General features: G+C 38.8%; 1 protein-coding gene across 1 annotated transcript; it reads left to right on the plus strand.

The window, feature by feature from the left end:
- Nucleotides 1-32,029: 32,029 nt before the first annotated feature.
- LOC306853003 (glutamate receptor 1-like) lies at nucleotides 32,030-102,498 on the plus strand. Its single transcript, XM_079390145.1, has 16 exons — nucleotides 32,030-32,302; nucleotides 32,450-32,584; nucleotides 47,251-47,490; nucleotides 53,304-53,488; nucleotides 62,985-63,038; nucleotides 68,632-68,790; nucleotides 70,496-70,663; nucleotides 71,642-71,746; nucleotides 72,004-72,114; nucleotides 76,309-76,515; nucleotides 77,015-77,448; nucleotides 91,304-91,502; nucleotides 91,582-91,829; nucleotides 96,336-96,450; nucleotides 98,937-99,071; nucleotides 102,169-102,498. The coding sequence occupies exons 1-16, from the start codon at nucleotides 32,221-32,223 to the stop codon at nucleotides 102,334-102,336; spliced, it is 2,745 nt and encodes a 914-aa protein (XP_079246271.1). The 5' UTR covers nucleotides 32,030-32,220; the 3' UTR covers nucleotides 102,337-102,498.
- Nucleotides 102,499-121,896: the final 19,398 nt, after the last annotated feature.

Below are 121,896 nucleotides of genomic sequence, written 5' to 3' on the forward strand. Positions count from 1 at the left end.
GCTCACTCTCATTGGCTATCGTGGGTATCACATCAGAGGTAGCCCGATCAAGAGTTGTAAATATCAAACATGTTTGAGTTCGGGGATGCTCCAACTCGATCGGGAGCACTTAAATAATCTTAATGACACCACAGAATAGATAATTTTTTACGAGGAGGACATTTGCGACAAGCTTCGAATCGGGCCACACACCCTGATCGCTCAAGGTGCAAATCGGGCTTAAAATCCTCTGTGGCCATGCACCAGCCTTAGTAAGAGAAACATGCAGCTCTTCTGAGATGTCAAATGTGATTTGAATTGTGTTTGATTGCTGATTCTCACTCATTAGTTAGTCCCAGAGCTCTGCCTCTCATCTGATGCCACTACTTCAAATCATTTTAGGTGATAAAATATTGATTTTGGAAATTCAGGGGAAAGCAAGGGGTGGAGGTGTTGTTTGCACTTCATAACTCAACATGATGGACAAATGATTGCATTTTTTATCTCCTCTCCCATGAGTAGGGTGAAAAATGGCTGTCTCTTCAAGGGGTGCATTACTTTCATTTCATACTGTAGTGTTATTTATTTCCACTGCGCCTGCAGAACTGTCAAAATGCCACCTAACTATTCAAAGAGTGCCATGTGCTGTAAATGAATGAAGGCCTCCATCAGGACAAAACTTCAGTGATATTTACAGCAGCCCACAAGGAAAGGTATCCTACAGGATGACCCTTAGCCGTAAGTGAACTTATGACTCAACTTGCTAAGGACTGTTAAAAAAAAGAAAAGAAAAATCTTGTCCTGAATGTGAATGAAGAGCTGTCAGCTATTAGTTTACCAAAAACATAAAATGCCAATAAAATACTGGGTATAATCTCATAATTTTGGATTTTTTTTAAATATCTCAACCACACACTGGCTTGAATGATATGGACAAAATGTAGCTGAGTTCAAATGATATGTACAATCACACTCTCATTGACCCTAATATAAAAATCCTGAACCTGGCAACACACACTGTGCAAAATATCAACACACTCGGGCATGTAATGTTTGCATAGTGCACTAGCAGTATGCTGTCAAATCCATCTCATGATTTTTTCATAGCTGTAAAGTAGCAAATCAGATTGTGAAGTAAAGACGGCAGAGAGAGGGTGTCAGGCATGGTGAGGGCAACTCTCAGAGTGATTCGGAAAAGTGACGTCCATAAATCATGCCAGACATATGCAGCAAAGTCTTACGTCTGCGTCTACAGTGAGCCTCAATTTAGATGGTGAACTATAGTGAACAAACAGATGTGTACTTCAGTTCAAACAGTGCAGAGCTGAAAGGGTTGATGGGAATGAATGCCATCACAGTGGTTGTAAGAGCTTGGCTATCAGAGAATTTTTAGATGCTACACTTCCCTACGGTAAAGTAAATAAGACAAATATAAAGACCCCGTCTGGCACAAGATGTGTAATTATGGTCTGTATAAAAAGAGAGAAAAATTTTTTTTGTCTGTTTGGTGGAACATTTTGTTAATGGAATCACCCTGCTTCTATTTTTGAACCAATGTTACTGTTCTGAACAATAGTTCTGAATTCTGATCTGCAGTGCCATGTTGTCATTTTATATCATTTTTAAATTGCAGCTGTAATTGTTTCATGAATTGCTTTGGGTTTCATAATTCCTTAGTTCTTTTTTTTCTTCTTTTTTTTAGTTTTGCTAAAATGCCTAAAATAGACTGATGAAAAATTTTGAGGGATAAAATAAAAATAATTTTAAAAACTTTTTTTATTAGGTGAGTACAAAAAGTCAGCCACAGATGGCGATAGAGAGGTCAACATTGTATATTGCAGTGTGCAGAACCTAAAGTACTGGGACACCTGACCATTATACTGGGGACTTTAATGACCTCTCAATGCATAGATGTTAATAGATATGGAGTTGGTTCCATTCTTCTGGGAAGGCTTTCAACAAGATTCTGGAGTGTTTCTGTGGAAACACTCATTGCATTGTCTTGGTATGCTGAAGCATTAAGTTTTCCCTTCACTGGAAGTAGTTTTTGTAGCCAAGACTTACCCTGCGTTCCATTCGGAAGGGCTCATCCCTATGCCCTAATCCCTTCAAAGGGTTTACCCTCCAGAGTGAGAGCTTCGAAGTGTTGAAGGGTGTAGGGGACCAAACAACTGTTCAACTGCGTCATCATCATGCCCACACGGAGGCGCCGTCATCATGCAAAGATTCTGCGCAAAGGATCATGGGAGCCCGAAGTGTCCATCACTTGTACCCTTTGAAATCCTTCATTCCGAAGGGCCCTTTGAAGTGGCTAGTTTTGAGCACTTCAGTTTGGAACAACCATTCAATATGGCGGCCATGATTGTTTTCGCTCCGAAGTGCCCTTCGGAGGGCGATATATCCCGTTTGGAATGCACCGTTATAAGGTGACTGTAGACACATCAACATATTCATTTGAGTGAAGAGTTTTGATAGTTAGCTCAATTGCTTTGAAAAATAGCGCTGTATGCTCTGCTATAAAGACTTGAGTCCCACAAAAGCCTGTATTATTATGCATGCTCTTCTATCTTTGAAACACAATAGTTCTATACATGCCAAAAGATTGAATTGCACATTGAATTATGTAACAGTCTGCATCCCATCACACCCCACTCCTCCACGCAGATATAAAAAGTCAACCATCTTTGAGAAAAATGTTTGCTGCATGCACGCCAGGTTGTCATGGAATAATGAGGAGTGACTGGCAGATGGCTAAAGGATAAAATGTGTCATGATATTGGCCGGTGTCCAAAAATGTGTCTTGATTTCACCCACTATACATGTCTTCAATCAATCTCTATAGCTTTCCTGCAATATATCAATAACATGTTTGCAGTTCCTCCAATGGTATATTCAATAGACTGACTCCCATTTATTTCTCCTCAGTGTGTGTTTGGCTTCACTCCTATCCATATGTGCACATATCGAGATCAGTCGATCTCTCTGATGCACAGTGTCACACATTCATTATGCTTTTTATTGGACATCTGGGAGTCCATTAAGAGCAAATTTTCCTCGTCAGTCCTGGTAAGAGTGTTTTTCTTTGTTAATGTTTTGCTGAAATCATAGCATCTTTCATAGCTGCTTCAATTACTTTCACAGTGTGTTCTTTATCAGCCTGTGTCACTGTGCTCTTGTAGGTTGAGTCCACATGGCTTTTACACATGTAGGCACATAAAGAAACATTTTGTTTTTGCAAACACATTTTTAGGTAATTTCCTTCTCTATCTTTTAAAATTTGAAGTGCTGTTCACTCTCAGAACATCGTGTCTAGAGTGGAGTGTGTTAATCTGAGTCTTAATGTATTATTGTTGTGGTATTTCGATAAAAACCCGTTCCTGCAGACTCCAGAGCCCACTGAACCTACTCTTCGGAAAGCTCATTAAAATAAACCATCCAATTTTACAGCCACATTGCAAGTAGAAAAAGTGAATGTGCCTTCATAATTTTTTAAGGCAGACTGTGTAAGACTAAGGATAGAGAGAATATATTCTCACCACAGTAGAGTCGATAGTTGCTGGAGGTAGTCAACTAAGAATGAATTACAGCAGCCGTTAGCACAGGGCATTTTTAATTAATTTATTTATTTTTCCACTTGCTCGATTAGCATCCGTTTCACTAAAGAAATTATGCAAATCTCATAACAGCATAAAAATGCTAACAAAATCTGTGTTGATTTCAGTTTGTGTGGTGCATTTAGTCTTTTTAGCTGGTTGTGAGTAGGTTGCACATCTAACCTGATTGCTGCTGCTGCTGCTGCTGTGATCAATAGAAAATACAAATATCACTTTTAAATGTAATGCTTGAGTGCAGTGCTTTTAATAGAAACAAAGCATAAATGGCATGCAATAGGATCAAATGTATTATATTATATTTTAAATAACATTCATAATATATTATTTGTGATCAATGATTACTACTTAATATTAGTATATATAATATACTATTGCTTTTAATAAATACCAAGTAAAAATGGTAAAACATAAAGGCCATAGGATTGAGGTGTGCTAAAGTTCTATTATGCTGTTCTAAAAGCATGCTGTAATATGATGTGGAAATGCTTTACAGTCTGTCTGCTCGGTGTCTGTCTCTCAAAGGTGGATTCATGTATGAATTTGATGGAGCTTGCCGCAGAGCATGAAATTACATTAGGCATTGCACTGGCTCTGGCTTCCCACACCTGTCAGCCCAGTCAAATAATGGAAGGCTTTTAGTAATAGTAATGGTAATGTTAGGGTAGACTTCTCCAGACCTAAAAACTCTTTTCGGTATTAAATGTAGAGCTGAACATTTCATGTTCAAAGGTTTGAGTAGTTTTGCCTGTACCCAGGAAACCCTTCTACACTCTGCCCCTTTGAATTGGAGTCAATTGAACTTCAGATTAGTTCATCTATTTTCAGTTCATCTGTCTGAAACAAGGTAAATCACTTTTTTGTGGGGTTTAATTAAGATTCTTTTGGAATAATTTGCAAATTCTTTGAAAAGTTTCAATCACCCATTTTCAATCCAAATGTAGGTGTTTGATTAATAACTAATCACTGTTTTCAGAACATCACAGAAATGCAAATAAATGACTCAATCATTATTGAAATTGTCTCCTAGCATCATATAACAGTGGTAGAAAGGTTTTGTTGATTCATTCATAACCTGTTATATCATCTAAAGTTTATGCCGATTGTATAAGCAAACTTTAATCATTTTTAATCACTTGTTCAAATAGAAACTGTGAATACAAAAAGAGCAGACGGGAGATGGCTTATGATTAATGGAGGTACTGTCTCAGGGTCTCTATAGACAAATACTTAGAGGAGAAAGTCATTGATGGTCTCATTGATCTTTCCCCCAAATTATTCACTACATTAGAAGCGTTCTGATTTTTAGATTGCACTGAGATTAGATCCTGTCTGATGAGTACTAAGATTAATTTCAAGTAGCCTATATTTCATATGCCTGCTCAGGCACAGTTTGTAAACAAACCGCAGCTTTGACCTGCTCCATATAAAATGAACGCAGCTGTGAAATGCTTTTCAAACTGTGTGGGCTACAAAAGAGATTTTGCACTTAACCCCTAACCCTTTGCACTGAAGCCAACAGTTTAAAAAAACCCAGGCTGAGATCACTTTTAACTGTGGTAAAAGCAACGTTTTACAGTGTGAAACGATACAGTGATAGAATGTTAATCGTATTCATTCAGTTTTGAATATGCTGTTTAGTTTTTGTCATCTTAGAAAAAAATAAACTTTGATATTGCTTGCTATCTCCTAACATGCTGTTGTGAAAACATGTAGTTAGGACACGGTGTTACACTAAAGGGATTCATTTTGCAATAATAACCGTCTGGATGTACATTATCCCTCTTATTGCATGGCTTTTAAAGTAAATATTTAGACGCAAAATATTGATTTGAGTTTAAATATTTTATTAGATCATTAACCACAAAGCTTGCGCAAAGAAAAACAGTTCCTAGAAAGCAGCTTTGAGCCTAGGCAAACAAACAAGTTCAAACAAGGGATAATGTACAGGCATATCACTTATAACATGGCATTTCGCCACATAAATAATGACAGGGACATAAAATATTGATTTGATAATAAACTGTTTTAAAATCTTACCTTTATTATCTCATCTTGTAATCCATAACAGTGCTCGGTTGTTCTAGCAACTTCAACAGTGTTCCCATAGGCCTGCTATTTATACCGAAGTCCTCCAGTTTCATTTTTATAGTTAATACAGTCGATTACCGAGGCGTAAGATGGCACCAGCTGCATTTGAATGAAATAAGACTGTGTTTTTGGTATGCTGTGAGAGACATGAAAATCATCAGATCATCAGTCTAAAATACCCAGATGAACGATCATTATACATTGGTGCTATTGATGATGGTCATTATCAGGGAACAACTGACTTCAGAATGTCATGACATGAATCGAGCATTTCAGCTGTCTAAAGAAACCTTATTGTATGGTTGAACAAGGTACGAAAAAAGAGAGAGAAGCTGTTTTTCTTCCTCTAACACCATGAGCACATTAGCTTATTTGTTCCACAGTAGGAGAACAACAAAACCGAAGTGTGCCAAATACATTCCCCGCTTCTTTCTCTTCCACAGCAAAGACAATGTTCTCTTCAGCTGCCAGTAGATGAATGGAAATAGGTGTGATGGGAGGAGACTGATGCCTGCTAGGAATATAAAGGACTCAGACTCTCTCAAAAGACAAAGACTGCAAGGGGTTAATGAGTGGGGGACGGTGACAGGAGAGAGCCTATTATCACGCAACTGAGATGGATATTAAATTGAGTCATTTCTTTCTGGTCCAGCTGGCAGGCTGCGATAAGGCCCATTCCACTGAACCTGTGAACCCTCCAGAATCCATCAAACTACAGAGCACGGGCCTTTAAACTCCGCACATCTTTGTGTCTGAGCCTCGTTTACACTCCACAGAGTGCTGGAGGATTGTAACACTAGGCTAATTGATAATTATTTGGCCTCCGTGAATTTAAGATATCTCTGAAAACGAAAGCTCGTGCTGACTTGCGTGGTTTTCAATGCCATTTTGTCTCTAACCAACCATAAAGAAGCCAGAGCTCCATAATCTGCTTCCCGAACACATACAGAGTTGTGCACCATTAAGAATTGAATTAAAAAACGATTTTCTCTTTCAAATTCATTTCCTGCATTTGAATTTTATTTGAACCAGTTTAGCACCCAGGATGCAGAATTGCATTCTGGATTCTGAGTGAATGGATGGGGAGATGTTAGAAATTTGCATTTAGTTATATAAATAATTATATGAAATTCAGAGAAATTCATATATCCTTTTCATTATTTAGTAAAGCAAAGCTTGTTTGAAGGTTTTGAAAATTGAAAGCCTGAAGTGGATGGGTGGATGGATGGATAGAATTTAACTTCCTTTGTGGCAAGTTCAGTGTCACACAACTCTGGCATATTAGCATCACATATGTGACCCTGGACCACAAAACCAGTCATTAGTAGCACAGGTAAATTTGTAGCAATAGCCAACAATACATTGTATGGGTCAAAATTATAGATTTTTTCTTTTATGCCAAAAATATTAAGTAAATATATTAAGATCATTAGATTAAAGATCATGTTCCATCAAGATATTTAGTAAATTTCCTACCGTAAATATATCAAAACTTAATTTTTGATTAGTAATATGCATGACTAAGAACTTCATTTAGACAACTTTAAAGGCGATTTTCTCAATATTTAGATGCTAGAAGAGATCTCATCTTTATCACCTCAGCAGCATTGAGAACTAAGCGTTTAGCTGCTCGGGGACAGCACCATAATCAGTACAGCATCGTAAAAAGCAATTTAGAGTCTAATTAAAAGAAACATCCCAAATCATCACTGGCCTCTGCTCATTATTGCATTACTGTGCTGGGTCAACAGTCTAAACATTTGGTTAATCATAACACAGTGAAAGCTGCCACGCAAGCCCTGCCAACATGGTAATTACTATAACTGGCACCCAAGACAGAGAAGCAGTGGGCTACAGAGCCAGGGAGGAAAACTATTAGTCATCTTCATCAGAGAAATTCAAGGACAGCACACTTTAGTTGCTTTTTGTTCTGTATTTTGTATTGATTTTCTTTTCACAACCTGAGAGAACGGTGAAGACAAATTTATAATGGTATGGAGTGTCCTCAAGTCCTTCTTTTTTATTATTATCTAGCTTGTGTGCATCCGTGATTATTCATCAACTGTGGAAACGCTTCTGGCTGTGGAGACGTTGAGGTTTAGGCCTTCCAGGGAGACACATGCATTACCTATCCCCCTCGTGGCAGCACAGGGCCAGACGCGCCGTCACACACCGGCCTGATTTATTGGAGCTTTTAAAGCCTCGTCATCAGCGGCCCGTTTGATTTACACAGTGCTGTCCTGACAGCTGTCGACGCTTGGCAATACAGCAGTTTACTGTAAACTAGCCACTCAGGACAACAGTTTTTATCATCGCATGACTTACAGTCTGCATTCTCTGTAGCCCTATAGGCACTCTGAAATTCATACATGGGGATCGGGCAATATATATATGCAGCACAGTGCATGTGTGTGACATGACAAACTGTGTTGTTTAATAATACTAGTTTTTCCATTTCACATTATAATTTATTATAGTGCAGTCAGGACCACTTTTGTCACATAAATGTCTTGATAAGAATTTGAAGCAGTTTTGTTGGTGTTGGCGGTGCGGTGCAGTTCTGTTCTGTGCAAACTCTATCCATGCTTGGACAGAGCACAGATTAAACCCCTTATGGGTAACAGACCAGATCCAGCAGAATAAAATGTTACAAAATGACTGATATTTTTGCTTAAAATATATTAGTGGCTACTTAATATGCTTAAAAAAAATTTAACAAGTTTGTAAATCTATAAATCTGGAATTCAGGTTTTTTACATTCGTAAACATGAAGATTAATCAGCATATTTTTTTTATTTCTGAAGGATCACGTGACACTGAAGACTGGACTAATGGCTGCTGAAAATTCACCTTTGTCATGGCAGGAATAAATTACATTTCGAAATATATTAAAATAGAAAATATATATTTTTCAGGATTTCTTCTACATGAAAATAATCTGAATCTGTTCCCATCTGAAAAACTTTGAGGCACATTGTAAGAATGCGTCACAGGTACAAAGAAATGCAAATTACTTTGAATCTACAGCGCTCCCAGCATGCATTACAGCACAAATGCATGCAGTTGCTGTTTGGAGTATTGTTGTGCTGATTGCTGACTTTGTTGTTTTTATCATCGCCATCAGCTGTTTGTTTTGTGTGTGTGCTGGGTGTGTTCAGAGCTTTACTTAATGAGATTTGTGTGTTAAGCGTTGAGATCTGTGTGCATACATATAAACCTATTGGATTGCAAGACATCCTGTTCTTCAGAGGCAAAGATGGCTGCTAATTGATAAGTGCTGCTAACTAATAATTTGTTGAACAAGAAATCTATAGTTGCTCTGCCTAGTGTTAATTGGCTCAATGTTGCATTTTTAATTTAGTGAATGATTCAAATCAAATTGACAAAGTATTATTAGTGGTATTTGAGAGGCCTCAAAAGTCTCAGTCTATCATGTTGATTTTATTTTTACTCTATTTTATTCCCAACAGTTTTCTCAATTTATGTAAATATTTATTCACATTTATTTTAGATTTTTTTTTACATTGTTTTTTTTTTTTAGGCACAGTACATTTTTTATTATTGTATAGATTTAAAAAAAATCTAAAAAAATCTTTTCATAAAAAAATGAAATTGAAGATTAAATATTCTGAAATAAACAACTATAATATATAATATTATTATATAATATAACATCTTAACATAATTCTCTAAATAGCAAATCTGGAGAACATTATCATCAGAAGTTTTGCACTGAATACTACATCATTGTGGAATTAACAGACATTTTCAACTCCCTTTGTTATTCAAATATATTAAATGTAAGAAATTATACAAATGAAAAATAAAAGCATTTTCACTGGTGTTCACTGTGACTTTTGCACCCCACTGTATGTTTTTATAAAAATTAAATGGCATCCAGGGTCATGTGAATCATTGCAGCAGTGATTCACTTGATCGCTTTTGAAACAAGCCAAGGAGCTTTGCAGCAGAGAGTGCATTTGTAAGTGAGTCAACATACCTGCTGTTTTCAGCCGCCGTGTATGTGAAAAACACTGATGAAAGCTTGTAAGTGTTGCCCCATGCACTCCTGACCTTGATAAGCCATTGAGCTGCCGAGCTGCAGCTGCACTATGGGAAATTTAAACAGGGTCTTATCAGAGTCTGCAATTCGCTGACTGACTGAGTGTTGATATAGACAGAACTTACAGAGGAGGAGAAAATGTCTCGCCGTCTGCATCTAAACATAAAAGGCTTGGTGGTGCAGGCATATTGAGCCATGGCACTCATATAAGTGACTTGGGTTCAAACCCAGCCTGTGATGTGGCACGATCCAATTTCCCCTCCCCTTCCTGTTGCTCTCTACTTTAACCAATAAACTTGGCAAAAGCCTTAAAATAAATCTTTTTTAAAGGCCTCGCCTCACTCGCAGATAATTGTTTCCTCTGGAAATCTTACACAGTCCACATCAGGAGTCGAATGATAAACCTGTCTACAGTCCTCTCTGAGAATATAAAAGTCACGCTGCATAATTTGCAGACCCAGAATTACAGTATTTATAACTTCAGTAAGCACTGGTAGCTATTTTAAATATATAACGCTTTTCAAAAGCAGAAGTGGCTGATATGGGACTCAGGGTAGCAGAGTGCATTTTGAAGCACGGTGATAAGTGATAAGTTATAGAAGCCTATACGTCGTGGTTTTTAAACGGGGTTTCTGCTCAGCTGTGCTTGAAATGGAAAAAATGGTTACAGTGGCAGTTACACCACATCCTTCTCTCTGCATCACTGCCGCAGAAGTGTCGGGTGAGGAGTGCTGACCTGCTTTACACTCCAGCATTTGGGGATATGTGATCGTGTTGATGGCTCTTGGTAACATAAAGCTCAGGTGCGGTGTGTCGTGAGCACTGGAAATCATCTTGAAACTGTGTACTGATCATCCCATGAGGTGAAATGCCTGTAATCTCCTGTACAACCTGCTTTGATTACAGTCAGTAGCACACAGTAAACATTTGAGCTGGTATAAATGGTGTTCACAGAATTAAGTTTAAAATGGAAATTGAGGTCGACTTCCCAATTGTGATATATATCCAAGCGAAACGACCTCTTGAATGAGAAACTTGATTTTGTCCAGTGTGAATTGATCGGATCCTTGGATCGCTCTTATTTGGTAATTGCTGTGATATCACAAAACAGTAGGTTATCAGACGAGACAGCAAAATCAACATCAGCAAAAGATTGAATAAAACTGGCAAATTGTCAAACAATGTAAACATTAATTATTCATGGGGGTGAATGCACCGGAAATTCCTTAATCAAACACAAAAACTGCATTAACTCAACACTCCAGAAAGTACAAGAAACTGCATGCATGGTGTTGTTTATCTGTGTTTCCTACAGACTTTGTGGTTAAAAATGAAAATGCCTCCATTGTCTGTTTTTTAGACAGAACTGTGGTTCCTGCATTCTTTCCTTTATGTCAGGAAATGAGATCATTTTGCATAATTTCTCTTCAGAATCCTTCTGTCTTCAATTTGATGTGTGTTCTGCACAGACGGTTATGGCAGTTTATCACATTTTACTGATATTTGTCTAAAGTCAGGCTTTAGACTGATCATCACAGCACAAGGCCATTAGAAAAATCACCTGGAAGAAATGATATTAAAAAGCATATCTTAAGCATGGCCTACGTTCGTGTTCCATCAGACAATCTCCAGCGCATTACTCACTGTCATATCGCAAATGATTCAGCGTGCCATGCATAATGCATCAGTGCGAATCTTTAGAGGCTGCCTGCAGATTGCCAATGTCTCTGACTGCAGGTTAATCTATCCTATATTCACTGGAGAAAATACAAAACTGTTGTTACCTTCTGCTGTGTAGATCTCACTTTTACACAGGTGGTGTGTCTCCCATCATCTTTTCATCACTTCCATCAAGCCACTGATTAATTAATAGAGCCTGGTTATGGTGGTTTTAACACACACGGTTCTGGATCTCATTACCACGGCATTGTTCTTTCAGATGCTATGTAATGCTTCTATTAAACCAACCAAGCTAAGAAAAAGATGGAGATGGAATTGCTCTGGGCTTTAGGGGGTAATTGAAGGAATGATCACCTCGCTTCTGTCATTATCATGGGAATCTGAGATTGACTGCACCATCATCCTCTGTGGGTGCTACCATTTCTTCTCATCCTTCTCTCAACATCTGCACCAATATGTCCTCCTGAATAGCTATCTTTCACTTTTATTCTTTTCCCCCAGCCTTTGAAATGACTGAGAGGTGAATCAGAGGATGCCAAAATTCTAGGCAATAACAATAAAACGCTTCTGGTAAGAAAGAGGGAAAGCAATAAGAGTGGAGTGTTCTCCTAGTGAGCCAGCAAGCAGCCCTGAGATGCCTGAGAATCAACCCATCTGCTTCAACTCCATTTTCGCTGTTGTGGATTACACAAAATATTGACGGAATTAGAGAATTAAAGAGGAAGTGTTGATTTGGCTATTTAACTCTAATGTTCTGTCAGGGGTCTGAGAGAGCTACTGATTCGATAACACGCTTCAAAGCTTCTGCAGGACATCTGTTGCATTACTAATGTTTAACATCTTAGAGACCCTGAATATAAAACATGTTCACATTCTTTGAATAGTGTGCACAGTATAGAAGCACTTCCTGGCAGTTTTTTTTTTTTTTTGGATTGACAGACAGACAATATGCTCCCAAATTAAGCCCAAACTGAACCAAGTAACTATCAGCTTGTTTGCAGCTAAAGTTACAAGTTATGAGCTTGACAGTATTGTAGGTAGTATAGAATTAAACATTTTATTTATAATTTTTTTTTCATTAGTATTTTGTTTGTTTAGCATTGTTATTTAATGTATAAGTCCAATTACTGAACTGTGTTTATGCTGCTTCTAAGTCTGTGTAAACAACTTTTTAAATAAAATTTTTATTGTTATTTTATTCTCTTTTAAATATACAGAATAGCATAGACAAGCAATCAGCCATACAACGGCAAGCGGAAGACAAAACCACATAAAAATCACATAAAGTGGTAAAAACTAGATTACCTTTCTGCAATCCTAGACATTTAAACCAAAACCACTAAAAGAAGTCTACGACAGAAAACAGCAAATTACGTGAACAACTTTTAAGCTATTCATCAAGGATGCTTTAAACTGATCAAAAGCAACAGTAAAGCCTTTTACTTTGTTTGAAAATAAATAAAGGAAATTCTGTTCTTTAAAGAATTCTGAAAAAAAAAAATGTATCATGGATTCCAAGCAGTGCAATCTTTTTTCAACGCTGATAATAATAAGAAATTTCCAAAAATGAATTCTTTAAAAAGACTAAAAGAACTGTTATTGAAATCAGAATCATTCACGGTTTCCATCCCTGTACTTCTTTATAAGTGGCCATATGCTCTGTAAACTCATTGTGGGATCATGTTCATATGAGCATAACGGGTTCCATGTACTTTTGTGATTGTGTAATCCACTTGTTATCAAGCTTATTAGTCATTTATGTCCTATCTGTATTGCTTAAGGCTTCCCTGAAGCTTCGAACCCGAAGGTCTGTATGTTTACACACATGCAGCATTTATAGTTTATTAACCTCAGTGGCATGACATCAGTTCCTCCCCCACTGAGGGCTGCAGGGAAATCTGTAATGGCTTCAAAGTGTTCTGCCGTTTCCATAGAAACAGCAATAAAAGCAATTAAATCTGATGTGCAAAAACCGTGTACATAGAGCCATCATTTCAGAATGGCCCTTGAAATTCCATCAGTTGTTGCTTCTCTCTCTGCGTGAAGCTCCGAAATATTCACGTGCTTCGTTCATTTGATTTTGCTGTGCAGTTTTCCCATCATGGTATCTGTGGCATCAGGGGGAGGGTGGCAGAGAGCGGTGCTCATCTCTGATGCGTGGCACATTAGCGGGTATTTGCATAATGTCTCCAGGCCTTATTAGGGCCATGCAGAAATGCTTTAGGGAGGATCTCATGGGTCTGATCCTGCACAGGCATGTTTCACACCTTCCACTGCTTTGCAGTGCAAATGAATCACACATGTGAACAAATTAGTTTGAAATCAGTTCCTAGTCTGGGCCTTCATCATAACCAATCAGTATACACGGATACCTGAACACAACCCAACCCTACACCATATGTGCACATAATTTTACAAATCTGTATTTTTTTCAGTTAATAGTCAGTAGTTTAATTAGTTTATTCTTAATTGTAATATGATTGTAATTTTATTATTTCTTATTATAGTTTAGTTTTGTCTTTTTAATTATGCGAGGATTTAATAAAAGACATTTTTTCTTTTCATGCACTGGTTAATTGGGCTGTTTTGCTTCCATAATTTGACTTCCAAACATAAAGTGTTTATTTTATTGCACTTCATCTATTTGATCTGTGGATTTGTATTACAATATATAACCGTAAAGTTTGTTTTCTCAAAATTATTTTTTTTTTCTCAAGCACCGCACCGAGCCAGAAATCGCCACTTCTGAAGCACTTACATGCATCAAACTTTAGAGTTTTATTTCTAGATTTTACAGATATATAACCAATATATTTTTTCTAGCTGTTGACAGTATCCTGAAATTCAAAATCCCTTCTGCAAAAACTATCAGTTAAATGTTTTACCCTATTTACCTATAGTGAATTGCCTTGTACAGCCTTTAGCCTATTTGTTTTATACAGCACTTTGGTTCAGCTGCTGTTGCTTTTCAGTATGCTTTTTACTGTAAGTACATTTTGTCTTGACATGACATACTTTTGGCTGTGTAGTTTATGTTCTACAGCTTTTAGACATTCAGGTACTCACTTAGAGGTCACTGGAGATCTCCATTATCTCCAGAAGCATACTGAATAAGCAATTGTGTAAGTATGAGGGGTTGGTCAAAACAAGCGTGCAGTGAGCCATAAATGAGAATGCATTATTTCTGTGTACACTTCTTCTCACAAATATTCACAAAATGCTGTCTATCTCTAAACAGATTCTTTTGTGAACAGCACAATGTGACTTCAGGCTCTGATTGTGGCAGCAATAGAGACCAAGAGGCAGCGAAACAAAAATGTTCAATAGGAATGTGCTGTATCTGTGCATATTGTGAAGCATGGATGCTCGGAGTTAAAAGAAGATGTAACAATCAATATCTTCCTCTTGTCTTTTGCCTTTGGCTGTGTCTTTCTCTCCTACTCAATCTCACACAGAGCGCAAACAAAAGCGCATAAGGCGGAGCTCTAACAGATCACTGTGTTTTTCTGTGTTTTTTTGCCCACACCCGTCAAAGAATGAATTTATGTTGCAGCAATTAGTAAGCTAGTAACGATCTAGAAATGCTGAGGCCCTTCACAATTTGTGAATTGTTAAAAATAACCATAGCTCAAATATGAGTGGTATTAATGAGAAAGGGGCCAATGGTGTTGACACCATGTTGACAAATGAGAGAAAATTACATTTAACATAATTGCATATAGGAAAGATGAACATGATTAAACTTTTTATTTATTTATTTATTTTGAATGTGGTGTAAAGTGTTAAGAAAAACTATAATGCATCTGTAATCCAGTCATTTGTGATTTGGGACTGTGGGAATCCTTGTTCTCAATAAAAATGACAGTTGTTGAGGGAATTAATTAAATAAGAATGCAAAGTCAGTTTACATCTTGAAACGACTAATTTTGATGCTCGTTTTATCTTATTTTAAATAATTCTTGTGAATTAGTTCTGCCTTACGGTAACAATTTCATTATTTTTATAGTGCACCTGTTGATACTGCAGCACAGAGAACGTGTTGTTTAGTTTTTCCCTGTCTGACTTAAATGTCTTATTACACTGGCCGGAAAAAAGATCCCTAATCCTTTTTCTTGGTTGTCCATGGATACTGAGCAGAGATGCATCTTCAAAGGCTTTCTCGCATTTATTTGCATTTTCCGTGCTAATAAAAGCACTATCAGCACTCTCCGCCCCTTGGTTACTCCCATAGCCCTGCTTTGTCTCACCTTTTCCTGAGGTCTGACCATCAGACACTGAGCTTGAGCTCAGCCATTACAAGGCCATCTGAGACGAGAGGGTTTTTTTTTCACCTCCGGTCACTTGGGAGCAAGAGCTACTGGGAGCCTCACTAATTGGGCTAGCAACAAGGGACTGAAGCAAACCCAAGGCCTTAGTGCTCGAGAAGTGAGCTGAAAAGTACAGGCATTGATGGAAGGAGTGAATGGTGAGACGGGCCTGCTACTATCTAATGGGAGACCATATTTGTGGTATGAACTGAGAGGGGTTTGTTTCCGCAGTCCAACAGCTGCCCTTATTCTCTGGTGAAAGTTGAGACGGAAAAGGCTTTTGAATGGTACTCTTCCCTCATCTCTGTTACAATAGTTGCATCTCCGCTCTCATCCAGGTCTGGGCTGCACAATCCCATGTGAACTAAGGAGAAGGGAGAGAAGAAAGCAGTGTGATGTTATGAGAGAAGGCGATAGGGCTAATCTGTGGGGAGACATGCTTTGCTTTTATTCTGTGCCCACTGAACAGCACTGAGGCTACATACAGAAAATATAGGTTGGTTTTGCATCACTATTTAAAAGTCATATATGCATACAGATATACAGGTGCATCTCAAAAAATTAGAATGTCGCGAAAAAGTTTAGTTTTTCTTGTAAGTTATTTCAAAAAGTGAAACTTTCATATATTTTAGATTCATTGCATGTAAAGTAAAACATTTCAAGTTTTTTTGTTTTCATTTTGATGATTAGAGCTTACAGTTCATGAAAGTCAAAAATCAGTATCTCAAAATATTAGAATATTTACATTTGAGCATAAATGTACAGCATAAATTCCGGGTATCTCTTGTTCTTTGAAACCACAATAATGGAGAAGACTGCTGACTTGGCAATGATCCAGAAGATGAACATTGACGCCCTCCACAAAGAGGGTAAGTCACAGAGGGTCATTACTGAAAGGTGTGGCTGTTTACAGAGTGCTGTATCAAAGCATATTAAATGCAAAGTTGACTGGAAGGAAGAATTTGGGTAGGAAAAGGTGCACAAGCAACAGGGTTGACTGCAAGCTTGAGAATACTGTCATGCAAAGCTGATTCAAACACTTGTGAGAGCTTCACAAGGAGTGGACTGAAGCTGGAGTCAGTGCATCAAGAGTCACCACGCTCATGTGACAGTGTGAAAAATATATGCCTGTATAATATTTCAATAATTAGATCGAAAAGTTCATAAATCGGTAAAATATGAACGTATTCTATAGTCAGGATATGTTGAATGTGTTTAAAAATGTTTAGAAAATGCAGATAAGTTATCTAAATAATAATTTTGGTTCCCATTCAGTCGGTCACGTTCGACGTACGTCGGACTGACCGACGAATAGGAATCTCGCTAGAGAGGCCAATCTGCTTCGAGTGTAACTAAAACATGCAATCATATGCAACAGCTGCTCACCTCGCAGCGAGGGTATATAATCAGCAGCAGGTGCGTTGCATCTAAAGCTTTTCGCTTCGGAGCCGAACAGTTGATCTCTGCACCGCCCCTTCCCCCGGAGGAGGGCCGGGTGGTAAATCCTTTGTTCCCTTTTCTTTCTGTTCTGCCCCAAATTTTCAATAAAAGCGCAGTTTCTGTCATCTCCGGATCCGAAGAGGGCTCGGAGAGTATTGGGAGGAGCAAAACCTCTCCACTCTCATCCACCTCTTCTATCGCCAGCGGACAGCAGCGTGCAGTTCGAGATGGGCACCCAACCCTCTCCTGCACCCCCTGTCCGATCGTGGAACCAGGTAAGTGTTGCACAGCACACACAGACCCCGCTACGGGCCGCCTCCCAAAGAGAGCCCCCCGAGCCGCGTCCCTGCGTTCCACTTCGCTGCCCCGCTGCAGGTACGCCTACGGTCCCCTTGGTCCCGCTTGTGCGGTCTCTGCGAGCCTGGTTAGCGCTCCCCAGTCCGTCTCGCTGGCTCATTTGGATCACCAGGCTCAGCTATGCGATTCAGTTCGCCCGGCGTCCCCCCAAGTTCAGAGGTGTCCACTTCACTTCAGTGAAAGCTGTCGATGCCCACGTCTTGCGGGGATCGTAGTCCTACTGGCGAAGGACGCGATAGAGCCGGTCCCTCCAGCCGATATGAGGTCAGGGTTTTACAGCCCTTACTTCATTTTGCCCAAGAAAAGTGGTGGGGTCAACTGGGAAAAGAGCAAACTCGCCCCAGTGCAGAGGATCTCTTTTCTCGGTATGGAGCTGCATTCGGTCGAACAGTCAGCAACGCCTCACAGAGGAACATGCTCAGTCGATACTGAACTGCCTAAATACATTCAGGGGAAGGACAGCGGTCCCACTGAAACTTTTTCAAAGAGGCTCCTGGGGCATATGGCAGCCGCAGCGGCAGTAACCCCGCTCGTTTTGCTTCATATGAGACCGCTTCACGGGCGACTCCCGAGATGGATGTGGCAACGCGGCATGTACCGAGTGGCAATCACTCCGGAATGCCGTCAAACCTTCAGCCCATGGTCAGACCCCTTGTTCCTTCGGGCAGGAGTGCCCCTAGAGCAGGTGTCCCGGCATGCGGTGGTCTTCACGGATGCCTCTGCCACTGGCTGGGGTACCACGTACAACGGGCATGCAGTATCAGGGGTGTGGACGGGCCCCCAACTGCATTGGCACGTCAACTGCCTCGAGTTGCTTGCAGTACGCCTTGCCCTGGGCCGCCTGAAAGGGCCGTTACGGGGCAAGCATGTGCTGGTCCGTACGGACAATACTGCGACCGTGGCGTACATCAACCGCCAAGGGGGTCTCCCGTCGCATGTCGCAACTCGCTCGCCATCTCCTCCTTTGGAGTCAGAAGCATCTGAGGTCGCTTCGCGCCATTCATGTCCCTGGTGTGCTCAACCGTGTGGCCGATGAGCTCTCACGAGCTGCGCTGCCGGGAGAGTGGCGACTCCACCCCCAGGTGGTCCAGCTGATTTGGGGAGAGTTCGGCGAAGCTCAGGTAGACCTGTTTGCCTCGCCAGAAATCTCTCACTGCCAGTTGTTCTACTCCCTGTCCGGGGGAACACTCGGTACAGATGCACTACCGCACAGCTGGCCCCGGGGCCTTCGCAAATATGCGTTTCCCCCAGTGAGCCTACTTTCACAGACCTTGTGCAAAGTCAGGGAGGACGAGGAGCAGGTCCTGCTAGTTGCGCCCTATTGGCCCAACCGGACCTGGTTCCCAGAACTCACTCTCCTCGCGAGAGCCCCTCCCTGGCGAATTCCTCTGAGGAAGGATCTTCTTTCTCAGAGACGGGGCACCCTTTGGCACCCGCGTCCAGACCTCTGGAAACTCCATGCCTGGTCCCTGGACGGGACACGGAGGTTCTAGGTGACTTACCCCCTGAGGTACTTAACACCATTGCTTCGGCACGTGTACCATCTACGAGACGTGCTTACGCCTTGAAGTGGAACCTGTTTGTCGAGTGGTGTTCTTCTCGCCGAGAAAACCCTCGAAGATGTTCCGATCGGTTTCGTGCTTTCTTTCTTGCAGCAAGGGTTGGAGCATAGGCTGTCTCCCTCCACCCTCAAAGTTCATGCTGCCGCTATTTCTGCATGCCACGACCACATCAATGGTAAGTATGCAGTAATTAAAGCAAAAGGAGCCCCTACCAAATATTGAGTACATATACAGTAAATGAACATACTTTCCAGAAGGCCAACCATTAACTAAAAATGTTTTTTTCATGGTCTTATGAAGTATTCTAATTTGTTGAGATAGTGAATTGGTGGGGTTTTGCCTAAATCATCACAATTAAAAGAACGAAAGACTTAAACTACTTCAGGCTGTGTGCATTGAATTTATTTAATACACGAGTTTCACAATTTGAGTTGAATTACTGAAATAAATGAACTTTTCCACAACATTCTAATTTATTGAGATGCACCTGTACAGTCCTCATATTTCGGGTTCAGTATGACCCAGGTTCCATTTCATGATCTGAGAGATTGATCAAACTAAACCAGATCAATAACCCACAGGCTCTGCAGCTATGCTGAAAAATTGAGCTTTCAGAGCAAACCTTAAGGGGATTTTATAATATGAGTCAAGCTTTGATTGCTTTCTTGCTTCCTCTAATGTATACAGGTGATTTCCATGCACAAGACGATATAGAAATTTGGTGATATAGAAAAATGGCTTGCGCATTAAAATACAGTATTTATCTTACAACATTTCTGTGCAATAATGGACTATTTTTAATGTCTTGATAATGCAAGACTAATTTAAAAATAAGTGGAATATGTATAATACTGAAGCACAGCTCACACAAATGTCACTTTCAAACTAAGCAGCTTTCTGTTGGTCAACTTCATGTAACCAGCTTAAACCCGCTGCAAAACCTGCAATCTTTCACCCCCACACAAAATTCCTGATCACATGGATTCCTATTGAAATTATTGGACTTTGATAGTAAAAAAAATCATAGAAATTCTACATTTTAATTTCTCACTTGTTCATTCACTCACTGTTCCTTACATACTCAATGCTACATAGAACAATTTAAAAAGTGTCTTCATACACAGCAATACTGAAGGGTACTGAATGCATAAAAGTTAAATGCCATTTGATTGGTTGTGACTGAAATCATCTCTGTTTGGCCAGTGACATGTGACAGCCTTGAAAAGTATGTTGAAACTTAAAAAAAAAAACAGTAAGCAAAACAGCTGTTCTTGTTCAATAAACAGCAGCAAACTAAAGTTTTGGCTCATGACTTGCAAAGTTTAATTTGGTGAGTAGCATCCTGGAAATAAAAATAAAAATATCTTTTGACAGTGTGATCGAATAATGAGTCAAGAAAGAATTAATAAAAAAAAATGTCCAGTTCATTTATCACACTGGGAATAAAAAGTGAAAGGGATAGTTCACCCAAAAATGAAAATTCTGTCATTGATTACTCACCCTTACGTTGTTCCAAACCCGTAAGACCTTCATTCATCTTCAGAACACAAATTAAGAAATTTTGGATGAAATCTGAGAGCTTTCTGACCGTGCGTAGACAGAAACGCAACTGAAACATTCAAGGCCCAGAAAGGTAGTAAAGACATCATTAAAATAGTTCATGTGATATCAGGGAGTCAACCGTGCACGTATTTTAATTTTTGGGTGAACTATCCCTTTAAGTCCAGCACATTGCATTGTGGGACGGAGCGTATTTCTGCGGTAAGCTTTTTGTATACCACACATTTAAGCAAACTGCACAAGCAAAAGTGCACATGCTTTGAAAGCAGTTCAGCCTCCCTTCTGGCATCTTCCACCTCTTTCCCATTGAAAATGAACTGGAAACGTACACCGTATATAACAGGCTTTTTCCCCTGTCACATGTGCACACTGTGATTGTTTGTCGGGGGTGGTGAAATACTCCTGGATCAATGATATGCGCACAATGAGGTAATTCTTTGTTTCTTTCTGTATTTATTCAGCAGGGATCTGAGCGTGTGCCAGGAACGCTTGTCTTGCTCTCTCTGTGGAGTGACACTGACAACTCTCTCCTCTGACACTCCTCTGGGGTGGCCTGCTTCCTTTCATCCATCCATGCACTTGTCTGCCGTGTTGACAAAGCTTCACATGTCTCTCTCCATCAACACCGCCACCTGACAGTGCCGTGTTTTACGCCACATGGAAGACTGTTGCAGAGTCGAGTAATAGGTTTGCTGACACAAACTATGCGGGTCAATAAAACTCAAAGATGTTTCGGGCTCTGTCTTTCCTGTAATGTCTGCACTGTGATGTAGCCCTTTGAGGAGTCGGGAATGGGGTCTTTAATATTGACCTTTGGCTATACTCAGAAACCCAACTCTTGTTTTGAAGCCATTGTAGAGTCTATGACACACTTAAGAAATTTTCAGAGGCTCACTTTGAAATATGCACAGCAGTAAATTCCTCACATAAAAGACATTTCATAAGGTTCCGTTTGGATGTCTTTAAAAACGTTCCACTAGAAAAAAATTTTTTTGACAAACATCAACTTGAAGGATCTTGTAAAGTTTTTCATGCGGTTGTCGATGAATGAAGACAGCAAACGAAGATGCATGCTTTACTGAGAATACTGAGGTGGTACAACACATAGCAAAAGATAAATCACCAAACAATGGAGAGAACAGAATAAAGAGTATACATACACACATGGTAAATGAGGGAACTAAACCAGAACAGCTGTACAAGGATGAACTAATCAGAAACCATAGTAACTAATGAGAGCTCATAACAGACATGACAGGAACTGAACTAAACTGAACATAATCATGACACTGGTGAGTAAGTGTTTTTTGTTTTGTTTTTTTATTGATAAGTGTGCTCTAAACTGTTTGTTCATACCTCAGTGTAACCTTTGCTGCTGACATGTCATAAAAATAAATAAGTGATTTTTCCTATAAATACATTTATAGTAAATAAATATACTGCATATTTACTTATTCAATTAATTTTTTAATATTTTTGTAATGAACAGTCCACTGGAGGCAAGTTGCTAAGAACCCAAGTGCAGTTTATTGAACATAAGTGATATCCAAAATACAAACGAAGACTTGACTTGACTTGACTTGACTTGACTTGACTTGGCATGGCATGGCATGAACAGACTTGGCGTAAACAAAAACAAGAACTCACCAACAGAGGTTGCAGGGACAATACTCGACAAGAGACAGAGGCAACATAAGGGCTATTTATATCAAACAATGAGGGTCACATGACACAAACCAACCAATGGGAAACAAGACACATGACTAAGACAACCACTGAGAACATGACACATGAACCAAAGAACCAATGGATGGAATACAAGAGGGCAAGGGAATCACATGACTAGACAGGAACCATGACAGGAACATGAAACAAGGCAAAATAAAAGACATAAAAACCTAAACCCAAACCCCACATTACAATTTTAAATATTTTACTTGTTTAAGTCTCCACCAGTTGGACCCCTCTAGGCGAATTGTGGTTAAAAAATGAATATGCAAGGCTGTCATTATCTCTCTGACACAGTAATGAGCCAGTGGAGCCACCCAAATTTTGTTTTTAGCCTCCTCACATGCACCCCATTTTTTAGGATCTCAATGAAAATGCACAACATAAATGAGCACATCCCCTCTGAATAAATATAAAAGATGTATTTTCTTAATGATCACTGATATTATTCATGGAAAGATGGTGAAATTGAAATGTATTAAACATATGCTTAATAAAAACAACAAAATATATACCAATATTTTCTGTAAGATAAGTAAATTAGCCAATTTTTTTCAAATGAAGGATTGCAGAAATGAGTACTCCTTAGATTTAATTCAGCAAATGTATAATATTCTAGTACTTAATCCTCCGGTTTCACAAACAAGGCTTAGTCCTAATCTCAGACTAAAATGTAAATTTGAGCTGTTTCAACTATAAGAAACTTGCACTGAGTGATCTTAAAACATGTTAGTGCCTTTATTTTGTCTCAAGATGCACACCAGTAATGTTTTTTTCTAAGGCACTTTTGTAAAAATGACTTAAATGTCCTAATTGAACAATGGTCTAATCCTGGCTTAATCTAAACCCTGTTTGTGAAACCAGGCCATTATGTCCTCCAAAACTTTAAGTATACTGCTCTGACCCTTCTTGGCACCGAGTATACAAGTTCATGACAAATTTTCACATCTGTCCTGTTTAACTCCTGCACTGTAAAAAGTGATAAGTTGACTTAACTTAAAAAAAATTGAGGAAACCTGTTGCCTTAAAATTATCAAGCAACTAATCATTTTAAAAAATAAGTTAAGTGAACCTGACAATTCACTTAACTTAATTTTTTTAATTATTATTTACTTGATAATTTTAAGGCAAGGGGTTTCCTCAATTTTTTTAAGTTAAGTCAATTTATCACTTTTTACAGTGTGGAGGAAGAACTCCTTGAATGCTCTGGTCTTTAATGAGGAGTTTCGCTCAGCTCGTCTCTACAGAATCCCCCACAGCTGCTCAAGAGCGTTAAGATTGAGTGAAATACCAGCCCGATCTCACAGCAATTCATACATATTTTACGAGGTGGCTAATTCGTACAAATTCGTACGACCTCACTAGTACAAATTCATACGATTTTAGCTAAGTCGTACGTATTTTACGAGTTGCCAATTCGTATGAATTTGTATGAATGACCTACACCTAACCCCGCCCCTAAACCTACCCGTCACTTATGTTTAGACAAATTGTACTAAATCGTACGAATTAGCCACCTCGTAAAATATGTACAAATTGCCGTGAGATAGTGTTGGAAATACATGTCCACTGAAGGATTTTCACCTTGGGATAATGAATATCTTCATTGTCATGCTGAAAAAATGCCCAATAATGCAGGGAATGAGGAGAGGGTAGCATCTTCTGTTTCAAGTTTTTGTATTCCATCACACAGTAGTGTGTGAATTCATGACAGCATTAAGAAAGCACAAATCTTCACCTTCAGCACTCATACATCCCTGTATAAAAGCTTTACTACCACTGAACATCACTGTGGGTACCAAGCACTTCTCATTGTACTCCTCCTCTAGCAACACCAGAACATTTTGGATGCTTTTCGTTCCGAAATGATTGACTTGGTCTCTTGAGACCAGAGAATGGATTCCCAGAAGTCCATGGGCCTTGGAAGAGGTTCAATTGGTTTATTTTGCTTTGGCTACAGCAGATAATTCTAGTGGTGACAACAACCAAGCATGTCACTTCTGCAGGCTGCGTCATACTCTATGAGATAAAGTGTCACTTTTTTTCATAGCTTTGGCCGGCTCTGGGACACTTGCATGTTATTTCTCCTGCTTTTTTCTAACAAAAATTCACTCATCACTAAATGAAAACTTAAAGTGAAGACCTGATCATTTCAGGAGCCTTGTCACAAGTCCATTGTTTTTGAATGTCGGTGCTACTTCTGCTATATTTTCACACTTAAAACAATAATTTGGTATTCCTCGTATAACATTGTCCTCTTTTATACTAAGAAATAAGACTGGCAGTTCTCGTTCTCTCTCTCTCTCTCTCTCTCTCTCTCTCTCTATATATATATATATATATATGTGATTTCTTAATGAATTCTTATTGATTTATTACATTATTTTGTCCTTTTAATCATTTTCGAATGATTTTGTCCTATCAATCATTTTCTATGCCCTTTGTAATTAGGTCTTTCCCAGGTCATTTGCAGGATGCTATGAATCACATCATGGTAATGGGCAATGACCCCCAGTAATTGGCATGAGACCTTTACCAAATCTGTGAGCTTCAACCTCATGTAGGTCAAGAAGAGTTGAACTCTTTTGTACATACCTTTAGGTGCAGGAACTGTATGCATCACACCTAAAGGTCATCTAGGCCATCTAGAAACATACAGCACACTCTAATTACAAACAAAACAGAGTGTCTCTTACGCATGAGCCCTTGTTCATGTTTAATTATTTTAATGAATTCCAAGTGAATACATGCTGTAATGTGCACTGCATACTATTTCAGGACCCTCTGGTGACTTTTCTTTTTAACATCACAACCTCATAATGAATGTAGGCCATACTGCTGTTTGAGAACAAGAAGAACATTTACTGAAACGATGCTGATGATGATACATCTAGACTTTGCTTTGGCACGGTGTCTTTATTATAAGATATGCATAAACACTGTTGTCTTAATAGGGGCTGACTCTGTTCAGGGAAAACCCTGTGTGGAGTAAATTCACACTATGTTTAAGTTTGGAAACAGTCTGCGATCTTGGCTGCGATATGGGCCGTGTTACACGTTGTGATTGTCTCAGAGGGAAAGAAAAAACAAATGATTCAGTGAATTCCATGTGTAATTCCAAAAACACCTACATAATGTAGGTTTCTAGAAAACACCTACACAGAAATCATATTAAAGACGCTGTAAGTGATTTCAGCCTTTCTACAGCTCCTAAACATAGACCGTTTCTGATTGGTTAAAAAACTTGCTGCTGCTTTATATTTCAGGTGTTTTGACAATATCTTTTTTTTTTTTTTTGTGGAATACTTGTAAATCCATTAAAAATTAACTATATTTTTCCCTGGCTGCCTTTCACATCAGTGTTGTTACCTCATCATGGCATTATTTTCCTGCAGTTCAGAATAACCAGTCTTCTTGATTTATGAATCAAGTGATTGGCTCAAAAAAACCTGTAGGTGAATGGATAAAATCTGTCCTGTTGGTCTTTTTCTCTTTCACTCGTTCTCGTCATTCATTCATCTTGTGCTTCACTTTTTGTATGGCATGTAGGCGATTGCATCAGACAGCCGAGCGATTGAGATCATTAGGCGAACTGATTTAATGAACAGGAAGCATCCTGCTTGGCCGTGGCAGGCGTGCGATACTCACACAGACAGGCACTAATTGATTTCTCACCCAGTGATTTCCCTGGATAAATATATGAGGGCCCAACACCTCCACAATGCGAGCCGTCAGCTCAGGTGGCTGCGAAGGTGCTAGCACAGCATAAACAGTGCATGAGGCATGATACGCAAATCCATCAACACTTTGTTTACCTCGTATGGCCTCCCAGCATTCTCGCCTGTTGCCACGGAGACTCTTATATCACAGTCAGGGTCTGAAAAGTGATGGTATGACGGCCGGAATCAGGAGTGGCTGCTGTATTGTATACACCATTACATGGGTTTGCCTCTTCAGTTTTCACCTTGTCCATCTCCTGTCTTGTTTTAACCTTCTGCAGTTTAGACGAATTGACGCTTTGGCAATTTTGTTCTGTTGGTGATCACAGTTTATGATTTTTAGCTTTAGACTATGATTCCATCCAGTCTGAGGATATCAAACGTTTGATATTTTGAGCTGATTCTAAAACACATTTGTTTTCATTTTTCATGTATCTCTTAATAACAAGGCACATATTTCTGCTTGAATTTGTTGTGTTTGAAACGACTTGAAAGGGTGGTAGTGTGTGATCCTCAGTCATTTTGTTTAATGCAAGGTTTTTCTCTGTAACCATTTACAAAGTGAGCGAGCACCTAGTCTTATGGTCTTATAGTGTTTTCAAGCTTTTAGTGAAACATTCAAAACATAAACATCTTGCCAATTAAGGTGTCTTCCTTTAGACTTTTTTTAATGGCAGGATAAATCATGTACTGCTATTGGTTAGTTCAGGTCATATTGGAATCATTGTATTCACAAGTTGAGTACAACCTTAAAGGAACAGTTTAATCCAAAATAAAAATTTTGCTGAAAATGTACTCACTCTTAGGCCATCCAAGATGTTGATAAGTTTGTTTCTTTATGGCAACAGATTTGGAGAAATTGTATCACTTTCATCACTTGCTCACCAAAGAATCCTCTGCAGTGAATGGGTGCCACCAGAATGAAACTGCAAACAGCTGATGAAAGCAATAATCCACAAGTAATCCACATGAGTCTAGTCCATCAATTAATGTCTTGTGAAGCAAAAAGCTGTGTGTTTGTCAGAAACAAATCATCATTAAGTTAAGTTAATTTTAACTTTAACTTTCCCTGCCATGTGTTTAATTTTTCTGCGCAAAAACACAATTTGTGTAGAGGACCAATTAGGATGTAAAAATTTTTTAATTTAACTTAATAAGTGATGGTACAGTTTAGTTTGTGAATAGTTTTGTAAAATTGTGTGTACAGTTACTGAAGAGGTGTCTAAAATAATTTCCCATAATTCTCCATGGTAGCATGACAGCAATAAAAATCATCGACCACATATCTAATAATTGTCCAGTCCTTTTTATTCTGACCAAAATCAATTTAACACATATCACATCATAATATAATTGAGAAACTTTTGAGGAAAAAGTAGAACATTTTACCCCAAACAAGATTTGTAGTTTTAAAATGTTAATTTTCTTTAAGTTTTTTCTGTATTATAATACTTGGTGACTCGGGAGGAACCTTTACACTAAAACACCCTCGGTGAAGTCATTGATTGGTGCTTTAGGTTTCCTAGAGCCACATTTTGTGATGCCACAGGTGTCCAGTATTTGCTTATTGATATCTTGGCCCCATGAATTGCATCCTCACCCCTCTGCTCTCTGAGGTCTCTGTGGGTGATGGAGAGAGCAAATGATTGGCAATCATGGTGATTGGCACTCATTATTAGCCTTGTGACTGCTTTGCAACCAAGTCCAATTCCATTTAAGAAAACGCAGCTATTGCTGTCAGCCATTAATTTGTTTTGATTGATTTTTAATGCTTGTCTACTAGTCACATTTGGACTGAAGCAACCCTGACGTGTCTTGCTGGCTTTCTTAAACCACACATCTCCGTAGCAGATCACATTAATTTCCTTGTTTCCTGCTCCTTTTATTAGAGAGGGCAAATATTTCTCTGTTACATAACTGTAGATGTATTTCAGTGGCTTTTAAAATGTAGATCAAAGACTAGACATAGTTCAGAAGTAATAGCCTCTCATCGGTATATATCCACCCATCGAATACCCGCCTTCTCTGTCTTTTATCCATCCCCATCAGTGAGAGTTTCCACCTCTTCACCTTGTCTTTATTCTCTACCCCGTTCCTACATGAGCGTACCAAATGAATGGCCATGTGGCAGGCAAAGTTCATAAGTATTCACAATATTTCTATTTTTCCAGAGGGAATTCATCATGAGTCGAGCGATTATAATTTGTTCCCCGAAATTTGTCATGTCTGTGTGCGGGGGTGTTCGATGTTCTGGAACCTGGCTAGGTATCGACTCCATCAATCAGTATTACTGTGGTAACGTTCTGAAAGCCCTACATCCAGCGGCAGGCAGCGGGATGGAAAGACAATTATACAGGGAACATGGAATGAGCGAGAGAGACAGATGAGGGACTTAGGCACACATTTCTTTGACTCACTTATTTTCTACCTTTCCATCAATTGGTGTCAATTGTAGTTCTTTACGGCGTAATTTGTCCCTATAGACCTGCTGTGGTTTAGAATATTCAAAAAGGGGAAAAATAAAGGATCCAGAGACAATTAGACCAAAATAATCACAGTCTGATAAGGCAATTCTCTCCAGTCAAACAAATATGATAATTAATTCAGTCATAACACTATTAACATAAAAATTTATGCAAATTTGCTGTAAATAATAAATCTTTGCCTGCCTATCTCTGCATGTTCTGTAGAATTTTCAGACGTATGGCTTTTTATCCCAAGAATCACTCCCACCATAATCGATAACAAAGACTAATTAAGTTGCACATCAATAATCACAATTAAGATGTTTCCCAGATTCATATTGATCTTTAGCACTGAGACGTTGGCCCAACAAGTCAAAAAAGGCTGCTTAGCCAAGATTAAAAACAAAAAACTTGTTCCGCCATATTGTGCATTACAGTTTTTCCCATCATAGCCCTACGTGTGATCCAACTTGGTATATACAGTCTTTGGTAATAGTCAAAGGTTTCAACTGTATCATTTTTATTCCAGAGCAATTTGCAGAGTCAAAGAAGTTGTCTAAGGTCAAATATGTGTCTAAAACTGCCAAACTTTTAGTCCATCAGTTCAGCCCACATTCATGATGTGAAAATATATAGACATAATCATTTCATATCTGATCTAATTTGTCTATATATCTGGCCTGTAAACCTTCAAACTTCAAGATTTTTAAAACCTTTTTTCAAAAACAAAGCTTTGTCAAGTGAACATTTGTTTGTCTAATTCTACTTCAAATTTGATTTGCAATTCTATATCCTGTTCGATACCACAATATAAGTTTAGAAACTGAATTGAAATTTAAGACATTGTTAGGTGAGAAAATCTGGTAGAAAAACCTGGTATATATTTAATCTTGAACCACATCAAATATAAGTGAGCTGTGAATAAAAGTTTTACTAAATTTCAGGAGGATCGCGTTCAGATAATCAATTTAGCAGAGGTGGAGCATGTTCAGATCAATTCAATTAGCACAATAGTAAATATATATACAGCCAACTTACCTTTGTCCCATAATGGTTTTCTGGCATTCTTTCTTTTATGTGGCCTGCTGGAAGGTGTTATGTGATTAGTGGTATGGACATAATGCTTATTCTAAGCGTATGCAAATGTATTTTCCTGTGAAACTGGAGAAAATTATGTAAATTAAAGATGATTCTAAGAATCAGCATCATGTCTAATGCACAAGGAAGAAACATATGCTGGCGTTAACAGAGTTCTTTGACAGCAGACACCATCCTGCAAAAAGATAACGTTAATTATGTAGAGCCCTGAGAAGAGTGCGCAGGGCATTCTTTACAGAGAGAACAAGCTGTGTGTACAACAATCAAAACATCTTACGTAATGTGTGCAACTCATTTCCCAAGCCTCTAACTACTTGCTCTTTATGCCTTGATGTCTAATAGAGGTCTTTTGGGTTGAATATGATACAGGCTTAATGAGGAAGGCCTCCTCACCTTCTCACTTTCCAATGAGTAATTGAGCTTCATGGTTAGAAGCTGGTGTAGCTGATTGCAGCCCATATGCTTCATCTCAACTCATTTGTATGTGTGATTTCCTCTTGAACTCAGTTCCTAATAAATGATACCTTCTCTTTCACACTTTGCAGATGATGGTAAGTTCTCAGATGTTCTCTTTCATTTTTTGCAGTCTCACCAGATTTCATTGAGCCTCAAATGTGTCACAGCAGCCAGATACTAAATCTATCATGTTTTATCATTGGCGCACTGCGCATGTTAAATTGAAGACAGGAGAAAAGCACTCTTGTTTCTCACCCCACACGCATTTAATCGCTTAAATTCTATTGTCAGTGAAAATATGCTAATTGGGCCCTCTGTTTGCGTGAGACGGTATTAAAAAGAAAAGCAATTTTTCCATTATCCAGAAGGGAGAAATTGCTTGGGTCTGATAAATGAGCTTATCCTTAATCCTAATTATGTCAAAGGCAGGATTTACAACCTTTTTCATAAATAAGTAGGGAATGCCACAAAAGACTTGACAAAATGTGGATAGCTTTTAGGCCCACCTTGCATTTAAAATACCTGATACTGATGCAGAAACTTGGTTGAGTCGAACCCTGACAGGTTTGTTCAATAAATTATAAGAAATGACAAAATGTATTCTCAGGCATGTGATAACTTTCCCTAGAAGTGTGACGTATAATACATGGATCCATGAGAATATGAGCATCTTGAATGGCTCGTGTTTGAGAATTGTTGTAGTGATGCTGTGACAGTGACTGGCATGTGGTTTCCTGTAGTGTTTGCCAGCAGGTAATCTCTATCGCACTGAAAGTGCAGTGGATTATAAATAACCCACTGTTGTTCTGAATCAGCCCGAGAGCTCTAATCTTGTCATTGCTCTCTCCAGCTCAAAGTGCCTGCGAAGCCGGCTGTGCAGCTCTAAGTGGTAGAGATTGCCCAGCAACATCATAAAGCATGGTTTCAGTGCTTGAGTTTAAATATTGTGCCAACCAAGGAAGATAAACCATAAAGTTTCAAATAGTTATTTTGCTCTTATTTTCATCCAGTTCTCAGAAATGCCTTACGTTATTAACTCTAACTGTATAGTTTTGGAGGATTGCAGATTAGGAGGACTTCGGGTATGATGACATACTCAAATAATTCTACATATTATATATAATATTAGTTTTTAATACATAAAATGTTTAATACATAAAATGTGTATTGGGATGTTATGGTGTATTGGAAGCCTGTCCTGAAACCTTCATTTCCTTATGAGGGAACTGGGCAGCAACTGTCTTCGGGTTTTGGATGCAGCAGATGGCCTCTCTGTCAATGTCGGCCAGTAAAGTTTATCAACCATACTCTAAATCAGTGGTTGTCAACCAGGAGGCCTCGGCAGTCTTCCAAATTGGGCGCAAGATGATTTCAAATTATGTTAAAATATTCTATTTTAGTTCGAAAAAAAAAAACGTATTATGTGACCAGCATGATATATGAACATTTGTCCCCACAACAACTGTTTTTTTTTTTTATTTTTTTTTTTACTGAAGAACATACAGTACTTGAAACTGCTGAAAATAACCACAGTTAATTATTTTAATCACTCCTAGGTTTTGTTGAAAAAAAATGAAAACAAACAGATTCGTCGTCGTTACAGGAGAGGAAACCGAAGGAAATATCCGAGCCCTGCGATTATTGTCTTTAACAATAGAGGACCTTGAAGTGACAATGGTCTAAAACATCATTTCAAAGTATGCGCTCATGTTTGTTTACGCGTTATTCGCCATCGAAAAAGACGCACACTTCGAGCGCGAGAAAGGCCGCTGTGTAATTCAGTCATACAGAATAAGTGCTTAATTGTGAGCGTAAGAAAAAGTCTGCGCTGGAGTGGAATACGGTTATCAGAGTCCCTCGCTCACTCACTCTCTTGCGCGCCCGCGTCTCTTAGAGGAAGTGCTGCTTGTGCTGAAGAAACGGCTGGGAGCGCAACACACAAGGACGCAGCGCGAGCGCGAGCAAAGAAGTGCACCTGTAATCCACGCTGCTCACGCGCCGATGTGCGGATAGTGTGAGAGCATCCAGAAGAGATATTCTACACCACGCGCATACCCATGCTTGGGATTTGGCTTTCTTTTTCTTCGCTAATGCAAAAGGAAATATGCAGCGAAGCCTCACACTGCTCTGCACCAGTTTTCTGGGATTGTGCTTCGGTTCCAGTTTCCCAAGTAATATCAACATAGGTGAGTGAATGGCAAAAGTGAAGGATGGAGTGTAGAGTGATGCGTTATGAATAAAAAATAGTTATGGACTTAGTCATTTCACTTGTGTTACCAGAAACCTGCCCAGGTTGTTTTAATGTATTGTGGGATTTTGTCTTTCCCCCACAGGAGGGTTATTCCCAACCGAATCACACGAATATGAAGTGTTTCGGTTTGCGCTCTCGCATCACCAGGATATCCCTAAACTGGTACCTCAAGTGGATATGGTCAAAATGGGGAATAGCTTCTCCATGACATATGCTTGTGAGTACAACCTGTTTTTACAGTGTAGAGATAAATGTGTGTGGTGAATGTCAACACACTGCAGCTGCTGTTCGCGTCTATCTGTTGCTCTGATGGCAGAATGATAAAATGTCTGGATGTGAAAAAAGTCTGGATGTGAAAGTTTTTGTCTTTCTGTTGCGCATACCTCGCGGAGATGCAATCGATATTATTTGTATTAAAGACTAATATATTTGGCATCAAATATGGCGCTTTTTGAATGTATTAGTGGTATGTGGTTCACAAGTGCAGAAAGTGCAGGGCTCAGACGCATACATGCGTGTTACGCTGAATGCGCTTTACGCCTGGAATACATCGTTGGCCAATAACCTAATTATCAAGTTAAACATTTTTTTGCACGACATTTTTTCCTTAATTTCGTTTAACTACCGTGCGTGCAATTAATCTCAATTATGCGTCATGATGGACGCGCACGCTTCATTGCTGATACATCACGAAGCCGTTCTATTGTGTTCATAATGCTGATTATTTGAATTAATAACGGTTTTTGTGTAATATTTTGGGGGTTGTCGATCAGTTATTTTGGGTCACAGGTCATTTTATGATTTAGTAGCTTTTTAAGATATTTTTGTTTCTTGTCTCAAAGCGCGCAACGTGTGGCAGCTTCCGTTGTACAGAGCACAGGATCAAAGGCTTTAGAAAGAAACAAGCGTTAATAGCCAATTAATTGATAAATCAATTACTTTCAAGCTCTTTGGGCTCATGTAGATGTCTAAAAGCAACAATATAGTGAGGTTACAGACAGAGGATGTGAAATGTCTCTTTTTAGTCTCTGTGTCATTGATTCCCAACAAGGAAGATTAATTGTTTTGCTTTGCTAAAGATATAAAACAGAATTTTGACTCTTATTCACAAATAAATTCACTGTTCTGTCTTTTTCTATAAGGTTTTTCATGTTTGTTTCTAGAAATGTTTCCAGTAGCCTATTGTTTCCAATACTTATTGATTGATATGGGTGGTGATGGCGCAGTGGATAAGACACATGCCGTTGGTGTGAGAGACCCGGATTCGAATCCACTGTGAGACACCAATGTGTCCCTGAGCAAGACACTTAACCCCCTAGTTGCTCCAGAGGCGTGCGACCTCTGACATATATAGCAACTGTAAGTCGCTTTGGATAAAATCGTCAGCTAAATGAATAAATGTAATGTAAATGATTATGTTATGTTTGAAAATGAATCAATGTAATAGCGGCCACTTAAAAATAATGATAATGCTGAATGATGTCCATTATAACATCATTTAAGAAGAACACATTTCTTGTTTAGTGTGATAAGGGAATTCTTGAGCCTTACTCATAGGAGAAAAAAAGGTTGGGAAACACTGCTCTATCAGATTTTTCTAGGTCTCTTTTTCTCACATAAGCATCAAAGTATATAGAGAGAGAATTTTTTTTTTTTTTTCAAAATATGACGCAAACCAGACACTTGAGTATGAAAATCAGTGTGAAGATATCTTTCAGTTCTGTAGCATGTTTGTTTCAAATATTCTTTGTTCTGTAATACTACTGAGAGCACATCAAAGAAATGCACTTTAAATCTATGCATTCGTCTCCCCCAAGCTACCAATATTTATTTTCTTGATGTGAATTTTGAGCTATGCATAGACCCTCCCACCTCATCCTCCTTTCATACATTCAGTGTGTGTCAAGACAGACCAATCATCCATCAGCACCTCATGCCTTCTCTCTGGTCTTGAGGAAAACCAATCAGGCCTTATTAAAAGATATCAGGATGCAGTTCCAAATACTAATGTGGAGGTTTCCCAACAGTGTAATTAAACTCCATTCACTGTTTCTGTCAGTGCTAGAGGTGTGCTGTGGGATTTTTAATAGCGTGAAGAGACAAATCTGTCCCTCTATGAATTTCATGATGTTCTCTCAGGTGGAAAATTCAACATGCTCATTAGTCAGTGATGTTCTTGTGCTTTTTTCCTCACTGTCTTCAAGATAAGACATGTGTTACTCATTGACCCATTATGAAGCTCGGTCATATTTAAATGCGCCAGCAGATTGTCCAGGATAATCGAAGGTCTCTTATATCACTTTGTGCTCCCGTCCTGATCTGTTGCGTAGTGAATGGGCAGCCCTTGCGCAGCGAGCTGTGAGAGAAGTGCTGTGAAGTCCCCGACTCTGTGTAATTTTGAATGGCCTCTTGTGCCAGGAACTGAATGTGTGTCCGGAGACGCCTGAGGAAACTTACCCTCAGCTGCTCCCCCTCTGTGTGGACTCAATCCTTAGAGCAAACCATTCCCGTCAACACCTGCCGGGCTTTACCAGAGGGGGTTGAGTATACAGAAAAAAGAGGGCAGGGTTGTTCTGGGGCAAAGGTTGATTAAACAAGAAGTGCTGTGGCACCTAGGAAAGCACATTTTTATTGATAATTGGAAAGCGTAATAAGAGCGCACTGAACCCTTATGTTCTGTTTTGGGCCTCAAAAACTTCAAAGCCTTAATAGCTAATATTAATAAGTTACAGTTTGTTATCATTGGTTAACTAGGCCTAAACATTAGTAAACTAACAATAAACAATACTAATAGATGTTTAACATTTGCATTAATATTAATCAGATGCCTGATGGTAAACAAATAATTAAAATAGATGTTTCATAAACTAGAGAGTGTTTTGTTTTTTTCATTCACCCTCTCTCCAGATTTAGACACGTTTTCACTTTCAATTTCAGAAGAATGCGTCTGTATAAAGGTGGAATGCAATTTATTCAATGACCCCCAGCCGTCTTGCTGACATTTGAAGTTCTCATGGCTAATGGTAGATTCCTTTATTTGATCCGTGAGCAGAATTAGAGCTGATCAATAGCTGGACCCCATGCAAAGACTCTACAATCAATAAGAGATGTTCACATATTCCTGCATGCAAAGCCTCAATAACCCACTTAAAGATCTATGGGAGAGTGTGCATTCATAGACCTCCAAGAAAGAAAGCCTTCAGGCCAGAAGAATATTAGCACGCTTCAAGACAAAGAACTGAATCGAGCGTATTTACTGCTGCTACAATCTGATCTGCACTGAGTAAAGTCTCATAATATAATGCTCTAAATGAAACATCTGTTTTTTTCCTGCTCTGCTACTGTTGAAGTGTAGTATGTGCGTGTGTTCCCTTTATTAGGTGTTTCACAATATGTAGTTTACACCTTCGCATCTGATGTGATTGCTCTTGGGAGACGGCTGTAAACATGCATCAGAGTATCTCAGAAAGCAGCTGCAGTTTCTGTCATAAGCCTGAAATGTCTTTTAGTGTTTCGCACTGAGAAGAAAATAACAACCCTCTGCATGTAGAATTGCGTATAGGCAGCACGGTAGTGGATTTCTAGGATTGTGTCTGTTGAGGGAGTTTGCTCTGGGGTGTTGTGTTTTTGTGTAACAGGAGACCAGAAGGGGGAAAGGGATCACCCTCAGTCACCACATCTCCCAGAGCAACAAGACCTCCAAATCCTGAATGAATAAATGATCTGGATGGGATTCCCTTAAGCAAGACATTAATTTAAAATGCCAAGATGTTCAGTCTCTAAATTTCCATTGCAGAAAAGGTCTGAACAATCAATACAAATTGCAAAATAAACATTATAAATTCTGATTGGATGAGCCACACTCAAAGCCGCTGCACACCTGTGACCGCACATCAGTCGAATTCTGTATTACAGGTTGTGCTGTTTCTTGGCAACCGTAAACAACCGACAGTTAGTCACTAAATCACTCCAATTATAATCAATGCGCTACAACAGGATCTCTAGCAGCTGACACATTTCTTCAGTCGCATGGCACTGAAATTGTGTAAACGCTCCTTGTCAGCTTCTATTGTGTTACCTATCCCATATGGAAAAAATGTGGTGATTACAATTTTTGAATGAAATTATTGTTTTTAGTTATCAAGCATGCATTAAAATGACAGTTTTGTGATTTAGATGGAACCAGTGCTGGTCCGGATCTTCATCTTGAACTTTTAATTGTGAATTTTGCCCTGAAGCAAACACTAATGAAAACACCAGCCTTTCACGACGTCCCATGGCAACTCTGCACACCAGCAGCTTGGGAAAATCCAATGCAGTTTTATACATTTTGGGCATTCACAACAATAATAGGGAGGTAATTGAGGCCATTGTGTGGTGGATTTATATATGTTGGCTTTGTATCTCTGTAGCTGATGGTTTTTGTGAGAACTGTGAGAAAGGATCAAGCGAGGGATGTACTTCTCAATGAGGCAAAGAGAAGAGCTGTCATGTTTAGTCTGAGAGACGAACAGAGACTCCCTTGTCTCGCACAGTCCTTTACATTAATGAGAGACAAAGAGAGCATCACGTCTTCTCCCATCTGTCTTCTCTTCCTCAAAAACATGACAAGTGTTAGCGTGGTTTTTTTTTGTTTGTTTTTTTTTTTACAAAACTAGAACGAAGAATTTAAAGGTGGTAAAACACTAGGGGAAGCTTTTGATTTTTGAGCTGGAAATGACAAATACAAGAATCAGACTGAAGCATAAATTCAGTATGAGACAATCTTGCCTTGACATTGTTATCTAGTGTAAGAGACTCCACTGTCCCCATACCATCATATACTGCCTTGTTAAATAGTGGAAGGAGTCCAATTATGCTTCATTAGGAGGATGCCCCATATAGCCTGAGATTCCTGTCTTAATGAGGACACATGCGTCTGTCTTGGCTGACATCACCATAGAGAATTTGAGAAGCGTTTTTTAATTCTAATCCCTGTAGATTTTAGTGCTTGCGGAGATGTAATCGTATGCTGTATTATCCATGTTAGGAAAATGTTTTATGATATGGAAAATCTGACTCAGGTGTAGGGTTGAAAATCCAAAAATATAAATGAAACAGTTTATTGGACCTAATTAATCTGAAGAAAGATTTTCTATGCAATTAAATTAAGCCTAAAAAGTGAACAAATTTACTAATTTATTAGATTATTGAAAGATCACTGAAGACTGGAGTAATGATGCTGAAAATTCAGTTGCCATCACAGGAATAAATTACTTTTTTTTTTTAAACTATCATAGAAAATGTCTGTTTAAAATTGTGGTAATATTTTAGTATTACTGTATTTTTGACCACATAAATGCAGCCTTTGTGTGTCTACGATACTTAAAAATATAATAAAAAAAATACCAACCATAAAACCATAAACATTTGCATTTTTCCAGTGATATGGATGCAAAATTGCACTTAAAACACTTTAACAGACGAGCACTGCTATTGGTCTTATGCTACTGCTACTGAATTTATTTTAGCTGAATTGTGAGCTTACTATCTGAATTGAACATGATGAAAGAGAGAAGTCTTGGCTGCCAAGAAATAATAAACTAACCACACATCCTTCTATTTCTATTGCTTCCTTAGAAGTTCAAAAAAATCAAAATGGAATCAGAACCAGATTCCTTATAATTCAAATACTTACTAAGATGTGTGTGTTTGTGGGTCAGCCTGCTGTCTCTTAAGATGTCTTGTGAATGGTCTGGTTTTCTCAATTATCAGCTTAATTAGGCATTAAGAGGCTATTGTTCCTTTACACTGGTGAAACAAACTCTGACTTCAGCTGACATCTGCCTCTTTTATCCTTTGCAACTCTGCTTAAGCACAAGTGCTAATACGTGAAACTGATGCCCGTCGGAGGACGGTGCTTTTGTCCTTTCTGTAATGTCGAGGACACATACTGAGCCAAGCGGCCACAGGCTCACAGCACTATTAGCACTCTTTGAAAGTGTGACCGTTCTGTTCATCCCCTGCACACCAAGACCGAGTGTCAAGTTTTCTGGTCAGCCTGCCCTAACACTCTTCTGGCCTACTTAGTGCTCTGATCCTTGAGTTTAATATCCATTCGTACGAAAGGAAGGGTTCTCAGCTGGTAACGTATTATTGTGCTCACATGCATTAAAGGTTGTGTGTGTGTGTGTGTGTGTGTGTATGTGTGTGTGTGTCTGAGAGAGAGAGAGCTTGTGGATATATCCAAACAAGCTGTCTAAATGTAGAGCTGCAGAATGTGCCACAAAACATTGGAATAACGTTTTATCAATCAAACCCACTATTTTGAAAATACCTTGTTGCTGGAAAAGCTGCAGTTTGAAAGCAGCAGAGATACTGTCATGCGATACAGTGATGTGAGTATTTAAGACATACCGCCACTGCACAAATAGCATATAAAATAACCCGTAGCAGATCTATATAGGTGGAGCTGAGGAAGGTGGAGGGTTTCAGAGGAACTCTGAAAGCACGCTGCAAAATGCTCAAGTGGATGCTAACCAGCCATTTAAATGTAAAGCAGCAAGCTCATTGGCTGCATATATGCAACATGAGCCAATCAGCTTGTACCAGGTCGTTTAACACTGTGAATATCATCAGTTACATTAAGACCCATCAAACTGCGCTATCTAGAGTTTCATGAAAGAACTAGGCATATATTGCTTTACAGTGAACAGGTAAAGTTATAAAGTATGTATATATATATGCAGATCTAGCTTATAAAGTATGCAGATATATTACATATCTTTATATATAGAGGTATGCAATTATAAAGTTTACGTTTTATGTTGATATAAACAATGTCACAGCTGAGATTTACTATAAAATATATATTATTTTATATGAGTATTGTCACGGTGCACACACGAGGGAGGACACAGGAACACGCAGACGAGGATATAAACTCAAATATGTCTTTAATGAAGACATCAGGGCAGGACAGGGCAGGACAAGGCAAGGCAGACATCAAACACCGGGGAGTAACGAATAGACCAGACGAAATCTAACTCAACAGACAGGACTATAAATACACCGGTAAATCATAGATAACGAGACAAACACAGCTGGACAAGAATTAACTAATGATAACATATAACAAGGACAGGAAACGAACCAAATATGGACACAAGAGGCGGGAACACGACACCCACGACAGATGACTGACATAACTCCCCCCTCCCGAAAGGTTGGTCCCGAGCCTTAACAGTTCCATCAGGGAGGGGGGGGGGGCGCTCTGGAGGCCCCTCAGGACAGACATGGACAGGAACACAGGACGGGGACCTCCAGAGTGGAACATACAGACGGAGGCCAAGGAGGAGCTGGGAGCTCAGGAGGCCATGGCAGATGGTCTTCAGCCGGATCCCTTTTACCCCCCCCTAAAATTTCCCTGGGGAAGTTAGGGGGTATCAGGAGCCCTCCGGGGCTAGACACACAAAACAGTACATGACAGGACAGGAACAGGACAACCCACATGGGCTAGACAAACAGGAACAGGACTGGACAGGGCAACCCACAGGAACAGGAATCCCTCCTGGGCTAGCTCGGAAGCTGAGGCTTCTCCTGGGCATGACAAGGAGTCAGGGGCCCTCACAGGGTCCCTCAGCAACCGCCTCCACTTCCACGACAAGGGGGCAGACGAGTCTCCGTCCAGAGACCAGACGAAATCTAACTCAACAGACAGGACTATAAATACACAGGTAAATCACAGATAACGAGACAAACACAGCTGGACAAGAATTAACTAATGATAACATATAACAAGGACATTTGGAAACGAACCAAATATGGACACAAGAGGAACACATGACACCCACGACAGATGACTGACAAGTATACTGTATATATTCAAGTAAAGTAGGATACTCTGCGATATTGTGTACTTTTTTTTTTAAAACTAGCGGTCACTTTGTTTTTTCACTTTTTATTTATTTATTTACTCCTATTTATTGAAAGAAATTAATACTCTGCAATTATGCATTACATTTATTAAAATAATATTGAAGGCATTTACAATGTTACCATAGATTTCAATTTTAAATAAAATCGAACTGCTCTTTTGACAATTTTATTCATCAAAGAATCCTGAAAAAAGCATGTTTCCACAAAAATACACCGTTTTCAACATTGATGATAATAATAATAATAATAATTGTATTATTATTATTATAATTTTTAGTATGTTTAATAATAAACTTGAGGGTCAAATTGGCATATTTGTTTGATTTCTGCAGGATCATGTGACACTGAAGACTGGAGTAATGGCTGCTGAAAATTCAGCTTTGCATCACATGAATAATTTGTGCGCTGATTGGTTGGATACATGCTGGTTTGGCCACACAGTTGAGCCACCCGCTATGTGTGCTGGTCCATCACATTTGCCATTGAGGTGGATTTTCTTCTCTTCCATATTTATGTGATTCACACTCTCATGCTCAGGTTGTGCAGGTGACTCATTCTGAAGAAGTGAACTCTCATTTGGCCAGAGCAGCGGATTCTGCACATGAGGGCTTCCACCCACCCAACACTGCACCACATTTGTTGTACTGAGAGCTATTTGTGGCCCTCAGTATGAAGGACCTGTAACTCTAAATACCACTATTATTAAGGGCAATCACAGTATGGCTTGGTTATTGTCATTCTGTTTTGAACACAACTAAATCTAAACAGAGACGATGTGTACTGGAAAGACAGACTTCATAGACCTGTAAGGAGATGGCTGTTGGAAATCGATAAAATGTGTTTGTGTGACTTTTAAATAATGCTTTAGGGCCACAGCAGTAACTCTTAATGTCAGCCACCAGCCAGGACATTAGTTGTTTTTATAAAATGACAAACATCACATTGAAGCTTAACCTGTTAATGTTTTATTCTCTTTTATTGCATCAGACATGATGGACAAAATGAGATGCAGTACTTGGGCCATTTGTTGTGTTTGGTACTAGAAAAAAAAAAAACCTCTTTCTGAGGTCGCCTCTGGCTTTCGCTAAATTGGTTTGTTCTCCTGTTTCAGGAGTGATAACAGCCGTTTCAGCCCTAAGAGGCCTTGTCAGCTGACCGGTTTAGAACATGACTGCCGTTGCACAACAAAAAGATTTCTCAGAATACTCTTTTGCACTTTCAGGGAAGAGCAGAAATTATCCTGTTGAAGTGAAAATACATGAACCTTCTAGATCATGTGAAAGTGTAGAGGTTCAAATAATTAATAGATTGTAAAAATAATTTTTATGATGTTTATTATAAATGAATTCTTTATATTATAATATTTTTCATAATCTTTCATCAAAAACATAGTAAGAAAAGACTATCGCAATTTCCCTTTAATGCCAACTTTAAAATATTATATAGCTAGAAATTTAAATATTGAATATTATGAAATATTACAGTATCATTTGTATATAATAATAATATTATATTTATAATAACACATATTCTGTAATATCATTGAAATATAATTTAATAATTATTTATTTTATTAACTTTTTAATAATTTATTATTATTATTCTATTTGAATAAATACAATATATAAACATTATATCTTAAAATGCATAAATGAAAATATTGTAAATATTATATACAGCTTTGAGGATGTCTATTCCTTTTCAAACAAAAGCATTCTGACATTTGTGAGCCATCAGCCATTGTGATTGAATGGAAGTATCACAGGACATGAGCAAGCAATGAGTACATGCAAATGATGAGAAGCCCTGGCTAATGTTGTCATACCATGCACATACTGTATTTGTAAAGGTCGAATTCCTTGGAAATAACACATTATGTATAGCTGACCTGGAACTGTCCACTTAGGGCATAAATACTGCAGGATACAGGAGTGATTATTACTAGGCTATATGTTCCCTTGAGCGCCCACAGCCATACGCTCCACTGTGTAGGCTAATGACGTGTAACTCCCATGAATGAGTATGGACAGGCTTATGTGAGTTTTTGCGTGTGTGTGTGTGTGTGTGTGTGTGTGAGAGAGAGAGAGAGAGAGAGAGAGAGAGAGAGAGAGAGGGTGAAAAATGCCATATTAAGCTTGTCTGTGTAATTACTCTGGTGATATTTGCAGATGCTTATGTGTAGTAATAGTGATAGATTGTTTAATTATTTTGAGTATGTGTGTGTGTTTTATATTTAACTGTGAGACATGTAGCTTGTGTGTTTATATTAGAGTGTGCCGAAGGATATGATTGTGTGTGTGTGTGTGTGTGTGTGTGTGTGTGTGCATGTTTATGTGGTTTATGAGGACACAAATTTGTATAATGACATGGGTATGACAGAGGTATTACAATATGAAGGTGGGTTATGAGGACACTGCCTATGTCCCTGTAATTCAAAAGGCTTAAAAAACATACTAAATGGTCTTTTTTTTTTGAAAATCTAAAAATGCACAAAGTTTGTTCAGTATAAAAACCATTACGCCTATGGAGAGTCCCCATAAACCACAAAAACCAACATGTGTGTGTGAGTGTTTATACAGAGAACTGGAGGCCAAAAGAGCGAGCAGAGCACCTCATTAAAGCAGTGGATGTGGATGGAAGAGGTGGAGCTCGGTGTCCTTTAAAATTCAGTCCACTGCACAGTTATTCATCAACATAGACCAAATAACAACACATGAAAGGGCACACAGGCTCCAAATAATCCACAGGATTTCTGCTCATGATTGGAGGGGAGGAGAAGAGAGAAAGTGTGAGTGAGTGAAACAGATTGAGAAGGAAATGGCTATTTAGTCTCCACAGTTCTCCTGAGGGAGTCTACCTGTGACTGCTCTCAGACTGCAGTTTAAAGCAGGTTTACTCCATAGTGCTGCCTGGCAAGAACCTCAGACACGCTGTCACTTAAATAGAATGGCCTCACACATATTAGGTGGAACTGATGTAATTTAGCATGAGCAAAAACAGAAATGCTGGAAAGCCAATTCCGCAGCCCAGCTACAACGAATATACTGTTTCTTCACGTTTGTCAATTGATTTTATAAGCAGAAATCTCTAATTGCTTCTGTGGAACACAAAATAAGAACATTACCAGGATGTTCATGCTGCTCTTTTGGTTACAATACATGCAAAAACCAATGTGTGTTTATATTCATTTTAAAAGTTAAGTTTCGGTTAGACTAAAGCAATAATTTGTCTTTTGGAAATGTCATGTAAACGCTTTAGTGTGACTGAAATACCAGTCTGTTTTCTATGAGGTCAGACTTACAGACATGAACAATGTGACTGTAGCTCGGCTTCATTCACTATTATGTTTAGCATGTCTACACTTGGTCTTTGCATTGTGCTGTGCACATATTTTGAAAGACAGAAGTGACAGATAATGTGTATTTACTCAAAACATCTGCAGTTTGAGTATAGGTGTGCGTGTAAACACCTTATTTTTGGCAGTGGCATTTGAAATTACATGTACTTAAAGTATGGTAAATTTCTGTATTTAGAGATTATTACTTAAATCATCCTTTTTTTAGTTAATAGTTAGAAGGGCATATTGAGCCGAAAGTGCATTGTCAAGTTTATGCACATAAAAGCTATGAATTACCTTATGATTTACTATGAAAAACAGAAAAAGGACGTTCTCAGAATTCCCTGCATAACACATCCCATATATACAAATGCATTTCTTCATTTTTGTTTTCAGTACTGTACAAAGAGTGTTTCATATTCTGTTATTTCCTTTGTTTACTGCATTATTTTAGTGTCATGTGAGTTCCCTTCATGCATTTTGTGTGTATGGCCCTGTTCACTGTCTACTGTATATAGCTAGCTACTGTATATTATTATTTGGCCTTGTTTTATGAATACAGACAACTTACAATATACTCTGATTTATCTTGTGTGTTTTTTTTGTGCCACCTGTATTATCTTGGTGGTTATCAGTACATTTTAAAGTAGAACGTTGATTTCGTTAGTTCAAGTAGATTTGTGTATTAACATTATATCACATAAGTAAATATATGCTGTAAAATAAGTTGTTAAATACAGAGGCATCAGTATGCCATGAAATATTGATATGGTATCTTTTAATGTGAAATTTTAATTTAATTTAATTTATTTAATTTTTAATTTACCGTAAATATATTGTTATAGTGTAGCTTCTAGTCTGATTGCATCAGCTTTGTGCTCTATGAGTCCCATGACTACACCAGAGCTGAACGTTCAATACAGTCATCAGTCATCCCCGCCTAGGGTCTGGTCGAGCCGAACAGACCTGTGCAGATCTGTTTGTGAGATGGTGCCAGGATGGCCAGATGCTGCCAGGATCTTTAGCATGGCCAGAGAGCACAGGTTGGCCAGAGGTGTTCACATCGTGTTTTACGCCTCTACTCAGGCTAACACAAACCACTGCAGGCGGCCAGTGTGTTCCTGTCATTAGAGGGCTGGATGACACGGCCATGTGCTTCCTGTCAGGAGGATCTTTTCAGAACAGGGAAACAGATGTGAGTGAGAGAAAGCCGCACACTTCCAATCTGCTTCCACATTATCACACACGTGGGAAGCGGCAGCGGCTCTGTAGCAAATGGATTCCATTGAAAGTTTTGTAAATGTGTTTCTGATTAAAAACCAAATGTGTTTGTTACTATTCTAACTTGGAAACCTTTTACCAGGACATTTATTTTACTACTTTTGAGATGACAAATTACAGTTGTTCTTAATAGTTTTTCCACAAATAAACTTTTATCTAAAGTTAGTGAATAGCTTGAGATTACACAAACAAACTGACGGATTACCTAAACTAGTGAGAGTCTGAAAAGTGTTTTAAGAGAGTTTATTTTCTAACAGTTCACAAGGAAATTGGCACAGATTTCATTTATATACACTACCGTTCAAAAGCTAGCAAGAGTCTTTAATCTTTTTTAAATAAATGTATTAATTGTATTAATTGAAAATTAATTTTATTAATACATTATGCAATTGATCAAAAGTGACAGACTGTTACATTGTTTACAAAATATTATTTTTCATATAAATGCAGCTTTTAATTCTATTCATAATCATGATGTATCATGGTTCATGAAAATGTATCACTTTTTCCACAGAAATGTTAAGCAGCATAACTATTTTCAACATTGAAAATAAAAAGAAATTTTCTTAGGTACCAAATCAGCATATTAGAATGATTTCTGAAGGATCATGTGACACTGAAGACTTTAGTAATGATGCGAATATTCAGATTTTCCATAACAGGAATAAATTGCACTTGAAAATTAATTAACATTTTACTGTTTTCTATTTTAAACTGTAATAATATGTCATAATATTGTGTTTTTACTGTATTTTTGATCAAATAAATGCAGCCTTGGTGAGCGTAAGAGACTCCTATCAAAAACATTAGAAAATTGTAATGTATTGTAACCTTTTTAGCCTTTGTCCCTTTTTATTGATAGGAAAATAGAAAAAGAACAGGAAATGATGTGTAGAAGAAGAGGGAAAGAATCAGTTAAAGAGTGTGACTCACACTCACATCACTCTCAAGTACATCAATGTGACTATCTCAGATAGCATTACAAGTTTAAAACCCCATGAGCTAGGTACTAAAACTCTGTTCAGCCAGCCAATATATCGCTGCAATTAATGTTAAGTCATTTCCAATGAAGTCATATGCCAAACGATATCAAATAAAGTTAATGAATAGGTTTTGCTGATGCCTGTTGCCAGCAACCCAGTTCAACAATATGTTGTAGATGAATGAGCGCAGGTTATTAACAATGTATGAATTGACAAAAAAAAATTTAAAAAAAGAAAGTATGTGAAACCATTCAAGACAAGCACATATGGTATGGCGAGGATCTCGATTCAGTGTGCCATATGTCTTTGGTAATAGCTAACACAGAGGGATGCAGTCCCCCACCTTCCTTTCCCTTTTCACTCTCTCTCTCTCTCTCTCTCTCTGTCTCTCCGGGTCCACAAAGCTCAGCCCAGACAGAATTAATGTGCAAGTCATCAGTCACAGAGGAAGCAAAGCCGTGTGATAAGAACACCCCCAATATTACCTCAGAGCTCACGGCAGCGTCTGTTATAGACATGTCACACTCATTATAGCTTAGCACCAAGCGTGTGACTTTTATATACAGTGCAGAGAGAACAGTTTAAATTAGTGTGCCTGTGTTGAATATCACCTTCTCTTTGTAAGATCTAATTTTCTTGTTTATTTCATGCTATGTGACTTCAGATTGAGACAGTATCTATGTATCTGACAGATTAAGTTTTTATGTTTCAGCCGGATGTTGATATGAGTCATAGTGCATATGATGAAGGCCAGTGGTCAGAGACACACACACACACACACACAAAAACACATGCTGGAGGAGCTGGCACCCTGCACTGCTTATGGGCTGTTGCATTGTGGGGCAGGCAGTTTGGGTGATGGCCATGCCTATCGCTCCTGCTCCCCCTGTACCCCTCAGGCGGCCCCTGCTGGGATTTGGGCCTTGGGTAGTGAACAGACTGCAACTTCAATCTGTTTAGTTGCGGGACTGAAACGTGAGGCCCAGAGCCGCAGTGAAAAATAACCTCGGCCAGGGCAAAGATAGCAACAGCAGAGTATGATACAGCATTAAAATACACAGGGAAACCTGCTTCAAAACAGATTGAGGCCATTTTGCCACCAACAGGGAGAGGAAAAGATATTCAACGTTCAAGGCGGCAGAGATAGAAAAGCACCCTGCTGTTTGGTAAATGTCAGCGAGACCCTTTGTGCGCATTGATTATCTGGCCCTTCAGAAACTTCATCCGCACCATTTCCAGTCCAGTGATGCATATAGAAACATTTACTAATTGCTTCTCGGAAGTGAACAATAAAACCAGCGCGATGCTAACAATGCGATGTGAGTGATGTCTGTGTTGTAAATCGTGTTCTGTTGTCGTCTCCAGTCTGTTCGCAGTTCTCCAAAGGAGTGTACGCCATCATCGGCGTGTACGACAGGAAGACCGTCAACATGTTGATGTCGTTCTGCGGTGCGCTACACGTCTGCTTCGTGACGCCCAGCTTCCCCATGGAAAACTCCAACCAGTTTGTCATCCAGCTGAGACCCGAACTGCAGGACGCCCTGGTGGCCGTAATCGAGCACTACAGGTGGTCAAAGTTCGTCTACATGTACAGCTCGGACTCTGGTGAGACCTGCTTTTTAAGATCTAAATATTTGGATTTGGGGGGAATTTATTAAGAATTAATTGCACCCAAGCGATGCTTATTTGCATGTTTTTATTTGATTATCATTTGATGTATAACTGCTTCCATGACTTAGGGTTTTCCAAAGTGGGGCCGCAGAGAAAAATCATTTTAAAATTAAAATAATAATAATTATTATTATTATTCAAATAATATTGTTATTTAAAGGTAAATATTAATTATTAAAATGCAATTATTACATTTTAAAAACAATAATAAATTATTATTATCATTATTACACTAACATTAATAATATTAATAAATTAATAATAATTATAATAATAATAAATAATGTTATAATAAATTCGAATTTGACCTTTTAAGCGATTGGTATTCATCATATTTTGGGGTTCTTGGCATCAAAAAGTTTGAAAACTCGACATGAATAGAAAGTCCAAAACGCTCTCTAAAAGGGGTATTGTATATTAAGCTTAATTTGCATAGAACTGATGTGTCTTTGAAGCACATGATAACTTAAATAGTGTAGTGCTATAGCAACACATTTAGCGTTTGGTTAAAATGGTTTGTGGGTGCTTAAGACACAGGTTTTTGTGCTGAAATGCCAAGCACTAAATTCACCCATTAGAATTCTCTTTTGAATGTGGCTGGTTGGTTTTCTGAGAGCCAGTATTTACCACCACATTGCTGGTGTGCACATTGAGTCAGCTTTTGTTCCTGGTTTGTTTGTGAACATGTTGGTGTGTAATGACAGATATAGATATGACTCATGAGAGAGCAGCCTGCTTTGGTGTTGCTGGGATGAACAATAGTGTTCTGATCTGAGTGGATGCATCTCTCCCTGCACTTGGAGCTCATTTGTGCATCTCTCTCCATGGAGATCTGCCAGAATGAAACTGCTGTGCCAGAGTAAAATGTATCCAGTTGAAGGCCAGGGAAAGAAAATCCTAATTCTAAAGCACCCCCACACATGGTTTCATTGTTATTCTAAGAAGGGTCCAAAATTTACTTGTCTGCCACACAGGCCAGGGCCGATGAATTGAGAACATTTACCAACCAATAAATATTTTGTACAAGCCGTGAGACTAGGTCTTGTTTTATTAATATTTAAAAAAAAATGATATTTGTCCTAAAAGGGATAGTTCGCCTAAAAAATGCAAAAAAAAAAAAAAAAAAATTTTTTAATTAAATAAATAAATAAAATAATTTAATTTACTTACTTTCGTGTCATTCCAAACCTGCATTTCTTTATTCTTTAGAACACAAAAATATTTTTAAAAAATAAAAAAAATTCATAATAATAGTTTTTTTTTTTGGTCCATACCGTAAAAGTCAACTGGGTCTGATGTTGTCTGACCCCCAGCATTCTCCAAAATAATTTATTTTGTGCTCAGTAGAAAAAAAGAAAATCATACAGGTTTGGAGGGGCATGAAAGTGAGCAAATAATGACAGAATTCTTAAGTAACGAACATTGACGAGCCAGCCACAATAATTTTGTTCATGTTTTTGTTTTGGTGGCCTAATTTGTTTATGAATTATATTCCACATATGTTTTGTTTCTGGAAAAACATTTGGCATGCTGAATAAATCCTGATGGCAAATCTTCCACTTTGGTTAAAGTTAAGAAAACACAGGAATCACGACAGACTGTTTTTTTGGTAGACGGTTGTCAGTTATTTAAAATACACACAACTTTTACATCAGGGAGAGTCAGACTATTGTTCTAATTTGATTTTAAATTAGACTGTCTAACTAATTTGATTTAAAAGATGTTGCAGTTCCTAAGACAGTTACCAGCCAAGTGGTGACTAACCCAATTTTTACTTGCATTTGGCGCTCGGCGAGTGTTAATTTTGGACCCTGTTGCCATGTACCATCTCACAGCACAGCGATACAGGAATTTTGAATGCCTGTCTCTTCTCACCTCAAAATAAATACCTGAAATTCCCAGATCTGCTCTAGAAAAGTCATGGGCATCCGGCGCTGCTCCCCGAGCAGGTAGAATCTGACACACCTGTCAGCACCAGGTGTGCTTTCCCCCCGTAGCCAATCGGCTGCAGTGTCCCCATAACGTGTCACCATCTGTCACAGACGTTCAGCTCAGCCGACCATGATGGGAGCATGACGCGATCTGCATATTACAGGTCTTTTTTAAGAAATGTAGTTCCCTTCAATGCTCTCACCACCAGCTCCCTTCTCTTTTCGCCTTGTCGCTGTCAGTTCTGTCATTGCTCTACGCACACAATAGGTTTGATGCCTGCCTATATGCACGCCATGGGTGTCTCAGTGATGGTTTTATCTTGTGGAAGTGCTGAGGGCTCTGGTCTTAAGATTGTAGGATCATTAACTCTGTGACTGAGAGGAACCAAACCACAGGAATCCATATCACCAGCCTCTTGTTGCCTAGATACAGCGCTGCACTGTCTACGGGGTTATTTTAAGCCTTTTAAGGACATACGTGTGAGAGTGTATGTAGCCCGTATGTGAACCCAGCCGCAGCGTCAGCTTCCTATGCGTATAAAATCAGTTCCATGTTGGTGTAGTATTCCACCGGCGCCACACCACCCCAGATGAGTGAGAATGATGCTAAGGAGAGACGTCTTCCCCGCTGGCCCTGTTCTCTGTGTGCATCATGAGCCATTTGTTCAGCCTGCTGGGAGTGTGAGCTCCTTAATGTCAAATCACCCTGCAGTCTTAAAGTGGTCCAGCTGTACTCACACTGAGTCAAGCAGGAAGCAACACTGGCTCAGATGCAGAGGGGTCAAAGGTCAAGTGCTCAAAACAGAGGCGGACAGAAGCAGAGGAGGGAATCAATATTCCTTGCTTCACTTTCCTTCGGAATCCAACTATTTTTGACTTGTTTTTCAAACTACACTGTAAATATGAATTGATATCCACAGTAGGTGGCGTGCTTCAAGAACTTTCTGTGACTGTTTACTTGCCGTCATATTTGTGCTTGTCCCTTAAATTACAGCTCAAAAAAGGTAACAAATGCACCCTTTAAAGGGATAGTTCACCCAAAACTGAAAATTAACCCATGATTTACTCTCCCTAAACCCATCCTATATGACTTTCTTCTTTTAGATTAATACAATCAGAGTTACTTTAAAAAATGGCCTGGCTCTTCCAAGCTTTATAATGAATTATGGTTGAGATTTTGAAGCATAATAAAGTGCATCCAACCATCTATAGTCCTCCACACAGCTCTGGGGGGTTAATAAAGAGCATTAATAAGTAGAAAGAGCAACTTATTTAATTCACCAAAACTTTTTGAAAACTGCTTAGAATAAAAATGAGCTCAGGGTTAAGCTGTTCTGTTGTTGGTTGCCACAACAACTGCAATAAACTGAAGGAATTCCTAGAAATGACTTGTTTTGATCACCAGCAAACCTAAAAAGAATGTCTGTGTCTGGCACTGTATGCACTGCATTCTACAAAATAGCCCTCTGAATCTTGCCACCATCCAAAGCTCTGCGACCTGTTGTCAGTGTAGTTAACCTAGGGTCACTTCATGTCATCTACACACTCATTAAACTGACAGGTGAGGCACTGCAAAATGATGGTCATTGTAACACTGTACACTCTGGGAGACACTATGGAGCCATATGTTCTTTTTTTAAGCCAGTTTCATAGGTTTATCATTACATTAAATACAGAAATTTGACTAGGAAATGTAAAACAGTTTTGTGTGAGTGAGAGACTGAAATTTAAATCATTATTCACTGATAATCTTCCCTTTTGGTGGTTGCTATTTGCTGCTACCAAATCATTTAGACCATGAACTCAAGAACTGAAACATTTAGATTTGTGAATGAATCTTTTGAACCAGTTTTGTGAACTGGATCAATTGATTCATTGAAAAGATCTGACTCAAAATAACAATTCATTGACAAACTGGATGTACATCTCTCTCGTGAATGCGCCAAAAAAAAAAAAAAACCCACTAGGACAGATTTCAAGACTTAGCAAAAGGAAGTCATATAGACTTTTATGATATGTTTATGGTAATTTAATATTTTTTGTTAATGTGAATAAAAGTTCACATTAACAGATTTTGTTTTCATTATTTGTATTACATTTGATATTAATTCTCTAAAATTTCTCAGTTTTATTATACAGTGGTTAAAATAAAGTCATATAGATTTGTAATTATGTGAAGGTGAATAAGAAATTTGTGAATTTTCATTTTTGAGTGAACTAATGCTTTAAGTAAGTGTGTAGTCCCTGTAGTGCACAGAAACAGACAATTCTGGCACAGTTGCTGCTTTCTGTGATTTATTTTGTGGTCCATCCCACCCCATAAATGAAATATTTATTCCTGTTATCTCTGCTGTGGGATCCATTGGTTCCATAAATTATAAAGTGTGCATCCTTGTTGTTGCTGTCCTTTTAATTACAGCTCATGCAACAGCTGTGTGGTGTTGCATTAAACAAAGACTGTAAAATTCGAGTGCACGCTTTTTTTTACTTTGGGTGCTATTCAAAACATAAAACAAACCTGAGTATGTCCATTAAACATTTCATAAACAATTTCCCATATAAATGTTCACAGGGGAATTACTGTATTTATGTCTCTTTGTAGAGCCAGGCAGAATTTACAGGAGGCTATAGACTTTCATAGGCCATTTTGGAGCAGGATTTTTTATTTTATTTTAAATTACTGGATAAACTTGGGCTTGTTCCGTGAAGTACTCACACAGCAAAAATCTAGATGGCTGTGAAAGCGTGCTGTTGAGTGTTTGGAGAGTTTTTGATGAGTTTGGAGGAGCTGGCCATAGTGCTGAAGTACTGAGAACACAAGAAGCAAACTGCTCTCAGCCGCAGCATAATAAGAGCAATCATGTACGCTTGTACTTTCAACTGTCATCACGTCATGGGGTCATATGATCCTTGAGAACTAATCGGTTCTTATGGGAAAGATGAGGCTGGTGTTACGTCTGCTCCAAAAAGTTGGTAGTATTTTATTTTATTTTGTGTACATGAAAATATAGTCACATTTATATTTTAGGAAAGGGGGGAGGGGGGGCTCTATTGACGAGCATAGTATTTAGGGGTCCTTGGAATTAAAAAGTTTGAAAACCGCTGCATCAGAGTGTCGTGCTATTAGCTTAGCAACAGTAGGAGCACTTTTGAGGGTGCTGGATGTTGCAGACAGTGAGGCAGTACTTTAGGTTTTGAAACAGATTGTGTATTGTTGTGTTGAAATATTGTTGGCTTTAATGGCTATTATAATAGCACATTATTTTTGAATCAGAGAGATTTTTGTTGGTGTCTAGGGAGAAAGCTGATTGGTCCCTCGGTGTTGCACACATGCATCCACCATCTTTGAATCCAATGCCAAGATCAATGTCTTCACTGATCGAACCCCATTTCCTGTCTGTGAACTGTGTGGCTCTCACTCTCCACTGTCTGGATTGTCCTGGCAGGTTTTAATGAATTCACAGCCAATAAAGTGGCATTCAGATGGTCAGAGGTGCCTGGAGATAACAGAGTGTCGATACTATAGTCCTCAAAGCTCTCAGAGCTGCTTCAGAATGATTGGCTAATGAATTAACTTACCAGAATGTCATTATTTACTCATTGCATTTCACACAAGTGTCACATTAACCAGTCCTTCTTCCAAATACATATATTAACTTACTCAATATTTCAAATTGAATGCAGTTAACTTGTTTGTCTAGTAAAAAATTAAAATCTTAAGTTCTACTAAATCTCAAAAATGTATAATTTTGATGCAACTGATTACCTCAGCTTTTTGTAATTCTGCTAACCTAATTTTGGTCATTTGTATTCTAGGACTGTCAGTTCTGCAGAAGGTTCTGGACACAGCAGCGGAGCATAACTGGCTGGTGACCTCCGTGAATGTGGAGACAATGACAGAAGCGTCCTTCCTCAAAGTGTTCCAGGACCTGGACAAAAAGAAGGAGGGCCAGATCATCATCGACTGTGAGCTGGAGAGACTCACCTCCATCCTGAAGAAGGTAATTGGCTCTCACCAGTTTTATTATAGTCATACATGCTGTCAGGTGCGCCAAATTAATGAGGAATCAATTGTTGTATCCAAATTGAGAATGTTCTTTGCTCTAAATGTACTAACCCTTGTGAAAAAGTGCACTTAAGTATACTTTTATAAAGTGTACTTATTGCAGAATAATATACTTTAAAAGAACACACATAAGTGCAGATTAAATGTTATTTTCGACGCTTAAATACATTGTATTTGTAATTACCTTCAAATGTATCACATTTTAAAGTGATATTAAATGCAATAAGATGATCTTTCGAGTAATTGTTTAAAACCACTTAAGTGGTACTTTTTAGTACATCTTTATATGTACTTTTATAATTGTTTGTAGTGTCTTTAAAATATGGTTAAAGTGTACTACTAATGTACTGACAAGCAATTAACGTTAACTCAAATATGCTTTAATGTCAGTTAACAATACACTTAAGCATGAATTAAATGTAATATTTTCGACCACCTAAATGTCACGGTACGCCCCCAGGAATGGCGTGGAAAGACGAGGTCAGGGTCCAAATGCAGGTAAGGCTTTTAATAATATAAACAAACAATGGCCAACACGGCACAACAAACACTTAAGCACGACAGATCACAAAATGGCAAGACAAGTAATGAACCCACACCAGAGTGATGGGAGAGGGGAGACTAAATAGTCAGTGGCTAATGGGGAACAGCCGTGGGTGTACTGAGTGTGATGATGCGGCAGGTGTGTGTTATATGGGAGAGGAGTCCGGGAGATGGCGGCCTCCTGTGGCGCCAGGGAGAAGTGCAGGACCCGGACTCGTGACACTACCCCTCCCTAAAGGAACGGCTTCCAGACGTTCCACCAAGCGCAAAAGTCTGGAGGGAGGTGGAACCAGGGGATGGTGAAACAGGGGGAGGGATGGCGGGCCAGGTCCATGTGAAGGCAGAGGGCCTGGAGACAGAGACCAAGCAGGAGACCGGGGCGGATTCGGAGGGTTGGACCAGGGAGACTCCAGCCGAACAGGAACCCCAGCGAACGGCCAGGGTGGGACCGGAGGGACAAACCAGGCGGGCACCGCCGCCTCGTGAGTGCTGTGAGCGGGTACCGCCGCTTCGGAAGCCTTGAGAGCGGGCATTGCCACCTCGGGAGCTTCGTGAGCGAACGCCGCGCTCTCAGGAGGAACGTGAGTGATCACAGCTGTCTCGGGAGCTTCGTGAGCGAACGCCGCGCTCTCAGGAGGAACGTGAGTGACCACAGCTGTCTCGGGAGCTTCGTGAGTGACCACAGCGGTCTCGGGAGCTTCGTGAGTGACCACAGCTGTCTCGGGAGCTTCGTGAGCGAACGCCGCGCTCTCAGGAGGAACGTGAGTGAGCACAGCTGTCTCGGGAGCTTCGTGAGTGAGCACAGCTGTCTCGGGAGCTTCGTGAGTGAGCACAGCTGTCTCGGGAGCTTCGTGAGTGAGCACAGCTGTCTCGGGAGCTTCGTGAGCGAACGCCGCGCTCTCAGGAGGAACGTGAGTGACCACAGCTGTCTCGGGAGCTTCGTGAGCGAACGCCGCGCTCTCAGGAGGAACGTGAGTGATCACAGCTGTCTCGGGAGCTTCGTGAGTGACCACAGCGGTCTCGGGAGCTTCGTGAGTGACCACAGCTGTCTCGGGAGCTTCGTGAGTGACCACAGCTGTCTCGGGAGCTTCGTGAGCGAACGCCGCGCTCTCAGGAGGAACGTGAGTGAGCACAGCTGTCTCGGGAGCTTCGTGAGTGAGCACAGCTGTCTCGGGAGCTTCGTGAGCGAACGCCGCGCTCTCGGGAGGAACGTGAGTGATCACAGCTGTCTCGGGAGGAACGTGAGTGAGCACAGCTGTCTCGGGAGGAACGTGAGTGAGCACAGCTGTCTCGGGAGGAACGTGAGTGAGCACAGCTGTCTCGGGAGGAACGTGAGTGAGCACAGCTGTCTCGGGAGGAACGTGAGTGAGCACAGCTGTCTCGGGAGGAACGTGAGTGAGCACAGCTGTCTCGGGAGGAACGTGAGTGAGCACAGCTGTCTCGGGAGCTTCGTGAGCGAACGCCGCGCTCTCAGGAGGAACGTGAGTGATCACAGCTGTCTCGGAAGCCTTGTGAGCGGGCACCGCCGCTAACTCCACCCTGAAGGTTGAGCCGCTCATCCATAGAACCAGGTTGATGTACTCCTCCAGCGACTCCTCAGGGTCCCAGAATGGCGTCAGGGACTTGAAGGGCTCGGCTAGGCCACCCCTGAAAAAGACCATAAGACAGGTCTTCTCCCTCTCCGATCGCCGAGCCAAATCGAAAAACTCCCTGGCGTACTCCTCCGTGCTCCGGACTCCCTGGCGAATGTTGAGGAGCCTCCCTGCTGGACCCATGTGTGGTGGGTTCATTCTGTCACGGTACGCCCCCAGGAATGGCGTGGAAAGACGAGGTCAGGGTCCAAATGCAGGTAAGGCTTTTAATAATATAAACAAACAATGGCCAACACGGCACAACAAACACTTAAGCACGACAGATCACAAAATGGCAAGACAAGTAATGAACCCACACCAGAGTGATGGGAGAGGGGAGACTAAATAGTCAGTGGCTAATGGGGAACAGCCGTGGGTGTACTGAGTGTGATGATGCGGCAGGTGTGTGTTATATGGGAGAGGAGTCCGGGAGATGGCGGCCTCCTGTGGCGCCAGGGAGAAGTGCAGGACCCGGACTCGTGACACTAAATGCATGTTATTTGTAATTGATTGCAAATATATTACAGTTTAAAATTACATTAAATGCAATTAGTTGAACTTTTGAGTGATATTTCTGAACCACTTAAGTGGGACTTTAGTATATTTTATATGTACTTTGAAATATGGTAAATATGTACTTCTCAATAAGCAATTAATATAAATTTAAATGACATTTAAGTATATTTTAATGTACTTCAATGTTACATATCTCTGGCAATGAAGTTGAAATTTAGTATAGGCTATTTAAAATGTTATTTAAAAAAAAAATCTCTTAATTGCCTAGTTACAATCAACACAAACACAAAATGACAACACTTTTATTGACTACCACTACATTTATTGACCAAAATCTCTAAAACAAATACACAAAAATGCTTTTTGCTTATGCACAAGAAAAACCCAACACTATACACAGCTGCAACACTTTAACTCACTTATTAGAAAGAGTCTGGAGAACAATGCAAAATCACTTACATACAAAAGTACCTAATCTCGCCATCATAGAAAACATCATTCTGTATGACGTATAAGCCCGTTTCCTCATTGGGGACCTAAAATGCCCACAAGGTCAAAATTTACTGGTATTGCTATCCTTGTGGAGTCATTTAGTCTCCATAACGTATAGGATTACTAACACACAAACACACACACACTTAATACAAAAAAAAGAAAAATCAAGAAAATTATCATTTGTACAACAAATGAGACCTCACTGTAAAACATTACCAAACTGTGTTAATGGTACCCCCGGTTTCACAGACAAGGGTTAAGACCAGCCCCAGACTAAAATGTAATTCTGAGCTGTTTCAACTAAAAGAAACTTGCACTGACTGATCTTTAAAAATATCAGTGCCTTTGTTTTGTCTCAAGATGCACACCAGTAATGTTTTTTTTCTAAGGCATGTTAATGAAAATGACTGAAATGTCCTAATTGAACTATGGTCTAATCTTGGCTTAGTCCAAGACCTGTCTGTGAAACCAGGCCATAAATTCTCAAACCTTTACTAGCACCAACATTAAACCGGACCGAAAGGTTTCTTCTAAAACGACTAACACAGCAAAGCTGCTGTCCTCTTCCTTTGGTTTGTTACCTGTAAAATATATGATGATTAGAGAGGGATCTCCAAATGCACAGGTGGGAATATATTACTTGCAAATGGAAAAGATTCAAAGCATTTAAAATCCATAGAGTTAATATAGCACTTTTAGCTTGTCATGTGTGATCAGGGTGAGCTGACTTATTTCTAACATCATGTGTTTCCACACTGTATCTCCAGTAACAAATCTGCACTGATCCTGCAAAATTAATAACTCCAGATAAGTACAAAAATATTACATATTACAACACAACCAGTAATGGAACATCTCGCTCTTCAAATGAAAAAAACAACAACATTATTTCTAGAGGTGGCTGATATATTGAATAATACTGGTGGTAATAATTGCGATTATATACATTAAACATAACAAGATAGGAACTTTGAATTGTATTTAGTAACATTAGCGTTAAATTTAATTTTAAATCGTTTAGTTAAAAATACAATATTAGATTTTCAGCAGTCAAATTTCTTGGTCCACGCACGCGATTTCCCCTCCCGAGTCCATACAGCAAGAACTGCCGCTGAAAGCCACAGGAATGGCAAGACTAAATTAAGAATAAAGAAAGCTTATATCAAGATATACTTACTTGATTCTTTATCTGCAGTACAGAAAATCTCATCTGTAATCATCCAAAATGCGGCGCTCCTCTGTCCTCGATTGACCCTAGCGCGTCGTGACTCCAGAAACATGTTGCGCAGCGGATTTTTCAAACTCTGCTATATCATAGGCTACTGAGCTGGGGACTACTTTCAGGTGCTGCGTAATATTATTGCGCCTGCTGCTTCCATGGTACGGCAGCAAAGTTCCTTGATTATTACGCCGGAATGAGAGTATAGTTCCTAGCCATATCAGCCTAGAAAATCGCAACTTTTCATTTTGCGCCGGTCTTCCTACATGATGTAACTGCAGAAGAGTCAGTCTTTAAATAGGAAAATTATCTAAACTCTTTGGTCATTTTTGAGCGAGATGTTAATGGTATAATCCGATTCAATGATCTATGCTAAGCTAAGCTAAAAGTGCTACCACCAGACCCGGAGATCGGCTGAATGGATTCAAAAACGGTAAAACTCAACTGTTTAACTCTTGGGGAGTTATAAAATGAGCCTATTTCCAAGACAAAAGTGGAGTGTTCCTTTAAGTGAGAACAACAGAATGATATTTAAAGTATTCTGTACACAGATGTAAAGTACAGTAATATTACATACAAATACTCTCATGAATGACACTGTATGTCAAATATTATGTCAAAAAATTCGACTTCACAGAGTTCATAGCGCAAGAGCTGGTGATGAAAATCTCAACAATAAGTTTTATTGGAATATACTGTATAAGAAAGTGCATTTTAGTTTAGAAGAAAAATACATTTCAAGTGCATTAATGCACATAGACTAAATACATTTAACATACATTAACAAATGTAATTTTTAAGAACACACTTAAGTTGAAATTAAAATCAATTATTTTACATGTGCTTTAGTATATTGATAAACATATCAAAATAAGTGTACTTATCTAAAACACAATAAAATCACAATTATGTAAAATGTATGTTTAAGTAATACTTAATTAGACATTATTATAAAGTGCATTTTTAAAAAGTGCACTTAAGTACGTTAACACCTATTGTCATTAAAGTGTACTCTGTTTAAGAAAAATATGTCTTTCGATCAAGACAAACAGCTAGTCACAAACAGTCATCTTTAATGCTGCTAATAACCATGCCATTATGAATATGTATATCATCAGTAATCATCTAAAGGCTCAGGTGACCCAACTTAAAATGTAATTCAGACCTGGAATGCTCGGATGAAGCCTGTGGCCACTCGAATCAGATGGAGTGGCCTATGCAGCAGGCCCCAAGATGCTCTCTTTCTCTGTCTCAAAAAGTGTCAAGGACGGAGCAGATAAATAACACTGGGCTGACATTTGGGATTGGCAGCGGAGCCATAGTGACGTGTCACTTTCTCTGTCACCTCTCTCTGCTGCCTGGAGGAGGAGCAAGTGTCCTGTTACTGTAATTAATGAGAGTGTGCCTTTTCTTCCCTTTCTCTCCTTTCCTCTATTTCATGACTCAAACAGAAGACCCTCGACAGGCCATGTTGTGTTATTGATAGCACAGTGCCCATAGTTAAGGCTGTTGCATCATTTGGTGGCAATTTGCACAGCATGCCTAGACAAATTTTTCCTCTCTGAAAGCAATCATCCATCACCATGCGTCCACCAATCATACCGTAAAACAACATTGGTGTAATTTTCCCCCACTTTGATTCACATTCTTTCACTAACATCAGGGGCCAGAGGGTTTAATTGAGGAAAAACTCTGCGCATGTTTTTCATCACTCTCTAAGCATGCAAGATGTTCTGTGGAACATTTTAGGAGGTATATTTTAAAGACTCCAGAAATGTTAATGTTTCTTTTGAAAAAGAAAGTTACAACATGACATCCCTAGTAAAATTAATATATTTAAAATACATTTATTATACTAAGTGTAGTTCAAATCTGTTCTGACATATCGCTGGAAACTTACTAATATAAAAATTATAATTAAACTTTATTTGGAGTACTACTTGTGCACAATGCACACTTCTTAATATTAAGCCTAAAATGTGTTTTGATGAGGATTGTATGATTTTTTAATAATATTAGTCTTTAGATGCAGGATATTCAAAATGTACCTGAAGTAAACTTGCAATAGTTCCATTTTAACACAATCAAATATACTTAAGTATATCTTTAGTTGGACTTCAGCACTACTTCCATGCAATTAAAGTGCTTTAAGTTCAAAACTAGTTGCTCCAGTTTAGCATATTGTAAGTACACCAGTTTAGTATACCAAAAGTGCAAATGCAGAGTATTTTTATTAAGCACATGTATTTGTAGCATACTTACAGTAGCAATGTATTTCAAATACATTTAGTATATTTGTATTTCACTAGGGATATCAAAGGGCTTGTCTTTTTTTTCAGAAAGTCAACATATATATTGTGGCAGGAGGAGCAAACAACAGACACAGTGGGTGTGGCGTCAGGCGTCGGAGAGGCTTTTATTAAACAAAATAATAAAATAAATTGTCCAAAGGGGGTTAAAGTGTCCAAAAATAAACAGGGGGGTCTGGTGTCCTCGTCGTGCTGCGGGGTTTGTGAAGGAGGGCAGTGTTCTGAAAGGAAGGGTCCAGGCAAGAGGCGGAGTCCGGTGGTCGCACGCGCTCCCCTCTCAGGACAGGGGCGCGAGGGGCGGCGGCTTCTTCTAGCGGCTTCGTCCTCCTTCTGCCCCCGGCGCATCCGGGGGTTATACGGCCCAGCATCCTGGCCTTCCTGGACCCACGAGGACACCAGCGTGCATGCACGGGGAAGAGACTGGTCTCTCGAGGAGAGGCGCGCTTGGCATTTGAACAGCGGCGGTGATGAGGATGTATTCAGATCAGGTGCGCCTCATCACACGCCGCCAGGCCTTCAGCGCACCCTCCTCTCTCACACACCCACTCCCGTCGGGAGCCTGGTGAAGGGCGGCGAATACGGGACGGGGTGGTGATGATAATAAGGGAGGAGGCAGCCAACTCGTCACAATATATATATATATGTATATACAGTGTATATATATATATATATATATTTATATACATTGCATTAAAGCTAAAATTAAATTAAATATAAATATTACATGAAAAACTTAAAATAACACCAGTGGCCATTAGTTTGTCACAGCCCAGGAAGTCTATGATTTGCTTCTTGCTTCTTCTAATCGGTGGCATGTGGTATCACAAAGAGCGCACAGTTTCATTTCTAGAGTGCTTTTTATTGGAAAAAATGTGTATATACCCTTTGCAAGAGATGAAGTCATCATTATTTTTGGTCTTCTTTCCAGAATGTGCTTCTGCTTCAAGTTTTTTTTGTCAGCTTTTTGGAATATACTTTCATATAAATTGGCTCAAAGCTTTTACAGAAATGGACTAAAAGCCACAAAATAAATTTGATTTCATTCCTGTTTTCTGCGTTAAGGGAACAGCACCCAAAAATTCTGTCATCATTTACACACCCACATGTTGTTTATTTCTTCAGTGAAACATAAAAGAAAATATTTTGAAAAGGGTTGGTAAGGTTGGTGTTTTCCATGAAAACCTGAGAAATTTCTTTAAATGTTTTTTTTTTTGACAGAAGAAAGGTTATACAGGTTCGGAACGGCATGACAGCGAGTTTTCATTTTTGGGTGAACTATGTCTTTAATGTTGATTTCAGCATTGAAATACACAAGAAGACCAGACAGGGTCCTTTTCAGTAGTGTTCCCTGCCCTGGGCTGGCCTGCCGGATGAAATCTGGGGTCACCATTAATAACTAATGCTACTGTCTGTCATGGCCACAAGCTATCACTGTCAGCTTTCACAACTTCAGTTTGCAAAGAAGTGTGTGAGAGAGCGAATAGCTACTTACATGCATACATTTTTGTCACAGAAGTATGCCTTCGTGATTGTTAAGAACTCGGTTACTCCTGCACTTCTCTAGCATGCAGAGGATTTTCTTTAATTGAAGCCATTGAACAGCATAACAGTTTGATGGTGTCAAAGTCTATGGTACCCACTGACACTGCACACTACGCACTCGCGTACATCCACACAGGTTTAAGGTGTGACCCTCGGTCAGTGTAGTGTACCAAACAGAACTGAGAGCACTGCTAATGTGTTCCTCCCCCGTCAGCGTATGACTCATTGTTTTTCACCACTGTTGTACTCTCCATGCCTGCAGAGGCTTTGTTATCTCTATAGCCACACAAAAGAAAACCTGCATCATAAATCTTCATTCCTCTCCTCTTTGTAACATCTTTATTCTGAAACACACTAAAACTCAATGTAAAGATGAAAGCCCAGGAATGTAGTCATTTTACAGCGATTCATTGGTGGGTGTATAGAAAATGTGCCATTGTTGTTATGATTATTTCAATGTTACATATTTATGCACTTGGTAGATGCTTTTATCTAAAGTGACTTGCATTCATGTATTGACACCATTTAATTTATTTGAAACCATTACTTTAGTGTAGACTGTTTGAAGTTTGAAAACTTTGTATATTAGGAAAATTTCTATAGCATTTTTCACAAATCATATTGTGCAGCTTTACAAAAAACCAGGATGTTAATGTTTTGAATATCTTAATGTCTTCATGCATTATTGTCGCGTTTAGCAGATTAGAGCTGGGCAATAATGAAATTTACATTTTGTGACAATCATTATATTATATTATATTATACAAATGTTATTATTTTTTAATTTATGTATTTTTTTTATTTCATTTTTATATTATTATTATTTTTATTGTGCTTCAGTAATCATTTGAATATACATGGGTTTTCCCAAAGACAGTGCATCAATTTTTCACCAACCTTGACAAGTCTTCCTTGCCCCATACCCTTACTTTTGCCAGTAGTCAAGAAGAAAAAGGAAAAATAAAAATACTTGCACATTGACACACATTAATACACATTATGGCTGCTGTGAAAGAAATTTTTTTTTTTGTAATCATGCACAATAATACAGCAAATATTACATTACAGTGTGATTTATATGATTTATTTGCAAAGATAAGGCTTTATAATGCTGTGTACACCACAATTAGCACTAACTGCTATAATTTTTCGCCTTCGTTTGTTGGTCTGTTTCAGATCATCGAGTTGGGGAAGAACGTGAAGAGCTACCACTACATCATAGCAAACCTGGTAAGCTAAAAACACACCACTCGTTTCAGCACCAGAGATCTCATGACTAATGCTCAGCATGAGGCTTTCAAATGTCACTGCTACTCTTGATATTACAGGTGATTTGCATATTTTCACTACTGACCAATCGCAAGAAACTGCTCGCTATGACTAACAGATGAGATGTTATATAAATGTTGCCTGGAGAACTGCTCCGTGAATATGAAAAACTACACATGATTTTTGCCGTCCTTGTCTGTAGGTGCGCTCAACATATGAGAATGGAAGGTTAAATTGATTTAAACTGAAATGATGATAATTGCAGCATTAATATGCTGTGGTGTGCTCCTGGATGGCACACTGCTGAGGATTTTAAATTAAACTGGTCTGGCCAGTTTGTTAGATGTAATTGTAAATGATAAATGATAAAGGTTGCAAAGCAATAAAGAACGATTTGCAACTGCCAGCTATTTCCGTAATGGCCAAATTTTAAGAAGTGAGCAAAGTACTCCCGGTGTCCTATTTACACTGTGTTTGTATGTGTGGATGTGAAAGTGTGAATGAGTGTGTGTGTGTGTGTGTGTGTGTGTGTGTGTGACGTTTCTATCTGAGTGGATGCTCATATAAGCTCCCCCACCGTGTCCAAGCCTTTTGGGTGAAGGCTAGTTTCTATAGTAAAATCACCAACTCACTGCACCACATTTACAGTTGGGGACACAGAGTTGAAAAAGATACAACTCCATCCACTCAGTGGAGAGATATGGATACCTGCTACAGGTACTGTACATCACAGAGGAGAGACTAGGATGGGGAACTAATGATTTTAAAATATAACACAATCTTTCAACAATCCAGATTTATTCTTAAAATCCCAAAGATTGATTGTTTACTCTAAGGCTCCAGATGCATGGCTCCAGTTTTTTGGTTTTTAAAATAATTGTTTTCATAATATACACAGTAATGACATTCCCTGTATCAGTGTTTCTTAGATGACACTGCCATCTTTAGCACCTTGGCAAAATGTGTGTGATTATGCAGTCTGGATTGAACAAGATACAATTAAACTGCAAAATAATAAACTAACAAAATGTCTTTCTATTGAGTCTCTGTGAGCTGCATGCAAAATAAATATTTTTGTGTACTGCACTAGTTTGATTAACCCAAAAATGACTGGTGGGTTAAGGTGTGGTGTGCAAAAAAAGTCTACTGTAGAGATTTATAAAGCACAGCTCACACAGAAACCACTTTCAAACCAAGCAGCCTTCTGTTGGTCAATGCTGAAATTTCACATGACCAACTTCAACATGACTAAAATCTGCATAGGGAACTTTTTTCCTATAAGATTCTTATAGGAATGACTGGATTTCACCCACAAAATTTCTTTACCTTTATGTCCCTTTTTTCTTCAAAATCATATATATGACCAGTATAGCCCGATTTATAAATAACTGTTATGACCGTATTTAAAAAAAAAAGAAGTAACAAATAGGTTTGAATCATTCTAAAACTGTATAATTACTGAGAGAATATCCTTCATATGTAACATATGTAACTGACATTATAACTGAAATGAAATTGGAATCTGTGGAATCTTGTGTTTCCACGTGCTCCCTGTGTTTCTCTGCCCATATTTGGTCTTCCCGTTCCTGTCCTCGTTTCATGTCATGATTAGTTTATTTGTCCCCAGCCCTGTTCTATTAATTATCTAGTTTAGTCTCCGCTTCTTAAGCCCTGTGTTTCCCTGCCTCTGTGTCCAGTCTGATCGTCATTCTGTGTACTTCTGTGTCTCCAGCGATCCCTGAGTTTTGTTAAATAAAGTCTAAGTATTTTGAAGGACACTTCCTCGCCTCCTCGTTCCCTTCGCCAGAGTGTGTTGTGACACATATCTGTTGAGAGAAAGATAGAAAGGCAATTTCACTTTAAATGCTGAACAAGAAATCAGGCTGAAAAAAAAAATTGTTAACCAGTTGGTTAAAACTGGTTTTAAACAAGAGGAAAAAAGGAGCTTCCTCTTTTTTTTTTGCAGTATTGGGGAAATTTCCTGGTGACAACCATGAACACAGTGGTTGTCATATTGCATGTTAAGACGACACATCCCTCAAATCTTACATTCTGACTTGAGAATCTTCCCAAGTCTTGTGCTTGACTGTTGTGATTTGAGAACTTGTTATCAGAATACAGGTGTCCAAAATCTGGCATTCCTTAAATCATTCACATGGTTTACAGTGAGTTTGTGTAGGATCAGATGGGCAGAAGCCCTCGCTGTAGATCTAGAGTGGGAGGACCGCCTACGCCTGAAATCGAGAATAATCAGACTGAGCCGAGAGAACAAGACTGGCAAATACTGACAAAATCCATCAAAAATCTGCGATCAATTACATCAGCCACATACAACTGACGGACATCATCAGTGCTGCCCTGTTCCAAGAAACAGGATGTCACTGTTGCTATGAGAGCAGATCGTCGACAAGAGAGGGAATGCCAAAAGACGTGCTGCCTACCAAAAAAAAACAAGAAAGACACGGCCAATCATGAGAGAGCTGTGGCAGTGCTTCAGAAAGCTCACTGTTGTAATCAGAGACATCTGAATTGACTCCTGGCCCCATTTCTCATCCATCTTTCAATTGGTTGTAGACTCCTACCCCCGGTTTCACAGACTAGTCCTAGACTAAAATGTAAATCTTAGCTGTTTCAAATGAAATAAACTTGCACTGACTGATCTTAAAATATATCAGTGACTTTCTTTTGTCTCAAGATGCGCCCCAGTAATGTTTTTTTCTAAGCATGTTTATAAAAATTACTTAAATGTCCTAATTGAACTATGGCCTAATGCTGGCTTAGTCTAAGCCCTGTCTGTGAAACCGGGCCCTAGTGTGTTTATCCAGGCAGACGGGTCACATGCTGCACTGTTTACCATGTTACCTTATCTGTGCTCTCCAACAACTCAAATCCAAATTCAATAACTATTGCTTTGGCAAGAATCACTATTACTTGTACTAACTCCAGTTAAATCCAGGGAACCTAATAGAAACCACTAGCAACTTTAGCAACTACCTAAAATACTATAGCATCCCTCTAAAATGGCTAAGAAAACCTTAATAATTACATATCAATAGCTATGTTTGGAGACTAACTGAAATAAATCTTATATTTTTATTTTATTTCAGCTTTAAGTTACCAAAAATATATAACATGTCCAAAAATGGATAATTTATGCTTCTGACATGAGAGTTTCTGACAGTTTCTTAGTGTCTCCATGAGCGTTTTGTTTCTTTCAATCAGCGAAAACTTCTTTCTGCAAACTGCTTGACTTTGTTTTCTCCTTTAATTTAGCATAAAAACTCTTTTGTTTGGTGAATGAGCTCTTGATTGCGTCCAAAGACAAGGCAGTCATCTTGACTGAGGGAAGAATGTGGCGTGTTTCAGACTTGAGAGCTTGTGATGACATGCATCCCAGTTGTGTGCTCAGTAACAGCCCTGCATAATATGTGCAGTGATGCAGACAGCCTGCGTATCTCTGATTGCCTTGTTCACTCTCACCGTAGAGAGTGATGAGGCTGTGAAACAAGGTTGTGTGACGCTTTAGCCCCGAGGCCAGCCGTGTGATAGCGTTTCCCTCCAAGAATTGATTTGACATTACAGGAGAATATTAGCTATCCCTGTGGAATGGTAGGTTACAATAGAGAGACTATTATATTGGTCAGGGGATTCCACACATATATTTGAAGTTAGGAAACAAGTTTAAAAGTAAACAAACATACATACATATAAATCAATCAGTCAATCAATCAATAAACAAATAATTTTAAGGACAAAATATGAAAATATACACAACCATCACAAAGTTTGGGGCCAGTAATGTTTTTGAAAGAAGTTTTGTTTGCTTACCAAAGCTGCAGTTTTTACAGTTTAAAATAACTGTTTTCTTTTTTAATGTATTTTAAAATGTACTTTATTTCTGTGATGAACTTTCAGCATCATTACTCCAGTTTTCAGTGTCACATGATCCTTCAGATATTATTCTAAAACGCTAATTTGCTACTCAAGAAAATTTCTTGTTATAAATGTTGAAATCTGTTGTGTTACTTAATAATTTTATGGAGACTTTTTTATGATTTTTTTGATTAATAGAAAGTTCGAAAGATTAAAAAAAAATTCTAACATTCCGTGAAAGTCTTTACTATGACTTTTTATCAATTTAATGCATCCTTGCTGAATAAAAATATTAATTTTTAATAAAATAATAGTAAAAAGCTTACTGACTCCAGATGTTTAATTGGCAGTTCATATTTGCCTTTAGATTTTATATTTTATTTTAAGGGGATCATTATATTTTGGCTGACAGCCCTGCCCTCTCTCTATTTAAATTAGCAGGCAACCAATATAGGTCAGCTTTGGCATATGGGACATATTTGCGGTGCGGTATTTGATTTTTGTCTGTCAGTGAGGATGTCAGAACATGATATGATTGATTGCCCAGTCGACACTGTCAAATGTGACAAATGTCTCAAGATTTATATCCTACAGTCTGACATAAAAAACACTGATGTTGCACGATCTGCCGTGTGTACTGTACAATCATACACTTCTGACAAGCAACAAAAGGACAAAAACTCCCCTGAGTTTGAGTATGTGTGTGAGAGGGTGTGAGAGGGTATTTGAGGTAAGATACAAGTGTGAGGTCATGTTAGCAGCGCAGTGAATCTTGTCCCCTGCCCTACGGAGCAGATGTTCCCAGGGAACACATGGACACCTTACTGCTCCTGGGGGACAAAGCGTGTTAAGAGATAAAAGATCACCACACTTAGAGCCTGACAAGGGCTATTACACTCAAAACTGAGTCAAACATACACACCAACATATTTTGATGTTGAACTGAGCACAAATAAATCTTTTGTATCCACACATTTGTATTGAGCTGATACAAATAAATAAATGGTTGAAGAAACGTTCCCAGTAATAAAGCAGGTTAGAATCAATTCAGTATGAGCTCAGGTACGGAGAGAGTGTGTGGGCTGCTCTGGGGCAGCTTACCTCAGCTGATTGGATTGTGGGAAAAGGCCTTGAATTACTAAATAGAGCCTGTGGGATCAAAGGCAGACCTCCGGCAAACTCTCAATATGTGCCACAGTTTTTTTTACTCCAAATTCCTATTCACAGTTCCTGCATTTTCCAGCACCACATCGGATAACAACCAAGCTTTCTTGGATAACCGGCCTCAGTGGATGAGAGGGATTAGCCTTTTTCATTAAGTGATTGACCCAACCATTCTTTCCATTATAGTTTTAAACCCTGCATTACATATGACGGCACTCCACAGGCCCGGCCTCCTGCTCTCTTGCTGCACCTGAGCATTAATGCGAAAATGACTCCCTCTGCTGCGAATTCAACCTCCATTTCCTGTCGAAGTCTTACATTAGATTTTTTTTAACAATTGCAGGGGATTTGTCATTGTATTTTATCTCAAATTGGTCTCCCTTTTCAATTTAGTCAATGGCTTGTCGTTAATGATTGACATTTGGTTGAAATTGGATTTCTTCTCACTTTCATGACCATGGAGAACTTTTGCTTTTTACTGTGTTTAAATCACAGCTTGTTCTCTTTGCCCCTTTAGGGGTTTCTGGACATTGACCTGACAGAGTTTAAGAAGGGTGAGGCGAATGTAACAGGCTTTCAGCTGGTGAACTACGCAGACCCTAACATCAGTAGGATAGTGCATCAGTGGATGGACTTTGACAACAAAGACGCCAAAGCTCCCAAGCGAAGACTGAAGGTGAGCCGCAAAAACTGACTACATTTAAATCATCCACAGTGTTAAGAACTGATTCTGCCTTGACAGATAAAGAATAAAAACAAAGCAACAGCATGTAATTAAGTTGTATAATGAAACACTGGCACAGTTCTAGAGAGCACAATTGCATTACATCAAAATCTGATGACAAAATACAAAAGGCTTTTGATTCTTCTCTCTAAGACATTTAGTTGAACAGTCAATTTAAAGCTGCAGTCCATAACTTTTTTTGGTTAAAAATTATCCAAAATCAATATTTGAGCAAGTACGTAACCAGCCAGTGTTCAAAACTATCACCTTACTTTAGCACGATTCACAACGGTTAGCTTATAATAATATTTTCTAATTGGGTGGTACAGTTAGGTTTTCGCGGGAAATTCGAACATGGCACTGCGTCATTATGTCACTTCTGTAAACATAAAGAAGTTGTCCCGGCTAAGATCCTGCAGGTGGCAGATCGTTTATAGCCTTTTCTCACAGCAGCTAGAATAATTAAATGTATAATTTTGATGGCGAATTGTAATCCAGAAAGGATTATGTGTTTATGAAACACATGTGACTGAAATTAAATTATATTCCAGTTTTAAATGTGCTTCTGATTACAGATAGCCTGGGAATACACAAGATTTGTATTTTAAAGAAAACCAGTTCGAAGGGAGCATAGTTTACTGTAGTGAGGGGGGCGGGGCCGAGAGCCGTGGGAGTGGAACGAGGCCGGTGGAGTTAATGATAATGAGCGACACCTGCACCACTCACCGGTCTCGAGTCCCACGGAGGAGCTTCCGGAAGGATAAAAGGAGGAGTGACGACAGTGGAAGACGAGAGAGGACCAGGCCTGGACTTTATTTTGTGTTTTGTGTGCGGCAGTCGTCCGTGAGGGGCTGCCACTTTACTTTTGTGTTTGTTTATTTTTTGGTATTAAATTCTTTAAATGTTTGCCGGTTCCCGCCTCCTCCTTCCCGTTCTACGAACTGTGTTACATTTACTTTTTGGGTTAAAATAATTTCTTAAAATGAAATTTGAATGGCATGACAATTAGATTAGACTGTACAGAAATTGAAATCTACACGTTAATACACACTATACTCATAGTCATGCAATGCTTATGTTGTTAACATTAATAAATTGAGAATAAAGTATAACAATAATAATAATTTGCAAGGTTTAATGTGATATGAGTTAACCGATCTTTAGATTTAATCACCATTGGTAGCAACATTTATGGTAATGCTTTTTTCCCCAGTTGGTCAGAACAAACGTGGCAGACTTGTTACTTGTTCAGATGGCAATAAACAGTGAAAATTCTTATTTAGTCATATAGTCATAGTCATATATTCCAAGACGTAGGCTAGAATCTGTGATCGCGAAGTAAAGTAAATATCCACACCGGTGCGGTGACTGACTGCCACACATACTCTTCAAAACATTACTGTAGATTTATCCACTCTGGAGCCGTGCCGACTAATAACCCCAGGCAAGGAAGATAATTCCGCAAGCAGCTGCAATTCCAGGTTTTCAAACAGAGATGGCGACAAAGAGGCAAAACTTACGGATTGAAGCTTTAAACAGATTTTAACACAAAATTATTTTATAAAATATTATATGTAATTATCATTTATATCATATTTAAATATATAAATATACTTCTCATATGTCTCTCTGCATTCTTGTTGCATTCTTTGTGCAGTACACTGGAGCTCTCACATATGATGGAGTCAAAGTCATGTCCACAGCCTTCCAGAACCTCCGCAGGCAGAGGATAGATATATCTCGCCGTGGAAATGCTGGAGAATGTCTGGCCAACCCACCAGCACCTTGGGGCCAAGGCATCGATATTCAGAGAGCACTTCAGCAGGTATCTCACGCTGTAGGGTCTGCACACAGACATATTTCTGAACAAGCACAGTGTTCACAAACATAAACTTTCCTATCTGTAAGACTGACAAAGGCTCTGATTTATTCTGAATGTACAAAATGAAACCCCAATAAGCAAATTACATCTTTATCTCATAAAGTTCACATTGATTCACCAAAGAGACCATCACAATCAAATGTGACACTATAGATAATAAACAAACCCAGTTGGTGATAAACATTTATGCTGGTCATAACAGCACATGATAAGTTACATTTACAAAGAGATGCATGAGGGAAAGCGCACCTGGCTTTGTTGTGTTACCCTTAGGCAGATGTTTGTCTCTTTGCCTTGGGCGGCATATGAAGATTTAGGTGACGAGGATAGAATTTGGCAGGCGAGAGGTGGAACAGAATTTGTTACCAAATGGAAAATCTGTAGAAATGCACTCTGTTTGAGAAGCCATACACAAATTGGTATTTTCGTCCAGCTGTATAACATGTTTGTCCTTTTCACTTAATTATAAGTCTGCGAAAGTCTAAACAATGTAGTAAAGTCAGTGTGTAGCATTCTTCTTGCAGAAGTAGACTCTGTCTCACAGTTGCCTGTGGCTGTGTCTGATGAGAGTCTGATGTGTGCTGGACTGAGGCAATTTGGTCCATCTGCTGAGAGGCCATGGAGATTGATGTTCAACTCGGTCAATTAACTCCATCATGCGGCCTGGGAGACATTCAGTACTGTACACACAGAAGAAGTGCTGTGAGAGATGTACACCCCTCAGAGGAGGAGTACTTGAGAGAGAGAGAGAAAGAGAGAAAGAGAGAAAGAAAGAAAGAAAGAAAGAGAAAGAAAGAAAGAAAGAAAGAAAGAAAGAAAGAAAGAAAGAAAGAAAGAAAGAAAGAAAGAAAAAAAAAAGAAAGAGAAAGAAAGAAAGAAAATGGTCTAAATACAGACATCTTCTATGTGATTTTTACTCAGGTTCGGATTGAAGGCCTAACGGGACACATTCAGTTCAACGAGAAAGGACGAAGGACAAACTACACTGTCAGTGTGATGGAGCTCAGGCCGACAGGCCCGAAAAAAGTAAGTACTTAAATATCAGGAAAAGGATTAGGAAGCCTCTCGATATGACAGACTGTTTCACACTTCTTGCTTCACTTATAGTTTAAACGAAACATTGACTTTATAAGCTCCAGTATGGTCACTGTTTCAGCAAACCAGCCTACTTCTTCTGGGATGACTAAATGAGTACTGTATTTCATGTAGTGTGTCCTGTGGGATATCTCAGAAAGGTTTCTGATGATGCTCAAGTTCCTGTCCCTGATTTGATCTTTTCTCAGGTGGGTTACTGGAATGAGGATGAGAAATTTGTGAGCACGGCGGCCTACATACCAGGCAGTAACGACACTTACGGACTTCAGAATCGCACATATATTGTTACCACTATTCTGGTATGTCTTCTTTAATTAATCTGCGTGATTTACTAATTTAAACTTCTACAGCATTGAAAACATTATAATTCAGAAGTTATAATTCAGAAGATTTTTTAAGCTATTATTTTATTCAGCAAGGACACATTATCTTAATCAAAAGTAGCAGTAAATACATGCATAATATTACAAAAGATTTTGGTTTCAAAGAATCCTGTATCACAGAAAATAATCACAGTTTCCACAAATATATTAAGCAGCACAACTGTTTTCAGCATTGATAATAATAATAAATGTTTCTTGTGCATCAAATCAAGTCAAGTCAAGTCACCTTTATTTATATAGCGCTTTTAACAATACAGATTGTGTCAAAGCACTTAACAGTATCAAATTGGAGGATAGAGTGTCAGTAATGTATATAATAAGATTAAACACTCAATTTTCAGTTAATGTCATTGTCTAGATCAGTTTAGTTTAAATAGTATCTGCTAAATCAAATTGACGATAATAACTAGAAATTAAGTGTCCCCAACTGAGCATATCATTTGATTCACCAAATCAACATATCATTTGATTTCTGAAGGATCATGTGATACTGCAGTAATGGCTGCTAAAAATTTAAATAGAAAGAAATCTCATTTTAAAATATATTTAAATAGAAAACCATTATTTTAAATTATAATAATATTTCACAGTAATACTGTTTTTACTGTATTTTTTATCAAACGACTGCAGCGCTGGTGAGCATAAAATCTTACATACCCCAAAATCGTAGTGTTTATTCAAAGTTATTGCAAGTTATGTGTTCCAGATATCCCTACAGCTTTATATTATTGTGAAATAAATATCACTGTTTGTGTCATATTTTATTATTTAACGATTCAGTGTAACTTGGCTGTAGTTTGCCAAGTTGCTTGGCAAAATACCATTCTTCCCCAACACTGGTCGAATGGCAGTACAGGGATTCAGACTCAGTCCACCATCTCAATTTTTCTTTTCTTAGAATGGCTGATGTATCACCTTCATGTTTTGGTCCCTCAGTATGAAGACGGTAATGCTGTGCTGTGCAGATAAAAGCATGAAGACTCTTCTGTGCGCTGTCTGTAAATGAGACATTATTGCTCCTCCAGCCACAGTGTTTTCATCTTATACTTAAAGGGGAACCTTGGATTGAATTGCCAGCAGTGGACAAAAGATTAATTTTTCCTTTTTTTTATCCTTGTTCGGCAGAGATCTTTGCGCTTAGTCTGCGTTTTACCGATTCTCTCGCAAGTTAGGCTTCAGAGGGCATTTATTAACCTTTCATATGTGGACTGCCCGTCTCTTTCCCAGCCAGAGAAAGGGCAGAGAGAGTGGACCGGCCTCCTGATGGAAGGACGTGGGGGGCATTGGTGATAGGACAAAAAAAAGCAGTAATGGATCATCGGTGTGGGTTAGGGGCTAAGCGCTCACAAGGGAGCGGGATGGATTGTAGGAAACAGTCTGAGCTATGCTGTTTGTCCTACAGAGACTGTTTATCAGAGAGTCTGGGAATAGTCGCATCACCACGGGTGTTCTAAAGAATTATCTGTTTCTCTGAAAGACTGCATATAAGCCATCTTGGAGGTCTGCATTAGCAAGAAATGCACTGCCACTGTGCACTGTCTGTTTCTAAGATGAATTGCAGCACAGCTGGGTTCAAAGTTTTGTTATACTGAAGCATTTGCAGACATGACACTGTAATCAAGGGTTTCACTTTTTGAGGTTTGCTTCTGGAAAGGGACAAAATACATCTCTGTGGCTCTATTTGCTTTTAGTCTCAAACCTATGCTGCACAGCAAAGGCTTCTTTTATTTTTTTTTACGTCAGCCCATTCTATAATTCTTTATACTCTCGTGTTATTTGTTCATTGTGAGCTCCTTGGAAAAGTCCTGTTACTGAGTGAGCTGTCAGCTGGGCCTCAGGTGCCGTTTGTGCTGTAATCTCCTCAGGATGTCCAATCTTTCGGAAATATCACAATTGCACTGCTAACTCATATTACAGACTTCCCACAAATAGAACCACCCTACACTTTCTACACAGTTGATTGCCAGGTCTGTCCCTCATGCTCAAGAATAAGGCATCTCAAAATAAACCTGTCAAGTTCACCATGTTTTAAGTAACAAACCACTATTTCTTATCTGCTCCGTCAACTCTTTCTTACCCCGGCTCTCAGTGTCAAAATATGGTTTCCATAATGCTTACACTGTTTCTGCTGGATTAGACTAAATCTAAATTGTTCCCATTATAATCAGTGGAGCTGTCTGCATTGGCTATTGTATCGCATCTGGTGCAAAGTGCTTTCAGTTGATTTTGATCTTATTTCCCATGTCTGTCTTAAATGAAATATATTAAACAGACATCATATATTCACTGAACAAAATTATAAATGCAACACTTTTGTTTTTGCCCCCATTTTTGATGAGCTGAACTCAAAGATCTAAGACTTTTTCTATGTACACAAAAGGTCTATTTCTCTCAAATATTGTTCACAAATCTGTCTAAATCTGTTTTAGTGAGCACTTCTCCTTTGCCGAGATAATCCAGCCACCTCACAGGTGTGGCATATCAAGATGCTGATTAGACAGCATGATTATTGCACAGGTATGCCTTAGGCTGGCCACAATAAAAGGCCACTCTAAAATGTGCAGTTTTATCACACAGCACAATGTCACAGATGTCGCAAGTTTTGAGGGAGCGTGCAATTGGCATGCTGACTGCAGGAATGTCCACCAGAGTTACCCGTGAATCGAATGTTCATTTCTCTACCATAAGCCGTCTCCAAAGGCATTTCAGAGAATTTGGCAGTATATCCAACCAGCCTCAAAACCCGGACCACGTGTAACCACACCAGCCCAGGACCTCCACATCCAGCATCTTCACCTCCAAGATCGTCTGAGACCAGCCACCCAGACAGCTGCTGCAACAAGCTGTTTGCATAACCAAAGAATTTCTGCACAAACTGTCAGAAACCGTCTCAGGGAAGCTCATCTGCATGTTCGTCATCCTCATCGGGGTCTCGAACTGACTGCAGTTCGTCGTCGTAACCGACTTGAGTGGGCAAATGCTCACATTCGATGGCGTCTGGCACTTTTGAGAGGTGTTCTCTTCACGGATGAATCCCGGTTTTCACTGTACAGGGCAGATGGCAGACAGCATCTATGGTGTCGCGTGGATGAGTGGTTTGCTGATGTCAACGTTGTGGATCGAGCGGCCCATGGTGGCGGTGGGGTTATGGTATGGGCAGGCGTATGTTATGGACAATGAACACAGGTGCATTTTATTGATGGCATTTTGAATGCACAGAGATACCGTGATGAGATCCTGAGGTCCATTGTTGTGCCATTCATCCACAACCATCACCTCATGTTGCAACATGATAATGCATGGCCCCATGTTGCAAGGATCTGTACACAATTCCTGGAAGCTGAAAACATCCCAGTTCTTTCATGGCCAGCATTTGCACAGCCATTGAAGAGGAGTGGACAACCTGATCAACTCTATGCAAAGGAGATGTGTTGCACTACGTGAGGAAAATGGTGGTCACACCAGATACTGACTGGTTTTCGGACCCCCCCAGACCCCCCCCAATACAGTAAAACTGCACATTTTAGAGTGGCCTTTTATTGTGGCCAGCCTAAAGCACACCTGTGCAATAATCATGCTGTCTAATCAGCATCTTGATATGCCACACCTGTGAGGTGCATGGATTATCTCGGCAAAGGAGAAGTGCTCACTAGCTCACTAACACAGATTTAGACAGATTTTTGAACAATATTTGAGAGAAATAAGCCTTTTGTGTACGTAGTAAAAGTCTTAGATCTTTGAGTTCAGCTCATGAAAAATGGGGGCAAAAACAAAAGTGTTGCATTAATAATATTTTTCAGTGTATAATTTGTATAATATATATTGTATACTGTATGTATATAATATAAATAATAATAATTTGATATAAATATAAATGTACAACTATAAATGTAATGTGATATTATTTAACAAAAATAAAAATACATTTTATAAAATCAAAATTAATATAAAATCAAAAACATCAATTTGCATTGAAAGTAAAGTAGGATACACAGTTATTCTGACATTTTTAGTGTAAAATCCCCAGTAGTTAAACAAATATCAGGTCTGTCACACAAATATACTGTAATTTTTTGTTGTTCACTGCATATGTCTGTGTGTCCTGACTAGGAATCTCCGTATGTTATGCTGAAAAAGAACCACGAGCAGTTTACAGGAAATGATAAGTATGAAGGTTACTGTGTGGAACTGGCAGCTGAGATAGCCAAACACGTGGGATACCATTACATACTCAAGATAGTGGCTGATGGGAAATATGGAGCCAGAGATCCTGAGACCATGATGTGGAATGGGATGGTTGGAGAGCTCGTCTATGGTGTAAGTGCTACATGTTATTTTCTCTCTGCATATATCCCGACTTCAATATCAAAGCATTAAGGATTAATGCAAGAGAGCACAAAGAACCCAATAGCCATTTACCAGTTATGCCACTGATTCAGAAAATTGACTGGTTTTAAAATCTTAATAATTTTAATCAACATTCCTGTACTGAGAAATCTAATCATTCGTTTACTGAGAAAACCAGACCTCTTCAGAATGAGACGAGTTTCAGTAACTGAATTGAAAGGCTTCGTATTTTCAGCACAGTGACAGTAATAATAACAGAGAGTGAAGAAAACTCTTTTTGGAAAGGTGTTTAGATTGAGGCTGAAAGGTTAGAACAAGTCCGATAAACACAACAAATAAGAAAAACGACTGTAGCAGGTCTGTGTCCTAGACTGACTTCATTCTTTCCTGGGTCCATGTGTAATTTAATTATATGTTTAGCAATATATATTTAGTGTTTATTGCAATAACATCATTCGTTCTTTTGCAGAAAGCTGACGTAGCTGTGGCCCCACTGACCATCACCCTGGTGAGGGAGGAAGTCATTGATTTCTCCAAGCCCTTCATGAGCCTCGGCATCTCCATCATGATCAAAAAGCCCACCAAGTCAAAGCCTGGTGTGTTCTCCTTCCTGGACCCTTTGGCCTATGAGATCTGGATGTGTATTGTGTTCGCCTACATCGGCGTGAGCGTGGTGCTTTTCCTAGTCAGCCGCTTCAGTCCCTACGAGTGGCATGCAGAGGACTGCGAGGAAGGAGCAGAGCAGAACCCTAACCAACCCTCCTCATCGTCCGCCCAACCGGGTCAGGGCCAGCAGAACCAGAACCAGCAGAGTCAGGAGCAGACCAACGAGTTTGGCATCTTCAACAGTCTCTGGTTCTCATTGGGAGCTTTCATGCAGCAAGGATGTGACATTTCCCCTAGGTAAGATGCCAGTTTGTTTTTGTTGTGTTTTTGCAACTGGTTTTGCTTCAGGGTTTCATGTTGGACTTGAAGTGGTGACTCAACAATCATGAACAAAAATTGTCTGCAAAATTGAAGACATTTATTATTGAATTCTAAACTTTGCAGGGTTCATGCACAAAACCATGGAAGGTCGTTTCCGCCGCTGAATTAAAAAAAAAAAGAAAAAGGTTATGCTTCCTTTTTTTCTCACAATTCTTTTTTCTCAGAATTGTGAGATGTAAATTCACAATTGGGAGTTATAAAGTCACAATTGTGAGATATAAACTCACATTTCTGACTTTTTTTTACAGAATTGCATGATATGAAATCGCACTTTAGAGTTAAAAGTCAGAATTGCAAGATAAAAACTGCAAGATAAAAACGCAAATGCAAGTATCTCACAATTCTTACTTTATAACTCCTAGTTGCGAATTTACATCTCACAATTCTGAGAAAAAAAGTCAGAATTGTGAGTCAGAACTGCAACTTTGAGTTTTTTTTCCGACAATTTTGAGTTTATAACACACAATTTCTATTCAATGTTACTTGGGTTGTTTTTTTTTTTTTTTACTTTGCAAAGTTTTCTTCATGGCTGTTTTGAGTTTGACGGTATAACATGCAAGTCCATGTTGGCATTCATCTCATTTGGCTTTGACCAAGTGATGAATTTGCAGCAAAATAAAATAAAGTTTGATTGGGCACACAGCATTTGACACCCGCAGAACAAGACAGGGAAAGCAATTTACTTTAATTAGTTTATGAGCAGTTTATTTTGCTAGGTTACTCTGCTATACCATTGTATGATTAGTTGCATTTCATTATTCGAAGAATGATTTCTTCATCGACGATTTCAGTTGTGAATGACGCAATGGTTCACAGCAATCATATAGATTCCCATGCTGAAGATGTTCAAATCTTTCTTAAATGTTTGGGAGCTAGTGATTTCTCAGCGGTGCTGTTATGTGGCTCTTGGCAGATTACTGAGTTGTGTTTGTAGTTTAGTAGTTTCTCATTTACACAGCTGGTTTGTGGTACATGGCAATATTTCTGAAAATCAGATAGAGCTCCACATCCACTTGGACCGGACACAAGCCTAATGCCACAGTGTCTAATGAGAGGAAGACAGCAGCTCTTTGAAAAGCAGATTAAAGTGCCGTGAGCGCTACATTGGAGCCTTTTACACCGTGCTGCTGGTGCACAGGGCCAGAGATGAAGTGTCTCTCTCTACACAGTTGCTGGACTCTCAAAGGTCACCAATTAAAATCCTAATTAATAGGGGGTGAAGCTGGCAACATGAGGTCAGTGGCTGTGGGTTTTAAGGGCACAGGGAGGGGTAGTGCAGTAGGTCTCAGAGAGAGAAATGTCAGCGGCTGTGTTCAGGCACCAGACAGCTTTCACACCTGTAGGCAACACATTTAAGTGTAGTTGATGCTTAAAGCTAACATAACAGATGGATATCCTAGATTCCAGGTTCTGCAATATAATTAAATGTCTATCTGATATGTGAGCCTCTTTTAAAAAGGTTATAAATATGTGGCTGTGGTTGATATATTTCTGTTTTATTACATATTGTGTAACTTAAATTTTATTCAAGGTATATGTATTTTTCTCTGTTATCATTCTCTGTGAATCATAAGCTGTTCTAAATGTTAGCCAACTCAATTATGCTTTCTAATTTAATTTAATTTCAGAGAAAATTCCTATATTGCATTGAATATTGAATCCTAGAATGCATTGCAACAAGCTCAGCTAGTGGAAAACGTGGGAGAGGTAGTGATTATTAATGAAAGCATTTCATACAGTATTGAAAATTATCTATAGAAACTGTTTAGTGTAGTTGAAAATGAATTTTTAAGAAGATTTGTGTGCATATCACTGTTAGGAACAGTTTAGGAACAGGCTAATGCTAAATTCTGTTTGAATCAGTTGAGTCTGCTGCGCACTTGATGTGAGGAGTCTGACATTAAGCGGGTCATTTTTGCGCTTCCGTTTCAGTTACGATGCTGCCTTTGTAGACAGTAAGGAAGCTCATTGTGATTTGGAACAGAGATCATGTTATGTTTTGGGGATTTTTCAGTTTTGCCTGTGAATGTCATTCCATCAACATAGCAATAATTGCACCCTTCCTTTCTTGGAGGGGACAATTACTACTATAAGCATAATTACAAATAGGTACAGTATGTTGGCAGGGAGTCATTAATAATCTGAGCTGTGATGAGTAAATCATGAGTTCAGTTTCACAGGTAACAACTCTCACACCTTTTAGCGTAGGTTTTATGTTCAGCAGTGCCTGCAGTTGTATATCAGCGCGCACTTTGCTCACCATAAGTGCTCACTTTTTGCTGTTAATATTATTATTATGTAATTCTTGGCATTAAGTTGATACTCGATTTGACTACAAGAGCAAAAAGCAGTGTGTTGATAGAAACTTTTTGAATTGTTAAATGTTTAACAATGACTGTACTACAGAAGCTAGTTTGCGCTAACATAATGGTAGGATGTCCACAGCACCATGATGTCACTTTGATACCAAGTGTGCACTGTGATATGAATAAATTATACTGTTGTAGAACCACAATAGTATTGCAAGCCTCCTTCCTCTGTATACTCTTCTGTTATTCATGTTATATGAATATGTTAATATTCATGTTTTTGAAAGAATTATATTATTTACCAAGGCCGCATCAATTAGTAACATTGTAAAACTGAAATATTATTACAATTTAAAATAGCTGTTTTCTATTTTAATATATTTTAAAATGTAAAGTATTTACTGTCACTTCTGAATTTTTTTTTTTTTTTTTTCGATAAAATAATATTTTTGTTTAGGAAGGATGCATTAAATGCATGAGGATGCATGATAGTAATATATGTTACTCTCATCAATTACCACCACCAGGCTAGCTCTTTCTCATCAATTACAACTGATGAGTAAAAAATTATTTAAAGTAGTTTGCTGTGTTGGTATGGAAAATGACCTTGACCTGCACTGATTCACGGTGATAAATCTTGTACAATCCTGCACAGTGTACAGTCTCCATCATATCAGAACATACAGACAGTGTTGTTGTGAGCTCCTGTTTGAATTGATTGTTCTGTCTCAGCAGTGGTGTTGAAATGTCAGCGGTGTGAGGGAGAGCAGCACGTCGCTTTCCTGTGGACGTCTCCTGTGATGGGGCGCAGAGAGGCTTCAGAGGATCTTAATTAGACCGTGTCATTTCTCCCTGTAATTTTTCATCGTGACACAGACTCGGCAGAGTGGAATTGACAATGTTGTAGTGATTATACCTTCTCTCTCCGTGTCACTGAAGTTCAATAAACAAGTGAGGACGGGCTGCGGATGGCGTCCGCATTGCGGGTGAACATGTTTCGCCGTCTTGAACACCTCAGACGCTGCTGTATGAGTAGTCATGCGTGACTGGATATTCACAATTGATGACATTTAATTAGTAATGAGAAAGTGGACAATAGAGCGGTAGAGTGCGGCAGCAGCATTAACAACTTCCATTATGAAGTGAAGTGACATACTGCCAAGTATGGTGACCCATACTCGGAATTCGTGCTCTACATTTAACCCATCCAATGTGCACACACACAGCAGTGAACACACACACACACACACACACACCGTGAACACACACCCGGAGCAGTGGGCAGCCATTTATGCTGCGGCGCCCAGGGAGCAGTTGGGTTTGGTTCGGTGCCTTGCTCAAGTCGTGGTATTGAGGGTGGAGAGAGCGCTGGACATTCACTCCCCCCACCTACAATCCCTGCCGGCCCGAGACTCGAACCCGCAACCTTTGGATTATGAGTCCGACTCGCTAACCATTAGGCCACGACTTCCCCGCGAAGGGAATTATGCTTCTTTAATCACGGGTAGTCAGAGCTTCTTCTCTCTGTGATCATCTGCATTTGAATTTACACACTTAGTCCTCCCGTCTAATGAGCGCTGATAGGTTGAATGTTGAGTGGTCTGGCCGCTCGATGGTAACAGTCAGACTATGGTTTGCCCCTTCATGTGCTATTTATTCTTTGAGAGAAAAAAATCCCTGTTCAAATGTCAGACCTGTCACTGAAATCTCCCCATCAGGCCTAAATTATGCAAGCTACTCAAGCTAATGTTTATCTCCTCAGACACAGGTGCCCACAATCTATATGTGTATATATATATACAATCTGTGTGTGTGTATTGTGGCGGGAGGAGCCAACGACAGACACAGTGGGCGTGGCGTCAAGCCTCGGAGAGGTTTTTATTAAACAATATATCAAAATAAAGTGTCCAAAGGGGGAAAAGTGTCCAAAATAAACGGGGATCTGGTGTCCTCGTTGTGCTGCGGGGCTGTGCAGGAGGGCAGTGTTCAGGAGGGAAGGGTCCAGGGAAGGGGCGGAGTCCGGTGGCCGCACGCGCTCCCCTCTCGGGGCCGGGAGCGAGTGGCGGCGGCGTCTCTGGCGCGGCTTCGTCCATCTTCGGGGTCCCGGCACTTCTGGGGGACTCGGCGGCTCGGCATCCTAGCCCGTCAGCCGCCTAACGGGTGCGGCAGTCCTCCTCGACGCTCCCTTCCTGGACCCACGAGGACACCAGCGTGCATGCACGGGAAGAGACCGGTCTCCCGAGGAGAGGCGCGTTCGGCATTTAACGGCGGCAGTGATGAGGCTCTATTCACGTCAGGTGCGCCTCATCACACGCCGCCAGCCCTGGCTGTTTCAGCGCCCCTCCTCTCTCACACACCCACTCCTGTCGGGAGCCTGGTGAAGGGCGGCGAATATGGGACGGGGTGGTGATGATGGACAGGGGGGAGGCAGCCGACTCGTCACAGTATATATATATATATATATATATATATATATATATATATCATATTTTATTCATTTAATGAAGCTCATGAACTGTAAAAAAAACTTTTGAAAAGTTTTACTTTACATGTAATGAATCTAGAATATATGAAAGTTTCACTTTTTGAAATAAGTTACAAAAAAAATTTAAAATTTCACGATATTCTAATTTTTTGAGATTCACCTGTATTATATATATATATATATATATATATATATATACACACACACTATACTGTACTATGGGGGTATATACAGTACATAGATTATATAATATTTCTGTTATATGTGACCCTGGATCACAAAACCAGTCATAAGTAGCACAGGTATATTTGTAACAACAGCCAAAATGATCGATTTTTTTTTCATGCCAAAAATCATTAGGATATTAAGTAAAAATCATCTTCCATGAAGATATTTTGTAAATTTCCTACTGTAAATATCCAAAATTTAATTTTTGATTAGTAATATGCATTGCTAAGGACTTCATTTAGACAACTCTAAAGACGATTTTTTTTTTCAATATTTAGATTTTTTTTTTTTTTTGCACCCTCAGATTCCAGATTTTCAGATTCCAAAATAGTTGTATCTCGGCCAAATATTGTCCTATCCTAACAAACCATACATCAATGGAAAGCTTATTTATTCAGCTTTGATGTATAAATCACCTGAATATGTATAAAAATGTACCCTTATGACTGGTTTTGTGGTCCCGGGTCCCAGTAATACATACTATATATTAAATATATAAATATATATAGTAAATATATAAAGTTGCATTAAAATAATAATAAAATTATAAGATATAATTATATTCAATTGCATAAAATTCTATATGCTATTTAAAAATAAAATTGAGTTCTATAAATTTTACATTTATTTACTGTATATTTATTTATAATATGATTGTTTATGTTTTTCAAAAGACGTGTCTTATGCTCTCCAAGGCTGCTTTATTTGATCAAAAATACCGTAAAAACCTAAAATTGTGAAATATTATTACAGTTTAAAATAACCATTTTCTATTATAAAATATATTATAAAATGTCATTTATTCCTGTAATACAAAGCTGAATTTTCAGCAATGTCACATGATCCTTCAGAAATCAGTCTGTTATACTGATTTGGTGCTTTAAAAAATATATTTTTATTATACATTTTGAAAACAGCTGTGCAGCATAATATTTTCATGAAATCCATCACACATTTTCAGGATTCTTTGATGAATATGTTCAAAAGAACATATATTCGAGAGCATTTATTTGAAATAGAAACATTTTGTAACAAAGTGGTACGGGAACTATGATTGTCAGCACTAGTTATTAAAGTTAAGTGTTCAGATTCACGTATGTACATTTTTCTAAATCTTCCCTGTGACTTCATGATTCATTGACTCTGGCAGGAATCCCCCACAGCCCCCAGAAAGAAATGGTATGCTTTCAGTCACAGAGCACATTGTCCCTTGTGTCATGCTTGGTTTGCTCCTCTGAGCTCTGTTGTACTTCCGTCACTTGGCTTGTTTTGTTCATTTATGTTCCAGAAGCGCATAGCTGGTCGGTTCAGGTAATCTGTACTAAGAGCAAAATGGATCTAGCTGTTGAGTGGTTGATGGATCCTGTTACACTGATGATGGCTCTCACAGGACAAGGATCTATTCCATACCACCTACCATGCCCACAATGGCACATCAAACGTGATTTTGTGTCATTACACCAACACACACAACCGCTCTCTAGTGGCCCACATCACACCTGCTACAGTGATTAAGTTTGTAGAGGATAAAATATTGTTCTACTCGTCGTTTTCAGAGGGTTTTTGTGCTCACTTGACACATCTACCTTTGCGTGAATGACTAAGTGACCCTTAGTCATCCTGAGAATAACAAAAATGAAATGGCTGGGACAAGTTCTGCAAATCATGTGAAGCCTAGATGTTTATTGTGCTTCAGCTACAAAAAATGTGCCATTTTTTTTTTATGTTTTTGAAAGGAATCTTTAATGCTCACCAAGGTTACATTTATTTAATTAAAAATATTAGTGCTGTCAAATGATTAATCGCAATTAATCACATCCAAAAGTTTTTGTTTACATAATATATGTATGTGTACTGTGTTTATTTATCATGTATATGTAAATACACACACATTCAGTATATAGTTTGAAAATATTTATATACATATATATTTATATTATTATACTTTATATTATATATATATAAATATATTTAATACATAAACATAACATATTTTTCATAAATATATACATGCATGTGTTTGTGTTTATATATACATAATAAATTACACAGTACACACTCATATATTATGTAAACAAAAACTTGTATTTTGGATGCGATTAATCGTGATTAATCGATTGATAGCACTATTTATATATATATATATATATATTTATAATCATTATATTAAAATATGTAATTTATTTTTGTATTTACTTACATTTAAAATATATAATCATAATTTAAAATATATATCATCAAAGCAGAATTTTCAGCATCATTACTCCAATCTTTAGTTTCACATGATCCTTCAGAAATCATTTCGTAATATTATCAGTAGTGAAAACAGTTTTCGCTGCTTAATATTTGTGGAAATTGTTATACATTTTTTTAGGATTCTTTAAATATAGAGTTCAATAGAATCACTTTTTTTTTTTTTAAGCATAAATGTCTTTATGGTCACTTTAGATCAAGAAAATCGAAAAAAAAATCAGTAATGAATTGTAAGATACTGTACTGTAAAAGATTCAGAAGTAGTGAAATATTTCCCCCATGCACATTATATCCATTATGACAACAATTATATTGTTTGGCAATGCAGATTGATGTTTAAATTCAGCATGTTGTAATATTCATGCTACTGTGGCACTTGCTTGGTCTCCTTGATGTTTCATTTAAATTCTTAAAATTATTCTTTGTCTGTCAATATACATTTCTTTCCCCCTTTGTGCTTCTTTTAGCTAATTCCATTGTGTTGTATTCAAAGATCTATAAAGACTGAATTAAAAGGTACTGTCAGACTTCCTTTTGGGGGGAAGATAAAAGTTTAATGAGGTCTGTTTTTTAATGCGTTGTGCAACAGGCCTCCTGAAGAGAGAGAATGAACATAAGAGCAGGAGCAGCAACAGTTTTCTTTTTAATTATCTTCAGTGAAGAAGTCCCTGGAGGACTCCACTTAGACTTTGTTTTGCAGTTCTCTCTGCGTTTCCTCTGAGGAGTTACATCGCTTATTAGTTATTTAGAGAAACTGCCTGAGTCAGTGTCCAGTGTTCTGCATATTTACCTAAGCGCTCATGATCTGCCTCACATCAGCTCATTTATTTCCAGTGAAACAACCTGCACTATTATCTTGTTTCAGATAATGAAATAACAGAAATTATATGAAGACATGCCCAAAATGCATAGCTTTATTAAAGATTCTACTTTCCCTAATAAACTTATATTTTCTATGTAGCATTAACCTAACACAATGGTTGATCCTGCACTCTTATTTATCAAATAACACACAAAAGAATGTGTTTTGTCATTTCTTAAAGGGATAGTGCAGCTAAAAATGATTTACTCAACCTCTTGCTATACCAAACCTGTATGACTTTCTTTCTTCTGTGGAATATAAAATAATTTTTTGAAGCTTTTTTAACTACATTGTGTTGTGTAGTGAAAAGAAAGTCAAACAGGTTTATACGACATGAGTAAATTATAACAAATCAGTTTTTGGATAAACTATGCCTTTAAATATTTGTACCAGTACATTGTAATACCTGTTTATGATTGCACACATAAAATTTGGTGATTGCTTTGTTTTTCTGATGAATTATACTCTTTAAAGGTATACTTTAAGAACGTACCTTTTTTAAGCATTTTTTTACAAACTTTTAATTTGTCATTTTTTAAGTCAATTTTTTTAATTCAGTTTAGATGAAGATACTTCAGAATTCAATAATGAATTGTAAGATATTGTACTTCTGAAATTATTCAGAAGTAATGAAATATTCCCCCACATTATATCCATCATGACAACAATTATATTTGTTTGGCAATGCAGATTTATGTTTAAATTCTGCATGTCGTTTCGTATATACTTAAAAATTGAGCAACATTAGCTAACATGAACTAGTGAGAACAATACTTCTACAGCATTTATTAGCATTTATTAACCTTTGTTAATGTGCATTTCCACATTTACTAACTTTTTAAAATCAAAAGTTGTTAATCTAGTTAATGCACTGAAGTAACATGAACAGTGAATAATTGTATTTTTAGTAGCTAACATTAACAAAGGTTAATACATGTGTGTGTGTGTGTATATATATATATATATATATATATATATATATATATGCACACACACTGCTTATAGTTAATGTAATGCAATGATTAACCCTAACCCTGACCCTAACAAATGAGACCTTATTTTAAAGTGTTACCGACATGTTAGAGATACAGTACTGTCATCTCCTTTACATCCTCGGCAGTAAAAGAGCATTTCTGTGTGGGACTATGGTTGAGACAGTTCAGAGTTTACAATAACAGATATTCAATTCAATGACAGATGAAAAGAGAAAACATACAGTGGGCTTGTGCATGCTGCACAGATGCATGCTGGCCGTAGACGAGGTTCACTCAGTTCAGCGTTGACTGAAAGCTGCTCGGTGACAAAACCCATCTCAGCCGCCTGTTTGGAGAGAAGAAAGTGCTGCCATGGCAACGCTGAAAGACATGGGTGTTTCCTCTGGAGTGGCACAGCTCACAGTGTGAGAGCAATGCTGACTGAGTACCACCATCCGTGTGTGTGTGTGTGAGGCAGTTTAGCCTGCATTATAGGGACCAAATGTCCTGGCAATAATAATAAAACCTTATATTATCTACAGGGAAACAGCCAGTGGAGGAAATTTGCTTAATAAACATACAAAGTAAAGAAAATCTAAAAGATGAAAATGTGTGAGGGATAGATTTTGATATAGAAAATGTACGCTATGCATTTAAACCTGTTTTATGTGCTATATTAGTGTGTGTAAAGTCATGAGCACATATGGCTTTCATTACAGATTGGTTGTTATGATTTATCAGTGGGTGATTTGTGTTTTGTAGATGAATGCTGTGTCTAATGCTGGTTCTGGATGTGTGTGTACTGTGTGTGTGTTTTGTTGCAGAGGGAGTCGATATCTGTGCCACCTTCAGTAGTGAGTTATCTTGAACAGGCCAGTGCAGAAGATTATGGCTATAATTTATATAACGTGGGAGGGTAGCTTTATCTCAGAAATGGATTTCTTAAGACACTTACACATCCGTCTAAATACAAGACTCTGAGCCAAGCTTGTTTTAAAAAGATCTGTGAGATTTATGAAATTAAAAGTGCACAAATAAACCACAGCAGTGTGATACAGAGTCACATACACGTGCTTGAGAAATGAGCGTATTATGCAGACATTAGGGAAATCTCTCACAGTTTTTCTCTCATTTAATTGCAGTCGTTTGCAGTAAACGCCATTTGCATAATCGCCTTATTCCATACATGCAGAGAGTAAATACTGACCTCGTGAGGAAGAGGAGGGGGCGGTGTGGATTTAAGCACGGAGAGATTTTGACATGTGACCAGGAATGAGATCAGTGTGTCAGCTTCACACCGCTCAAACAGTGACTGGCAAAAGCTGGCAAACAACATCAGAGCTGTGAGCTGCAGTTCCCTCCGCCAGCTTTGAATTTCTGGTGCTCCAGCCTCTTCTGCACATTTTGCCTGTGGTATATTTTCAGAGTTTGACTTGGGAGTTTTTCACAGGCCGCTGATGTTTTTACATGGGTTTAGGAATGATCTGAAAACTGGGAGGAAGACATCAACATTATTATCTTGGCTCATGAATATTAATTAGGTGATTAACTGATTTGCTTAAAATGCACATACTTTAAGTGGGCACAGACTATATAAGGATTACCATGCATTAATTGTGTTTTCATTCATTCTGCTGATACAGCCATTTGGCAAAGGCTTCTGCTTGAGCTTAAAGCTTTTTTTTTAGTTTTTTTAAACACTGCCGGCTGTTTTTTCCTTTGCTTTGTGGCCAAGCAAAGCTTTTTAAATATATGATTATTGCTCAAAAACTGTGGGTCTCTGTATCTCTGTATAAATGTGCTTATGTAAATCAAGAGAATATTATGTTAAAAAAATAATAATAATGTTACAATTTAAAAATACATTTAAATAAGAATATATTAATTTATTTCTAATCTTTGAATCATCATCTTTTAATAATTATGTAACATGCAAAAGTTTATAGTTACCAGTGTTATTTTAGTATAATTTATATAATATTATAGTATTCATTATGCTTTTAAATGACCTTTTTTATATTTTCAGTTAAATAACATCTGTTAAACAATTTTAATTTTGCTTTAGGTTTTAGTAATTTAATTTTATATATTTGTATTTTATTAAATATTTCAATGTAGCTTTATTTTATTTCAGTATTAGTAAATTTCGTGCCTCAGCTTAAACTTGTTTTCTTTTATTTGGCAAAAGCAAAATGTCTAATGTTTAAATTTTTTAGGTTTAAATTAATCTCTAATAAAATAGTTAAACTATTTTATTTTAGACATAAAATCATCTATTTTATTTCATCTTTTGTCAGTGTAATGTAAGTGTAAGATGTGTCACATTTACTGTGTGCAGCATTCTTCAGTGTTTCAATTATCAAGCAGTTATTAAATCACAATATGGAGACTACTGAAATGACTAATCAAAGACATCATTTAGTATTGAATCATACATTTAATTTTCTCAAATAAATGTACTTCAGTATGCATTTGATTAGCTTGTTATTTGGCGGTTGTAAATATGGCATGCTGTATTTGTCAGAATATGTATCGTGTATTTAAGAGTAATTAGCTAATATGAATTATGAGGCTGAATAAATAGCAGACACAACACATCAGCATCTTCATCAGACCGGTTTAGCACTAACTCAACACACTTCGACAGGACCTGTCGTGAATCATTTTTACGGTGTAGCCTGGTAACACTGAATATTGATTTACCAGCATCATTACATTATAATACTGCTGTGTACTAAACCATTCAGCAAATAAATTTCCCATCTTACACTAGGTGCTTACATAGCTTTCTGTACACAGCTATATTTGTAAACACATTTCACACAATGAAAATTAAAAAGTCTCAGGTTTATAAATCAATCTCAATAGACCTGTTGACTATCCATGCCACCCCATCAAGGTGGATTCACCATGTACACAGTTAACCCTGGTCTTTACTCCAGCAGAGAGAGAGGATTATGTCGCCCGGATGCCAGGAACTCAGGGAAGAGTGGTCCTGGTTTTGTTTATGCCTTCTAGGCCTGCAGGTAGACCTTCTAGAAATCCCTCAGAGATGTTAAACTGATCTCACATGCCTGCCTGAGCTTCATTCAGGTCATAGGATTAGAGCCAAAGCCCAAAGGTCTGGTTTAAAAAATATTCTTGACGCATGGTGTTCTGGATTCAGGATTTGGCCAGGGGTGAAATTGTTCTTCCTTTTTTTACCCTTGTGAAATTAGAATTTGTGACCGGCGATATCTCAGTCCAGCCCTTGAAGAATAAAATCAAATATTCGTTATGCTCTTTCTCTTAAATACACATTTATTCGTTCTTTTGACAATCACTGCACATTCACAGGGTTCACAGGTTCTTACCTTTTCATATTTCTGTTTGTTGCCATCTCGTCAGCCTTTCATCTCGCCAGGTTCCGCCTCCTTCCCAGCTTAAATTATTAAACCGTGCGTTTGTTTTTGTTTACGTGTTTTATCTGAGCAGCTTTTCCTGTTCCACCACACATATCGAACAACTACTTTCCCTGGAACCTTTTACGCACACCGTTTCTTGTTGTACGCTGCTTAGACTCACTTGAGCGAGAGAGGGACTCATCCTTGGGGATTTGGGCAAATCTGTTTTTTTTGTTTTTCACCTTTTTTTTGTTTTTTAATTATTATTGGTTAAAGTGCAATTACAGTGGCGGCTGAGTGCTCTCATCACCATTAATCCCCGGCAATTAATATGCATATATTCATTTAACATACTGGCAACTTTCTAAAAGTGAGATTAATGCGCTGCTGGTGAGTCGCATTGTGATGGGCCTTATCTCGTTTCAACACATTTCACTAGGAGTTTATAGCTGAGTGGAGACAGAGAGCAGTGTATCAAACAGACTAGACCTCTGACCACTGTAAGCATCAACGTGTGCGTTTGTAAGTTACAGTTAGGATGTAGAAAGTGTTCAGTGCTCCTCAGAATGGGATTCGATTTTTTGAATGAATACACCTGATAAACTCGTAATGGATCTCCATTTGAGCATGTGATTTCCATTAGTTTCTCTGAATTGTTTTAGCAGAACAGATATAAAATATTCAGCTCTTCTTGAATAAAATCCTGGCTGATAAACTGATAATTATGTTCATGTTATGGCTGATAATCGATAAATGAGTGAAATGGTATATTTCTGAAGGAAAATGACTGTGAAGACTGGAGTAACGGCTGATGAAAATTCAGCAGGGGAATAAATTACATTTTAAATGTTTTAAAGTACAATAAATACATTTTAAATTGTAATAGTATTTTAAAATATTGCTGCTTTACCGTAGTTTTGATCAAATAAATGCAGACCTTCAAAAATTGTAGTTGCACAGCAGTGCAAATAAAAAAATTTAAAAATAAATAAAATCGATCATTTTAAATGCTGTATAAGTGAATTTTGACATTATAGTATTATATGTACACTTCGAAAAATGGATATACATTTTTACATTTGCTAAGGAGGTACATCTCATTTTGCACAGTACATATATTTGAAAACCAAGAGTCTGTTTTGTACTATATTTCTTTAAAATAAATGCTACTTAGTTTGATGTTTGGTTTTATAATACAAACAGGTGTTTTTTATGTGTACATAAGTTTACTTATTGAGGCCACTATATACTGTATGTGTGTAATTGTGTTTCCACAGGTCTCTCTCTGGCCGTATCGTGGGTGGTGTGTGGTGGTTCTTCACTCTGATCATCATCTCCTCATACACAGCCAACCTAGCTGCTTTTCTCACAGTAGAGAGGATGGTGTCACCCATCGAGAGTGCAGAGGATCTGGCCAAACAGACTGAGATTGCTTATGGGACTCTAGATGCCGGCTCCACCAAAGAATTCTTCAGGGTAAAAGTAGACATGAAGTGTTAACCTAAAACAAGTATATTTGTAAATGTATAATATTTGACTTTCTTTCCTCATTTAGAGATCAAAGATCGCAGTCTTTGAGAAGATGTGGTCCTATATGAAGTCTGCAGATCCCTCAGTGTTTGTGAAAACCACAGATGAAGGAGTTATACGGGTGAGGAAATCTAAAGGGAAGTATGCCTACCTGCTGGAGTCCACCATGAACGAGTACATCGAGCAGCGCAAACCCTGTGACACTATGAAGGTCGGAGGAAACCTGGACTCCAAAGGCTACGGCATCGCCACCCCCAAAGGATCCCCTCTCAGGTAAAGTCAGCTGTCCACTGTATGCTAACTGTATGGATTTAACCATTACTAAACTAACTTCTGGTGGTAATTCAGTTGTGGTAGAGGCTGGATACAGAACTAAAGGGGTTATGGGGTAGTATCTAAAATCATATTGCATTTCGCAAACTTGCAAGCCAGTTCTGAGTACTAGGTTATGAAGGACACAGCAGACTAATGCAATCTGGCATACTTTACTGAACCTGTACAGCATCATTCTATCACTGCAGTCCTGACATCTAAATCAGCTCTTTAAAATGCCAAGTGTGCTTGAGTACACTGCATAGTCTATATGTGCTCTTCTCCATCATTTGATGAATTTTTGCTGACACGATTGCAAGCAAATATTGCTGAGTTTTGCAAACAAGACGCATTCTATAATAAGCTTAATTTACATAGAAAAACAACGCATTTGTGCTGAGAATGACTTACTGCACAGTGCCAAATTTAACACCTGGATTGCGGGGTGGTTTATGAATAAGATGCAAGCTTTTGCCAAAGTGCTGTGGCTGTTCAGTGAACTCGCCTGGTTTCTCTTTTTAATGGCTTTACGTGACATCATTAAATAAGCCATCCTTTGAACCAAGGGCGAGGGTGGAAGTACTGTACTAAGCAGCCTCTGCTATAACAGAACATGCTGTTGTGTGGGTGTACATACTTATGTGTGGAGCTGTTCAAAATCCCGCCCGTACCTCATGTTGCTTGAAGGGGTTTTCAGCACACTCCACCAGAAGTGCTTGCATAAGAAACGGCAGGAAAATGATGCGCCCTCTTCAGAAGCTCTTTAGGAAGCACATGTCGCCGTCCTTTCATTAAACAGCGGCTCCGCTGGGCAGAGCCCATTGAGACGGCGACAGGCTCTTTGAAGCTATAGGTTTACAGAATGCTAATTTCACTTTCTCTCTTCTTTCATTACGAATTATGAAAGCTTTCTCCTCCTAGTGACTTGCGCATGAGAGAAATTGGGCAATCAGTTGTTATTCTTATGCAAGCCACTTCTGAAGATGAATGTGGACATTAACACGTTTCTTTTATATTCTCTGCAATATAAGGTGAACAGTTGTTATTTCAATTGTATGCTGCCATCATTAACATCGCATTTATTGTGCTTGAACGTACCCATCTGACTAATACACCATGGCCCACATGATATTACATTCATTGCAGTGCAAAGGGCCTCGCAAGGGCAATTTGGAGCTGTTGAAATAACCTCAATAACTCCATCTCTCTCTAATAAGATAAGCTCCTTGGGGAAACGACCTCATAGCAATTGTACAGTAATTTTTTGGGTCACCTTATAGCAAAGCGAATAGGGGGAGAACGTGGATGGAGTGGGAGAGAGACATCGGATAAAAGATGTAAATGACTGACTTCCATCTTGCCACCTAGGGCAGGACTCAAATTAAATTCAATACTAGCTAGCCATTACTGTGACAGCAAGAGTGAAAGAGGCTTGGAAATTAATTCATGAATGTGTTTCTCTCTCTGGTGAGTTACCAGCTGTGCAGTGTATATCTGATTTTGAGAGAGAGCGACTCCCATACTGACATGTGTTTACACGTACCGGTATATGTTTTATGGGCATATACTGCGTGATTTCATCACGTGGAAGATAATGGAAGATTTTGCTCTCTCTGTCAAAATTGGTAGACACTGAGAATCTTATGTGAACATCTAGATTGAGTTATGATTTGCTGGACTAACCATGTGGTGCAGTTGTCAAAATATACCATAATGCTCCATGTATTTTCACTAAATTTAGCTTCTTGTTTTGCCACAATTTTTTTTACACAGTCAATTAACTTTATTATTTATAGACATCTGGCACAGATCAAATATTGTTAGGTGCAAAAACTTCTTTTTGCATCTTATCTGTGTATAAAATTAAAATGCTTTTAAATAATTGAATCCCCTAATCTGTGAAAAATACATAGATTTCTACATTATTTCTTTGAGATTTTAAGATTTTAAGATTAGAAATCACTAAAAAATCAGATTGACAAAACTTGAAACTGTTCAACTTAATTTTTTTTAAATGTAGTTAGATAAATTGATAATAAAAATAATTTTTAAATGCAACATTTAAATTGTTTTTTAAAGCATCTTCATGGTTAATGTAAAATCTCGGGTAAACCTCAAGTGAACTGATGCAAACAACAGGACAAAAAATTTGTGAGATCTGTGCATGAGCCATTACAATGTAAATGTAGCTTTAATGACACTGATCAGAGCCTTTAAAAGAGATCATTTTTGCACCTCACTATCTGATGTGTTACGGTCTGCTAGCCTCATCATGCTTTAATGAACAATTTAACTAAGATGATGTTAATTGAGACCAAGTCCTTTTGAACTTGTTTTACGTCTTACTTCACTTTGTATTTTATGGGTTAATTTACTGACTGAAGAAATAATCAGTTGTTTTGGTGCATTTCGACAGCTGTTCCACATTTTCCTTGTCTTATCGCCAACTGTTACCTTAAATCGGTTTGTTTTGCAGTCAAGATGCGATACCCCTAAAGATTGATGTGTGTGCCCTTTTATCTCTATCCATCTGTGCCCATTCTTTGAATTTAGTCAATAAAATCATCTCACACAAAACACTGCCACCTCCAGAAGAAAATGCTCATCAAACTGAATGTAGCTGTTTGTTCCTCATTCCTGAGACACTCTCTGACTTCTTTCTGTCTGGTGCTTCTGGGATTAGAAAGAATTCCTGGGTTTTATCAAGCCAGAGAATCACTCTCCTACACATACAGAGCTGCACACGACATTTGCTTGTGACACAGATTGGCCAGTCGGAAATGTACGTTTGTGCGTGTGAACTGTATGGGGTGTTCAAGACCTGAGAATGAAAGAGTAGATGAAAAGAGATGAAGAGATATGTGTGGTTCCACATATCACTCATGTGGGGCAGGGGGATTAAAGTCAAAAAATTAAAACCATCTACTGTCATATTGGTCAAATAATGGTATTGCTTCTTTGAAGCTAAGACAACGTTAGTATAATGTTCATGCTGCTCCTTTCAAAACAATGAAAGTAAATGGTGACCAAGCTCCAAAACTGACAAAAAATCACCATAAATGTAGTCCATGTGACATGCATATAATAAATGATACATTCCAAAACGTTGTGCTAGTTTACTGCAACGATAGTGATGTGAACTTGACATACTTTTGAAAATCCAGTGTTTAGTTGATCCTGATAAGTGCTTATTGTCACAATTTTAAACACGACCGCTTTCGTCTTCCATAAGGAGGTTTTGGTGGCACAGTGGCTTCGTTTCCAAGCAGACGTTTAAAGAATGTGAGACACGTATCACAGAAATCCTGTAGAATCCAACCAATCAGATGACAAATTCGAAACCACCAAAGTGTTTCCCATTTTGTGTGCCTTATGCATCACAAATTTGGTCCACGGACATGACGTCTGAGGCTAAGAATACCTCTAATGCAATACTCCAGGTTCTAGAGCACATTTGGTTACACTTCATTTTCATGGTCCCCTTTAGACATTCTGTTGACTACTGTTATAAGTAACTTTGAAACTACATTGCAACTAACTCTCATTAGAGTATTAATAGAGTATTAGTAGACTTTAAGGTTAGGGTTAGTAGAATAAGTCAACATGTGTTTACAAGGTTACTTTTAGTCAGTAGAATGTGTGTTGGGGATCATCAAAATAAAGTGTTAGCAGATATTAAGATGACAGTCACACTCACATTCACACTCATTCATATCATATATGAATGACAGACATGGATTTTATTGCATGATAACTTATTAACTTGTTAAAATCCACATTTTATACTAACAAGAATCTATGGTAGTTATGTGAGCTGTAGTTCAAACCATTTGCACAAATGAGATCTGTGACAACTCAAAACTTCTGAAGACTTGGAATATAGTGCACAGTCATAAGAGTATTAACTACTCGTGTGATACTTTTTGTATTTTGACAGCCCTTGGTCACCATTTGCTTCCATTGTTTTTCGTGAACATTCTGTCTAACATATCCTTCTGTATTTGACGGATCAAAGAAAGAAAGAGTTTGGTCTAAGAGTGAGTTTTTATTTTGGAATGAACTATCTATTTAAGAATTCATCTAATGTCTCCAGGCTGTTGTTTTCGATTCACAATGTTACATTCCCCAAAAGGGAAGAGCCAAAAGTGGACACTAAACACTAAGGACATCTAAGGACATCTTTTTTCTCCTCCTCTATCTAAAGAAGTCTTGTTCCTGGCTTTATAAAACCTGTCTTTCACAAAGGCCACTAACAAAAGCATTGCTTTCCATTAATACACGTTAACATACTTTATATACAGACTCAGGCAAAACCACTGCGAATGCCATGCATTTAACATTCCAACCTACATAGAGCAGTGGCTGTTGTGTTCAAACCAGTTTGAGTCTGTTCTCCCATCACACTGTCTCTGAAATGGTTTATCTGGGCTGACACTGACCAAAATATTATTTCGTTATCATTTCAAGAAACCCAGTAAACCTGGCAGTGTTAAAACTGAATGAACAAGGCCTGTTGGACAAATTGAAAAACAAATGGTGGTACGACAAAGGAGAGTGTGGCAGCGGAGGAGGTGATTCCAAGGTCAGCCCCAATGTGACAAACCCAGCGGGTAAAACCACCACTACCATGGGGGGGTAACCGGCAACTCATGCCAACCAAACACTCTAGACCAAAACAATCTGACCTAAACTGAGCTTACTATTAACACATTTTGGCTGATTAATAAATAAGTACATTTTGATCAAATGATGGCATATCATGGCAACTGGTCAATAATAGCCAATATTCCAGGCGGAGTGTTTGCGGTCTGCCGGTTACCCAAAGTGATATAATAATACACATCTTGCAGCAGGGAGCAAGGAAGCATCGCTAGATGGAGTATTAACCCATATCACTTTTACAATGAACTACCAACATGTTTCTGATATGTGTGCAGTCAATTAAAAAAGAAACAGAACAGTTGAGTTGATATTGATGGGTATGTTTTTAATGTGTGCTGAATAACATAAAATAACATGGATAATGTTATTTATGTTATTTTCCTGGTTGAAGAATCCCAGTTAACCTAGCGGTGTTGAAACTCAGTGAGCAAGCCGTCTTAGACAAACTGAAAAACAAATGGTGGTACGATAAGGGGGAGTGTGGAAGCAAGGACTCCGGAAGAAAGGTCAGTTCACATATTTGGTCCTGCTCTGTTCTCTTCAGTTTAGCCCTCTCAGCACCCTTCCAGAAGGTTCAGTTAGGAATCTGGACATGGGCGGCTCTTACTCTCTCTCCAGGGTTGTATTCTTTCATTTGGGAAGCCAGAGGACACATTTTGGTAGTAGAAATTGCATTTTTGCTATATTAAAATTTTGTTATTTTATCACATTTTGTGTGAAAACATGTTATGCTGATTTGATGCTAAAGAAACATAATATTATCAATTTTGAAAATAGTTATGCTGCTTAATATTTATTTTATTTTTGTATTTATTTGTAATTTTTTACAAAGCTTTCACAAAGAACTTAATGCAATTGCAAAATTCTCCCACAATGAATCAAAATGAAAATATATAAAATAATAAACATAATAATAGAATACAAAATAAGTAAACAAATAAACATTAGCATACTGTACACATTTAAAAATGAGCATATCCGTCATAAAATATAGAGTTTATAATAGATTTAGACATTTTGGCAGCATAAATATAATGGTTAAATATGATGTGCATTCCTGATTGTAGTTTTTTGGATGCTGACAGTTTTCTTCCATTTACATTTTGTATATATACACCTTAAATCTGATAAATGTTATATTATTCATTCAAGTGTAAATAATAGTATGTCTAGCTCTAGGAGCCGTGAAGAGAAAGGCCATTATTATAGACTGGATGACTCACTGTATAATACACTCTGTAATACACTTTGTTTAAAATAGCCTGGTGGTCTGAATGGAGCTTTGGAGAGAGACTGGTCATATTGCTCTGATCATCCGTAAGAGTCAAGCCTCCCTTGTGGTCCTCAGCCTCTGTGTTCTCCCTCCTGTCTGCCCTTGGAGTGTGCATGTATTTGGATGCAAACCCAGTGGACAGCTGTCTGTGCTGTCATAGGCCCCGGCCGAAACACACCCCACTGCACCAAACCCACCTGCATGGCACACACAGACGACACCACACCTCCCTTATGTGCCTTTCGTAGAGAACCGGTTCCACACCAAGACTGTTATTATATCACCTTTGATTAAGTACAGATCCAAATCTCCTTAGATTAATGACCTGGGCTGATATCATCATTTGCAGCTGTGATATTCTATGTGATTGTTTAGTAGCTTGTAAATTAATGAAGATGCTAATTATCAGGTTAAATAAGTGAAAAAGTAGTCGAAGGTGGACACAGACTGCCTGTGTTAGTACATGAATGCATGTTCGTAATTCTAAATTAAATTGAACTAATTTAAATTTCCTGTTCCTAATTTAAAATTTCAAAGGACAATTTGTGCAATATTTTTACATGTGTTTAACCTATAGTGGTTAATTAATATTAGTTATTTTTATATAATTGTATTAGCATTTATATAAGTTTATGTACTAGTTCATATTATAATAGCATTTAGTAATAATGTTGAATGATATTATTAGTATTTAATACTAGTATTTATTGTTAAAATTGTATTGGTTACTTAAATTAACATAATTGGATGTTTCACAATGAATATTTCTTTATGAATATCATTTAGCAATAATGCAAGTTCAGCAGTCCATAAAAATGATTATTTTAGCAAAACAGAAACTAAATATTTATATTCATCAATATTCCTGATATTTTATATTTTTATATACTCAAAGGAGCAGGAAACATTTTAAGCAAATGATTATAGCACTACATTTGGTGCCACAGTATTTTTTTGCACTTTATATTCAAGATAGTTCTCATTTTAGCTTTTATGTTAACTGTATATGTTTAGATTAATGCATAAACGTGTATATGGAATGTATAGGAATGCTTCTATTGTCTTTGTCTGTGTGAATTTGTTACAATTTTATCCAGTAAATCTCATCTAAGATATTTTTCCTTCTCCTGTAGGACAAGACCAGTGCTCTTAGCCTCAGCAATGTGGCTGGGGTCTTCTACATTCTGATCGGCGGTCTGGGTCTGGCCATGCTGGTGGCCCTGGTGGAGTTCTGCTACAAGTCCAGAACAGAGTCCCAAAGAATGAAGGTGTCCGCGCGGGCCGCTCAGGCCTTTCACTGCACCGCCTTAGACAGCAGCTACACTGAGCTGCAGAGTTACGGCCTGTACGGCGACACTGTTAAGATATAAAGCACTCTGGGGTAGGAACCTCGAGTACTGCGGAGAACTAGGCCACATCCTGCCCACGTAGCAGCCTAACCTGCCCCCCATCTAACCATTGCCAGATTCAAAGCTTCTGCTGCCCACTTTCAGTATCATCCGTCTCTCCTCACCTCTTCTCTTACACTCCTAGTTTAACAGTAGGGCTGTAAAAAATGTAAATGAGTAAAACATTCATTATAAAATAATTAAAATAAATATTTCAATATGATTATTTCATAATGTTAATCAAAATATATTTGATAAAAATCTAATATATAATTTCATTTAATAGACAGTGTTTTATTAATGTTTTAATATTTAAGTCATTATTTTTATATTAATATATTAGAAGTAGTTTTTATTTTATTATTTATTTTTAATTGTTAGTGTATGCAAACATGCAGACTACATCTTGACAGCCCTATTTAATACTCCTAATTTAATCTCTCATTATTTCTTTCCTTCTCCCTCAGTTTCCCGTTGTCCGCTAGCCGCTCTGTCCATAGACTAGAGCTTTGTTTATACACATCGTGTCTCTGTTCATTCATGAAACAGAGCAAGTGTTCCCCGGAGACACTGCAGGTCTCTGTTTTCCACCATGACTCCAAAAATAGTCCGTCTAGACTCATGATTATGCATCAGTCAGCTCGTGTGCTCCTTTATACAATAAGACCCATGTCAGATCTTACCTGACGTACTTTTGCTAATGCATGGTTGATTAAAAGTATCCATCATAAACAAGTAATCTACAAGCCTACGGAAGCCTGTTTCCACCATGGAATAAAAGAAAAAATTAAGAAAAAGGTAATTGCGACTTTCTAACTGACAATTCTGGCTTTTTTCTCAGAATTCTGAATTAACATCTGACATCTATTTTTTATCCTATGGCAGAAACAGGCTTCCCTAACAGGCCAGACTGACAAATCAAAGAAACCCCATTGCAAAAAAAGGTCCCCAATAAATGTAATCCGTTGCACATATAGATACTTCAGTGTGGTTTTTGTAATAAGTATCTTTATGACAGGCAATTACCCAAAGTAGGATTTGTAACAAGTTTAGCTGGGTATTACACACTTGTGTAATATTATAATAGCAAAGATTAATATAGATTTGGTTTGTTAATTCAATTGACAGGAGTCACATTTCACAGCTGTCCATTTTTCATATTCGGCGAGCAGGAATCTCAGTCATTATAGGCAAACTAATTAGTCTGCATCAGGCGTATAACTTCATCCCCCAACGCACTGAAGTGTAGGGCAATGAAATCATTCCTAGATTGGAAAAATGCGATTTAAAGGGACACATCATTAGCCTTGGTTTCAGGCCCACTAGCTGCGACTACAATAGCGGATTGCTCTTCACAACAGCAGCAATAAAACGATGACATTTCTCACTTCCACACCGCCGTAGCAAATTAAGTTCACGTTCAAGTTTATTTGTATAGCGCTTTTTACGATACAAATCGTTGCAAAGCAGCTCTACAGGAAATTAAGTTTCCACTATATATTTATATATTGCAGAACCTTAATATATTTAACTAAGCTCGTGTTACACGCTTTTCAAGACTGTTTATTGTCTACCCACATGTCAGAGATGCTTTACAGTGTCAGCTTTGGTTTTGAGGGCCTAAATACGGTGGTCCTGGGGGGCACAATACAACAGCATTAGCCAAGCAATTAAAACTTGACAACACAACAGTATTAGCCCACAACACATCTTTAATGCAAATACAGGTTGTTCCCATTGCAAATAATTTTGAACACAAGTGCTCAGTACAGTTATGGATAGTAAAGCAAGGAATTGCAACCCAAGCTCATTGGAAAAATATTTAGCAGCTTCTTGCATGTTTTGCGTCACTTTCAAAGTGAAATGTCCAGTGAGTGTTGCTAAATAAGCATTCAGTTTTATCAGAGACAGATTACACTGATTGTTGTTTATATTGTGTCAGTTTGGAAATCTCCTGCGCTAAAAGATTAATGCTCTATCGTGTTTGAAAATGACATACTACATGCTACACTAAACCTAACCGATTTTAAAAAAATGAAATGTGAACAGTGCATTTGTTGCAGGAATATCATTTTAGCTTGCTACACTGAAAAAAATGGTATAGGATTTGCATTGAAACAACATAACGTAATTGCTAGTAAATTTTGGAAATATTTACAAAGAAACTAAAATTTTTAAGTAAAAAGGTTAATTAAAAAAACTCATCCAAAATGTAACACTTTACTAGGTGAGCTACTGAACAAGTTTACTACAAGAAAGCCGTATTTGGAGCTGGTTCTGTGATGCAAATATTAAAATGTATTCATTTTAAAATCATGCATTATGGTAAAAGTGTTTTGTGGTAAGAACATAGTATTGTGCATGGAACCACACAAAAACATGTCTTTATTAATTGATAATATGTAAAAAGTAATACAATTTGTCGCTGTTTTATTGCCACTAGTGGTTGTTTCAGCTGGACATTACAGTGAATTGTATGTATAGGTACATTTTTAGAGTTTTGTATAAATGTAGGTAGGTATGCATGTTTTCCCAATGAGCCCGTGTTGTGGAATTGGTAGGTTAGTAGAGATAATGTTATTTAATAGCAATATGGCTAAATATTGGATTGTTTCCCAAAATGCATCATTATCGGAAAAGTTTCATTAGTGTTTCATCTGTTTGCTTTGCTAAAGGCATTGTGTTGTGACCCCCCCCCCCCCCCCCCCCCCCCCCCCCCCCCGAGCCACCATGCTGATCAATTACAGTCAGGAAACCCAAAAGATGGAAATCTGTTGGCATAGGCCTGCAGATTAGTGCACCTCACAAATGTTGTCTAACTAATTATCCAGCCATCACATGGCAAAACATTTTATGTGCATACTCCATTAGGCAGATGCTTAAATCATCTTTTACTCCTACTAAAAATGAGCATCTTTCAAACAGTCCTGCGCGTATTTCCATATTCCTGTCTAACGCTATTGTGTCTCCATCCCAGCAATCCATCAATGACGCCATGCGCTGCTCCACGCTGACCAGGATGAGCGGGAACGGTAGCGGCGGGGAGAACGGGCGGATTGTCACACATGACTTCCCCAAAGCTGTGCAGACGCTGCCGTGCATGAGCCACGCAGCCAGCATGGGCCTGGGAGCCTCTGGCATGTGACCATCTTGACGGAGCGGCACGCGTCACATGTAACGCACGGACCTCCCGTTCACCTGCCGTCTGCCCCTATGTCTGTCTGCCCGCCCGCAACAGACACACCGTACTGCCAAAATGCACTCGAAGACTCTTCTCAGTGAATAGCCACCAATAAAACTCTTTTCTAAAGAAAAACAAAACAATAAAAAAGGGAAAAAAGTGCTGCAATAACAAGCCTGTGGGACTCTTTGGGAAAAAAGTGTTCGTTTATGTCATGAATTCAGAAAACAAAAAAGAGAAGTCTTGTGTCCGATTCGACACTCGCGCTGTGCCAATATTATAAACCTGTTTACTTCTGTCTGAGTGTGCAATATTTTAGTTTATATCAGTGTTCGGCAATGTTGTCTTTAACTTGAATTTCTTTACAAAGATTAGCTCACAGAGATTTTTTTTTTTTGCACAAATATGTTCTATGAAATGACAAAAGCAAGTTTATTTTCCTTATACTTGCTAGAAAAGAGTTAGAGTAAGCTAACGAGCAAGATCTTACGCATTTACAGTATATGGATCCAGTGCCCCGTAAACAACATTGCTTATTTCTCTCGGTCACTCTGCGTATTGAACAAACATATCAGCTCATTTAACGACCTGTCCATAGTGTAAATATTCCGATGTAAATCTGAAACCGAGTGAGGAATAAATTTGATTTGTTGTCGATTGGTAGAGCATAGCGGAACTGAACTTGTTGATTATCTTGCTCTGTGATTTCCCACCTCATGGACCTTGCATAGCTGCTACGCCTCGTTTCAGGCGCCATACCTCATCGGAGACCTGGGAGCGAGCCGCCACATGTTTTGATTGCCACTTCATTGGGAGCTCTCCTAGGACGGAGTCAAATTTGACCTCAGTTATGGGCAAATGTGCTTTAATGAGCCAGTTTGTCCCCAACACAAACCATCGGATCTCATTAGCGTGAAGCCATTGAGAAGACAAGAAGAAAAGTTCATTTAAATGATGTTGTTGTAACAAAAAGGGTACTTTGGTAAAGATTTATTCATATAAGGCTATACCTATATGGAATATCCAGAGATTTCTGCCAAATCTAAATGGCTGTCATTCATTTTCTACACATCCCTTGCCACATTTGGCTAATTTGATCAGTCTAAAAGAGTATAGCACTCTCGGTTTACTGCATTTAAAATCCATTCAGCAGATTTTCCCCCACAATCTATGTAGAACTTGTCAAACATTCTATGTGGGCCTACATGGAACACGCCTTAAAGGAATAGTTTACCCAAAAGTGAAAATTCTGTAATTTACTCACCCTCATGTTGTTCCAAATGACACCCATATGACATTTTCTGAGGTCTACACAATTTTTTCCATATTTTAAATGTCCATTATATGCATTGTTTGGACCCCGTTGAAAAAAACACAAGTCGTACAGGTTTGGAACCACATAAGGGTGAATAAATGAAAATAAAGTTTTAACGACTACTATAAGTTGATTTCTCTTAAGAGAACTGACAAAGAAAAGAATGCAGAACAGCTACAGGATCCAAATACTGGTGAAACATAGGCTGTTCTGTCCTATATACACACACTGTGCGACAAGGCTCCTCCTGAGATGATGATTGTGGAGATATTATTGATCGGCTACTGGGGCCAGGCTGACCTTTCTGAGCTCTTGGCTTCTTCACTGCAGGCTTTCAGAACATGGCTTCCAGCTCAAAATAAACAGATCTACCTATTCAGCCTTCCCCTGCACACTGCCATTGTACTGCGAAACATGACACACTGTGTGGCCATCGAAACGCTTCTATTTCTCTGGCTGTTTCTTTCCATTTTCTTGACGTGTTTTATTAGGCACAGAACACTGCGGTCCTTTATGGCCTCATGTGAGAGCAGTATTTTATAAGCAGTAAAAGATTTGTAAAGTTCAAGTGAGACATTTAACATTTTTACCGCTGTGAGATTTTGAAGAGTTGATTGAACTAGTGTTTTACACATTGCTGACGCAATGTGACTCGGATATTCTCACTGATAGGGATGTTGATTTCGATTAGTTAAGAGAGAAATGTAGTCTTTGTGTTTCTGCTTTAAATGTTGAAACTTCTTATTTTTGGGGGTATTTTAATGCAAAATGTATTCTTCATACTCACCTACTTCTTGATGATTCCACAATCTTGAGCATTTTATTTGAGATGTTTTTTTTATTTATTATTATTCTTTTTTTATCATAAAAGAGAGATGTGGATGAATCAAATTTCCTGGAAAATACATTCAGTCAATAATGAATAAAACTTTTCTAACCACAGTCACCAAGAGCCGAGTCACTGCTTTTCAACCGTAGGAAATTTTTTTTGTAACAAATACTTGTGCTTTAGGTGTGTTTTTTTTATGTTAAAATTGTGTTAAATTGAAGAATATGTATTGCTATGAATGCTATTTTATATGAATAATCATTTCTAAAAATAGGGTTATTATTCATTCATTACTTGATAAGTGGCCATCTCTGAAAGATTGGAGTTTAATGTATTTCCAGCCGTAGATCTCTAGAGCTTGACTCACTGTAGTGTTTTAATTACCTACAGGTGCATCCCACACATCATCACTGGCGTTTAACCAATCGCCACATGTTGCCTCAAACCCATTCATTTTTGGAATTATTAATTCTTTAATCTTTGTCAATTTGAGCTCCCCTGCAGAAACAACGGAAGGATTTAATTGGGATGCCCCATGGATATAATTATGGAGATGTTAACAAAACGCTAGCAAAATGTAGATCCAAGAAACAGGTGTTTGTTCCCTCATTTTCATCTGGTCTGATGCCATGCATTGCATTTCAAGTCTCATCAAGGCATGCATGGAAATCTAAACCGTTTTACTACTGCATTATCGAGCAGATGATAAATCTGGCATGAAGTAAAAATGCGCCAGTCACAACTGTAACCAATATTATTCACAACTTCTCTGTGCTGAAACTTCAAATGTCTCTTTCAGCTCCTTGAGTAAACATCCTCAACCTCACATGGAGATGCAGTGTGTAATAACTGAATTTTGTTTTCTTTCTTTAAGATTTGTGCTCCAGAGACTCATTTGTGACATTCTGTCAAGACGATTTGTTAGATGTATTCTAATTCTACACAAGATAGGCAAGTCTCTGTTGTGACTGAATTTCTCTTTTTGAATATCAGGTTTATAATCAGTTCTGTTCTGTTTCCAAGTAGGACAGTGTAGTCTGAAAGCTGGAATACTGTGTAAAGTGTCAGATGTGGCATTTTCAGCATAGTCCTGTTATCTGCCGTGACACTGGAGAAAATGGATCGGTTGTTCATGGGAAGCTGTCGTCAGGCAATGAAATCTGGGTTTGTCTTATTTCCCCAGAGGTGGGTGACACAAGTTAACCTCCTTAACTTCCTTGATCTTCCAGAACATCATTACTTTCTTAAGCAAAGGTTTTGATCTGGACCATAGAAGAAAAAATGTATAAGGTATTTGTGTTCATGTTACTGCCAGCTGTTTTTGCTGTTGTTTGCATCACACTGCCAAAAAAAGTTGAGAAAATTATGAAACATGAAAAATCACAAGTGTGATTTTGCTTCAATAGCTACAACAGTTCAATAAAGTTAATATTCAAGTCACATTCGCACACTTAAGTTGGAAATATAACACATTGCATCACAACTAAATGATTGTTACAGAAAGCAAACCGTGAAAGTTGAGTGATTCATACCAATCACTCTAGACTTGGTTTCCTCTCACTGATCCTTATGTAAAGATTTCTGATATTATCTGTATTATATAGATCTGTTTTCTGCCATATTTTCAAGATCATAAATTAGCGACTTGTGTTTAATTTATGATTCAGTGTTTGCCACTTGTAAAAATTATTTTGCTTGGTGGTTCATGTGCTCAAAACTCATAATTACGATATTTCTGACTCCACTTGAAGGGCACAATAGTTTCAAATGAAGCTGCAGCAGAATTAGCCACATTTCAAGTAACAGTGGTGGCATTAAGAGTTTTTGAACAAATCGTTTGAGTAAACGATTCAATGGCTCACACAGTCTTGTTGCATTCCTAAATCAAGCAGTGTATTTGAACAAATTTAGATCAACTAATAATTCAATGACCGCTCATAAACAGTCACTGTCTTTCGCCACCTATAATGATGAAAAAATGTAGTCACCTAAAATTTCCATTGCTAATACACAGACCTAAGGACCAGAACTGACTGTTGTAAAAATATTCTCTATCTTAGCCCCTGCATACTGCAATAACTCATATGACATCATCTCATCGAAAAGACCAGAAAAGCATTCGGTATAAAAGAAAACCTTATTTTTAAGGCAGTCTAAAAGAGCAGTATGTTTCCTGATAGCCTGAGCTGTTTGATTGCTCACACTGTGACTATGGCATTGTAATGTGTGTGATTGTGTGGGCCTGAACAGCATACATAATGAATACACAGTGTGGGTGTGTGAGACGGCATGAGAGGATCCATGACACCTGCCACTGTGCCTCAATCCCACGCTCTTTCTTTGCTCTTGTCTTATACACTCCTCCTTGTGAATTGTATTATTTCCCATCAATCTATCTTTCTTCCTTTGGCTGCACAATCGTGTCGTAGCCCACTCAGCTGCTTTTATCTCAGCAGAGGGTCTCAGACCATCCGGCATCACTTCCAGATTCTCAATAAAATACAGACACAAACATCCGTGGAAATATTACCCGCAGTGATGTGCTGTGAAATATACAAGTGACATGCGGTCCTCTGCCTAAGCTTCTCGGCTTCGAGATTGATATTAATCATGAATCGTAAGGGTGCAGAATATTTGATCTGAGTCTGATCTGACACTACCATCTCATCATCCAGCTATAGCTTGGGGCAACATGGTACACGGTACACAGATGGATGAATGTAGTTTGAAGAAGCAAACATACATGAAACATGACAGAAAGTCATCTTCCTTTAGATCATACTCCATGGTCTTTTCCATGCAATTACAAGAAAAAGAAGCTTTCAAGATTTTTTTTTTTAAAAAGCAAAAGCACAGTAAAATTATGGTAAGCCTAAATCTTCTGAAATGAATACTGTAATTTTGTGTGAGGAAATACACTGAAATTGAATTCACTAATAATGTTCCTCACTGTGACTGGATTGCTGCGTCAGTGAGCTGAACTTTAGATCTGGATCAGTTTTTTTTTTTTTTTTTTGTTCCATGTATGAATCAAAGAACCCTTATGTGAACAGGATAAAAATCATTTAATTAAAATATGATTTTTAACTATACAGAGATGTGATTCGGTTACACTTTATTTTAATGTGTCCTTGTTACAGCGTAATTATACATTTAAGTACTGAGTAATATTAATTAACTACAGGTTAGTGTTAGGATTAGGGTTTGGCTTAGGGTTACTTGCAAGGACACCTTAAAATAAAGTGTTACCAAAAATTCTGTTGCAATCATTTGCAGGATTTTTTTCTGTAAGAGCTGTAATTCAACTGACTAAATGTAAAATGAAAATGTAATTCGTTTTATTTGTTGTAAAGGGGCAGACGTTAGTAGGAGCAATGCAGTGATGGACCTAGAGAGCGCAGATGTGCACAAGTGAGTAAAGTGAAAGCGAGAGAGACAGAAAAGAGCATTGCATATGTACGTCGGCTCATCAGCGGCTCCCACTGTTCCACGGTCTGTGAGGAGAACAGAGGCCTGTTAATCACACAGGCTCATCAGTGCAGTGACAGAGATAGATCCCCAGCCTCCTCTCCCGTACCACCACGGGCGATGCGCTCATGATTTCACTTCTGTCCTACAAAGGCAGGCTTCACTGTTTCATCCCCGCCACGTTAATGCACAGCCTTTGATCTCATCCATGCTTTCTTTCTCAGAGGGAAATCACTAAACGCTATGCTGTGAATCAAAAGTTAAAATGAAGGTGCACTCCTCAATCTACCGTGGTTGAATCGGACAGGCTCGCTTGGCCAGTGTTCGTGTTGTGTGTAGATGTAGAAAGTCGCTGGGATAAGATGGATGGTGAAGTTAAATGAGCAACGCAGAGAGCGGAGAGATGTATGGCGGCGCACATGGAGTGAGACGGGATGACGGATGAACGGATTACAGAGTCACACTGGAGCCTTGCTTGTCACCGTTGCAAGGGGAGCAGGAACAGCCAAGCAGGACAGTCCCAGCTGACCTCCAGTCTGTTACAAGCCCGTCTAGGGACATCACAAGAAAAGAACAGCTGGAAATGCCTCCCACTTGGAGGCAGTTTTTGTTTATAATGACTGTCATGGCTAGTTTGTTTGAGGCACTTCTGCTAAGGTATCAATTTAAAGGGATAGTTAACCCAAAAATGAATCTGTAGTTTACGCATCATGCTGTTTCAAACATAAAACTGCTACATACAAATTGTACTGTATTCCCAGTCCTCTAAAACCATATGATGGCTTATGTGAGGAACATACAAGTGTCTCACTTTGCATTTATAAGCAACTTTCACACATGAATCCTGTTAAAGTGGACATCAAATGAAAATTCACAGTTTATTTTGTAAAAGCATATTATAGATCTTATTGTCAAAGATTCATCCATGTCTATGTTCCTTTTTTATATTTATTTAAAATGTCTTCTCTATGGCAATATTTGTCAGACTTCTCCAATCCTTTAGTCGGTTTAAACCCTGCCTCTCCTGACTGCAAGTTCGCATTCGTTTTTAGATGGAAGAAAAGATCTGTAACTATTTATGTATTATCGTGACTTTAAAATGTAGTAGGATTGCTCAATTACTTTTTCCAGTAAAATGTGCAACATCTGATATTCACATAAAGGCTTTCCATGTTTTTTCCCATATGGCCACCATTCAAAACTATCGTACGCATTCGTAAGACTTATAGAATATAGTGCACAACTTGTACGCACTACTTTTATAGTGCTTTTTAGAGCTTTACAGTTGGTAGACATGAACTCTCATTGTATAGCAGGGGTCTTCAATGCCAGTCTGGGAGAGTCAGCGTCCTGCAGACTTTAATACCAAACACAATTTAATGACTGTCCGTAAATTTGCATGTAATTCTGAAAAATGTGGAGTTGAAGAGGCCTGTAGTAAGAACTGTAACAATTCTTCAAATATTTCTCCTTAATATTCCACAGAAACAAATAACATAATACAAGTTTGGAACAACATGAGGTTTAGCAGACAATGATGATATTTAAATTTTTGGGTGAACTGAGTTCTGAGCAGTGTACAAAAGTTCTACTATATATATGTATGTTTAGATCACTGTGTAATGTTCTATTATTAGCATCTTAAGAGTGATGAATGTAAATGCAGTGCAGGTCTCATATGTGCTTTCCTGGTAGCATCTTTGCATTTTCAAAATGTGCATTACTTCTAACAAACAGAAAGCAGCACTTCTGCTTTGAGTGTAATGTGAATGTATAATAGATGCAGCCTATTTTCATTTCAGTAAACAGCATCTCTAACCTTGAATAATGGATTCAGCGCCTGCAAGTATGATCGGTGAACCTTGATCTGAGTCCATTGAAGTTTAATATCATTCCGAATGTCAGGATGCTTTACGGCAGAGAAACATAATCCTTTCTAGCTGAAGGTTGGGCTTGTCACCAGGATGTGCTCCAAAACACCTCCAAATTATCTGAGATAAATTTCTATGAACAATTACGGCTGAATAATCACCTAACATGATTCACTGAATTCAACAACTACTTTTCTAAACATCACAACAACCCCCTAAAGCGATGGGCCAGGTTTAAGATTTTGTCATCGGGTTTAAATATAGACAGCCGTGCAATGACTGAATGACTCACAGCATGAGTCCTAAAACAGACTCCATTAGATATCTCTCAGGGGGAAGCTTTTCCCAAAGGAGAAATGTCCCAATGTCCTCTGAGGGTTTGAGTAGTACATCTAAGAAAGCAGAACAAGCTTTTCCACTTTTTGATTCCTGAAAAACACTTGAAGGCATGTCGAGCAAAGAGAAGTGAGCATGTGTTCAGCGAGGTCACTGCCATTGGCTGCTCTTGAGCTACACAGACCCGCTGCTCATGGGATCAATATCTCAGTCGACATATTCAGACCTACTTTTCTGAAAATACAGAAGTGCACCTGTCCTTTGAAGGTGTGATCGCCATCAGCAAACGGTAATGTGAAAAATAAATCAATTGGAAACAGACAGCCACTTGGCTTGTGTCATTGAAACTGAAAAGCAAATAGTTCCTGTCAGATTGTAGTGTTGTATTACTGTTGTTCAGCTGAGCATGATGACCATTTCAGTGTGAAATTTCTTTCTTTCAAATGTAAAAAGCGGTTTTCCTCTGAATGGGCTTATTTCTAAAACACCACAGAAATGTATGGGAATGTGGCATATTGGCCAATAAATAGGACATATTTGTAAATGTAATAGTCACGTAATGCAGCAGTCTTTTATATTTCCGAGACTGCATTATAGAAAAGGCACACTTAATCAGCTCATCACAAAGGTGAATTAAATGTGGGCTACATTAATCTTGTCACACAGTTGTGACATTTAAATTTCTTTCCTTTGCATGCAGAGTTTTCTTTTTCCAGCTTCAATCTATGGCCTGGTAGTCCTTTAACAAGAGAACGAATTCTATATTCACAAGCATCCACTGGACCATTGCACTGGAATGCAAATAGGTTGGCTGTGGAGAGGGGAAGTGTGCTGGGCTGCCATGTCCTATTGTGGATTTTTTAAAGACATGGCATTTTTGATGATTATTCTAATCCCACCAAGGACCTCTTAGTCTGAACTTTCCTTATCTCTCGCTCCCAGTCATTCTCTCATTAAAAGGCAATCACAGGCCACCAGCTCTAATAAACCTGTAAGTTCCCTTCTGAAATGGGGGGAAAATGGGCATTTCTGGAGCTTGCTTTCGGAGAGCTTGTTTCCTTTTTATGATATAAATGTTAAATCATTAATCTAGTTCTTTATGTAAATAAATGTATAATGATTGTCTTAAGTAGGCTACCATTAGTATACATATTCTTTTTATTTTTTTAAAGAAAAATTCACTTACAGGTATTAAAGCCCAATGAAGAGCAAGTATCTTTATTTGTAGATGGAATATCAAATAAATTCTGGCTGAAACTCTTATAAAACTCTGGCTGAGCTCCACTGGCGTCAAACCTTTTTGGGTGAACTAATCCTTAAAAAAACACTTTCACAAAAATAAAATGTCAGTCTAACCTAAAAGAGGGAACTCTTTTCAGTGCCGTATAGTGCATTGGTTAGTGCACTGCCAATCCAGTTCTCCTAAGGATGCAAGTTTGAGTCTGGTCTGTCAAACCTTCCTCTGTTCACTTTCCTCTTAACTGAAGGTATAAAAAGCCTAAGTTTGAGAAAGAGATGAAGAAAACAGTTTGGCATCATGTTCAACACAGAGTAATGTCTTCCATCACTATGCTTTCTTGTTTCATCAAATTGACAAATTCTGTTAATGTAAGGGATTCCAAAAATATAATCACAGGTCACATCTGTGATAATTGCAATTTTGTTAGCAAGTTCTGATTAGTAAAGTGGTGATTCCTGTTTAATATGATTAAAATTATTAGTGATTTTGTCGGTTGTCTTAAATTAGAATGGATGCATTTCCCTCATTCCCTTACTAGCACATTCTCTCTTTCTTTGTTCTTTAAAATTTAAAGATCTAATTTCTTCAAAATGACTTCCAATTAACCTCCATATGGTATTTATTTTTACCAAAGACACTGATCAATTTGATGAAATAGAAATCTGTTTGTTTGTTAAATAGCAATTACTAAGGCAGCCAGCCCATATGCTATGTTTCTTCCCATTTTTAGACAGGGGCACTCAGGAAGGAGACAAATGATAAATGGGATCAGGTAATGGCATAAGCTTCAACCTCAAGGCATCTGTATAAACATTACCACACAATGTTGGAGAACACACTCCCCACCAGGCCACATCTCCAACTTGAATACTTTATCCCACTAGACACTTTTTAGCAGGCCACTGTAGTATCAGGTTACCTACTGAGGTAGGAACCCTTTGCTGTTGTTTGTTTGAGGGGGGATATATAAAGCCGTGGGTTCAATGGACGTGCTGTGTGATCCTTGTGTTGAGCCTCCTATAGAGGTTATGGGGTACCTATAAACCTCATAACATGGTGTCAGAAGCAAAAATTGCATCTTAACGGACGTCTACAAATAGGTGATATCACAGGACGCCGGCAAGTTTTTTTTTTTTTTTTTCTCTCTTCGTCGATTACCGAAAGAGTGGGGACAACGCTAATGCTAGCGAGCTCACAGACGGCAAAATGAATCAGTTTCAAGTTTCTCCACCAGACAAGTTCACATTCAAAGCCGAAGACTGGACGAAGTGGATTAAACGCTTCGACAGATTCCGCATCGCATCGGGATTGGAGACACAGGCGGACGAAAATCAAGTGAATGCACTGATTTACACAATGGGGGAGGAGGCGGAGGATATACTAGTTTCCCTGCACCTCAGCCCAGAGGAAGCGAGTGAGTACGACACAGTTAAGAGGAAGCTGGATGCTCACTTTGTAACACGCAGAAATGTGATCTTCGAGAGGGCAAAGTTTAACCAGAGGCAGCAAGAAATGGGCGAGTCGGCTGACAGCTTTCACACAGCGCTGCACTGCCTAGCGGAGCACTGCGGATACGGGGCTCTGCATGACGAAATGGTGAGAGATAGACTTGTTGTGGGTCTGAGAGATAAACGCTTGTCAGAACAGCTACAACTCGATCCTGAACTGACTCTAGAGAAAGCAATTAACAGAGCGAGCAGGTAAAGAAGCAACAAGAAATGCTAAAAATGAACTTTAAAGCAGATATCTCCAACGCTCAGCTTGACAGCATGCACGCGCGGCAGCGCAATAGCGCACGTTCAAAGCAACCCAAGCCGCAAAACAAACAAATAGATAAAACAAAGAAGGAAAGACAGGCACAATGTGGAAGATGTGGTGATTTAAGATGGCATAGCCTACAACAATGTCCAGCTAGGGAGGTAATATGCAATAACTGCAGAAAAAAGGGACATTACGCCAGAGTGTGCAAAACCAAAAGAATGTGTGAAATGCATGTAGCTACAGTGGTTGAGGACACGGGTGAAGAAGTTGCATTTCTGGGTTCACTGTCAACGGACGCAAATGGCAGCCCATGGATGACAGACATACATGTGGAGAATCTCAATGCACGCTTTAAAATTGACACTGGCGCAGACGTCACCGCTATACCCGAAATGCTGTATAACCAGGGCCAGTTCAGCAGGCTGGAGAGGCCAACGAGGGTTCTGCTGGGGCCAGGAGGGACTCGTCTGAATGTGAAGGGCAAGTTCACAGCCACTCTCAGTAAGAACAGTAAAAGTACTAAAGAGGAAATATACGTTGTGGAGGGGCTGTGCACACCACTGCTAGGTGGGCTTGCTGCAGTGGCACTGCAGTTGGTCGCCAGAATAAATAACATTAGCCTGGACTCCAAAGAGACAGTAAAAAGGGAGTTCCCAAAGCTTTTCTGTGGATTAGGAAAAATGGAGGGCGAGTACAACATAGTACTGAAACCAGGCGCTCAGCCTTTCTCCCTCTCAACTCCCAGGCGCATCTCCCTCCCACTCCTGCCAAAGGTTAGAGAGGAACTGGACCGTATGGAGCAGCAGGGAGTTATCTCAAAGGTGGAGGGGCCCACTGAATGGTGTGCGCCTATGGTGGTGGTGCCGAAACGCACGGGCAAGGTGAGAATATGCACCGATCTCACAGAGCTGAACAAATCAGTTATGAGAGAGAAGCACCCCCTCCCCTCAGTTGAACACACTTTAGGACAGCTTGCTGGGGCAAAAGTGTTTTCAAAGCTAGACGCCAACGCAGGCTTTTGGCAGATTCCACTGTCCAAGGAGTCAACTCTGCTAACCACTTTCATAACTCCGTTCGGGCGGTATTGTTACAATCGCCTGTGCTTTGGGATCTCATCAGCACCAGAACACTTCCAGAAACGCATGTCACGCATCCTGGAGGGCCTTGTGGGTGTTCTGTGTCAGATGGATGATGTGCTCATTTGGGGAGCCACACAGACGGAGCACAATGAGAGACTGTGGAGAGTACTGTCACGACTGCAAGAGGAGGGAGTGACGCTCAATGACAAGTGTGAGTTTTCTAAGAACAGGATAAAGTTCCTGGGGCAGGTTATTGAGGCATCAGGCGTCAGCGCTGATCCTGATAAAGTGAGCGCTGTAAAAGCCATGCCAGCACCCAGTAACGTCAGTGAGGTGAGACGCTTCCTGGGGATGACAAACCACCTGGGGAAGTTCCTGCCTCACTTGGCTGAGAGAACGCAACCACTCAGAGACCTGCTGAGAAAGTCCAGTATGTGGGCCTGGGGGCCGCAACAACAGCAGGCCTTTGATAACATCAAAGAAGAACTGACGACGCCCCCTGGGCTTGCATTGTATGACCCTAACGCTGAAACACTTGTCTCCGCTGACTCTTTCATCATATGGGATGGGCGCTGTTCTTCTCCAGCGGCAAACAGACACAGAGTGGAAACCTGTGGCGTATGCCTCGAGAGCCCTCAGCAGCACTGAGCAGCGATACGCCCAGATCGAGAAGGAGGCGCTAGCATCAACATGGGCCTGCGAGAGGTTCGCAGAGTTCCTCATTGGAAAGAGTTTTCACATCGAAACCGACCACAAGCCCCTGATTCCTCTACTAGGCTCAAAGAGCTTAGATGAACTTCCTCCACGCATACAGCGTCTGCGCATGAGACTAATGCGGTTTGCCTACACCATATCACATGTGGCTGGCAAAGACATCGCAACTGCGGATGTGCTGTCCCGAGCTCCTGTCAGTCACACTGCAGAAGGATTGCAGGAGGAGGAAATCAATCTCTATGTTGACTCTGTTGTTGCGAATCTCCCAGCTACAGAAAAGAGGTTAAGGGAAATTCAGAGACACCAGGACGACGACCCCACACTCCAGCACTTGAAGAAATTCTGTGTCGAAGGATGGCCAGATAAATTTTCCATTAACAGAGTGTTCCAGCCATATCTGCCATTTTCAGGTGAGCTCACTATCCAAGATGGTCTACTATTGTATGGCAGCAGGATAGTCATCCCAGCGTCACTCAGGGCAGACATCCTGTCCAAGCTGCACGAGGGCCATCTGGGAATAACAAAATGCAGAGAGCGAGCTAAGCATTCAGTGTGGTGGCCTGGGCTCAGCAGAGAGCTGACAAACATGATAGAGAAATGTGATGTGTGTAGCCGAGAGAGAGTAAATTTCAAAGAAACGATGATGCCTACTGAGTTCCCGACAAGACCATGGTCCACTGTAGGAGCGGATCTGTTCCAGATAGACAACAAACAATACCTAGTCATTGTGGACTATTTCTCCAGGTATTTTGAAGTAGCCAAACTGACATCCACAACATCTGGAGCTGTGATTGATCACTTCAAGTCTATTTTTGCACGTCATGGTATACCTGAAGTGGTCCGCTCAGACAACGGCCCACAGTTTGCATCCGAGATCTTCAGACAGTTCGCACAGGATTGGGGCTTTAGTCATGTGACATCCAGTCCCCATTTCCCTCAGAGCAATGGGGAGGCGGAGCGTGCTGTGAGGACAATCAAAAGTCTCCTCAAGAAATCCAGCGACCCTTATCTCGCCCTGATGGCCTACCGGGCTGCTCCCCTGGCGAATGGATACAGTCCCATTGAGCTTCTGATGGGAAGGAAAATAAGAACGCCAGTTCCTGTCATTCCATCCAAGCTCAACCCAGGGTGCGCAGACATGGACAACCTGAGAAGGACAGAACAAAGGTACAAACAAAAACTGCGACAGAACTATGACCGAAGACACAGAGCATGCGACATGCCATACCTTCACCCCGGTGATCACGTGTGGGTTAAGGATACAGTGGAAAGAGGCACTGTGGTGTCTGCTGCCGGCACGCCAAGGTCATACATCATTGAGACGCCCGGGGGCACTCTGCGAAGAAACAGATACCATCTTTCGCCAACCCCTGTGGCTCCTGGAAAACCTGCCAGCTCAACTGAGCCAGCACCAGAGAGCACGGCTCCTGACGCCATACACACTCCTGTCACACCAGGAGCACAGTGTGTAGCCAGTCAGCAGACTCCTGCGTGTGAGAATCGTTTCCCAGCCCGAATAAGGAATCCTCCATCTTACTTGAAAGACTTTGTTTGTTCTTAGAAATGGCACCTGAGTTATGGGAGGGGGCAGGGAGAAGTTGATTGCTGCAAATTTATGTTGTTGATTAAGTGTTTACAGACGCACATGTTCAAAGTGCTTCATAGCTGAACAGTATAGCAAAAGTTGAGAACCATAATTGTGTGTTTCTACTGTTACTGATCTTGATCGCATCTTAATGATGGAATGGGTTATATTTTGCAGTATAAGAAGTAATCGGAAGAGCCTCTGTTACAGTTTAGAAATGCTCTTAATGTTTATTCCTGCATCTGCACAAAGATTATCCTTTGTCTAGAAAGGGGGATGTAGTATCAGGTTAACTACTGAGGTAGGAACCCTTTGCTGTTGTTTGTTTGAGGGGGGATATATAAAGCCGTGGGTTCAATGGACGTGCTGTGTGATCCTTGTGTTGAGCCTCCTATAGAGGTTATGGGGTACCTATAAACCTCATAACAGCCACGAGCTGGAGTGAAATATTACTGATGAATCCTTACGTATCAATGGGATTGACATATATCGACCTGAGAATCATTTTCTCACGTGTCCTATATCAGCTGTTTAGAATTAGAACTGCTGATGCCAGATTGGTGAATGAATCACTCTTTTGAGCTTATTGTTCAAACGGGTTTGCAGGTCTGAAACGGTTTGTGAGTTTGATTCATTCAGACAGTTCACTCACACATTGAATCACTCGCAGTGGTTTCTCACACTATATTAGTATTGGGATAATTTATATGACCGAAAACGAAAAGAGCACTGATTAAGGTGGATATTTACCCCTTGTAGAAAACAAAACAAGCAAATGTCTTCTTTGGTTTGTCAATGACAAAGCAGCTCTTTACTGCATGTGCAGCTTGTGAATGACTCTTTACTGCAGGTAAAGACAATTTATATCCATTTACATCCAAATCAGATTTGAAAATAACTATTGAAATACCTTTTTGGATAGGGGATACTAATAAAAGGCTAGAAGCACTCCTATTTCATGCTTATTTCCAAAAACAAAGGAACTGACAGATATCTTTCTCTATCCGTGCTATAGCAGCTCTGCATGACCAGAGTCTCAGCTACCGCACTGCAGCAACAGGTAAATGAGCCAATCAAATGATTTCCAAACAGACTCTAGGAGCCAGAGATGGTATAAACAACCATCAATGTCGATCCCATCTGTTTTTATAACAGTCGCCCTGTCACAGCTAATGTTTTTGCACCTATTTGGTTTGATGAAACCCCTCTTAACCCGCTTTGGCTGGATTTTTGAGTGCTCAGACATACTGTAGCTTGGAGCTGTTTTTCCACCACATGCACTCAAATAATTTGTCATGGATATGGACTACCATCAAGGGGCAGGGCTTTTGCAGTTTTATAGTTCCTCTGAACAGTAACATAAAGCTTGGGCTCTTCCCTAACTTTCAAGATCAATGATTAATGCACTGAGTGGCAACGAAGCCAAAAATGTATGTAAATAATATGCATTAAAATAGAGCACCAGCCAAACTCAGAGCAAGCGGCTGTCACTCTGTGTGATTCACAAATCTATAAGTCCCTTTTGTTACTAAATTACATCCGCAATCTGTTAGTGCTGCGGGGCTAGGCCGCCTGCGCAGATCTGTGACTCGAAAGACAGCCGTCCACAGTGGTGGATCAACATTTCAGCACATGCAAGCAGCCAATGGGGTTTATTCTCAATCTTACACAGCATGGGCAGTAAAGTATCTGGAAGACACAGCATCCTGTGGCTTTGTAGTTGAGAAAAACAGGCTAAAATTGCACCCAAAAGCATGCTTACTCATGTAAACACACTCTTACGCAACATACTTATACGTTTTCATTTAACCATGCATGTGAACACTGAAGAAACATATGTTTAGCTTGATTATAAAGCGTCTTGGTTCGTTTGCGCTGGATGAGAGGCACATTTTCTCAGATGTCTTAGGATATGCATTATTTATGGATCGGTTCACACAGAGAAGCCTCATATGGTTGGCTGCCATGTCCCAGTAGTGCTCCCAGAATCCTCTTCTCATCATCTTAAGGAGGAGATAAACCTCCTTGGTGTAATGCAGAGGACCTGGGAGATGATACCGGCTTTCTCCTCACAGCACAAACTATGTGCTCCATGACTGTGTCATGGCAGCAGTGAGACTATGATATAGTTGTACATGTCATATTTTGAGTCTGTGTAATTAGACTGACAGTGTTTACGAGTACTGTCAATTCTGTGTTTTTCATGTGATATCCAAGGATTTATTTGTCTATTCACATCTCTTAGATTCAGTCTTCTTTTTTGTTGTGCGTTTTGTTTATTTACTTAATTTCAGATAGCTTTTCCAATTTTGCTGCAAACAAAGCAAACGTGTTTGACTGATGAGAGTAATCTGATTAGAGAATGATGTCTGCATATCCCGCTGAAAGTCATTGGCTGCTGAAGGTCTGTCTCCATGACAATGCTCAGTCAAAAGAATATTGGGAGCTCATTGGGGCGCTGATGAGAATAGACGAGCATGTTTTCATCAGCCGGAGCAAAAAGGCCACTCTGGCTCACAGCCAAATGAGCGTTCATCAGCCTCTGTTCTGATCCACTGCCAGGTGGTTCCACCAGTCTGGGTCCGCTGTTACCATTTGAAACTATTTGAGTCCCTAATATGACTGTCTATATTGTAGAACAAAGACATGTTCAAAAGACTGGACCATAGAAGCCATGACCATAAAAGCCAAAAAGTGTTTACAAACCGAATTGGCATTTGTTGAAGAGGCTAACCATCGACAGTATGCTGCTACTTCAACAGAACAAGAAAAAGATATGCACAAAATTATACATAATGTAATTATTTATGCAATAGTTATTTCTGTTCCTCGACTCTGACTGGCTGAGAGGTCTTTCCAAATTCCAACAATGAGATATTGCCCGATGTTGCCACGGGAAGCATTTCACCGTTTGTATCACTCCACTGCAGCATTTCTCACAGCGAATGTAATGGCTGGTGACCAAATCCGCTCTAATTTTACATACAACTGGTGTTTTGTCAAGGAATGTAGGTTTAAATGTAGGTTTATGTAGTTGTTTAGACTTCAAATGTGCTGTTTGTTAATAAAGATAATGTTTTGCCTGAGAGCAAAGTCTAATATCTATATTTTTATAAAACTTGCTGTATCAGACCCGTAGTCTTTGTACTTTGGACTAAATTCGCTATTGTGGTTTATTACATGTTATTACTCAATAAATAACATTTTGTTTAAATAATAGTATTATTTAATAATAGTATTTGGTATTGAGAAATGGTCTGTGTGGTAGTGATGGTGATTTTAATTACATTGTATCGCCATTAGATGGTGAAAGAGACTGTCTTTATTAATGAGTCAGTAGCAAATACTTTTATATTGAAAAGGACTGAAATAAGGTTGTAAGGCGTTACTTTAACTAACAACACCTTGTTGAAACACAACCAACAAATGCATTGAGTAGCGATAGGCAAATCCCTTAACAGTTGAAAGGATACTACGACTATATCGCTTTCCTCTGCGGACATTCAAACTTATATTTTATTCTGAATATGAGACTGAGCTGAAGAATAAATTAATCAGATGCAGGTAATCACACTCGCTCAGTCCATCGCTCTCATAATACTTTACATAATACAATAAGCTTTAAATGAAGCAACTCATCGTTCCTTCATTACTAGTTCTAAAATGACGTTTTATAATTAATAAGTATTGGCTAATCTATTAAACTGTTAGCCTGAGATTTGAATCTGCACACAAAGGGCTTTTCTAAGACCCTTCATGGTTGTTTCTATGTATTTACACACTTGTGCCATCCAACTGTTGTAAAAACTGTGCATATAATGTGCCTACGGCTGAATCACAGCCATACATTAATAAAGTGATATCACGGCTACTCGTATACATTGTAAAGTCCTAGATACAACAGTTAAAAAAAAACAAAAAAAACTTATTGAACAATTCTATCAAACTTTTATAAATTTATACCAAAAATGTCATCTTTAAAATTAAAATGTACATATCACAAATTAAACAGCCTGCTGAAAAGCACAAAAGTTCAGTTTTGCCATCACAGGAATACATTACATTAAAAAAGACAGTTATTTTAAATTGTAATTATTTCACAATAGTACTGTTTTACTGTATTTTTGATCAAATAAATCCAGCCTTGTTAAGCTATTAAAATATTAGGCTACCAATTTCAAACTTTGAAAGAAATATATAATTATAAATTAGCCTATATCAACCTTCAGTTGGAAAAAGTGCTGGACTATCATATCATTTACTTTATTCTTCAACCTAAAACACTCAAAATAATATAACATCACCATATAACATCATCTTTCTTAAATTACATTTTTCTGTTGAATATAATTAATCATAATCCAAACACATTGTCACTTCTCTCCAATAATCTGGTACAACATTACATCTTCTAACACAAAAGTATTACTTACACAAACTTATTTCGTATCATTCTGTTTTTCGTTGCAGTAACCCTGTACGAGGAAAATAAAGAAAGCTCCAGAAAATATGTAATAAAGACTTCAACTGGCTGTAAGCAGCAGCTGGTTTTCTACGGGGAGGCTGTTTATGACAGTCACTGTTTCTTCTGTTGCCTGCTGATTTCAGGTCTCTTTTCTGAAGCTTGGATCTCTGTGCACAAGCTGGAGAAAGCCAAGAGACTGCTGATCTTTGCAGGTTTGTGGAGAATGAAAGCTGAACACGAACGCCATTCTTATCAGCCACATTCACTGGAATACCTGTCAAATTGAATACATCTTCTGTTTGACCCTACATAAAGACAGGGAAGGAATATGCTTCTCTTGTATTCTAAGAACTTCCTCTTAAAGGCATTAGGTATTGTACTAGCCTTGCAGGTAATGCAGTATAGATCTACCCAGGTACACCATTACTGTATTACAGCTTTATTTATGAGGATCAGGGTCATGCATTATATAAAACGATGTGGGCTTTTCATCCATTGCTATTTGGCATGATCCCCCATTAAACTCAGTGCTGAGCATTTAAACCTGATCTGTTAACAAACCTACCATTTTTTAGGTTCCAACTGCATGTTTTTTTATTTAAATGGCTAATTTAACTTGCTCTTAGTATATTACATTTGGCTCCCATGAAGAGGCTGGTTGAGGACTCTCCAAAAGGCTTTTCTTTTCTTTTTTTTACCCTGACCTTGTGATTTTGTGCTCAATGGAATAAAACAGCAGAGGCCACCCAGCACATTTAAATCACTTGTCTTTTTACTCATAATGTGCAGCACTGGTCTTGAAAAAAGCATCATAAATGGACATTACATGCATTTAATTACTATTGTAATCTAGTTTTACAG

The sequence above is a fragment of the Barbus barbus genome (assembly GCF_936440315.1).
Source record: "Barbus barbus genome assembly, chromosome: 33".
In the NCBI taxonomy this organism is placed as follows: domain Eukaryota; kingdom Metazoa; phylum Chordata; class Actinopteri; order Cypriniformes; family Cyprinidae; genus Barbus; species Barbus barbus.

Excerpts from the sequence above, each read along its gene's own strand:
- LOC306853003 (XM_079390145.1), top strand. The coding sequence starts at position 32,221 with ATGCAGCGAAGCCTCACACTGCTCTGCACCAGTTTTCTGGGATTGTGC. Across the intron at positions 32,585-47,250 it reads CTTCTCCATGACATATGCTT|TCTGTTCGCAGTTCTCCAAA; the intron begins GTGAGTACAACC and ends TGTCGTCTCCAG. Across the intron at positions 63,039-68,631 it reads ACTACATCATAGCAAACCTG|GGGTTTCTGGACATTGACCT; the intron begins GTAAGCTAAAAA and ends TTGCCCCTTTAG.